Source organism: Macaca nemestrina, chromosome 9 (assembly GCF_043159975.1).
Source record: "Macaca nemestrina isolate mMacNem1 chromosome 9, mMacNem.hap1, whole genome shotgun sequence".
Taxonomy (NCBI): domain Eukaryota; kingdom Metazoa; phylum Chordata; class Mammalia; order Primates; family Cercopithecidae; genus Macaca; species Macaca nemestrina.
The window spans coordinates 87,133,985-87,248,643 of NC_092133.1; the positions used below are offsets into that span (position 1 = coordinate 87,133,985).

At 43.1% G+C, this 114,659-nt stretch overlaps 1 protein-coding gene and 1 pseudogene across 16 annotated transcripts; one reads left to right on the top strand and one right to left on the bottom strand.

Moving 5' to 3' along the window:
• Nucleotides 1-12,911: 12,911 nt before the first annotated feature.
• Nucleotides 12,912-14,221, bottom strand: LOC105486623 (adenosylhomocysteinase pseudogene; annotated as a pseudogene).
• A 30,425-nt stretch (nucleotides 14,222-44,646) lies between these two features.
• On the top strand, nucleotides 44,647-97,801 carry LOC105486713 (arf-GAP with GTPase, ANK repeat and PH domain-containing protein 5-like). Of its 16 annotated transcripts, none has more exons than XM_071070006.1 (14): nucleotides 44,647-44,831; nucleotides 46,101-46,180; nucleotides 50,632-50,774; nucleotides 62,746-62,868; nucleotides 69,619-69,839; nucleotides 69,952-70,044; nucleotides 70,374-78,647; nucleotides 79,021-79,089; nucleotides 81,377-81,445; nucleotides 83,381-83,415; nucleotides 90,586-90,686; nucleotides 93,290-93,325; nucleotides 96,949-97,000; nucleotides 97,242-97,801. In XM_071070006.1, exons 7-14 carry the CDS (start codon nucleotides 78,362-78,364, stop codon nucleotides 97,368-97,370), a joined length of 777 nt encoding a protein of 258 aa, XP_070926107.1. In that variant the 5' UTR covers nucleotides 44,647-44,831; nucleotides 46,101-46,180; nucleotides 50,632-50,774; nucleotides 62,746-62,868; nucleotides 69,619-69,839; nucleotides 69,952-70,044; nucleotides 70,374-78,361; the 3' UTR covers nucleotides 97,371-97,801. The 16 variants fall into 16 exon arrangements, with proteins under 16 accessions (XP_070926107.1, XP_070926116.1, XP_070926117.1 ...); XM_071070015.1 differs by lacking the exon at nucleotides 62,746-62,868 and having other exon boundaries at nucleotides 69,225-69,839; nucleotides 70,374-75,036; nucleotides 76,868-78,647; XM_071070016.1 differs by lacking the exon at nucleotides 62,746-62,868 and having other exon boundaries at nucleotides 69,225-69,839; nucleotides 74,988-75,036; nucleotides 76,868-78,647.
• Nucleotides 97,802-114,659: the final 16,858 nt, after the last annotated feature.

The window sequence follows — 114,659 nt, forward strand, 5'->3', positions numbered from 1 at the left end:
CCTCCCAAAGTGTTGGAATTACAGGCGTGAGCCACCACACCTGGCCCCTCCCTAGCTTTTTGAAGGGAAAAATACTTGCATATCTCATTTCCTGTACTCCTCATCTTCTTGTCCCTGGTTTCCATTTTTTGGCTACTCAAATTCTGAATGTTTCCCAGAAGGCAGTGAGGCCCTTTCTGGAAATGCTAATTATCTTTCCAGATACCCCACACCGTCCCCAAGACCAGGCAAATTTCAGGTAATCCTCCTCATTTCACTAGAAAAGATAAACTTCCTTCCTTAATCATTTGTCCCCATAGAAGAAGCCACAGCCCCAACAGAGATGAGTGTCAACAGGCAGTGTCCTACCGCCCACCGTGTGCACATGGTGGCTGCATGACTGCCCAAGGTGCCACCCACACAGGCCATGGGCACCCCACATGGGGCTCCTGAGCACGTCAGGAGGGGACCACCTGGGGGGCTATTGCTGAGGTTGTCCAGTCATCCCGAATCTATCTTTGAGAGTAAATAAAAGGCTCTCCATCTCCCCCATCTATTGGAATGAAATATTTATGCTTTTCCATAGAAATTCTGAAAGACAAGTACAACTTAAAAATATACCAGGTTTGGATTTTAAACAGTATTGACTAATTTGACAGTGATAACCACACTGTCCCCCCTCCCTTTTTCTTTTAAGACTTTATGGCTTGCCTATGTGTGTAGGGCTTTGGGGGCTTTCTCTAGGTCGCATGACTTTGACCTTCAGTGCCATCATCCCGAGGAGTTACTCTTTCTTGTCCCCCTTCTCCGTCTTGCACCCTCCTGTCCTGCCGCAGCCTGGACTCTGCATCTGGGTCCTGCCAGCTGCCATGATGGGAAGCAAGTCTCTCCCACCCTTCCCCAGCCCCTCCCCTCTGTGTCTGCAGATCTGTCTCCCAAGCTGCTTATGGGAGGCTTTTCCAGGCGCACAACGCCCTGCACAAGGCGTCCAGAGAAATAAGCCAGGTCAATGTTGAGGAAATGGAAGAGGGTGCTAGAGTCCTGGGGGTGGACGGGACCCAGTCATTTGGTTTTTCCCTGTTTGGAGGCTCGTTCCCGGAATAGCTGTGGGTACTCGAGAACATGCTGCCCCTCCACGCTTCACTTCTCAACATTCTTCCTGGAATAGGAGGACTGGCTACATCAATTTTTTGTCTTGCTTTGTTTTTGAGAGAGTTTTTGTTTCACAAAACAAAACACCTCTAGTCCTGTAAATACAGAGATTTTCACAAAGAATTGAGCGTTCCCACCTCATTGCTAAGATAGGTGGAGATATTTATGATAAGGGCACCTGGTACCTGGTGAGCAGGTGCATGGCCTGTGTGCAGCACAATGAGACAGGGTCCAGAGAGGTAGGATGCATGCCCTTGCAGGTGTGGGAAGGGACAGCCAGCCAGACAGTACACCCTCTGGCGCTAGACTGCCTGGCCCAGCTGCCTAATGCCTACAGCCATATACAAATGTGCCCAGAGCAGCCAAGGCAACTTTACAAGGTGTCTGGGACTGTGTATCTCTCAACACTAAGGGAGAAAATGTTCACTGTACTCATGACACCAGGAAAAGTGTGGGAAAGCTTTCATTAGGCAGAAAGGGAGTTTAAATAACATGAAAGTGTACAGAGACTTTATTTCTTCTGTGTTACCCATGTGGAAACATAAAGATGTTGCTTCCCATCCCTGCAACTCTGAGACCCCGTAGGAAGAAATGTATGTGTAATTTCATGAAGAGCTTTATGTGATCCTGGTGAAATCAACATACCTGTTTGTTAATGGGGATTGAGAGCCTTTGGAGTTTAGCCAATGTGAACTCAAGCTAGGGCCTGTCATCCTTCCTCATCCCTCAAGGGAGGAAGTCATATATTAAGAAGGTGAGCTCAGAATACATCAGAGGGGAGGGCCCCTCCACTCTGGCCACCCACAGGGACCCTCCCAGGCTTTCTGTGTTGAACAGTGATAGCAGGGGCAGGTAGAGGGAACTTTGCCAGCCATGCTTCCATGGGCCACTCCTGCCCTGCCTCCTCCTCTCCAGCTGAGTTGATCGCCCAGGTTTGGCATCAGTCAGGGGCTCCTCACCCTAGTGAAGGGAGAAAAGGGACACAGCCCTTGATCATGCAGGTGGACTGAGTTGCAGGTGGGCTGCCTTTTTGAATTTTAGATTCAGGGGGTACATGTGCACGATCATTACATGGGTATATTGTGTACTGGTGGAGATTGAGCTTCTAGTGTACCCATCACCCAGATAACGAACGTTGTTTCCAATAGGTAGTCTTTCAACCCTCATCCCCCTCCCACCCTCTCCCCTTTTGGAGTCCACAGCGTCTCTTATTTCCATCCGTATGTCCATGTGTACCCATTGTTTAGTTCCCACTCACAAGTGAGAACGTGTGGTATTTGATTTTCTGTTTCTGAATTAGTTCACTTAGGATAACGGCCTCCCTCTCCATCACATTGCAGCAAAGAACATGATTTCATTTTTTATGGATGCATAGTATTTCATAGTGTATATATACCACATTTTATTTATCTGGTCAATCATTGGTTCCATGACTTTGCTATTGTGACTATTGCTGAGATAAACATACTAGTACAGGTGCCTTTTTAGTATAAGGATTTCTTTTCCTTTGGATAGATACCCAGTAGCTGGACTACTGAGTCATATGGTAGTTCTATTTTTAGTTCTTTCAGAAGTCTCCATGCTGATTTTCATAGATGTTGAACCAATTTACTTTTCCCCCATCAGTGTATGAACGTTTCCTTTTGTCTACATCCACAACAACATCTGTTGTTTTTTGACTTTTTAAAAATAGCCATTCTGACTGGTGTAAAATGATATCTCAGTGTGGTGCTAATTTGCATTTATCTGATAATTAGCAATGTTGAGAATTTTTTCATGTGTTTGCTGCTTATATTTCTTCTTTTGAGAAACGTCTTCATATCCTTTGCTCAATTTTTAATAAGGTTGCTTGTTTTTTCTGTTTAGTTGTTTGATTTCTTTATATATTCTGGATATTAATTCTTTGTAGGAAGTGTAATTTGCAAATATTTTCTCCCATTCTGTAAATTGTCTGTTTACTCTGTTGATCATTTCTTTTGCTGTGCAGAAGCTTTCCAGTTTAATTAAGTTCCATTTGCCTATTTTTGTTTTTGTTGCATTTGCTTTTGGGGTCTTTGTCATGAATTATTTGCCTAGGCTGATATCCACATTTTTCCTAGTTTTTTTTTTTTTCTAGGATTTTTATAGTTTCAGGTCTTGTTTGGGTCTTTAATCCATCTTGAATTAATTTTTGTTTACAATGAGATAGGATCCAGTTTCACTCTTCTGCATGTGGCTAGCCAATTTTTCCAGCACCACTTATTGAATAGGGTGTCTGTCCTTTCCCCACTGTTTATTTTTGTTGACTCTGTCAAACATCTATTAATTGTAGGTATGTAGCTTTAATTTTGGGGCTCTCTATTCTGTTTCATTGATCTACATGTCCATTTTTTGTACTAGTACCATGCTTATACTACAGTGTTGTAGTATAGTTTGAAGTCAAGCAGTATGATGCCTCTGGATTTTTTTTTCTTACAATTACTTTGGCTACTTAGACTTTATTTTGTTTCATATAAACTTTAGAATTTTTTTTCTAGTTCTGTGAATAATAATGTTGAAAATTTGACAGGAATTGTGTCATAACTATAGATTGCTTTAGGGAATATGGTCATTTTAACAATATCGATTATTCCAATCCATGAGCATGAGATGTTTTTCCATTTGCATCATCTATGGTTTCTTTCATCAGTGTTTCATAGTTACCCTTATAGAGATCTTTCACCTCCTTGGTTAAATGTATTCCTAGCTAGTTTTTTTTTTTTCTTTCTTTCCTTTTTTTTTTTTTTTTTTTAGTGTGGCTATTGTAAATGAGATTGAGTTCTTGATTTGGTTCTCTGCTTCCATGTTATTGGTGTATACAAATGCTACTGATCTTTGTACATTGATTTTTTATCTCATGAAACTTTGTACCAAAGTTGTTTATCAAGTCTAGGAGTCTATTGGAAGAGTCTTTAGGGTTTTCTAGGTATACAATCATGTCATCAGCAAACAGAGATAATTTGACTTCCTCTTTTCCAAGTTGGATACCTTCTATTTCTTTCTCTTGCCTGATTGCTCCAGCTAGGACTTCCAGTACTATGTCAAATAGGAGTGGCGAGAGTGGGCATTCTTGTCTTGTTTCAGATCTTAAGGAGAATGCTTTTAACTTTTCCTCTTTCAGTATGATGCTGGCTATGGGTTTGTCTTATATGACTCTTAATTATTTTGAGGCATGTTCTTTCTTTCTTTTTTTTTTTTTTTTTTTTGAGACGAAGTCTCGCTCTGTCACCCGGGCTGGAGTGCAGTGGCCGGATCTCAGCTCACTGCAAGCTCCGCCTCCCGGGTTTACGCCATTCTCCTGCCTCAGCCTCCCAAGTAGCTGGGACTACAGGCGCCCGCCACCTTGCCCGGCTAGTTTTTTGTATTTTTTTAGTAGAGATGGGGTTTCACCATGTTAGCCAGGATGGTCTCGATCTCCTGACCTCGTGATCCGCCCGCCTCGGCCTCCCAAAGTGCTGGGATTACAGGCTTGAGCCACCACGCCCGGCCGGCATGTTCTTTCAATGTCTGGTTTATTGAGGGTTTTCATCTATTGATCATATGATTTCTGTTTTAGTTCTGTTTATGTGGTGAAGGATGTTTATTAATTTACTGTTTTTAACCATCTTTGCATCCCTGGAATAAAGCCCACTTGACTGTGATGAATTATCTTTTCGATGCGCTGCTGGATTTGTTTTACTAGTATTTTTTTGACTATTTTTGCATGTACGTTCATAAAAGATATTGGCCTGTGGTTTTATTTTTTATTATGTCCTTGCCTGATTTTGGTGTCAGAATGATACTGGATCTTCATCAATATTTTGGAATAGTTTCAGTAAGATTGATACTAGCTCTTGTTTCTACATCTGGTAGATGTACAAAGCTGTGAATTTATCTGGTCCTGGGAAATTTTTGTGTGTGTGTGTTTTTTTTTGGAAAGTTTCTTATTACTAATTCAATTTTCTTACCCATTATTGGTCCATTCAGGATTTCTATTTCTACCTGGTTCAATCTTGGGAGATTTTGTGTTTCCAGGAATTTATCAATTTCCTCTGGGTTTTCTGGTTTGTGTGCATAGAGGTGTTCATAGTAGTCTCCAATGATCTTTAGTATTTCTGGAGCATCATTTATAATGTCACCTTTGTCATTTCTGAGTGTGCTTATTTGAATCTTCTCTCATTTTTTCTTGGTTGATGTAGCTAGCAGTCTGTCAATTTTGTTTATCCCCTCAATGAACCAACTTTTTGTTTTACTAGTCCTTTGTATCTTTTTATGGTCTCAATCCCATTTAGTTCTGCTGTTTGTTATTTCCTTTCTTCTCCTAGCTTTGAGTTTGGTTTGTTCTGTTTTTCTCTAGTTCCTTCAACTGTGATGTTAGGTTGTTAATTTGAGATCTTTCTGTCTTTTTGATGTAGACATTTAGTGCTATAAGCTTTCCTCTTAGTACTGCTTTTGCTGTTTCCCAGACGTCTTGGTATTTTATGTCTCTATTTTATTCATTTCAAAGAATTTTAAAATTTCTGCCTTAATTTCATTGTTTACCCAAGAGTCATTCAGGAGGAAGTTGTTTAGTTTCCATGTACTTGTGCAGTTTTGAGTGTTCCTCTTGGTATTGATTTCTGATTTCATTTCAGTGGTTTGGGAAGACACTTGATATTATTTCAGTTTTTATTTTATTTTATTGAGCCTTGCATTATGGTCAAGGATATGGTCAATTATGGAGAATGTTTCATGTGCAGGTGAAAAGAATGTATATTCTGTGGTTGTTGGTAGAATGTTCTATAAATGTTTTTAGGTCCATTTGGTCTGTGGCCCAGTTTAAGTACAGAGTTTCTTTGCTATTTTCTACCTCGATGGTCTCTATAGTGATGTCACTGGGATATTGAAGTCCCCCACTATCATTATATTGCTATCAATCTGTTTTCTTAGGTCTAGTAGTATTTGTTTTATGAATCTGAATGCTCCATTGTTGGGTGCATATATATATTTAGTAAAATCTTCTTGTTGTATTGAATGCTTTATCATTATGTAATGATATTTTTGTCTTTTTAAAAATGTTGTTGGTTTAAAGTCTGTGTTATCCAATATGAGAATGGCTACTCCTGCTTACTTTTGTTTTCCATTTGCATAATATATGTTTTTCACCATTTTACTTTGAGTCTGAAATTGCCTTTAGCCAGTAGATTGGTCTCTTGTATGCAGCCAGTGGTTGGGTCTTTATATCCAACTTGCCTCTCTGATCTTCTAAGTAGATCATTTAGACCAGCAGTCCCCAACCTTTTTGGCATCAGGGATAAGTTTCATGGAAGATGATTTTTTTTTCACAAATGGTGGCAGGGAATGGTTTCAGGATGAAACTGATTGACCTCAGATCATCAGGCATTAGATTCTCATAAGGACCATGCAACCTAGATCCTTTGCATGTGCAGTTCACAATAGGGTTCACACTCCTGGGATAATCTGATGTTGCCATTGATCTGACAGGAGACAGAGCTCAGGCAATAATGCTCACTTGCCCACCACTCAACTTCTGCTGTGTGGTCAGGTTCCTAACAGGCCAAGGACCAGTCTATGGCCTGCGGATTGGGAACCCCTGATTTAGGCCATTTACACTCAAGCTTAATATTGATATGTGAGGTGTTGTTCACATTATAATGTTATCAGCTAGTTCTTTTGGAGTTTCAAATTTGTAATTGCTTTGTAGGATCTGTGAGCTTTGTACTTATGTATCCTTCCGTGATGGTGAGTAGTGCCCTTTAATTTCCACTTTTTGAATTCCTTTCAGCATTTCTGGTAGGAACAATCTGGTGGTGACAAATTCTCTTAGCACTTGTTTGTTTGGGAAACACTTTATTTCTCCTACATTTGTGAAGCTTAGTATGGTGAGATATGAAATTCTTGGCTGGCATTTTTTCCCTTGAGGAGGCTAAAAGTAGGCCCCCAGTCTCTTCCAGCTTGTAGGGTTTCTGCTGAGAAGTCTGCTGTTAGTCTAATGGGTTTTCTTTTATAGGTAATTTGATCATTTTCTCTAGCTGCATTTAAGATTTTTTTCTTATTGCGAATCTTGGATAGTCTGATAACTATATGTCTTCATGATGTTCATCTTCTATAATATGTTGTAGGTGTATTCTGAGTTTCTTATATCTTGAAGTCTACCTCTCTAGCAAGATTAAGTACATTTTCCTGAATTATTCCCCTAGATGTTTTCCAGTTTACTTACTTTTTCTTCTTCTCTCTCAGGAATGCCTATGAATTATAGGTTTGGTGATTTTACATAATAGCATATTTCTTCTTTTTTTAAATTCTTTATTTTTGTCTGACTGTGTTAATTCAAAAGACCAGTCTTCAAGATCTGAAATTTTTTTCTTCTACCTGGATTGTTGGAGCTTTTTACTGTATTTTGAAATTATTTAAGTGTATTTTTTATTTCCAGAAGTTCTGGGGTTTTTTTGTTTTTTTTTTTGTTTGTTTTTTCTTTAAAGGTATTTATCTCTTCCTTAATTTCCTGGTTTGTTGTCATGATTTCTTTGTGTTAGTTTTCAACTTTCTCTTGGCTCTCATTGACCTTCCCTGCAATCCATACTTTTAATTCTTTATCTGTAATATTTGAGTTTTCATTTCGGTTGGAGCTTATCGCTAGAGAGCTAGTGTGAATATTTGATGTTATCACAACATTCAGATCTTTCATAGTGCCAGAATTTTTACACTGGTTCCTTCTCATCTGGAGGAGCTGAAACTCCTGATTTTTAAATTTATTTCCATTTATGTGTGATATTTTCTCTGTTATCCCCCCTCCCCTTGAGGGTGTCACTGTAGAGTATGTTGATAGGGGTTTTGGCTTTTCTCCTGCAGCCCTGTGCACTTTTATCGGGCTGTGCAGTTCAACCTGCAGACCAGTAGGTGGCACTTACAAATAAGAGCTGGCTGTGGCATAAGCCCATGGATGTGTATTTGATCTTTGTTCACTAAGGTGCTCTCTATAGTTTCAGGTGACAGGCTGGATAGTGGAATGCCAGGTGCCCTGAGCTTCCTATTCAGAATGCGTTGGGGGAGTGGAAGAGAGGATGCAGCTGGGCGGAGGTGGACCCCCTGGCTTTCCCACAAACACCCCCAATGATAAGCACAGGCACCAGCCCTGATGGGGGTGTCTGGGGGAGCTCCTGATGAAATGCACAGAGGTCTCTGTGGTTGATGAGGGGGCTGCACTGGCTCCATGTCCTAGATAGGCAGGAACGCAATCAGCTTCCCTATCACACCCCTGTTCTGGGGCTGGTGTTTCTCAGTACAGATGCACACTGTGGTCTATCTCCAGGCCACAGTGTGGCTGAGAGACATGAAAAATGCCTGTCCTGTGTGCCTTTCTGCAGGAATGGCTTCAGGGTGTAAATTCTTCATTCAGCCCAATGCAGGCAGTTGTATGGCTCGCCAATGTGGTGATGTTCTCCATGTGGTAATGCCGCTGCCTCATGGGGAGACGGGGAACAGCTCTGCCTATCAGCCATGTGGTGGGAGTCATCATGGTGGTGTTGGCTGCTTGGGTGGGCCCAAACTCAGGCCCAAGGAGGAGTCAGGTGCCAACGATGTTGGACTGGGCTAGGTAATTCCCAAACTCCCACACTTCTCAACGACCCACTAGATGGCATGTAGGAGTCCTGATGTGGCTGGACCAGGATCCAGCCAGCCCAGAGTTCAGGTGCTGGCTGTGATAGGGAGGGGTGGGCTGGTCCCCTGGAGCCTGAGAACAGATCACAGGACTCTGGGGGCTGGGCATTCCCAAGGGCTCCAGGCCACAGCTGCAATGCTCAGGCATAGCAGGGTGGCTGTGCTGTGCACTTTTCACTCAGGAAGGCAGGACCCTTCAGCTGGGGCAATGAGCGATGGCAGTTGTTGGGCTCATGGCCCACTCGCACTTCTCTCCCAAAGCTGGATTTTGCTGTTAGGAGCTCAGGAAGGTACCGGAACTTCCTGCTCCCTCCCTGGCCTGGGGCAGCAGAGGCAAGCCTGTGGTGGAAAGGGCTAATGGGCAGCCTCTGGGGGTTGGGATCTCAGAGGAACACTGAGCTGTGGCTGTCATGCTCAGGCAGGAGTGGGTGGTGGCACTGGCAGCCTGTCACCAAAGCAGGCAAGTCCCATTTGGCAGAGAGGAGCAGCAGAGGGAAGCCATGCAGAGCATCGTCTACCCACTCCTCCTTACCACAGCTGCAATATCTGTCTTTGGGGCACACAAAAGTGCCCAGTTCCCCTCTATGGTGGGCAGCAGCCATAGATCTGCACCAGGCAGATCAGGGATGAAGACTGTGGGATCCATGTAGGCTTGAACAGTGCCTCTGCACCATCTCCAGCAGGCTCCCTGTGTTCATCTGGAGGCCCGGGGGCTCCCTGTGGCTAGGATTGCAAAGGTCCATGGTGGAGGTGTGAAATTTCAGGGTTCTCTCGCTCACCTCTTCCCTGTGTTACGGAGCCCTTTGTGGCTCCTTGGGGGTCCCAGCTCGGCAGGCTTCCGTCTCCTCTGCTGTCTGTGATTCTCATCACCTCTCTGGTGAATTTCAGCGTGCTCTCTTAGAGGATCTCTTTGAAGTGTTAGTATTTACTATTTTGATGCCTGAGAGGCACCCACTAGCTGCTTCTAGCCTGGGCTGTCTTTATTCCACTGCCCCCTCCTCCGGAGGAGCAGGATACTTTTAGAAAACAAGTCTCACATCAGAGCTGCCCAAAACAGAATTGCACAAAAGGGAACACGGCGGGCAATTTTTATTCCTTATTTTGGACCGGAACTATAAGAACACACATTTCTGAGAGTCCAATGGATGTCACGTAAAGCACCCCTGTAGAGCTGGAAAGAGCCAGAGCAGGTGAGGCTATGAGTAGCCCCACATGGAACAACAAAGCTCACACGAAGCCAGGGCACTTCTCACCCCTGGGATGGCACAGAGAAGGTCCAGGCCTCCAGGGGCATTGCAGGCCTCCATTGGTCATTCAGGGACCTCAATATGCAGGGGAAGCTCTGCCAGGCAAGAGCATTCTTTTGAGATCAGTTTCTAATCAGCCAGACAGAAGGAACAGGGCTAGGCTGGGTGACAGGCATGTGCACCTGCCACTGCCATGAGCTCAGACACAGCCTGCTGAGCTGCAGGGGAGGCTGCAATTTAGTAGCTGTGCATCCAAGAAGGAGTTGGGGGTAGATTTGTGACCAGTGCCCAGTCCCTGCTAGGGTGCCAATCACTGAGGGCAAGGACCCTGGAGCTTTAGCTCTCCTACTGGTTTCCCCAACCTACTAGGGAAGTCTCCCTTGATGGCAAGACCCTGGTGGGACTTTTGGAGGCAAATGTGCACACCTGGTCTGCACACCTGTATTAGCTGAACCTCTTATAGAGGCTTGGAAACAGATTGGAGAGGAAAATGTACATGTAGAAGGTTTATTTTGTTAGGGAGTCCTCTGGGGAGCACCACGGTGAGGGAGAGAATAAAGGCAGGAACCAGACCCACATAGGATGTGCTACAGCGAACATCTCCAATCAATGGGAAAATAAATGGCTATTCATTTGCAGGAAAGTGTTATTTAAGGCACTTTTCTTGCAGTCCTGAAACTCCAACTGTCAACCCATAAGCCCCAGCAAAGAGGCATGGAGGTGATTGGGACAGGGACTGCCTAGTGACAAGGTGAGCCCTTAGATACCCCACCCCGCACCCACCACCAGGGGCTCGAGCCTCCGTGAGAGGAGGCATCAGGTGGGTTGAAGTGTAGGAAAGTGTAGGAGGGCTGGGCTGGGCTTTAGCAGCTGAGTCTTCTGACTGTAGCCCAGAGCCCTGCGCACTTCCCCAGGGTGCCCCCTTCCGCAGTCGGGAACTGAACCACCAGGCCCTCCCAGATGGCTGCTTCACGGTGAAGCTGCCTTAGTGCAGCACTCTGATCATTTATCATTAAAGTGGGCACAGCCAGAACTCCCAGAGTTCAATGGGGCCTTGATACATCCTGAGTGTCTACTCTGTGCTAGACCCTTGGTCCTAGGAGGTGGGGACGTCACATCAGAACACTGGGGAGTTTTGTCAACTTTGTTTTATCCTCCTTGGGGATGTGCTGCTGATCGCAACTGGTGAATTGTTTTAGACTCACTAACATTTTGTGAGCTTGGCTTGCTTTCTTCACATTGGATAGATTAGGAAACTACAGGTCTGAGAATGTAAAGCAACTTGCTTAACATCCCACAACTTTTAAGTGGAAGAACCAGGAGTCAATGCAGAGCAGCTGTCTGCAGAGGTGTACTGGGCACTCTGCAGAGGTCTATGGTTCCTGTCCGTAAGTGTGGAACCTGCAGCCAGGAGTGGGGATATGGGGCAAGTATCCACCCACCTCTCACAGAGGCTCACAGCCTAGAGCATGTCCCCAGCCTCCTGCCAGGTCATCACTGGAGCCTGAAGGAACCCCTCCACCTGGCTGGCCAGTGGACCCAGCTCTGGGCTGGGGCGAGGCTCCCTCACCACTGCTGGTTGGGTGGACTGTCCTCCTGGCTGGCCTGGGCTATTCCTGAGCTTGCTGCTCAGCCCCTCCCTCCAATCCCTCAGCTCAGGTCTCCAAGTCTGGGCTAGTGGCTTGGACTCTTTGAAGCCAGGAGCCTCCCCCAGACTCCCACCAGGCATGGCTGCAGGACTCCTCTGCATGCACACATACACAACCACACATCCATAAGCCTGTGTTGAAGCTTTTGGGCCTACACAAAGCTGTGGTCTTCATGCAGTTCCCCTGACCCCTTTTGTGAACACCAGAATTCCCTGAGTAGGCCCAGCATGTAGAGGGAGACAGCGTGGCAGAAGGGAACTCCATGTCTCACCAGAATTCCCTGAGTAGGCCCAGCATGTAGAGGGAGACAGAGAAGCAGAAGGGAACTCTGTGTCTCAAGCACTGCCTAGTGTTTCTGCCTGTGCCGTGCTGGGTAATTTGCATACCCGGTCAGGTATCTATTGAAACATTCATTTTTATGTCCTCCCTCTGTTTCTTTCTTTTTTTTTTAATGGCATTGAGATTTTTATTAACCTACCTTCCTGCTTTATTTTAACATTATAAACATTATAAGCCGAATTATTCTCTTTTTGACCCAGGGTTGTGATAGGAACTCTCTTGTTACAAAGTGGTAGCCGATCTGTGCCTGCTTTTATGCTTTTCTGGCCCCTCTCAACCTCTGGCTGTCACTTCTCTGTTCTTTCTGTTTTCCTTAACAGTGTATTCTAATTCCTGTAAAACAGGGACTGAAAGTACCAACCTCTTTGTCATGAGGTTTAAGAGAAGGCCCAGCACTAAGCCAAGCTCTCAGGAAAATTGAAACAGTTCCTCCTTGCCCTTCAGTGCAGCTCCTTCTCATCTATCAGGGGCTGAAGAATGACTGAACCTATAAACCAAGCACACGGTGTAAGTCCACAGACCAGGGGAAGGCCTAGATGGTAAAGTACGTGGGCTTTGTGACTCCACTGCTGACATCCAGGCTAAGGGAGGACTGACTTAGTGAGCAGTTCCAAGACCACTGAGCTCACGGTTCCCTGTGGCTGTCTCCCTCGTATCTCCGCCATGACCAGGGCTTGAAGAGGGGCCTGTCAGTTCCCCTGACACACCTGGAATAGTATGAGGGTGCAGCAGAAGCCAAAAACGGAGTGACCAGCCCTGGGGAGTCGATGGGGGACGCTGACCAACCAGTCACTAAGTTGGTGCTATTTGCTCTTAAGAAGGAGAGGCAGGGCCTGGGCAAGAACAGCAGCTGGAAGGTGAAATGCAGGCCTGGCTCTCAGTAGCATCAATGATCAGCCTTGAAGGGGCCATCAGGGGACATGTCCCAGGTACTGGGCCTGCTTCTCAGTCAGCTTGGTCAGTTTCATGCTCAGCTTGCCCAGGTGGGCTTCAGCCACTGCCTCATCCAGCGTCTTGGGCAGGACGTGAACCCCGATGGGGTACTTCTCTGGGTGGGTTCACAGCTCAATCTGTGCAGTCACCTGGTTGATGAAGGAGTCACTCGTCACAAAGCCAGGGTGACCCATGACACAACCCAGGCTGACCAGCTGACCCTCAGCCAGCAGGATGGTGCGGCGTCCATTCTTCAGCGAGTACCTGGTCACCTGGGGCTTGATGGTCACCTTCTCCCAATGTTCTCGCTGAGCCATTTGACATCGATCTCCACATCAAAGTGTCCAGTGTTACACATGATGGCTTCATCCTTCACCTGTTCAAAGTGCCGGCCAAGGACGATGTTGACACAGCCTGTGGTGGTGATAAAGGTTTTGCCCTCCTGACAGGCTTCGTCCATGGTGGTCCCTTCATAGCCCTCCATGGCAGCCTGCAGTGCGTTAATGGGGTCTATCTTGGTGATGACGTGGGCCCCGAAACCCCACAGGGCATGGGCACAGCTCTTGCCCATGTTGCCATAGCCTGCTATGACCGCAACCTTGCCGGCAATCATCACCTCTGTGGCCCACTTGATGCCATCTATGAGGGACTCCCAGCAGCCATAGAGCTTGTTGAACTTGCTCTTGGTGATGGAGTTGTTGTCATTGGCACCTTCAGGATCCCACTGACCAGCATCCTGTGTGGGTTGTGGACCCCAGTCTTGGTTTCCTTGGAAGTACCTCAGATGGCCCAGCAAGAGCTGTGAGTACTTGGTGTGGAAGAGGTTGGCAAAGTCACCCCCATCCTCCAGAATAATGTTGAGGGCCCGTCCTTGAATTACAGTGACTGCTCGACGCACCACAGGTACTCCTTGTCCTTTCGCCCTTCCAGGCGTATACTGGAATGCCAGACTTGGCAATGGCAGTCAACACATGGTTCTGGGTGAGGAAGATGTTGCTGCTGGGGCACCCAGGGTGATGAGGGTCTCAATGTGGATGGCCGTCTCCATGGTCGTGTGCAAGCAGCTGGCGATGTGGGTGCCTTTGGAGCCTGGGAGCCTCATGGCTTGAAGGCCTAGTACAGCTCCCGCATGTGCATCAGGCCTTGCATCTCCTTCTTCACAATGTTCAGGGCCTTGCATCCCCAGGCGGCCAGGCCAATGTCAATAACTTTGCAGGGCAGTTTGTCAGACAGGCTGGCGGCGCTTATGATGGAGACAGGTGAAGGGGACTGGGCCTTGGTCTGGGGACAGGCACTGGGTGGGTGGGTGGCTCTGGGCAGGGTCTCTCTGTCTCTGTATGTGTATGTGTGTGTTTTCTATTTTACATTTCAAACAGATGGCCAGGCCCTTGGTATTGCAGAGGTGCCCACAGTGTGTATTAGCCAGGGTTATCCAGAGAAATAGAACCAACAGGATATATACGGGTATATGTAAGAGCAGATTTATTATAGGAATTGCCCCATGTGGTTATGGAGACCGAGAAGTCCCACGGTTTGCTATCTGCAAGCTAGAAAAACAAGAATGTCAGTGGTGTGACTCAGTCTGAGTCTGAAGGCCCAAGAATTAGAGGGGCGGGGGTGGGGCAATGGTGTAAGTCCAAATGCTATGACCTGAAAATTAGTGTCCCCTAAAGATTCATATGCTGAAATCCTAAACCCCAAGGGATGGTATGAGGAATTGGGGGTATGGGGAGGTGATTAGGTCACCAGGGTGGAGCCTCATGGATGGAATTAGTGCCTTTATAAAAGAGGCCCCAGGGGGCTGCCTCCCTCCTTCCACGGTGGGAGGACACAGGAGACATTGTTGGCCAAAAGATGCTAACGATGAACCAGAGAGCTGACTCTCACCAGAAACCCAATCTGCCTTGACTTAACTATCAAGAATTCCATTTTTAAATTATGAATCTTTTAGATGAACCACAAACCTTGCAAAAATTTTACAGACCACTTGAGAAAGTGGCCCCAGCTTGGGGAGTTCACTTCTATCAGCTGGAGAATTTCCGTGGAAAGTGTAAGAAAGCCTGCCTTAGGGTCCGTATGGGAGATCCCAGCCTGAGCCTGGCTACAGGCTGTGCAAAGGCAGGACCCAAGAGGAGACCAGAAGGACAGGGCTGTAGTGACTGTAGGTTGCCAGCTCATGATCACAAGAGCAGCCAGGTCTTAGCAGGACCAGACATTGGAAAACCCACAGGACCCCTGCTTGGGGTATCCTTCAGTTTTCCCTGCTCCCTGGGCTATGTGGCCTCAGTTCTGCCCCTCCCCTCCTTCCACACCTGCTCCCTTCTCCCCACCTCTGCCTCTCTGTGTACTTGGCTGTTGCGAGTAGCCCTGCAGTCTGTGGTTGCTCATCTTCTCTTCAGAGACCCCATGGCCACGTTGCTGGGGAGAGATTCTGATCCCATAGTCTGGGCCAAGCTGTGCATGCCTGATCTGACCACCAAGGTTATACCATATAATCAGGGCTGCTGCTGGACCCTGCACGGGGTATGGGGAAGTTTGAGGGTGTGGCAATGGCTTTAGCAGGTGCCCCCAAAGTTGTCCCCAGCATGTGGAGGAGCCTGCCCATCTGTCTCCCCATGAGTGGCCCCTGTTACCTTGCTTCATTCACTCCTGCTCCCGATGCTTCCATGAAGCTGAGACACATGAGCAAGTGGGCATCCCTCTGCCACCCTCACTGCCTCAGCACCGCCCCTTCCATCAGGCCCCACTCCCACCTGCTGCCTGCAGCCTACCCGGTGAGCTCAGCTCGGAGACCAGGGCTGGGCCTGGGCAGAGGGGATGAGGGAGTCCCATGCCTTATGTGCAGGAAACGTGGGTCTGGGCTGTTAACAGCAAAGCCTTTGCATTTGTCCACTAGGCTGTTAACAGCAAAGCCATTGTATTTGTCCACTAGGGGCCAGAACAAAGTTCCACACACTGAGTGACATAAAACAGACACTTTTCCTGAGAATTCTGCAGGCTGCAAGTCCAAGGTCAAGGTGTGGGGGTCGTTCCTCTGGGTCTCATGGAGCCGGGTTTGCTGACGGCCGCCTTCCTCCTGTGTCCTCCCATGCTGTTCCCTCTGCGCATGTCTGTTTCCTAAACTGTTCCTGTGAGGACACCAGTCGTACTGGACTAGGGCGCACCCTAATGACCTTGTTTAACCTTTACAAATCCTCTCCAAACACAGTACAGCTGCATCCTGAGGAACCAGGGGTCAGGACTTTAGTATATAAATTTTGGGGAGGACACAATTCAGTGCATCTCCCTGGATCGTGTCTCAGTCTCAGGGCTGGCATTTCTCTCTGGGCTCTGCCCGGGGCTCCCCACACTATGGTTCCTTTGAGGGAGCCCATCTCAGCTCACCTTCATAACTGGACCTTGGCTAGACCCTTCTGGAAGGGGCCCGCTCCCACCTCCAGACTCATTGTCCCCAGACACCCACATGTAGCTTGCTGTGGGCACACCTCTATGTGCACATGTGTGGGGAGCAGCTCAGCTTCTGAGAATGCCACCAATGAGGGCGCCTTGGTCCTGGCCCACCGGACAGGGCTCCCAGAAGGGTAGCGAGCCTGGGTGCGCAAAGGCCTGGAATGGGCCCTTCATCAGTCCCGGGGCATGGAGACAGCTTCCATCTTCCTCTCTGGAGGGCGTCTCACAGCGCCATGAGCAGGACGGCTCCCAGCTCTGGGGGCAGCTCTGGGCAGTGGCTATGTGCCCCGGGCATGGCTGCCTCCCCTGGCCCAGCTGGTCCAGCTTATTCTTACCAACCCCAGCCCACACCTCCAGGAACAGCCTGGGGATGCTATGTGCTTAGAACGAAGGGCACTGGACCGGGGGTCAGGACAACGAGTGCTTTGCATCGCAGGACGTTCTTGTCTATTACCTCCAAGGTGGCACTGGATGGGAAAACAAATCAGTCTCCACCCAGGGTGTTATTCCCTCAGGGCTCCAGGAGCCATGGGGGTTCTGGGAGTCCCATGGGAGCCTTCCTGAGATGAAGGGGCTGGTCCTGGAGGTAGGATGTGTTTGCTGAATGGTGGGAAGGAGACAGCCGGTCAGGAGGTGGCATGGGGAGGGTGGTGCTGGGGAAACATTCCTGGCAGGACCCCAGGGTGGGCAAATCCTGGAGTGGCAAAAGTTAACCTCTGCCCAGGAGGATTCCTCCTTCTCTGGGCAGCCAACGTCTCCTGGGGGCCCACAGGAGAGCAGGAACCCGCAAGCCCAAGAGACCTGGGGGTCGCAACTGTGCTTCCCACAAAAGGTGTGTTTTGGGCAAATTGTCTCAACCCTGGGCCTCCGTTTCTTATTCTCATACACTGAACTCATCCCTACTTTTCAGGAGTGATTAAGAGGTGTCTAGACATGACTATTCCAGCGAAGGGAGGCTGCTGTCACTCTGCGTCCTCTGCTGAGCTCCCCATTGTGTCAATTGTGTACAGGCTGCACAATAAATGGAAGAGACACAATCTTTTTGATGTGATCAAGGTCTAGTAAAAACAGTGGAGAAACCCCATGTCCTCTAAAAATACAAAATTAGCTGGGCATGGTGGCTCATGCCTGTAATCCCAGCTACTAAGGAGGCTGAGGCAGGAGAGTCACTTGAACCTGGGAGGTGGATGTTGCAGTGAGCCAGGATCATGGCATTGCACTCCAGCCTGGACAACAAAAGCAAAACTTCATCTCAAAAGAAAAAAGAATGATGAAAATGTCTGGGCATGGTGGCTCACACCTGTAATCCCAGCACTTTGGGAACCAAGATGGGAGGATTGCTTGAGTCCAGGAGTTCAAACCCAACCTGGGCAACATAGTGAAACCTGTCTCTCCAAATATATATATATATATATATATATATTTATTTATTTATTTTTGAGACAGGGTCTTGCTCTGTCACCCAGGCTGGAGTGCAGTGGTGCAATCTTAACTCAATGCACTCTCCACCTCCTGGGCTCAAGCGATTCTCCTGCCTCAGCTTCTTGAGTAACTGGGATTACAGGCACCTGCCACTACGCTCAGCCAATTTTTGTAATTTTAGTAGAAACAAGGTTTCACCATATTGGCCAGGATGGTCTTGAACTCCTGACCCCAAGGGATCTGCCTGCCTCGGCCTTCCAAAGTGCTGAGATTACAGGCATGAGCCACTGCACCAGGCCAAAAAAAAAAAAAAAAAAAAAAAATTAGCTGAGCTACTCAGGAGGCCGAGATGGGAGGATCCCTTGAACCCAGGATTTCGAGACTGCAGTGACCTGTGATTAGGCCACTGCCCTCCAGCCTGGGCAACACAGCAAGACGCTGTCTCAGGAAAAAAGTTTTAAAAAAGAATGATGAAAATGTAATATGTCATTTAGGAACATGTCCTAATAATGTAATAACATATATATGTAGAATAAGTTCATTTTTATAAAGCAGGCATATAATTGTGTAAGAGTACAAAAAAATGGCCAGGCATGGTGGCTCATGCTTGTAATCCCAGCATTTTGGGAGGCCAAGGTGGATAGATCACCAGAGGTCAGGAGTTTGAGACCAGCTTGGTCAACTTAGTGAAACCTCATCTCTACTGAAAATACAAAAAAATTAGCTTGGTGGGCATGGTGGCAGGCACCTGTAATTCCAGTCACTTGGGAGGCTGAGGTGGGAGAATTGCTTGAACCTGGGAGGCAGAGGATGCAGTGAGCTGAGATCGTGCCACTGGACTTTAGCCTGGGTGACAGAGTGAGACTCTGTCTCAAAAAAAAGAAAAAAAAAAAGAGTAGAGAAAACCTAGTATCATATATGTAGCATGCAAATTACCAGTGATCATCTTTGTGATTCTATGGGAATATGGGAAATCCTCATTTTCGACATTACATATTTATATGATGCTTGAATTTAAGAGAAAGCCAATACTGATATTTTTTAAATTGTATCACATGATAATTGAGAGCATTTGGGAACTCTTACAGCAGGTTGACATTGCCCAGACTTCCAGAAGTGTCATCAATAGATGGTTCTTGTTGAACCGGGTATCCACCACCTTGGGTTACTGAATTTGCAAGACTAGTTGCATGTAAACTAGTCACATGCAGTAAAACCACGTACCACACCAGGGGCAGTGGCTCAGACCTGTAATCCCAGCACTTTGGGAGGTTGAGGTGGGCGGATCACCTGAGGTCAGGAGTTCGAGACCAGGCTGGCCAACATGGTGAAAACCCATTTCTACTAAAAATACAAAAAAGTTGGATGTGTTGGCACATGCCTGTAATTCCAGAATAAGGGAGGAGACCACCCCTTATATTGTCTTATGCCCAATTTCTGCCTCCAAAGAAAGAAGAAGTGAAAACTAAAAGGCAGAAATGAAATCCACAGGCAGACAGCCCGGCACCATGCCCTGGGCCTGGTAGTTAAAGATCGACCCCTGACCTAACCAGTTATGTTATCTATAGATTCCAGACATTGTATGGAAAAGCACTGTGAAAATTCCTGTCCTGTTCTGTCTCGTTCTGATTACTGGAACATGCAGGCCCCAGTCACATACCCCCAGCTTGCTAAATAGTTCACGACTCTCTCATGCGGATCCCCTTAGAGTTGTGAGCCCTTAAAAGGGACAAGAATTGCTCACTCAGGGAGCTTGGCTCTTGAGACAGGAGGCTTGTCAATGCTCCTGGCTGAATAAACCCCTTCCTTCTTTAACTTGGTATCTGAGGGGTTTTGTCTGCAGTTCATCCTGCTACATTTCTTCGTTCCCTAACCGGGAAGTGAGGTGATTGGCAGATGGTTGAGACAGCTCCTTAGGCAGCTTAAGCCTGCCCTGTGGAACATCCCTGTGGGGGATGACCAGCCTGAGCACTCCCAGGTAGGCATTTGCCATGGTGAGATGCCTCAGCAGAGCAGTGTATGGCAGGCCCCCGTGGAGGATCAACGCAGTGGCTGAACACCAGGAAGGAACTTGTACTTGGAGTCTGAACATCTGAAACTTGGTAAGACTAGTCTTTGAAACTTGCCTACTCTGTTTGAGTGGAAGCGTGGTCTGATCACCCACAGTGTGCCTTTATTGGCACTTTGGTTTTGGTTTTGACTTGGTTTGAATTGCTTGACAGGACTGGTCTTGGGAACTTGCCTACTCCATTTGAGTGGAAGTGTGGCCTGATCACCCACAGTGTGCCTGTACCGGCACTTTGGTTTTTGTTTTTGACTTGACTTGGATTGCTTGATACTTTGGTTTTGGTTTTGACCTGGCTTGGATTTCTGGATACTCTGATTTTGGTTTTGATTTTGGTTTGGTGTAAATTGCAAAAGTGTGTTTGTGCTCTTTTTACTCATTCTTTGTTTTGTGGTGTGCGTGTGGTGTGAGCGTGGTGTTTTGTCTTGAAGAAGCATGGGTCAGGCACAAATAAGCACACCCTACTAGGAACTACATTGAAAAATTTCAAAAACGGATTTAGGGGAGACTATGGAGTACTGTAACACGAGGAAAACTTAAAACTTTCTGTAAAATGGACTGGTCAGCATTCGAGGTGGGTTGGCCATCAGAAGGAAGCCTGGACAGGTCCCTTGTTTCAAAGGTATGGCACAAGGTAACCTGTAAACCCAGGGCACCCAGACCAGTTCCCATACATAGATGCTTGGTTACAGCTGATTTTAGATCTCTCCACAGTGGTTGAGAGAACTGCAGCATAAGTGAGGCAGAGAGAGAGAGAGGCAGGGAGGAGAGAGAGAGAGAGACAAAGTCAAAGACAGAAAGAGAGATATATACAAGTAGCTAAGAAAAAAAAAGTGTACCCTATTCCTTTAAAAGCCAAGGTAAATTTAAATCCTGTAATTAATAATTGAAGGTACTCTTCATAACCCTATAACACTCCAATACCACTTTGTTGTCAGTGTAAACAAGGGCATATCCCGAAAGCACTGAGGCCTTCCTATCAAAAATCCTTAACGCAGTAACCTGCAGATGGCCCAAATGCATTCAATCTGTAGCGGCAACTGCTTTGCTAACAGAAAAAAAGTAAAAAATAACTTTTAAATGAAACCTCATTGTGAGCACACCTCACCAGTTCAGTTCAGAACTATCCTAAATCAAAAAAGCAAAAGAGTAGCTTACTAACTCAAAAATCCTAAAGTATGGGGCTATTCTGTTAGAAAAAAAAATCTATACCAATTCTAAGTTAATTTGGACAAAACAAGGTCTTATTAATAGCAAAGGATAATTAAAATCCCAAACTTACAAGGTTTTCAACAAAAGTAAAGTTTGCTAAAAGTTAACTGTGTAACATGTATTATACTAACTTCTATTCTTGTGGCCTTAGATAGTCTGGTCCACAGACATAAAAGAAGTTTGCTTTGGAAAAGAATGGTTATCATCTTCAAAAAAAAAAAGGAAAAAAGGGGGGTGGAATTTATGTAAAAGGAGTATTATATGGTAAATTCTTGTCCTGAAATAAATTAACTGGTTGTTTAAAGAAAGAAATATTTGTAACATGTCAGAAAGTTGAAGCATGTCGAAGAATTGCCTGCAAAAGTCATAAAAGAGAAAAATGTTATTAAAAAAAGAATTTATGCAAGAAATGTTGTATAATTTAAAAGTAAGTAGGCCTCCTGAATGTAAAATGAAAAAAACCAAAAAACAATAAACAGTTTAGGTGCAAGGTTTATAAGGAAAGTAAAATATAACTTTGCTAAAAGAATTATAAGGAGGCATAAGAATACAAATGTTTACCTATATTACAAGGTTAAAAATATGTGTATTTTGTTTTAAAGGTTTAATCAAGTTTTAAAATGTTAATTGGAAAGAAAATTCTGTGTGTAAACATTGGCTAAAGTTAAAGAGGTATCATCCAGTTTTTCTGTAAACTGGACATTAAAATAAAAGCATAGCAAGTTTTTCTTAAGCACCAACCTGCTTTTCAGCAAAAATTATAAAAGGTTAAAAAGAATCTATAAAATCTTACCTTATGATCAAACATTAAAAATTGGATAAATATGTCTACAAGGTTTTATTAAAATTAGGCTTAATATTAATAACACTAATATAAAGGTAAAATTTAGCTTATCTGGTATAAAAATCATACAAAAAGTATTGCTAAATGTAAAATGGTATTTGGCTTTCTTTGGTTTAAAAACTCATAAAAATAGGTGCTAAAGGAAATTTCTCAGTAAAAAGGCACTAAGGACTATAAAGTCCACTGCCAAGGTCCCCCCATTTAAAATAAAAGGTCAATTTCTTAACAATTAAATACTTGGTTTATCTTCCACTTTCCTTTCCCTCAAAAACTACAAGTCTTTTAGCACATGTACCACCCCTAGAATTTCCGGTAAACCAGCACCAGCCTGAAGATCACGTTCTCATCAAAGGGTGGAAAGAGGAAAAACTCGAGCCAGCCTGGGAACGACCCTACCTTGTGCTGCTAACCACCAAGACTGCTGTTTGTACAGCAAAAAAGGATGGACTCATCACACCTGAGTCAAGAAAGTGCCACCCCCTCCAGAGTCGTGGGCCATAGTCCCATGGGAAAACCTTACCAAACTAAAGCTAAGAAAAATTTAACTCTTTTCATCTATTTTATTATTCTTTTTTCTTTCCTCATTCTATTGCTGACCATCTAGCTATTAACATAACCAAATCAATTTTGCCTCAAACTATTGCATTTAATGCTTGCCTTATTATACCCTGTGAAGACTTGCCAAGTCAAAGACAGTTTTCTACTTCAGAAAAGTACTTCTGTCCCTCCTGACTTTCCTCAGACTGAGCATTAGTAAACTAGGACCATTTAATCTGGGGAGATTTCAATAAAGACCCCAGTGCCAACCAGGAGTCTTGCCCCCAATGTAGAGTTTTTATGCTGTAGTTGGTCCAACATTCTGTGGACCACTAAAGAGCAAGGATGAATTGCCCCAAGCAGTTTTTGTAATTTCCTAAAATCATACATTCATTTTACTAGAGGATCATAGAAGTTAAAGACTTAAAACAAATTTTAGCAATTAAGACAGGATACCAAGATGCAAATGCCTGGTTAAAATGGATCAAATATTCCATCTGCATGTTAAATAAAAGCAATTGTTATGCTTGTGCACGTGGCAGACCAGAGGCCCAGATTGTCCCCTTTCCACTAAGGTGGTCCTCCAGTTGACCAGGCATAGGCTGCATGGTAACTCTTTTCCAGGATTCTACATTCTGGAGTAATAAGTCATGCCAAGCTCTCTCTGCTATATCCCAAGGTCCAGCACCCTGTGGGTCAGCCCCCAAGGGCCATCCAGCTTCCGTCTCCCAACACTAAGTTCACTTCGTGTCTCTCACGACAGGGAGGAAACTTAGCATTCCTTGGAGACCTGAAGGGATGCGATAAGGTTAAGAATTTTCAAGAGCTTATCAATCAGTCAGCCCTTGTTCATCTCCGAGCGGATACGTGGTGGTATTTTGGTGGACCTTTACTGGGCACTCTGCCAAATAACTAGCGTGGCACTTGTGCTTTAGTCCATTTGGCTATCCCTTTCACCCTGGCATTTCATCAACCAGAGGGAGAAAAAAATAAGACATCGTAAAGTGAGAGAAGCACCTTATGGGTCTTTCAATTCTCACATCTATTTAGATGCAACTGGACTCCTGAAAGGAATACCAGATCAATTTAAAGCTTGAAATCAAATAGCTACAGGATTTAAGTCAATATTTTAGTGGGCGACAGTTGATAAAAATGTAGATTAGATAAACTACATTTATTAAAACTAACGGCAACAAGCTTTTCATGAGTTAAAACAAACAAACAAACAAACAAAACTCATGTCGGCCCCAGCCCTGGGGCTACCAGACCTGACAAAACCCTTTACAACCTATGTATCAAAAACAGAAAAAATGGCAGTTGGAGTTTTAACCCAGACTGTAGGGTCCTAGCCAAGGCCAGTGGCCTATCTCTCAAAACAACTAGACGGGGTTTCCAAAGCCTGACCCCCATATCTAAGGGCCCTGGCAGCAATAGCCCTGTTAGGACAAGAAGCAGATAAGCTAACTCTTGGGCAAAACCTAAATGTAAAGTCCCCCCATGCTGTGGTGACTTTAATAAATACCAAAGGACATCATTAGCTAATGAATGTTAGAGTAACTAGATACCAAAGCTTGCTCTGAAAATCCTCCCATAACCATTGAAGTTTACAACATCCTAAACCCCACCACTCTGCTCCTGGTATCAGAGAGCCCAGTCAAACATAATTGTGTAAAACTATTAGACTCAGTTTTTTCTAGTGGGCCCAACCTCCAAGACCATCCTTAAACGTCAGTAGACTGGGAGCTGTACATGGATGGGAGCAGCTTTGCCAACCCCTGCAAAGTGATTCTGAAGAAGATGACAAGCCCTGCTGCAGTCACACCCGGAAGCTGACTGGTCCATACATGGCCAAAGCATGAGGAAACTCATCATGGGACTCATTTTCCTTAAAATTTGGACTTGTACAGTAAGGACTTCAACTGACCTTCCTCAGACTGAGGGCTGTTCCCAGTGTATACATCAAGTCACTAAGATAGGACAAAAGGTTGCTACAATCCTATTATTTTATGGTTATTATAAGTGTACTGGAACTCAAAAAAAAAAAGAAAAACTTGTTTGTATAATGTTATTCTATACAAGGTATGTAGCCCAGGAAATGACCAACATGATGTGTGTTATGACCCATCTGAGCCTCCCACGACCACAGTTTTTAAAATAAGACTAAGAACTGAAGACTGGTGGGCATTCGTAAACAATATGAGTAAAGTGTTAGCCAAAAAAAAAAAAAAAAAAAAAAAGAGGTGCCCAAACAAGTCACCTTGAAATTTGATGCCTGTTCTGTCATTAATAATAATAAGTTAGAAATAGGATGTGGTTCTCTTCATTAAGAAAGAGGCTATATGGCAGAAAATACATACATTTGTCATAAATTAAGACGGTGTAAAAATAAATGTGGATACTGGTCTTGTGTCATTTAGGCTACTTGGATAAAAAATGAAAAAATCCTGTCCACCTTCGGCAAGGGAAAAGTGGCCCTTCCTGTACCAGTGGTCAGTGTAACCCCTTAGAACTAGTAATAACAAACCCCCTTAATCCTCACTAAAAAAAGGAGAATGTGTAGCCCTAGAAACTGATGGAGCTGGACTGGATCTTCAAGTAAATATCATGGTTTGAGGAAAAGTTTATAAATGCTCTCCTGAACTGGTATTTCAAACCTTCTATGATGAACTGAATGTGCCAGTAGCAGAAATTCCAGGAAAAACAAGAAATTTGTTTTTGCAATTAGTGGAGCATAAAACCCAGTCTCTCAATGTCACTTCATGTTACATATATGGAGGAACTGCAATAAGAGATCAATGGCCATAGGAAACCTGAGAATTAGTACCTACAGACCCAGTTCCTGATGAATTCCCAGCTCAAAAAAAAAAAAAAAAAAAAAAAAAAAAATCACCCTGATAATTTCTAGGTCCTAAAAGCCTCAATCATTAGACAATACTGCATAGCAAGAGCCGGGAAGGACTTCTCCCTTCCTGTAGGAAGACTCAGCTGCCTTAGGCAAAAACTGTATAATAGTACTACAAAAATAGCCACCTAGTGAAGTCTTAACCATACTAAGAAAAATCCATTTAGTAAATTCCCAAAGTTGCAAACTGTGTAGACCCACCCAGAGTCCCACCAGGACTGGACAGCCCCCACTGGATTATACTGGATATGTAGGCATAGACCTTACACCAAATTACCTGACCAGTGGGCAGGTAGTTGTGTTATTGGTGTTATTAAACCACCTTTCTTCCTGCTGATAAAGACAGGCGAACTCCTGGGCTTCCCTGTCTGTGCTTCCTGTGAAAAGAGAAGAATAGCTATAAAAAAAAAAAAAAAGATAATAAATAGCCCCCTGAGAGAATCATACAACATTATAGGCCTGCTACTTAGGCACGAGACAGATCATTAAGATACCGGACCCCCATTTACATGCTCAACCGAATCATACAGTTACAAGTGGTCTTCAAATTAATCACTAATAAGACCAGCAGAGCCTTGACTATTCTGGCCTGGCAAGAAACTCAGATGAGAAATGCTATCTATCAAAATAGATTGACTCTTGACTACTTGCTAGCAGCTAAAAGAGAAGTCTGTAGAAAATTTAACCTTACCAATTGCTGCCTGCACATAGATGATCAGGGGCAAGTAGTTGAAGATATAGTTAAAAACGTGATGAAACTGGCACATATTCCTGTACAAGTGTGGCACGGATTTGACCCTGAGGCCATGTTTAAAAATGGTTCCTAGTGCTAGGAGGATTTAAAGAGTTATAATAAAAATTGTAATAGTAATAGGAACCTGCTTACTGATGCATTATTTACTACCTGTACTCATTCAAATGGTAAAAGGTTTCATCGCTAGTCTAGTTCACCAGAATGCTTCAACACAAGTGTACTACATAAATCACTATCAATCTGTCATGCAGGAAGACATAGATAGTGAAGATGAAAGTGAGAACTCCCACTAATAAAATGAATGAGAGTCTCAAAGCGGGGGAATAAGGGAGGAGACCATCCCTCATATTGTCTTATGCCCAATTTCTGCCTCCAAGGAAGAAAGTAAAAACTAAAAGGCAGAAATGAAATTCACAGGCAGACATCCCGGTGCTGCGCCCTGGGCCTGGTAGTTAAAGATCGACCCCTGGCCTAACCGGTTATGTTATCTATAGATTCCAGACATTGTATCGAAAAGCACTGTGAAAATTCCTGTCCTGTTCTGTCTCGTTCTGATTGCTGGAACATGCAGCCCCCAGTCACGTACCCCCTGCTTGCTCAATCGATCATGACCCTCTCATGTGGACTCCCTTAGAGTTGTAAGTCCTTAAAAGGGACAGGAATTGCTCACTTGGGGAGCTCAGCTCTTGAGATAGGAGGCTTGCCGATGCTCCCGGCTGAATAAACCCCTTCCTCCTTTAACTCGGTGTCTGAGGAGTTTTGTCTGTGGCTCATCCTGCTACAGCTGAGGTGGAAGAATCACTAGAACCTGGGAGGCAGGGGTTTCAGTGAGCTGAGACTGTGTCACTGCACTCGAGGCTGGGTGACAGGGAGAGTTTGCATCTCAGAAAAAAAAAAAAGAGGGATGCCAAATCAAACATAAAAATTACAGAAGTCTATCATAGGATATCTGGGCATGGTGGCTTATGCCTGTAATTCCAGCACTTTGGGAGGCTGAGGCAGATGGATCATGTGGTAACAGGAGATCAAGAGCATCCCGCCCAACCATGGTGAAACCCTGTTTCTACTAAAAATACAAAAATTAGCCAGACGTGGTGGTGGGCACCTTTGTCCCAGCTACTCGAGAGACTAAGGCAGAAGAATCACTTGAACCCAGGAGGCAGAGGTTGCAGTGAGCTGAGATTGCATCACTGCACCCCAGCCTGGGCAACAAGAGTGAAAACTCTGTCTCAGAAAAAAAAACAAAAAAGAAATCTGTCATAGGATTATATAGGGAGACCAGTTTTATTTACATAGGAACTACCTATCTTTTGACTAGGTCTCTGAGCTCTGGGCAGAGCCCACACTGAATCCTGGGTCTCCAAAAAGGGAGAATTATTTTGAGGCTAGACATGTGATGCTTTCACAGTGCACTTAAAAAGTTTTTTAAACGAAGACACTTCTAATGTCTAAACTACACTCTTCCTTAAAAACCAGAGTAGGCTTTGGTACAATAACTCTTTTAGTCAATAAGTCAGGTAACACAATAAAAAAGCAAGTAGTTTAAGAGCTGAGATGAACTTGTCTGTTTATACTCTTGGGGTTTCATAAGGAAAAACAGGTTTCTCCCCAAAAGGGGGTCTGGTGCCTTCTCTGCTTTCTTGAAGGAAAGCCAGGTTATTATAAACTATAATATTTTAGGTCCCTAATGCAGCAGAGTGTGCAAGAGAAAGGAGAGACAGCAGAAGTAAGTGGAAAAAAACCAGAATTCAGTCAACTGAGAAAAAAAATCTTTAGCTAAAAAAGAGAGAGAGTGAGACAAAGTCCTGGGAGAAAAAAAATGTATGTGAAGGCCTTTTCAATACAAATACACACACGCATACACACACACACACATGCACACACACACACACACATCTTGGAGTTAGCTTTTAGTTAAGCTGACTTTTCATCATTGAGCTCCTTTAAAGAAATCTTTTTAAATCTCATTACCATAATTCAGCTAGAACAAATTGCTGCTATTTCAGAAGTACCAAGTATCAAACCAGAAATGGCTTGATTTAGGAACCACAGCTAAGCTGTCATGGTGGAAAAAAAGAAGCCAGAGCCCTTAGCTATGGAACTGCAGTGTGGGGTGACAGCCATTGCCCTTTCAGTTTGGCCTGGCTAGCAAAAAGGTGGCCTTGTTATGTAAATAAAGCCCCTTAAGTAGTCAAAATAAAACATTTTTCCTTTTTTTTTTTTTCTTTTTTTGGACATTTTTCTCCCCCACCACAGTGTGGGAATTTAGCCACTTCAGAGGTCTTGTTCCCCATAATTTGGAAGTTTCCTCTGGGTTTGATCAAGTTGGATAGAGTTGATCAATCCCAATGGGAAAAAGACTGAAACAACAACAAAAACAACAACAACAACAACAAAAACAATTAAACAAAACAAAGATGGCACAACTTATCCAACTACTGAGTGCTCCCATGGTAAAGAGACATTAAAACCAACTGGTTGTTAATCTTAACGTTAGCCAAGACGAACCCCAATTCAATTACTCATCCTTAGGTAAGGGATGGGTCTCAGGCTGAAGGCTGCTCTCTACCATCCTAGAAGCAGGAAAAAACTCAAATTTGTCTTCCCCATTGGAAGCAAGATCAAACTCCATAAAGGAGTTACCTGCATTTCATCGTCATCACAGCAGGAAAAACTTGCCTTTCTTGTATTGGAAGCTAGTAAAACTCCAACAAAAGGAGTTGTACAGCAAAATAAACTTTAGATCTTGATCAAATTTTGAAAGATAAGTGATTCTCTGGAAGGGGTGCTTCCAGGCCTCAGCAAATTGTCCAATTGGTTTGAGCCATAGAGATAGTTCAAGCTGGTACTGAGCACCGATAGGAGATTTGTCAAAGTTCAGGGGGGCCTCCACCCAGAATCTCTTCATGATTGCCAAAATGTTAGCCTTGAATATCTGAGAAAGGTCTCAGTTAATTTGGAAAGTTTATTTTGCCAAGGTTGAGGATGCACGTCTGTGACACAGTCTCAGGAGGTCCTGATGACACGTGCCGAAGGTCGTCAGGGCACAGCTTGGTTTTATACATTTTAGGGAGACATGAGACATCAATCAATATATGCAAGATATACATTGGTTCTGTCAAGAAAGGTGGGACAGCTCAAGCAGTGAGAAGGCTTCCAGGTCACAGGTAGGTGAGAGACAAATGGTTGCATTCTTCTGAGTTTCTGATTAGCCTTTCCAAAAGAAGCAATCAGATATGCATTTATCTCAGTGAACAGAGGGATGACTTTGAATAGAATGGGAGGCAGATTTGCCCTAAGCAGGTTCCAGCTTGACTTTTCCCTTTAGCTTAGTGATTTTGGGGCCCCAAGATTTATTTTCCATTCACTGTGTATGTGTGTGTATGTGTATGTGTGTATATACATATACACACACAAACAAATTGAAAAATCTCATTAAGAACAGCAAGCGGTATGGTATTTTTAACTTGCCCTGTTCTATTCTCATCCCCTCCTCACTGGCTCCACTGCAGCCTTGAAAATTAATAGCCCATAATTACAGTGAAGACCAATAGCCTGGCAGCCACTGGAAAGACAGAATGGGGCTGGATTTCCTTCCAAGCCTCATTCCCAGAGAACTGTCATTTGACTTGGCTGATGGTTTTCAGAAACATCCCACTTCAGGGATGTCTTTATTTGTCCTAAGAGCTCACTTAAAGCTTTTTCCCTGAGGGCATTTGTCAAAAACATTTAAAGGGCTACTCCCAAGTGTAGGGCTGTGTACAGGTTCAGTAAAGACCTGGAAAGGCTCAAAGCTCTCACCTCTGACTGACCTTGAAGCTCTGGGCAAGCAGGAAGTGAAGGCTAAGGTAGAGATGTAAACTGCCTGGCTGAGAGTTGAAGAGTAGCCCCAGACTACAAAATTATTTCAGAAGGCTCGTTAAACACTGAACAACAATAACAAACAGCAGAAACAACAGCAACAACAAATAGGGGGTATAGAATCTGATTTACAAAATTGTCACATTAGATCAGGGGTCCCCAACCCTGTGGGCCATGGACTAGGTCCATGACCTGGTGAGGAATTGGGCCACACAGCAGTAGGAGCAGTGAGCAAGCAAGCGAAGCTTCATCTGTATTTACAGCTATTCCCCATCATTCGCATTACTGCCTGAGCTTTGCCTGCTGTCAGATCAATGGTGGCATTAGATTCTCATAGAAGCACCAACCTTATCATGAACTGAACATGTGAGAGGTCTAGGTTGCATGTTCCTTATGAGAATCTGATGCCTGATAATCTAATGCACTTCCCCTGCAGTGTGTGCATCTGTCACTGTCTCCCATCATTCCCAGATGGGACCTCTAGTTGCAGAAAAACAAGCTCAGGGCTCCCCCTGATTCTACATTATGGTGAGGCATATAATTATTACACATTACAATGTAATAATAATAGAAATAAAGGGCACAATAAATGCAATGTGCCTGTTCTGGGCACAGTTGCTCATGTTCGTAATTCCAGCACTTTGGGAGGCCAAGGTAGGTGGATCACCTGAGGTCAGGAGTTTGAGACCAGCCTGGCCAACATGGTGAAACCCCATCTCTACTAAAAATACAAAACGTAGCTAGGTGTGGTGGCGGATGCCTGTAATCCCAGTTACTTGGGAGGCTGAGGCAGGAGAATTACTTGAACCTGGGAAGCAGAGATTGCAGTGAGCCTAGATCACGCCATTGCACTGCAGCCTGGGTGACAAGAGTGAGATTTCATCTCAAAAAATAATAATAATATAAATAAATAAATAAATAAACAGATAAAATGTGCTTGAATCATCCCAAAACCATCTTCCCTACACCCCTGGTACATGAAAAAATCATCTTCCATGAAACTGGTTCCTAGTGCCAAAAAAGTTGTGATGAACTAATTTACACTCCTATCAACAGTGTTTTAAGTTTTCCTGGCCAGGTGCAGTGGTTCACACCTGTAATCCCAGCACTTTGGGAGGCTGGGGCGGGTAGATCACTAAGGTCAGGAATCACCGAGGTTGAGACCAGCCTGGCCAATGTGGCAAAACCCGGTCTCTACTAAAACCACAAAAATTAGCTGGGCATGGTGGCATACATCTGTAATCCCAGCTACTAGGGAGTTTGAGGCAAAATAGTTGCTTAAACGAGGGAGGCAGAGGTTGCAGTGAGCCGAGATTGTGCCACTACACCCCAACCTGGGCGACAGAACAAGACTATGTCTTAAACAAACAAACAAGCAAACAAACAAACAAAGAAACCCAGTGCATAAGTGTTCATTTTTTTCCACAACCTCATCAGCATCTGTTATTTTTTGTGCATCTGTTATTTTTTGTTCATCTGTTATTTTTTGTAAATAGCCATTCTGACTGGTGTGAGATGGCATCTCATTGTGGTTTTGATTTGCATTTCTCTAATGATCAATGATGTTGATCCTTTTCTTATATGCTTGTTGGCCACATGTATGTTGTATTAGGGTACTCTAGAGGGACAGAACTAACAGGATATATGTATATATGAAAGGGAGGTTATTAGGAGAAATGACTCACATGATCACAAAGTGAAGTCCCACGATAGGCTGTCAGCAAGCTGAGGAGCAAGGAAGGCTGTGGTGAATCAGTCCAAGTCCCAAAACCTCAAAAGTAGGGAAACTCATAGTGCAGCCTTCAGTCTGCAGTGGCCAAAGTCCTGAGAGACACTGGCATAACACTGATGTAAGTCCAAGAGTCCAAAAGCTGAAGAACTTGGAGTCTGATGTTCGAGGGCAGGAAGCATCTAGCATGGGAGAAACATGAAGGTTGGAAGACTCAGCAAGTCAAATCCTTCCACGTTCTTCTGCCTGTTTTATTCTTGCCACGCTGGCAGCTATTTAGATGGTGCCCACCCAGATTGAGGGTGGGTCTGCCTCTCCCAGTCCACTGTCTCAAATGTTAATCTGCTTTGGCAACATTCTCACAGACACACCCAGGAAAAATCCTTTGCATCCTTCAGTCCATTTGACACTGAATATTAACCATCACATATGTCTTCTTTTGAAAAGTGTCTGTTCATGTCCTTTGCTTACTTTTGGATGGGAATTTTTTTTCTTGTAAATTTGTGTACATTCCTTATAGATGCTAGATATTAGACCTTTGTTGGATGGATGGTTTGCAAAAATTTTCTCCTGTTCTGTTGTTGTCTGTTTATTCTGTTGATAGTTTCTTTCACTGTGCAGACATTCTTAGTTTAATTAGATCTCATTTGTCAATTTTTGCTTTTGAAGTAATTGCTTTTGGTGTCTTTGTCATAAAATCTTGGCTCATTCCTACATCCAGAGTGGTATTGCCTAGGTTGTCTTCCAGGGTTTTTTTTTTTTTTTTTTTTTTCAGACAGAGTTTTGTTCTGTCATCCAGGCTGGAGTGCAGTGGCGCGACCTGGGCTCACTGCAACCTCTGCCTCCTGGGTTCAAGTGATTCTCCTGCCCCAGCCTCCTGAGTAGCTGGGATTACAGGCACCTGCCACCATGCCTGGCTAATTTTTTGTATTTTTAGTAGAGACAGGGGGGTTTCACCATGTTGGCCAGGCTGATCTTGAACTCCTGACCTCAGGGGATCCACCTGCCTCGGCCTCCCAAATTGCGGGGATTACAGGCTTGAGCCACTGTCCCCAGCCATCTTCCAGAGTTTTTACATTTAAGTCTTTAATCCTGCCTTCCTTCCTTCCTTTCCTTCTTTCCTTCCTTCTTTCTTTCCTCCCTCCCTCCCTCCCTCCCTCCTTTCTTTTCTTTCTTTCTTTCTTTCTTTCTTTCTTTCTTTCTTTCTTTCTTTCTTTCTTTCTTTCTTTCTTTCTTTCTTTCTCTCTCTCTCTCTCTCTCTTTCTTTCTTTCTTTCTTTTCTTCCTTTCTTCCTTTCCTTTCTTTCCTTTCTTTCTTTCTTTTTTTTTTTGTGATGGAGTCTCACTCTGTTACTCAGGTTGGAGAGTAGTGGCTCAATCTCGGCTCACTGCCACCTCTGCCTCCTAGGTTCAACTGTTTCTCCTGCCTCAGCTTCCTGAGTAGCTGGGACTACAGGTGTGCACCAGCATGCCTAGCTAATTTTTGTATTTTTAGTAGAGACTGGGGTTTCTCCATGTTTCCCAGGCTGGTCTTGAACTCCTGACTTCAGGTGATCTGCCTGCTTGGGCCTCCCAAAGTGTGGGGATTACGGGCATGAGCCACTGCATCAGGCCAAGTCTTTCATACATCTTGAGTTAATTTTTGTATATGGTGTAAATAAAGGGTTCAGCTTCAATCTCCTGCATATAGCTAGCCAGTTATCCCAGCACCATGTATTGAGTAGGGAGTTCTTTCTCCATTGCTTGTTTTTGTCAGCTTTGTCAAAGATCAGATAGTTGTAGGCACGTGTCCTTATTTCTGGGCTCTCTATTCTGTTCCATTGGTATCTGTTTTTGTACCAGTACCATACTGTTTTAGGTACTGGAGTCCTGTAGTATAGTTCGAAGTAGGGTAGCATAATACCTCCAGCTTTGTTGTTTTTGTTTAGGATTGCCTTGTCTATTCAAGTTCTTTGTTTTCGTTCCATGTGAATTTTAAGGTAAACTTTTTCTAGTGTTGTGAAGAATGTCATTGGTAGTTTAATAGGAATAGCATCAAAGTTATAATTACTTTGACCATTTTAACAATATTGATTCTTCCTATCCTTGAGCATAGAATTTTTTCCATTTTTTTGTGTCATCTCGATTTTTTAGAGCAGTGTTTTGTAGCTGTCATTGTAGAGATCTTCCACTTCCCTGATTAACTGTATTCCTAGGTAGTTTATTCGTTTGTGGCAATTGTGAATGGGATTGCATTCCTGATTTGGCTCTTGGCTTCACTGATGTTGGTGTATAGGAATGTTAGTGATTTTTGTACATTGATTTTGTATCCTGAGCCTGCTGAACGTATCAGCTTAAAGAGCTTTTGGGCCAAGACTATGGGGTTTTCTAGATATAGGATGATCTGCCAACAGGAATATTTGACTTCCTCTTGTTTGATTTTTATGTCCTTTCTTTCTTTCTCTTGCTTGATTTCTCTGGCCAAGACTTCCAATATTTTGTTGAATAGAATTGGTGAGAGAGGGCATGCTTGACTGTGCCAGTTTTCAACAGGAATGCTTCCAGCTTGTGCCCATTCAGTATGATGTTGACTGTGGGTTTGTCATACATGGCTCTTATTATTTTGTGGTATGTTCCTTCAATACCTAGTTTACTGAGAATTTTTAGCATGAATGGATGTTGATTTTTATCAAAAGCCTTTTCTGCATGTATTGAGATAATCATGTGGTTTTTGTCTTTAGTTCTCTTTATGTGACAAATCACATTTATTGATTTGTGTATGTTGAACTAACGTTGCATCCCAGGGATAAAGCTTACTTAACTGTGATGGATAAGCTTTTTGATGTGCTGCTGGATTCAGTTTGCTGAGTTTTGTTGAGAATTTTTGCATTGCTGTTCACCAAGGATATTTGTCTGAAGTTTCCTTTTATTTTGGTTGTGTCTCTGCCAGGTTTTGGTATCGAATGATGCTGGACTCACAGAGTGAGTTATGAAGGAGAAGGAGTCCCTCCTCCTCAATTTTTTGGAATAGTTTCAGCAGGAATGGTACTAGCTCTTCTTTGTACTTCTGGTAGAATTCAGCTGTGAATCTGTCTGGACTTGGGCTTTTTTTTTTTTTTTTTTTTGGTAGCCTATTCATTACTGATTAAATTTCAGAGCTCATTCATTATTGGTCTGTTCAGGGATTACAGTTTTTGCTGGCTTGGTCTTGGGAGGGTGTATGTGTCCAGGAATTTATATATTTCTTCTAGATTTTCTTGTGTGTGCATAGAGGTATTCAAAACATTCTCTGATGGGTTATTTGTATTTCTTTGGAGTCAGTGGTAATATCTCCTCCATTGTTTCTGATTGTGTTTATATGGATTTTCTCTCTTGTTAGTCTAGCTAGCAGTCTATTTTATTGATATTTTTCAAAAAACCAATTCCTGGATTCATTGATCTTTTGAATACTTTTGTGTTTCAATCTCCTTCAGTTCAGCTCTGATTTTGGTTATTTATTGTCTTCTGCTGGCTTTGGGACTGGTTTTCTCTTGGTTCTTTTGTTATTTTAGTTGTGATGTTAGGTTGTTAAATTGAGATATTTCTAACTTTTTGATGTGGGTATTTCGTGCTGTAAATTTCCATCTTAATACCACCTTGGTTGTGTCCCAGAGATTCTGGTATGTTCTATCTTTTTTGTCATTAGTTTCAAAGAACTTCTTAATTTTAGCCGTAAGTTCATTATTTACCCAAAAGTCTTTTAGGAGAAGGTTATTCAATTTCCATGTAATCGTATGATTTTGAGTGAATTTCTTAGTCTTGATTTCTAATTTGATTGCACTATGGGTTGAGAGGTTGGTTGTTATGATTTCAGTTCTTTTACATTTGCTGAGGAGTGTTTTGTGTATGATTCTGTAACCGATTTTGGAGTACGTGCCATGTGGTGATGAGAATGTTTATTTTGTTATTTTAGGGAAGAGAGTTCTGTAGATGTTTATCAAGTCCATTTGATCCAGTGCTGAGTTCAAGTCCTGAACATCGTTGTTAATTTTCTGCCCCAGTGATCTACCTAATACTGTCAGTGAGATGTGAAAATCTCCCACTACTATTGTGTGGGAGTCTAAGTCTCTTTGAAGGTCTCTAAGAACTTGCTTTATGAATCTGGGTGCTCCTGTTTTGGATGCATATATATTAATATTTAGAATAGTTAGGTTTTCTTGTTCAATTGAACACTTCACCATTACGTAATGCCCTTCTTTGTGCTTTTTTTCATCTTTGTTGGTTTGTAAAGTTTGCTTTGTATGAAGTTAGGATTGCAACCCCTGATTTTTTTTTGTTTTCCATTTGCTTGGTAGATTTTTCTCCATCCCTTTATTTTGATCCTATGAGTGTCACTGCATGTGAGATGAGTTTCTTGAAGACAGCATACCAATGAGTCTTAATTCTTTATCTGGATTGCCATGGTGTGCCTTTTAATTGGGGCATTTAGCCAATTTACATTCAAGGTTAGTATTGATATGTGTGGATTTGATCTTGTCATCATGATGTTAGCTGGTTATTATGTGGTCTTCTTTGTGTGGTTGCTTTATACTATCATTGGTCTGCATACTTCAGTATGTTTTTGTAGTGGCTGGTATGGTCTTTCCCTTTAACATTTAGTGCTTTCTTCAGGCGCTTTTATAAGGTAGGTCTTGTCATGACAAATTCTCCCAGCATTTGCTTGTCTGAAAAGGATCTTCTTCTTCTTTCACTTATGGAGCTTAATTTAGCCGGATATGAAATTCTCGGTTGGAATTTCTTTTTATTAAGAATGTTGAAGGTAGGCTGCCAATCTCTCCTGGCTTGTAGAGGTTCTACTGAAAGATTCACTGTTAGCCTGATGGGGTTCCTTTTGTAGGTGACCTGACGTTTCTCTCTAGTTGTCTTTAACATTTTTTTTTTTTTTTTCATTTTGACCTTGGAGAATCTAATGAGTTTGTATCTTGGGGATGATCTTCTTGTGAACTATCTTATTAGGATTCTCTGCACTTTCTGAATTTGAATGTCATTCTCTCTAGCTAGGTCAGGGAAGTACTCATAAATGATATCCTGGAATATATTTCCCAAGTTGCTTATACTCTCTCCATCTCTTTCAGGGACACCAATGAGTCATAGATCTGGTCTCTTTACATAATCCCATATTTCTCAGAGGTTTTATTCCTTCCTTTGTATTTTATTTTCTTCATTCATGTCTGCCTGTCTTCTTTCAGAAAGCCAGTCTTCAAACCCTGAGATACTTTCTTCCACTTGGTCTATTCTGCTATTAATCAAATTCTTGTAGTGTGTTTTTTAGCTCTATCAAGTTGGTTACATTCTTTTCTGTACTGGCTATTTTGTCTGTTGGTTTCTGCATTGTTATCATGATTCTTAGCTTCCTTAGATTGGCTTTCAATATACTCCTGCATCTTGATGATCTTCATTCCTATCCATATTCTGAATTCTATTTCTGTCATTTCAGCCATCTCAGCCTGGTTCAGACCCCTTTCTGGAGAAGTGGTGCAGCTGTTTGGAGGAAAGAAGGCACTCTGGTTTTTTGAGTTGTCAGAGTTCTTGCACTGGTTCTTTTTTATCTTTGTAGCGTTATGTTTCTTCAATCTTTGAAGTTGCTGACCTTTGGATGGGTTTTTTCCTTTTATCCTATTTGATGACCTTGAGGGTTTCACTGTTATATAAGGTGGATTCAGTCAACTGGCTTCATTTCTGGAAGATTTGAGAGGGCCAGGACTCAGCTCCCAACTACTGGACTGCATGCTCTAACTCCGGAGGACTTGTGTTGAGTCCCAACTTTGTTCTGTCTCCTCGAGGTTAAGAATCCACTGCACTGGGTAAGCCAAGATGCTCTCAGACGGCTGGTCACTACACTCTAGTTGGTGGTGTCAGCCAAAGCATTTAGTAGTACAGAGACAGTGGAATCCATCCTCATTTGCATGTGCCAGCAGCAGTGGCAGCAGCAGCATGGCTGCAGTAGGGTGCTAGTGGGTGCTGGTGTGCCTGCCTCTGTGCCAGCATTTACCACAGTGGCAAAGGGAACACAGTTTGCATGGTGGGGGCCCCTGCTGGTGACTGCATGTGGTTGCACCGGTAGTGGTGTTGACATGAGAGCAGGGTGTTGGGGAGTGCTCAGCATTGGGGAGAGTCTGCTGTTCTCCATGCCTAGTTTCACTTGGGGCAGTGCTGGCAAATGTGTGGGCACTGGCAGGGACGGGGTTGGGCTGGCTGGCTCTGAGCTTGCCAAGGCTCTGACTGTTGATGGTCAGAGGGGAGAGTGGAGCAGACTGCACTCCTGCTGCAGCAGTTGCAGGGCAGGGTGTACACATACATGCAGGCTGGCAGGACAAGATAAGCAAAACCTGCCTGTGCACACACGTGCTGGCAAAGCCATGTGGGTTGTTACTGTGGGCCTGGGTGAAGATGCAGTGTGGAAGGAGTGTGAGGCTGGTGTGTGGCCCTGGGGGAAGATGCAGTGTGGAAGGAGTGTGAGGCTGGTGTGTGGCCCTGGGGGAAGATGCAGTGTGGAAGGAGTGTGAGGCTGGTGTGTGGCCCTGGGGGAAGATGCAGTGTGGAAGGAGTGTGAGGCTGGTGTGTGGCCCTGGGGGAAGATGCAGTGTGGAAGGAGTGTGAGGCTGGTGTGTGGCCCTGGGGGCTGCCCCTGGGGAGCTCTTTGCATTTCAGGCATGATCCACCAGCACTGGAGCTTTGAGACTCCGTCTCAAAAAAAAAAAAAAGAAAAGAAAAGAAAAATTATACTTTAATTGCTTTAGCAGCATCAATGTACTGTTCTGTATAAAGTAGGCAAATATCATCTTAGATTTTTAGTTCAGTCTAAATCTTTTATTTTAACCTGAATAAATTCTGAAAAGATAACTAAGCTTTCTGGGAAGCAAATATTTAGCTGATATTGGAAAAATATAACCTGTTGACAGATCAAGGAAAAAACAGAAAAATACTTTTTTCCGTTAAAAACTGAAAATTATAATACATATATATTTCTATCAAAATTGAAATACAAAAAGAAAGGTGAAGACTCCCTTGACTACCACATGTGACCCAGGTCTTCTCTAAGTGTATATCCTTCCAAATCGTGTTCCCTGCAGTTATATAGGTACATATCCATGAAACATACAGCTTTGTTTTATGTTAGGTATTTAATTTACAGCCTGATGGATGGAAGATTATGCATTAAAAGGGGATCTAGTTAATTTTTTTGGTAGATTCTTTTATTCTGATCTTGATTGACTGTAAACTTAGCTGCACTTTCACACCAAACAGGTCTTGGAAATGGAAATGATGCTAGTTAAAATGGTGAATAGAAAGTTGGATTTAGTAAAAGATAACAGTAATTTGTTATAAAAAAGGTTAAAGGGATAAAGGTGTGAAACCTCAGCTATCCAGTTTCATATAAATTACTTACAAGTCTAGGTGATATTTGAGATGGGTCTTAAGAGAGGGATAGGAATCCTAGGGAGGGGGAGGCAAGGCATGGACAGGCAGAGGGACTGCACTACGCAAGGACATGATGGAGAGAAGTACGTGCCTGGATTTCCAATTTTCCTGAGGATAATTTTACACCAGATCTTCATTTTAAAAAATCCAATCCTTTTTCTTAATAACCCCATCTGTCCCTGATACCACCATTTTTTTCTACCAGTCTCTCAGGCTAGAAATTTTGTAGTTATCGTTGCCTCTTCTCTCCTTCATCCCGTAAATCCTGTTGGGAATACATTGCTGTGCTTTCTTCAAAATGTTTTATCTGTCTTTTCTTTTTCATTCTCTGCTATTAACTATAACTTCATTCTCAGTTTCACTGCTGCCTAGCTTTCTGTGCCCTGCTAGGTTCATCATTATCCATCCAACAGACATAAAAGGAAAACTGTTTCTACTCACACACTTGTGACACCAAATGTGTGGGTTTTCCACACTAAGCAGTTCTCCAGTTCTCTGCAGATACAAACTCGGTGTCCTGCAATTCAGTTCTGAATTGCCATCAACTGAGATCATAAGACTGTTGAGCAGTTGGTTTGAGAGGGAAGATCCTGAGTTCTGTTGGGCATATCACTTTGGAAATGTCTATTAAACATCCAAATGGATATGTCATGGAGGCAGCTGGAGTTCAGGTTAGAGGTCTGAGTCACTGATAAAACTTTGGGAGTTATTGGCAAATGACAGCATATTGGTCAGAGTTCTATTAGGAAAGAGAAGCCACACAGTCATTTGAACAGGACAAGTGTACATAGGGAATTGTTCGTTGCAACAGGGAAGAAGAATAACCCGGTACAGACTAGTAGGAAGTATAGTAGGAGTAGCCACTAGTCTAGGGCTGAGGTAGGGAACTCAGGAGAGTCCTCCCCTCTTAGTGCCCTGCCCCTGCACCTCACCAGAGGAACCCAGCCATGGCCCTCTGCATGTCAGGGAAGTCACCAGTGCTATACCACTGGAACTTACTAGAAATACTTCCTTAGGTGCTGGGGAAAGGAGCAGTGTCTCAGAACAAAACTGCCTGGAGCTGGTGGGAGGAGTGGGACCTGCTGGGCACTGGTCACTGTGTCCCTGGAGAAGTCAACCACCTGTAGGAGCCAGGCGAGGGAGCATAGGAGAATGAATAACAAAGACAGCTTTCACCTTCAAAGTCTCTCCATTGCTCTAGATAGGAGGTGGTGGTCAGAGTGGGATACTGTGAGGATTGCAGTCCTTGGACCTGACAAGTTCTAAGGTCTGATTATGGAGGGAGGGGGAAGCTGAGGTAGGCCAGAGGACAAGAGTAGGCTTCACGAGACCAAAAGGATGTTAGAAGGATTATCTACCCGGATACTGACATCTCCAAGAAGTAAGAGGCCTGGTGTGAAGAAGTTACATCCTAAGCTCTTCAGGGATAAGGGAAGCATGCGCCACGTGGGTAGCCTCCCTAGTCTAGCACCCAGTATATAGCCTATGCAGAGTGAATACCTGGGGGCTGCTGGGGGCGAAAGCAAGGTCCCTGTGACAGGACCTGAAGCCTGGGGGTGTCGGTGACAGGAGTGGGCCTAGTTTTTTGGTGTAGAATTGAGCCTTGAGTGCACCGGTGGGATCATATTGAAAAGAAACCCTCCAAGACTAGAGGAAGATGCATCCTCTGATAATGTACGCTCTGTAGGCGTCCCAAGTAGCTGGGCTGGGGGTTAGATGGGCTCCAAAGCATTTCCTCAGGTGACAGTGGGTGGATCCCTGGGAGGCAAAGCCGTGCAGGAAGAAAACGGCAAGATGCTACATTCCCCGTCAGGGAAAGCCCCTTTCCCGGAAGCAGGGAAAGCGAGGCAGTTTAGGCTGGGTCAGTTTGTCCCTGCCCTCAGAGTCTGCTGGTCCTGGAAAAAGAGGGCCTTATTTTATTTATTTATTCTTCTTTGAGACAGTGTCTTGCTCTGTCGCCCAGGCTGGAGTCCAGTGGCTGGATCTCAGCTCACTGCAACCTCCGCCTCCCAGGCTCAAGCGATCCTCTCGCCTCAGCCTCCAGAGTAGCTGGGACCACAGGGACCACAGGCGCCCACCAGGACGCTGACGACTTTTTTTTTTTTTTTCCATAGAGGTAGCCTCCCTATGTTGCCCACGTTGGTCTCGAACTCCTGGGCTCAAGCGATCCTCCCGCCTTAGACTCCCAAAGTGCTGAGATTACAGGCGTGAGCCACTGTGCTCGGCTTTTTTTTCTCCCCGCGAAACGGGGTCACCCTATGTTGCCCAGGCTGGTCTTGAACCCTAGGGCTCAAGCGATCCTCCCGCCTTGGCCTCCCAAAGGGCTGGAATTACAGGCGTGAGCCACCGCTTCCGGCCAAAAGAGGGCACCCCCAGAACGCGAGATCCCCCTTGTCTGTCATCTTTACAGGGGAGGAAGTGGACTCCCAATCCAGCCATAGTCCATTCGCCCCGGGTACAGTGACTGCGGGGCGGCCAGAACCAAAAGTGTCTTCTTCTGGCTTTTGCATGGCATCAAGCAACAAGCGCCAGGCCGCACAGCTGCCCTGGCTTTCGGCGAGGACTCGTGCGAGCGCGGTGCAAGCGGTTCCGGAGTCCCACCGCGGGAGTTGAGGCAGCGGATTCCGAGAGCGGGGTGGGGCTGAATCGGGAGGGAGCAGGTGGAACGCACTGCGCAGACCGCGCCGGCGCCCGCACTCAGCTGTTGACTAGTCTTTCTTCCTGCTCATCCCTGAAAGTGGTCCAGGCGGCGGTCTCTTTTTCTCTGCCTTTTTGTTTCCCTCGGCCGAGTCGGCCCGAGGGTGAATTTCCGTTTCCGGTAGTGTTCAAGCGGGCTTAAGGAGTCGTAGTTGTGAGCAGGTTAGGTGCCACGGGCTGGGGTAGGCGGACGTGGGGTCCTTGGCTCTGGGGCACTGGGAAGATCTCGAGTAGTGCGCATGGAAAGGTCCTCTCCCCCGGTCCTCCGGGTCATCTTTGCTCCCGAGGGGCAGCATATTTAGCATCTGCCGGAGGTGTGCCCGGGGGTCGTTGGGAGAGTGACGGGATGAATCCCTGCAGAGAGCCCGGACTGGGAGGGAAGGTGTCGGGGAGACGTCGTTTCCTGGCGACGTGGCCCCGGCAAGCGACTTAGACCTCAGCCGAATCTGTTGACCCCAAATTGTGCTTTTCCCACCAAGAAGAGAAGGGAGAGAAACAGTACAAGTTCGGCACTAAAACATAGTAGAGAAGCAACATAACCACTGAAATCACACAGCTATTCAGTTTCAAAGCGTTCCTAGTGCCCAGCTCTCCTAACTCCCGGTCAGTGTTCCTTGACATTATGGTGATATATAAAGACTTTCTGTTTCCGCTCGTGTGTGTGTCTGTGGGAAGCCTCTGACTCACCTCTGTGCTCCAGTAGCACCCTGTGCAGCCTTGCAATGTAGCCCTTGTTGCATGGCAGGGAAGATACTAGTTTGGATTTCCTCTGCAAGTCAGATCATAGCTGTATCCATTTACTGGCACAGTGGCTAGCACATCATAGACAGATACAAACATTTATTAAACGGAATGAATACAAGACCTTAATTGAATGAAATGGCACCCTGCTCCGCTTTTTTTTCAATCAAGCTGTCAGATTTTATGCAGCCCGATATCCTTAAAAAACTCACTAATTCAGTGATTACCAATTTATTGGCCACAGATTCCCAGGTACCTTAGAAATCACTGGAAGGGTCTCTGTAAGTCCATGGGGTCTCCAGGCGTCATCTAGAACTAGTCATATCTCAAACATACAGATACTGCTATTTTTCAACTGTATGTAGATGAGCTGTAATTTAGGAGTTTTACAGAGTCAACAGGTACTAAAAGTAATACTGCGATCGTATTGGAAGTTCATAAAAATGTTTTAAAATTTTTATTAAAATTATAAGTTTTAGTTTAAGTTAGGAAACCACTTCATTAGTCCAGTTGATATCTAGGTCTGAGCTGTCCAGTATGGTAGCCACATGTGACTATTTAGAGTTAGAATGAAATTAATTAAAAATTCATTTTTTCAGTTTCTTTAAGTACATTTTAAGTAATCACATGTGGCTAATGGCTAAATGGCTGAAAAGTACAGATACGGAATATTTTCATCCTTGCAGAAATAGATACAGCTGATGGTGACACTTGAGATGAATAAAAAGTAACTTAACCATAAAATGTACCCTTAGCAGAGGTAACTCATCTAATTTATAGCATAACAGAGAGAAATGAAATTGGGGATGGTTAAGCAGTTTGTACCCTTGTTCAGAGAACAAATACATCATCTCTTCATAAAGAAATAAATGAAATTTAATGTTTTTCCCTGGGTATTGCCTGGATTGTAAAATGCTTCTCCCACCTCCTTACCCCAACCTTCTTCCTTGTAGGTTACCAACTTGTTGTTGGTAAATAGCCGCTATGGAGACTGAGGACCAGAAGAAACACAGAAAGAAAAACAGTGGACCCAAAGCTGCAAAGAAAAAGAAGCGGCATCTGCAGGATCTCCAGCTAGGAGACGAAGAAGATGCCTGGAAGAGAAATCCCAAAGCTTTTGCAGTTCAGTCTGCTGTGCAGATGGCTCGATCCTTTCACAGCTATGTTTAGTTACAGTCTGTTGGTTCTTCCATTGATTCTTTTTAAATAGTAGGAGCCTCTTACAGGTGACATTTGGAATCGCAAGTCTAGTTCAGCTCCAGAGGACATGGAGATGCATGCTGTGTGGCTTTTACCAAAACGTGAGAAACTTTGCCATAAAAGCTGCCTTGCCTCCAGCATCTGCACACTGCTTGGTGTTTCTTGCCCAAGATACAAGAATTTATAGAATTTGTTTCTTCCTAAACTTTAAACTGTTTCTATGGTGATAAGTGTGTTTTTTCCCTCTGGATATGTTTTACAAAGTTGTAATATAAAATACAAAAATTACAATATGTAATACTAACATAGCTTTATTTAGTGAGTCCTTGTGATATTCTTAGCAGTGTACTTTAAACATTATTCAACTAAATGCTTCCAGCAGCCTTACCAGAGTAGGAATCATTCTTGCCCTCATTTTATGGACAAGAAAACTGAGGTCAAGAAAACACGTTACCTCCAATCATATAACCAGTAAGTAGGAGAGCCAAATTTAACTCCAGAGCCTCTGCTCTTATCTGTTATGATGCACTGCCTCGGTATTTACCTTTTGGTTTTTAAAAAATTATTAAAATCACTCGTAAAACCGTCAGATTTAAGGAGTGTTTAATTTTCAACTCTATACTATTGAAGTCATCTTGTTACATCTTTATTGAACAGCAATTGATTTGGATAGGGGTCAGAAGTTAATAATTGACAAGTTACTTATATTTTTGTATTGTCTGTTGTACTCTATATCTGAAAGTATACAAAAAAAAAGTCTACTTACAAGATTGATATCTTTTACTCTATTTTGAAAGTGAGTTTACTTTTTTTTTTTTTAAAAAAAATGGGACTTAGGATTTGAAGATAAGAAAGCATCATATGCCAGTGGTTGATTGAACTCCACTAGAGCCCCCACCAATAGTGGCAGTGGTGACGGGGCCTCCAAAGTTGGAAAGAACACTTTGACACAATGCCTCATTGGGAACTTCACCCGGCAGAAGTTGACTGAGATCAGAGGCCCTGTGAGGATCGTGTCAGGTAGAAGATGCCGCCACAGACACAGAGTTGGCGTGGTTGTTGTCATCTGAGGGACATGTGTGTATTTGTTGTTTTCTTGAGTGAAACATGTTAAATATTACCATATCATGTTACCTCTCTTACACTTTTACTAAGTTGGCTATAACTTCAGAAAAGGGTAAGTTCCCAGAGATAAGGATGTGATACGTATCTTATCCTGACTGCTCTATGGCTTTGCCATGCATGTTCCTTGGAAGGGCCTAGCAGGCCTGGTCACTGTGAACACATCATTTAACAGAGAGCAAGTACCTCCTATGTGCCAGGTGCACGTGCTTGCCCTTATGAAACCACATGCTGGTGGAAGTGCGCCTTTTCTCTTTTCCCTATGAGAATTTGTCAGCTTTGGAAGATGATGCCCTTTCCAAGTTTGAGGGAAGATGAAACAAACTTCCAGTGGTAGAATGGCAATGCACACTCTGAAATCTCTTGTTATTGCAGTAATATAGTTGGATTGAGGCTTTTCTTTATCTTTGGAGCATCCATATTTTCTTTTCCTTTTTTTGAGACAGAGTCTTACTCTGTGGCACAGGCTGGAATGCAGTGGTGTGATTACAGCTCACTGCAGCCTCAACCTCCCAGGCTCAAGCAATCCTCCTACCTTAGCCTCCTGAGTAGTGTATGCCACCATGCCTGGCTAATTTATCCTTTTTTTCCTTTTTTTAAATTTTTATGTTTTTCTAAAGATGGGGTTTACCCATGTGGCCTAGGCTGGTCTCAAAACGAGGCTCAAGGGATCCACCTGTCCTGGTCTCCCAAGGTGCTGGGACTACAGGCGTGAGCCACTGTGCCCAGCCCATATTTTCTTGACCATTTTCTTATTACCTTAATTTAGAAATAATTATTGTTATAAGGATTCTGTTGCATTATGTTTGAGGATGTTTTTAGCGATAGTGGGAATACAGGAAATTTTGATAGAGGTGAAGACATTGGCCCGCAGCTGAACAGCAAGATCATGGTTATCATGGAGCCTGTCTAGTTAGAATTTTCCCTGTTTGAGCACTTTTATTCATCTGGGTAGACTTTTGATATTATCTAAATTTAGAACACAGGAAGAAAAACAGGATGGAATTTATTTTACCAGTTTTTGCCTATAAAAATGAACTTCAGGTACATTCCTGTAAGCGTATATGGTGTTTTACTGGATGCAATTAAAAAATGAAAATTAAGAGTTGATGGTTAGAGTTTTTTCAGGGTCTTTTTAAAGTAAAATTTTCATCTTTTCACTTATAGGTAAAAAGCGCAGACTCACCATTATTGAATGTGGGTGTGACATTAACATGATGATTGATCTGGCTAAAGTAGCAGATCTGGTAAGTCAGCAGGGGCAGCCTGGGGTGCTGATGGAGACTTACAGTGTTGTGATAGGTTATTTACCCCGTGAAGGGAAGAGAGTTTTATGATTATTAAAGGAATCATGGTCATCATCAGGGATACAGTAAATGTAATTGAATTGATGATGACAATAGTAATAGTAATAAATGTTGTTATATTAATAATACAGATGGAACGTGCACAATGAAATGTATTCCAAAATCTAAAAGCACATCACAGGATGGAGAAAACGTTTAATGAACACAGCTAATAAGAGCTCATTAACATGCATACATGTATATGTACAAATATATCATAGTAAGTACCATTTCTTCTTGGACCCTTCCTGGCACTGTGCTAACTGCTTTCTACAAATTTAGCTTACGTAAACCCTTGGTACACCCTTGAGGTGAGTAGGTATTATCTGTAGTTTACATAAGATGAAATAGAGCCTCCCAGCAGTTAAGTAACTTGTGTGAAGATGGGACCCTTGTTCCTGATGGTTCTGGAACCTTCATCCTTAATGATAACGCTAAAGTAAGTACATGAATTGCCTGAAGAAGAGGCCAGAGTTTATCAATGGAAAATTTAGATAGTACTCAGTGTGTGGAAAATGTACAGGCTCTTGCATTTATGAAAATGATAATGTTCACTATTTCTGATATTCTATTAACTATCTTTTAAATTAGCAAAAATAAAATAAAAATTAGCAAAAAAAAAAGAAAAAAAAAAGGCCAGACGCAGTGGCTCACGCCTGTAATCCCAGCACTTTGAGAGACTGAAGTGGGCGGATCACCTGAGGTCAAGAGTTCGAGACCAGCCTGACCAACATGCAGAAATCCCGCCTCTACTAAAAATACAAAATTAACTGGGTGGGGTGGTGCATGCCTATAATCCCAGTTACTTAGGAGGCTGCAGCAGGAGAATCACTTCAACCCAAGAGGCGGAGGTTGTGGTAAGCCGAGATCGCGCCATTGCACTCCAGCCTGGGCAACAAGAGTGAAATTCTGTCTCCAAAAAAAAAAAAAAAGTAGCAAAAAATAAGCCATATTGATTAGGAAGTGTGGGGTGACAGATACCCTGTTTCTTTCATTTTTATTTAGTTTTTTTCTAGAGCTACTTATTTTATATTCTGGCCCAAGAAGACTCCTAAAATATAAAGGAAAAAGTAATACAGATTTTAAAGTTGTGCCATTGTAATGTCAGAAAACTAAATAACAGTCAAATTTTGAACATGTAATGCTACTATTAGTAAAAATAAGTGTAATTAATGTAAAGTTGTATAGAGATTACTAAATCTTGTATACTTGAAAAGATTGAAATAGTTCACAGAAGTCATTTGTTTCTCTTTTATTTAAAATGTAGCAAGTTTCTAATTTTAAAGACATACATGTTGAGATGCCTTTACTTTTTTTATTTATAGTTATTATGGATGCATAATAGTTGTACATATTTATGGGGTACGTGTAGTATTTTGATAGAAGCATACAATGTGTGATGATCAAATCGGGTAATTCAGATATCCATCACTTCAAACATTTATCATTTCTTTGCGTTAGGAACATTCTAATTTCATTCTTGTAGTTATTCTGAATTATATAATAAATTATAGTCACCCTATTGTGCTGTTGGACATTAGAATTTATTCTATCTAACTGTATTTTTGTACCTGTTAACCTTTCCCTCTTTGTCCTTCCCTCCCTGCTCCCCTTCCCAGCCTCTTAACCATCACTGAGGGAGATGCCTATGTAAATCTTTTTCAGATTTTCAAAAGGAGCGCACACATTTGGTAAAGCACTCTGACTAATGCAGGGTACACACAATGCGCGTTTTCTCTTTCCTTGCTCTAACCACTGGTCTCTCAGGGCCCTGCAGAGCAGTATCTTTCCAGATACATATAAACACACATGCCACCCTTTAAAAACGCAAATGGTAGCTTATTTTACACACTCTTCTGTGCTTTGATTTTTTTCGTGTAATATATCTTGGAGGCATATAATCAGTAAGTACTGTAGCTCTGCCTCCTTCTTTTTAATATAATATTCCATTCTATGGATGCACCATAATTTATTTAGCCTAGCTTATGTTGATTGCTCTGCTCTAGGTTGTCAGAGCCTCCTGACTACGGCAAAGGCACACACAGTACGTGGATTTGGGTGTATATGTGCGTGTGTGGATTAGGGGAGTAACACTGGCTTAGATGACAAAGATTGGCAGCTGAGGGACTGTTTGCTCCCTGTTCTTCCTGACCCTGTAACCAGCTGCTTGCCCCTTGGCACTCTGGCATCAGATGTGGTGTGAGGATTTTCCACCTGTTCTTCGAGCTGGTCCAGTGTTGCTGGAGAGCTCTGCTTGCTGCCTTGGTCTGCAGTGGCAGTTGTGCTTTCCTGCAAGCCCAACTTCATATATTCTGTGGTTTTGGGTTTTGAATGTTTCCTAGTTTAATAAAAGGTGGGCATTTCTGTTTCCATTTTGTGTTATTTTCAGTTATCCATGGAAAGGTAAGAACAGAACTATCTTTAATATTAAAACTAGAAGTTTCCAGGAATCAATTCTGAAATTATTTTGCATCTTTGAAACATCTTAAATTTTAAAAATTGGTCTTATCTGCTTATATTTTCTTATATACTACCATCCATCGTAATCTTACTGTTTTTTGACTTAATTCTAAACTGGTAGCTATTTTAAAAAGTTTCTGAGCAATTGAGTTATACAAATTAACATACAAGATAGAGGTTTCCACTGCATACTTCCCAGCAAAAAACAGATTGTGTATGTGTGTGTGTGTGTGTGTGTGTGTGTGTGAGGAGATTGAAAGAAGAGGTTGGTTTTCTATACCTATTTAATATATTTCATTGACTATCACTTTCTTCCCATTCTTTGGATGTCAGAGACCTGTTATTTGGCTTAAAAGTACATTACAGAAAACTTCATTTCTTTAAATTAGGATTTCTTAGGTTAGACCCAGCCTTTTCTGAGTTACTTCTCATGCATTAGAATTCTTAAAATGAAAGTTTATATCCTAGTGCTCATTGTCTTACGGTTGCCTTTTAGAGCAAGTCAGAGGGTGATGGTTTCTCTGGGTGATGCCTGTGTAGTCATTTGATTTAGTCTGCAGTGGGACTTTTCTGTCGAGGGCCAGATAGTAAGTATTTTCGGCTTTGTGGATCATATCTTTTGCAGCTACTTAGCTCTGCAGTTGTAGTGCACAGGCAGCCATAGACAATATGTAAATGAATTAATGTGGCTGTGTTCCAATAAAACTTTAGTTACAAACACAGGTGATGGGTGGATTTGGCCCGTGGCCAGTTGCCAACCCCTAGTGTAGGTGGTCTGTTTTGGTAGTTTCTTTGAGAAATGATGTATTCTGTTTGTAGGTACTGATGCTTATAGATGCCAGCTTTGGGTTTGAAATGGAAATGTTTAAGTTTCTAAACATCTGTCAAGTACATGGCTTTCCTAAAATTATGGGAGTTCTCACCCACCTCGACTCCTTCAAGCATAATGAGAAACTGAAGAAGCCAAAGAAGCGATTAAAACACAGGTTCTGGACAGAAGTTTACCCAGTAGGAAGAGAAATAATTTTTAGATGCTAACGGTATAATCCTTTTAAAATAGACTGAAGAGGCCAGGCACAGTGGCTCATGCCTGTAATCCCAGCACTTGGGGAGGCAGACTCGGGCGGATCACTTGAGGCCAGGAGTTTCGAGCTCAGGGCAATATGGCCAAACCCCGTGTCTACTAAAAATACAAAAATTAGTTGGGTGTGGTGATGCGCGCCTGTAATTCCAGCTACTCGGGAGGCTGAGACGTGAGAATTGCTTGAAGCTGGGAGGCAGAGGGTGCAGTGAGCTGACATTGCACCACTGCACTCCAGCCTGGGTGACAGAGTGAGACTCTGTCTCAAACAAACAAACAGAAAGACTGAAGAGACGTTACTAAACGTCTCTACGATTTGCCTCCTGAATTCCCTTTGTGTTTGTGTTCCCAGTCTCTGGAACGTTTCCCTCAAAAGAGTGCTTATTCTGTGCCTCTTGGTGTATCTCATTTGTCTCTGTACCTGCTGCACCAGGCAGTGTCTGGGTGTTTGGGGGTTGGGACTTAATAGAGTACATCAGAAGTTTCTCCCAGTTACAGGACCAGGCACTGCCCCTTCCTTTCCATACTGCTCTGGTCCATCGGCCACAGAAGCATTTCTATGCTCAGAGGCCTCACCTCCCTCTCCTCACCATACTTAGATGGATGCCCCTGCTCGGCTGCAGAGCAATCTGCCTCTGTGGGGTTCTAATAAGTCCTGAAAGAAGCCAGCAAGGCTCTGGAAGCCTCAGGACAGTGGCTTTGCTAGAAGTGTCCCTTCTTAGGATTGCTGCTTGTTTAGAGCTTTTATTTTGTTGCAGTATTGACGAGAATTTAATTGAAATTTAATTTTTAATTTTCCTTTAATGTTTAGGGTGCCAAACTGTTCTGCCTTTCTGGAATGGTGCATGGAGAATATCAAAACCAAGAAATGCACAATCTAGGCCGTTTTATTACAGTTATGAAGTTTAGGCCTCTCACATGGCAAACTTCTCACCCTTATATCCTGGCAGACAGGTAAAAAGTGACTGTAAACTTTTTCTTCCCGGGCCATATATTTCAAAGCTAAAAAGGCTAGAAAAAGAACAGTGATAGGATTTATTTTGTGCCTGTTTGAATAGTGGGGGTAGAAGTGTAGTTGATGGAAATATTTATATCATTGCTCAAAGATGCTGTGCTTTTGAGAGTAAATTAATTATGAGATGTTTAGGAGAATGGAAGCATTTAAGGCTACAGGATGTGGCCCCATCCTACGTTCATCCTCAGTTTTCAGTGATGCTGCCTTCGTGCCCGGGTGCTTGAGTCCTCATGTGTGCCTTCAGTTTCCTTCCTTTGTGCTCTTCTTTGGGCTGTGGTTTTCTCAGCCTGGAATACCCTTTCTCCACCTGCCAGAATCCAAACCACAGTAAAATCCCAGAGCACAGGCTCACCCTCTTCCAGAAAGGGATTTTCTGAATATGTTCTTCACTCTTCCCTGACCCCAGGTGGACATCATCTCCCTGTCTGATGTCTTACGGAATGAATGTCCCTGTCTGATGTCTTACTGAATGTCACTTTCAGCCTAGAGACACAATTGTGTGCCTGCCCCCTTTCTTCTGCTGGATGGTGAACAGCGCTTCCTTATTTCTGTATTTTCTAGTTTTCTAAACGGCGTGCTTAGTGGACAAGAGTGTGATGAGTCATTGACACATGAAAGGAGGTATAAGAACTTTTGGCATTCATATCTGCTGTATGATTGAGTTTATTTTTCTAGGATGGAAGATTTGACAAACCCAGAGGATATCTGAATAAACATCAAATGTGACTGGCAGGTGTCACTTTATGGTTATGTAAGAGGAGCACACTTGAAAAATAAAAGCCAGCTTCACATGCCAGGTATTCTCTTGTTGTAGAACGTACTAGAATTACACATAGGATTCTTGGGATGGCTTCATTTCTCAGGAAAAGTGAAAAATGACCAAACAAGGGAAGATTGCCTTGCTGGAGGTTTCAAAAGTAAGCCAGCTATGTGTAGGCCTGCAAAGGTGTTACCGAATCCCCTCTTCTCTGACCTCTTGTTTTGTAGCTAGAGGGCCACTGTTTCAGTGTGGCACAATGCCCTTCTTTAGGGTCATGGGTTCAGCCCTTGGACTGTGGATCGTTGTTAACCCCCCAGTCAACAGTAGATACTTACTGACTTCCTGTCAGCTGAAGCTGGCCTTTTGGGTCCTGTCTTCCAAGGGTAGAAGATTTTGCCATGAGTGATGTCAGTTTCCTCCCAGACCCTTGTGCTCTTCCTGAACAATGAAAGAAGCGCTGTTTAAATAAGAAGGAGCAGCTGGTTTATGCGCCTCTTTCTGGAGTTGGGCAAGTGCTGTATGACAAAGACGCTGTCTATGTTGACCTTGGTGGCAGCCGCGGTTTTCAGGCACAGGTGAGATAGGAGTCATTGCTCTGAACTCTCATTATTCTTTCCGAGTCTATTTTTTAATCAAAAAAGATAATGTACTCAACTTTTATTTATTGAAGATTTTTCTCTTGTACTTATAATAAAGGCCCAAATGCATATTGTAAATATGTAGAATAAAAAGAATACCTTTTTTTCATTGTACCAAGCAGAAGAGTCCTGTCCTCCATGGCTCCTTGATCCGTGGCCCCGGCGCGGGCCCTGCTGCCAGTGTGGCACCTGCACGGCTTATCTCCATTTCTACAAAACCAGTGTGCTCGCCAGCTCTCATTGGTCTTTTTCTTTTTCTCATTCACAATGGTCTCCTCATTCTTTCTTTTAAAGCAGATTTCCAATGTTTATCTCTTAGTTCTCAAGTGGAATTTTACTGGGTTAAAATCAGGGCTATTTGAAAATGTTAGAAAAGCTAGCACTGTTGTAGCACTGGAACTGAGATTTTTCTAGCTAGGTGTTTAGGTTATCAGGTTATATACTCACTGAGCTTTGGAAAAGTTTAATGGATATGGGGATCCATTTAAAGCTTTGTTATAAGGATTTTCTTCTCTGGTTTTTGAGGCATTAAGAAAGGTTCTCAGGAAATGTGTCTAAGATAATTTTGAAAACTGAGTGAAACCAGTGTCTCTCCAGGATCTCTGTGCTTTCCTCACGTGCCCTTTCTTGGTGGTGTTGATGAGGTGGAGCCCACCCATGAGCTGGTCGAGTCTTATCTCCACCTACTCCACCATTGATGCCAAGATGGCTTCAAGTTGGGTGATGCTGTTTTCTGATTCCAAGCCACTTGGGTCAGAGGCTATAGATAATCAAGGGGAAGTCTGCTTTTTTCCTATTTTTAATAAAAAGATATATTTCAGAAGATTATATCACCCGTAATTCTGCCATCATAACACATTTTGGTGGAATTCATTCTATGTTGTTTTGTTTTTCTTTGTGTATGCATGTGTCTCTGTGGGCTCTTCACTTATCTGACCTTATGAGGGAGGCTTTTCTAGAAATAAAATACAGGCTACATTTTTCAGCAGACCCCAAATATTCCTCAAATACCACGCCATCTTCCATAGGTTGCTTTCTTGTTGTTTAAGAGACCTGAGGCCACTCGGCTTTCTTTTGGTAGCCAAAACACTAGAGCAGAGTCAGGGAGTTTGTGGCTGTCCAGAAGCCACATGCCTTGTCTCTGAAAGCCACATGCCTTGTCTCTTTTATTTAGATTATGTTGTATTATCTACCATGGGTAAGTTTCCACTGAGGTGTGGCTTATGTGAATTATTTTTCAGCCTGGGTTCGGAATTTATATACCTTTATACATAGTGGATGTTTGTAAAACATTGGTTTTGTTGTATTAATTTGTGACTCCCAGTAAAATTTATCTGAAAATTTTGAGGTAATCTAGTATGTAATTTGTTACAATGTGCATAAACTAATACCTCAGTGCCTGACATAACGAGTGTTATGAGCTACTTTCATTTTTGCATATCCATCTGGTCATCCTTTTTCTATAAGAATACTCTCTTCTAATACAGTTACAGGTAAAATACATAATTTTATTTCTATATTCTGAGCATTTTTTTTTCTGTACAGTCTTTATGTAGTCATCATTTTGTTGTTACCGGTGTTTTTTGTAATTGTGGTTTTTTTGTTTTTGTTTTTGTTTTGAGATAAGGTCTCACTTTGTCTCCCAGGCTGGAGTACAGTGATGTGATCTTGGCTCACTGCAGCCTTGAACTCCCAGGCTCAAGTGATCCTCCCATTTCTACCCCACAAGTAGCTGGGACTACAGGAGTACACCACCACTCCCGGCTAATTTTTTAAATTTTGTTCTAGGGATGAGTTCTCACTATGTTGCCCAGGCTGGTCTCAAACTCCTGGGCTCAAGCAATCTTCCCACCTTGGCCTCCCAAAGTCCTGGGATTACAAATGTGAGCCACTATGCGTGGCCTATTATTGCTGTATTCTAACTTATCCATTCTATTCTAATGTATCTCTTATGGTACAATTTTTTTGTTTTTTCTAATTTATGTTTTCATACATTTATATATTGTACTACGTTAAATAGCTTCGTATAGTTTTCTTTCATTCAGTGATTTTAGCCTCCTGATGATCTTCTCTATCAGTTATGGCACTGGTGACTTAAAATGAATGTTCTTCCTCTGTCATTCCTCCTACATTTGTTAGCTGGCATCTTTAACAAAGAGCTTTCACTTCTCTTTATTTCGGTATCACCTCTGACTAATGCACTTGCATTTTATTCCATGGGTTATTTTCCATCACCATCATTGTTCTTTCTGATGCCTATGCTGTCCCAGATTCGGCCGTGGGAGCCTTCAGCCTGTCTCCTGTGTCCTTTCAACTGTCTCTGTTAGTCTTTGAGCATTTCTTACTTTCTGACGGAACAAGAGGATCCAGGCTCATTTTGCCTTCTTTCTGCCTTGGGCCTGGACTCAGCCATTTCTCTTAAGGATCATGTGTTTTTAGCTTAGAAATTAATCAGCTTTCCAAAAGATCTACAAAACACTAACTTCCCTGTTAAGCAATTTTTTTCTAAAATTAGATTTTTTTAAAAAATAATTATTCCTTTATTCTCTCTATAAGTTCTTTTGAAGTGTGGCGTTAGGGAACCATGCCTGAGTTTGCTTATTAACTCTTCCAGTGTTTATCAGATCACTTTTTCCCTGCGCTATGTCATCTTAAACATGTTAAATAATTCCTTGACATTTTCTATTTCTTTGTATTTCCATTGACTATATTGCCATTTCTAGGTTGGCTGATTAATGCACAAATTGAATTATTTTGCATTTCCTTGGTAATTTAGGCTGTTGATGTCAGAGGAGGAAATGGAAAGCCATTTTTGGAAATGATTGTAAGCTAACATCCTCTCTCCTTTCTTAGTCTCTTGATTTTTTTTTTTTCTTACCCAAGTATATACAGGTTGATTTTTTTTTCTTTCTAGAAGATCCAAGATCTTTGATTTAGAGATATATTCTCTTAATGTTAACTGGTATTAGAATCCTCTTTTCTGTATTTTATTTCAATGTATTTTAAAAATGGAAATGATTATATTTTCTTTTAACTTGTGAAGTAGAGCATGGCATACAAATGTTATATTCTCACTATTTCAAAAAATTACCTTCTTACTGTCCAAGTTATATTCAGCATATAAAGTCTATCCAGCTTTGTTGTTGATACAGTGTGATTATTACATGTTGATAAGGTATGAATTGGAGATGGGATCCAAAATTAATGTTCTCATTGTAATTTTTAAGCTAATTGTAGGGTTGGTGGTGAATATTTTACTTCTGTAAAATGAAAACAGCATTTCATCAGAAGTTGTTTTATGGTCTTTCAGACATTTTGTTTTAAATCTTTGGTGCTTTTTGCCCATGAAGTATCTCTTTTGTGTGTTTGTGTTTGTGTGTATGTGTATTGATCTGCCTCTAAATTTCACAGCGCTCATTGTCAGGAATCAATAGGATCAGTCCTAGGCAGAGAGCTGAGCAGTACTCTAGTACGTCTCTGTGTCCTGGTTGCCACATTATCTCTGTTGTTTATTTATGGATTGGAGAACTCTCTGACCTGTAACAAAGGTTGGATAGGTCAGAGACAATTGGAAGAGGAATCCTCTACTCTATTGTCCCCTGTGCCCCACGCCAAAATACACTCTGAAATCTGTATTTAAATATTAAATTAGTATGGTTAAGGTATTCTTTTTTAATGTTAAAAAATTAAATGGTCAGCCCACTTAATATTTACAATGTAGGACTTACCTTGCGTATTCTCTGTCTTGTATTTTTGCTTTATTTAAGCTAAACTGGCCTCCAAAGCTGGAAGGTGAATTAACAGTTGAAAATAATGACATGTATACAAGGTGTGTTTGGAGGATTGCAGATGCAGGGGCACTGTACTGCTGAGGGAGTGTTGGAAGCTCACTGCAGAAGATGATAAAAGCAGACTGATGTGTATTACTTGCTGAAATATAAACTGGAGGCACAGGTGAAGATTACTAAACCTAATCTGAGCAGTTTGGCAGATAAGACAGGCTGTCAGGCCGTGGCAGTTCAGCAGTGGGCGTGCTGCCTGTGAACCAAGTCATTTGTTCCAGAGGACTACACTTAAATACCACAAATAAAATTTTCCTTGTCACTGATATTTGGTATCACAATGAAATAGATGTTATCTTTCAGGTTTCCGGTTGAATTACCAGCCATTAACATCTGGTGATTTGGGTTGTAAAATTATTTTTAGTTTTGCCTGTTCATATTTCATCCACAAAGCACAAACAAGATATATTTTCCCACATAAGAATGTAAGCAGTATAAGACTTTAAAACACACTAATGAAATATACATGATTACATGCTTCAATGAACTAAAACTTTCATCTGTGATCTTTATTTTGCAACACTCTGAAGTAACATTACAGTCTTTTCAGTGTGCTATGTTATCGATATCCCCTACTTTACTCTGGGAATCCTTTATTGCCATTGAGCATATGAAAGTTGAGACATGCGCATAGCTTCTCCCCATTGAGCCCATCAGTGGGGAGGAGCTATGTACCGGGGACACTTGGCAAAGATTTTCATGAGTCTGTTGGATGTAACAGCTCCTTAAGGAAACTTCACAGTTTACCTTCCCTATTTTTTTTGCCATTTGTAAACTACGGCTCAGTGATGTAAAACATAATACATTCTGAGCTGTGGCATAACTGCAGCTTAGGTTTTCATATTCAAGACAAGCAGAGGTATAGCTGAAAATGTATGAACGCTTATCATGCCTCAAGATCCCTTTGTTGGTTTAGTTGTGACAACTTCCAAACACCTGACTTGGGGCTAAAGCATCTTTCTATCTGGCATCAGTATTTCTAAGTTGCCTTTAAACTGAATAAACATTTGGTGTTTATATTTAATTGCTTCAATGTGGAACACTGCAATTTAAAAAATTACATATATGTAATATAATATTTTACACTAAATAATAGTGACTGGCAGTCCATTGGCCAAAGAAGTATTATTTTTCAGATATTCTGCTCTGTGTCATCAGCTGTAGACACTGACCTGGTATTTATCTGGAAAGGCTTGCTGTCAGGGGTTCACAGTGCTGCCTGTGAGTTATCTCCAGACCCTTTACAGATGGCACTTTAGGACAAGGTGAATCACAGGTTGCACTAGAAGTTGCCTTTGAAATTAGACCTGAACTATGTGGAACTGGAACCCTTGTACACAAAGCTCTCTACCATCCAAATCCTGATGAACTCTTAGGGAAGAACAGTTTTCCAGATTCATTCTTTCCACGCATAAGATTTCCCCACTGCCCAATTAAAAATTTTCTCCCATTCTGTGGGTTGCCTGTTCACTCTGATGGTAGTTTCTTTTGCTGTGCAGAAGCTCTTCCATTTAATTAGATCTGATTTGTCAATTTTGGCTTTTGTTGCCATTGCTTTTGGTGTTTTAGACATGAAGTCCTTACCCATGCCTATGTCCAGAATGGTATTGCCTAGGTTTTCTTCTAGGGTTTTTATGGTTTTAGGTCTAACATTTAAGTCTCTAATCCATATTGAATTAATTTTTGTATAAGGTGTAAGGAAGGGATCCATTTTTAGCGTTCTATATATGGCTAGCCAGTTTTCCAAGCACCATTTATTAAATAGGGAATCCTTTCCCCATTTCATGTTTTTGTCAGGTTTGTCAAAGATCAAATGGTTGTAGATGTGTGGTGGTATTATTTCTGAGGGCTCTGTTCTGTTCCATTGGTCTATATCTCTGTTTTGGTACCAGTACCATGCTGTTTTGGTTACTGTAGCCTTGTAGTATAGTTTGAAGTCAGGTAGCATGATGCCTCCAGCTTTGTTCTTTTGGCTTAGGATTGTCTTGGCAATGTGGGCTCTTTTTTGGTTCCAGATGAACTTTAAAGTAGTTTTTTCCAATTCTGTGAAGAAAGTCATTGGTAGCTTGATGGGGATGGCATTGAATCTATAAATTACCTTGGGCAATATGGCCGTTTTCATGATATTGATTCTTCCTATCCATGAACATGGAATGTTCTTCCATTTGTTGTGTCCTCTTTTATTTCATTGAGCAGTGGTTTGTAGTTCTCCTTGAAGAGGTCCTTCACATCCCTTGTAAGTTGGATTCCTAGGTATTTTATTCTATTTGAAGCAGTTGTGAATGGGAGTTCATTCATGATTTGGCTCTCTGTTTGTCTGCTGTTGGTGTATAAGAATGCTTATGATTTTTGCACATTGATTTTGTATCCTGAGACTTTGCTGACGTTGCTTATCAGCTTAAGGAGATTTTGGACTGAGACGATGGGGTTTTCTAAGTATACAATCATGTCATCTGCAAACAGGGACAACTTGACTTCCTCTTTTCCTAATTGAATACCCTTTATTTCTTTCTCCTGCCTGATTGCCCTGGCCAGAACTTCCAACACTATGTTGAATAGGAGTGGTAAGAGAGGGCATCCCTGTCTTGTGCCAGTTTTCAAAGGGAATGCTTCCAGTTTTTGCCCATTCAGTATGATACTGGCTGTGGGTTTGTCATAAATAGCTCTTATTATTTTGAGATATGTTCCATCAATACTGAATTTATTGAGAGTTTTTAGCATTAAGGGCTGTTGAATTTTGTCAAAGGCCTTTTCTGCATCTGTTGAGATAATCATGTGGTTTTTGTCTTTGGTTCTGTTTATATGTTGGATTAGGTTTATTGATTTGCATATGTTGGACCAGCCTTGCATCCCAGGGATGAAGCCCACTTGATCATGGTGCATAAGGTTTTTGATGTGCTTCTGGATTCAATTTGCCAGTATTTTATTGAGGAGTTTTGCATCAATGTTCATCAGGGGTATTGGTCTAAAAAATCTCTTTCTTTGTTGTGTCTCTGCTAGGCTTTGGTACCAGCATGATGTTGGCCTCATAAAAGCAGTTAGGGAGGATTCCATCTTTTTCTATCGATTGGAATAGTTTCAGAAGCAATGGTACCAGCTCCTCCTCTGGAGTAGAATATGGCTGTGAATCCATCTGGTCCTGGACTTTTTTTGGTTGGTAGGCTATTAATTATTGCCTGTATTTCAGAGCCTGTTATTGCTCTATTCAGGGTTTCGGCTTCTTCCTGGTTTAGTCTTGGGAGAGGGTATGTGTCCAGGTATTTATCCATTTCTTCTAGGTTTTCTAGTTTATTTGGATAGAAGTGTTTATAGTATTCTCCAATGGTAGTTTGTATTTCTGTGGGGTCGGTGGTGATATCCCCTTTATCATTTTTTATTGTATCTATTTGATTCTTTTCTCTTTTCTTCTTTATTAGTCTTGCTAGCGGTCTATCAATTTTGTTGATCTTTTCAAAAAATCAGCTCCTGGATTCATTGATTTCTTGAAGGGTTTTTTGTGTCTCTATCTCCTTCAGTTCTGCTCTGATGTTAGTTATTTCTTGCCTCCTGCTAGCTTTTGAATATGTTTGCTCTTGCTTCTCTAGTTCTTTTAATTGTGATGTTAGGGTGTTAATTTTAGATCTTTTCTCCTTTCTCTTGTGGCCATTTACTGCTATAAATTTCCCTCTACACACTGCTTTAAATGTGTCCCAGAGATTCTGGTGTGCTGTATCTTTGTTCTTATTGGTTTCAAAGAACATCTTTATTTCTGCCTTCATTTCGTTATGTACCCAGTAGTCATTCAGGAGCAGGTTGTTCAGTTTCCATGTAGTTGAGCAGTTTTGAGAGAGTTTCTTAATCCTGAGTTCTAGTTTGATTGCACTGTCATCTGAGAGACAGTTTGTTATAATTTCTGTTCTTTTACATTTTCTGAGGAGTGCTTCCAAGTATGTGGTCAATTTTGGAATAAGTGCGATATGGTGCTGAGAAGAATGCATATTCTGTTGATTTGGGGTGGAGAGTTCCGTAGATGTCTATTAGGTCTGCTTGGTGCAGAGCTGAGTTCAATTCCTGGATATCCTTTTTAACTTTCTGTCTTGTTCATCTGTCTAATGTTGATGGTGGGGTATTAAAGTCTCCCATTATTATTGCATGGGAGTCTAAGTCTCTTTGTAAGTCTCTAAGGACTTGCTTTATGAATCTGGGTGCTCCTGTATTGGTTGCATATATATTTAGGATAGTTAGCTCTTCTTGTTGAATTGATCCCTTTACCATTATGTAATGGCCTTCTTTGTCTCTTTTGATCTTTGATGGTTTAAAGTCTGTTTTATCAGAGACTAGGATTGCAACCCCTGCCTTTTTTTTATTTTCCATTTGCTTGATAGATCTTCCTCCATCCCTTTATTTTGAGCCTATGTGTGTCTCTGCACATGAGATGGGTCTCTTGAATACAGCACACTGATGGGTCTTGACTCTTTATCCAATTTGCCAGTCTGTGTCTTTTAATTGGAGCATTTAACCCATTTACATTTAAGGTTAATATTGTTATGTGTTAATTTGATCCTGTCATTATGATGTTAGCTGGTTATTTTGCTCATTAGTTCATGCAGTTTCTTCCTAGCATCCATAGTCTTTACATTTTGGCTTGTTTTTTCAGTGTCTGGTACCAGTTGTTCCTTTCCATGTTTAGTGCTTCCTTTAGGAGCTCTTGTAGGGCAGGCCTGGTGGTGATAAAATCTCTCAGCCTTTGCTTGTCTATAAAGGATTCTATTTCTCCTCCACTTATAAAACTTAGTTTGGCTGGATATGAAATTCTGGGTTGAAAATTCTTTTCTTTAAGAATATTGAATATTGGCCCCCACTCTCTTCTGGCTTATAGAGTTTCTGCTGAGAGATCTGCTGTTAGTCTGATGGGCTTCCCTTTGTGAGTAACCCGACCTTTCTCTCTGGCTGCCCTTAACATTTTTTCCTTCATTTCAATTTTGGTGAATCTGAGAATTACATGTCTTGGAGTTGCTCTTCTCGAGGAGTATCTTTGTGGCGTTCTCTGTATTTCCTGAATTTGAATGTTGGCCTGCCTTGCTAGGTTGGGGAAGTTCTCCTGGATAATACCCTGCAGAGTGTTTTCCAACTTGGTTCCATTTTCCCCATCACTTTCAGGTACACCAATCAGATGTAGATTTGGTCTTTTCACATAGTCCCATATTTCTTGGAGGCTTTGTACATTTCTTTTTACTCTTGTTTCTTTAAACTTCTCTTCTCACTTCGTTTCATTCACTTGATCTTCAATCACTGATACCGTTTCTTCCAGTTGATTAAATCGGTTACTGAAGCTTGTGCGTTTGTCACATAGTTCTCGTGCCATGGTTTTCAGCTCTATCGGGTCATTTAAGGACTTCTCTACATTGGTTATTCTAGTTAGCCATTCGTCTAATCTTTTTTCAAGGTTTTTAGCTTCTTTGTGATGGGTTCGAACTTCCTCCTTTAGCTCAGAGAAGTTCGATCGTCTGAAGCCTTCTTCTCTCAGCTCGTCAAAGTCATTCTCCATCCAGCTTTGTTCCGTTGCTGGCGAGGAGCTGTGTTCCTTTGGAGGGGGAGAGGCACTCTGATTTTTAGAATTTTCAGCTTTTCTGCTCTGTTTTTTCCCCATCTTTGTGGTTTTATCTACCTTTGGACTTTGATGATGGTGACGTACAGATGGGGTTTGGGTGTGGATGTCCATTCTGTTTGTTAGTTTTCCGACAGGACCCTCAGCTGCAGGTCTGTTGGAGTTTGCTGGAGGTCCACTGCATACCCTGTTTGCCTGGGTATCAGCAGCGGAGGCTGCAGAAGAGTGAATATTGCTGAACAGCAAATGTTGCTCCCTGATCGTTCCTCTGGAAGCTTCATCTCAGAGGGGTACCCGGCCCTGTGAGGTGTCAATCTGCCCCTACTGGGGGGTGCCTCCCAGTTAGGCTACTCACAGGTCAGGGATCCACCTGAGGAGGCAGTCTGTCTGTTCTCAGATCTCAAACTCCATGCTGGGAGAACCACTACTCCCTTCAAAGCTGTCAGGCAAGGACCTTTAAATCTGCAGAGGTTTCTGCTGCCTTTTGTTTGGCTATGCTCTGTCCCCAGAGGTGGAGTCTACAGAGGCAGGCAGGCCTCCTTGAGCTCTGGTGGGCTTCCCCCAGATCAAGCTTCCCGGCCGCTTTGTTTACCTACTCAAGCCTCAGCAATGGTGGGCCCCCCTCTCCCAGCCTTGCTGCTGCCTTGCAGTTAGATCTCAGACTGCTGTGCTAGCAATGAGGGAGGCTCCGTGGACATGGGATCCTCCGAGCCAGGCACGGGATATAATCTCTTGGTGTGCCATTTGCTAAGACCCTTGGAAAAGCACAGTATTAGGGTGGGAGTGACCCAATTTTCCATGTGCTATGTGTCACGGTTTCCCTTGGCTAGGAAAGGGAATTGCCTTACCCCTTCTGCTTCCTGGGTGAGGCAATGCCTCATCCTGCTTTGGCTCTCGCTCAGTGGGCTGCACCCACTGTCCTGCACCCACTGTCCAACATGCCCCAGTGAGATGAACTTGGTACCTCAGTTGGAAATGCAGAAATCACCCGTCTTCTGCGTTGCTTACGTTGGAAGCTATAGCCTGGAGCTGTTCCTATTCAGCCATCTTGGAACCTGATCCCGCTGTTTTCATTGATTTTAGTGTCAGAGATGGCTTTGGATTCCCAGTTCTGTGTGCTCCTGTCTGGCTCCTGAACCTAGCTGGAGAGGTGTGTCAGTCCCAACTGGTGAAGTCCTGAGAGGAAGCTACACAAAAGGCAGCAAGGTATTAATAAATGTACCTCTGACATTTTAACCCCGTCTGATTTTTCCATGGAATGGACAAGTAGTAGCCTCTGTCAGAGCTACCTTGTAAAGGAAAAAAAAGAAACTTGAAGTCGTAAACTGTTTATTAGTTTGTGCTGTTATTTTTGTGTTAACTCATTTATATTGATTTGTAAATTATTAATTTATGAGCTACTATTTATCAATTCATTGCCTACATGTCAGCAAACAAGTTTTCTTCTTAATAAAGAATCCAATGGCTGGGCACAGTGGTTCACACCTATAATCTCAGCACATTGGGATAGCAAGGCAGGAGGATTCCTTGAGGCTAGGAGTTCAAGACCAGCCTGGGCAACATAGCAAGATTTCATCTCTGCAAAAAAATGAAAACATTGGCTGGGCATGGTGGCTCCTTCTTGTAGTTCAGGCTACTCAGGAGCCTGAGGTGGGAGGATCGCTTGAACCCAGGAGTTTGAGGCTGCAGTGAACTGTGATCCTAACACTGCTCTCTAGCCTGGATGACACACCAAGACACCATCTCTTCAAAAAAGGAATCTAGGGGCATCAGTGTGTGCACGCAGCATGGCTTGTGAATGCGGAAGTGCATGTGTGCATAGTTGTGCTCAAGAATGTGTTGATGAAATGATTATACCTTCTCAGAATGAAGGTAATTTTTCTTTTCTTTTTTTTTTTTTTGAGATGGAGTCTCGCTCTGTCACCAGGCAGGAGCGCAGTGGCACTATCTTGGCTCACTGCAACCTCTGCCTTCTGGGTCAAGTGATTCTCTTATCTCAGCCTCCCAAGTAGCTGGGACTACAGGCACACACCACTGCTCCCAGCTAATTTTTTGTATTTTAGTAGAGACGGGGTTTCACCATGTTGGCCAGGATGGTCTCAATCCCCTGACGTGATCTGCCCGCCTCGGCCTCCCAAAGTGCTGGGATTACAGGTGTGAGCCACTGTGCCTGGCCTGAAGGTTATTTTCATAAAGATCTCTCCATGTCTTAGATTTGATTCTTCCTTTAAATATTTTTCTCATTGACATTTGAAAGCATCTGGCCATATATAAAATGAAGAATTTTCATAACTCCATAAAAGAATTATGACATCATCTACTATTTCTGTCTCTTGTCTCATAAATCTAAACCATCAACCTGCTTATTTTTGTATACTGTCACACTGTGTATTCCCTGCATTGAATGCCTTTCTGTTGATATTCTCTGTAAAAATTGTGGGAAGTTTTCTGCACCCTAAATTTTCTGTTATGGGGATTAAATATCCACTATCCAGTTTTTTTCCAAGTCTTACAGCAGCAACGGTAAATACAGCCCTCACAGCAGCCTGTTGCTTGTCCTGCAATTATGTTTCCATCACATTACGCAAAGCCTCTTTTTCTTCGTGGTCATACCCTACTAGTAAGTTTTTAAAAAATTTTGTAATATGTGTGTATACAAATACTTAATATGTATGTGTGTACACATACAGCTGATCTCTAGTGAGATTATGTATGCATGAACTATAGAATTAGCTTGAAATTTTAAGAAAATAAATTGTTTTTTAAAGATAAATCTCATGTTTAAGAAGGGGAATTAAAATTCAATCATTTAGGGATGCCTCAGCCTAAACATAATATGGAAAAAGCCATAACCAAAAGTCATGTTAGAGTACTAGGTTACTCAACCTATCATCACATTTAATTAAAATGTCAGTTTGAACCATGGCCAGTCTATTTTGGTTAATATGTTATTTAAATCAGCTTGTGAAGTCTTCATTTTAAATATAGAACTTGTGTTAATGAACTGGAAAATAACATTCGATTGCTTGGAAGTTGTGTTAAAGCCTAAAGATTTATGACTTTGTAAAAGAAGAAAACCAGCTGGTGATCAGTTGGCATTAGTACATGAGGATGTACTCATATTTGGTAATAGGCTTTTTTTTTTCTAACTAGAGTAAGGGAGTTGGGAACAGGAGGCAGAAACAAGGACACAGATGTATAAAAAATCATAGCACAAAACTGCATTGAGTTCTGAGTATAGGTCTGTGATCCATGCTTCAGTCTGAGAGGTTCATGTGTCCCTTAAGAGAAGGGACAGGAAAGCCAGGAGGACAGGAGTATGTTTGGACCTGTGCCTGTGCTTCCACCACAGAAGTCAGCAGCTCTACCTTTCTCTTTTTTCCTTATCTAATAATTGTCTCCTCTTCAAATTTGGGAAATGAGTTTAATCAAAGATTTGTTGTGTTTTTTGTTTGTTTTTGAAATGTGGCCTCAGTGTGTTGCCCAGGCTGGTCTTAAACTCCTGGGCTCAAATGATCCTCCCTCTCAGCCTCCTGAGTAGCTGGGACTACAGGCATGCACCACCACACCCAGCTAAGTTAATGCTAATGTATAGTTTATTTGCTTCGGTTTTGAAGGGCAGGATGTATGTAGTTCTGTGTGTTTAGTGGGGAGTGTTTGTGTGTGTGTGTGTGTAGTCCATTGCTGCTACAACAAACCACCATGTCAGGGCATAAAACAAATTTATTACACTCCTGTATGTCAGAGTCTGATGTGGATGTCCCTGGGCTAAAATCTAGGTGGTGGAAAGGCTACCTTCATCTCTAGAGGGTCTAGGGGAGAATCTTTTTTCTCACCTTTTCCACATTCTGGAGTCTGCCTGCATTTTTTGGCTTTGGGCTCTTCTCCACTCTCACCACTAGCGACCTTGCATCTCATGGGCCCTTCTTCTATGGCCACATGTCTCTGTGGCTCTTTCCTTCCCCCTTCCTTCCACTGTTAAGGACTCATGTGCTTACTTAGTCCTGATGGAGACGCCATCATCACCCACATGAGCCCACTGTCCTAATCCATACAGGCTGCTACAAGGAAATGCACTAGACTGGGCAGCTTATAAACAACAGAACTTTGTTTCTCGCTGTCCTGGAGGCTGAGAAGTGCAAGATCAAGGTGCCCGCAATTTTGGTGCCTGGAGAAGGTCTGCTTTCTCTTGGAGGCCTCCTTCTTTCTGTGTCTTCACATGATGAGAAGAACAAACAAGCTCCCTTGTGCCTTTAATAAGGGTGCTAATCCCAGTCATGAGGACAGAATCTCCCATAAGGCTTAACCTCCTAATACCATCACCTTGAGGGTTAGGATTTTAGCCCATGAACGTTGACGGAACACAACGTTCCTTCCATAGCACCAGGGTAGTCTCCTCATGTCAAGGTCTTTACCTTAATCACATGCATGATGTACCGTTTTCATGTAAGGTTCTAGGAATCTGTGGACGTCTTTGGGGGGCCATTATTTTGCTGACCACATTATACATATATTTTAATATTCTAGACTCGTATGAAAACAATGCTACTTCTATTGCTTTATATGTGTATGTGTGTGTGTTAAATTTATTTTCAAAAAAGTCATAGACAAAAACATACCCATTTTGTTTAAAAAAAGTTTTTTACTATTTTACTTCATACTGCCAACTCCTTTTTCCTGAAACGGCTTCTATCCTGGAATTCTTTTTTGCTATTAGTTTTATTTTATTGAAATATTCATGAATGAGCATAGACTTGTATATGGATTTAAAATTCATAGTAATGTTCTCATGAATTCATCAGTGAATAACATTTTATAGACAAAATATCTGCACTAGGATCAGGACAAGAGGAAGAGGTATAATTCCCTTGTATTAAGGTACCGCCATTCATTGTTATTATTTTAAAATACGAGTGTTGACTGATGTTAAAACACAAAAAGGGGCCAGGAGTGGTGGCTCCCGCCTGTAATCCCAACACTTTTGGAGGCCGAGGCGATTGGATCACCTGAGGTCAGGAGTTTGAGACCAGCGTGGCCAAGATGGTGAAACCTCATCTCTACTAAAAATACAAAAATTGACTAGGCGTCTGTTTTGCACCTGTAATTTTAGCTACCCAGGAGGCTGAGTCAGGAGAATCGCTGGAACCTAGGAGGCGGAGGCTGCCATGAGCGGAGATCATACCAGTGCACTCCAGCCTAGGTGACAGAAAGAACAAGACTCTGTTCTTTCCCCCCACCCAAAACACACACACACACACACGCGCACGCGCGCAAAAGGATAATTGGCCAGGCACAGTGGCTTACGCCTGTAATCCCAACACTTTGGGAGGCTGAGGCGGGCGGATCACCTGAGGCCGGGAGTTCGAGACCAGCCTGACCAACATGGAGAAACCCTGTCTCTATTAAAAATACAAAAATTAGCAGGGCATGTTGGCCCATGCCTGTAATCCCAGCTACTCGGGAGGCTGAGTCAGGAGAATCGCTTGAACCTGGGAGATGGAGGTTGCTGTGAGCTGAGATCGCACCATTGCACTCCAGCCTGGGCAACAAGAGTGAAACTCTGTCTCAAAGAGAAAAGAAAAAGGGCAGATTTATAATTGGGCAGTAGAATTGAAAATCATTTTAACAAATATCCAAAATGCCTAAGGAACTTGTATAAATAAATAGGAAAAAAAAAGACAGAAAAACATCAAGAAGCCCCCAAAAAAGCAGATTTATAAAGGGGCAATGGATTTGAGTAGACGTTTAGCCAAAGAAGACATCCAGCTGGTGAAAAGGCATATGGAAAGGCACTTAACATCACTGATTACCGGGAAAATGAAAATCAAAACTGCCACAAGTGGCTTAGACCATAGCGGCGTGCATGAACGTTTTCAGGCCTTCAGTTGTTGGGAGTGGCTGAGGAGAGTGGGGAGCTTTTGTCTGTAGTTGCAAGAGTGGAGTCTCAACAAGAACCAGTGTATTCTGGACATGTGTGGGCCCTGGAGTGTGCGTGGCTGGATGCCTTGTCTACCTGTGCCTTACAGAGTGACACCATTGTGCTGTGGTCGATCAGAGGGGCAGGTGGCTTTCACAGGGAGTGAGAAGTGGCGGGGGTTGGTTTGTTTGCCTGTGGATGATAGCAAAAGTGTGTTGGCTTCCCAAGAACTTTTTCCAGTGGCCTGTTTTACTGCAGTTCTAGATCCAGACTGGGGTCCCAAGGCATTTCAGCAGCCCACAGCTTCTTAGTAAGTGCATGTTCAGTTGGATCCCCCAGCTCAGCCTGGGTCATCCCCACCTTCTGCCTCCTGGGCCATAGCTCGGCTCTGCACTGAGCTGTCATCCTGTGGTGAGCAAGACCCCATTCTTGGGCTTCAGTGTCTTTTCCTGCAGCATGCAATCAAGGTGGTGGCTGGAAGGGGCCAAGGAGCCACATCTCACAGTGCCTGCTGCCTGAACAAGGACCAGAGGCTTGTGTAACACATGGCTGTCAGCTTTCTCCTATTTGATGACCCTTCAGCTGCCCCCACATGGCTTTCTAGCTCACAGCAGATCTAGCCTCCTCTGAGCAGTGAAGATGGGATGTTTTATGGTCATTTTCCCTGGTGTGCAGAGCCCAAGTGGAGTTCTTCAGCCCACCCTAGTCCATCCCCTCACTAACCCCCCTGGAGGGAGATCCTGTTAGTCACTATGGGGTGAGTGTCTGTGTGTGTGTGTGTGTGTGTATGTGTGTGTGTTCATCACTTGTTGCTTGGGGTTGGGAAGAGACAACAAAAGCCTACAGAATCTCTTGTTCTCAGTTCATCTCCCACCCTAGTCCAATCATGGTCTAACATCCTTAGCTACCAATGGCAGAGGAGACTCTGCACATTTGTGTTCATGTGGCCTTGGATGTTGGCAGATTCAGATTGGTGCCCCAGGCATCTGTGCCTGTAACTGCAGTTTCAGCAGGCTCAGGACCAGGCTAAAGGGCCTCCAAGCTTCCTCCAGTTTCCTGGTGCATGCATGTGCAATATACTCCCCTGGCCTGGGACTTTCCTGCCTCTTGCCAGTTGGGTCAGAACTAGCTTATGAATCAGTGTTTTCTGAGCTTTAATAGAATTGGCTCCGACCAGTTGGATACCTGAAAAGGGCTATGTGATATAGATTCTTAAAGATACATTATTTTAGAGTAGTTTTGAGTGTACAGCAAAATGGAGTGCAGAGTGCAGAGATCTCATATGCCCTCAATTTCTGTACACGCTCGGGTCACTCCACAAACAACCTCCTACACCAGAGATACTTTGAAACATTAGAAAATATATTTGAGCATCCAGAAATTTATAAACTAGGCAGCCCCAGACTGCAGGCAGCTCAGAGGTCCTACAGAGAGGCTTAGGGACGGTGGGGGGAGAATTTTATATGGTGAATGTGGAAGAAAAAGAAAATACTTGATTGGGTGAAATAAAGCAGTGGCCTCATTTGCAACATTACAGTGGAAAGTCTCTGAGTCACTGAGTCAAGTTTTGGTTTGTTTAAGGAGGAATTGAGTGTACTGCAGCCACCTCAGCCTCATGGCCGCCTGTTTATTTGATTATTTTTAGCAGAGAAGATCCGTTTAGAACTCTGTTGCCCTGGCTAGAGTGCAGTGGTGTGATCACGGCTCACTGCGGCCACAACCTTCCAGGCTCAGGTGATCCTCCCACCTCAGTGCTCCCCACCCTGAGTAGCTGGGACTACAGGCACGTGCCAGCACACCACCATGCTAGGCTAATTGTATTTTTTTGAGAGATGGAGTTTCCCTAAGTTGCTTCGGCTTCTTTTGAACTCTTAGACTCAAATAATCTGCCTGCATTGGTCTCCCCAAGTGCCGGAATTACAGGCCATCTAAATCTTTTATCTCAGATTTGCCTTGTGACAAAAGGAGGGATACTTTTTCTGACATGATGAGGCAGAGAAAGGGGAGGTGGGCGCATCCTGTGCATATTCTTTTCTCAGGTGATGGGGGAGTTCGAGACCAGCCTGAATATGGTCGGCTCTTGCCTAATGGGATATATTTTCTCCTTGAATGATTTTGCAAGATATCAGATGAGAGAAGTTGAATAAATGTTAGAAGAACATAAAGATAGGTTACACATGTTGGGTTTCTGAAGAAATGATGTCACCAGAGAAACAAAACTTTTATTGATTTCTGGAAACATTTAGCGCCAATTTTTTATGTAAGTAAATTGAATGTATGAAATACATTAAAAAATTACTTACTTTTATGTAAGTAAATTGAATGTATGATGATATCTCTGACCACTTTTTGATATTTTTTTTCTGGTTCAGCTGAGTGGTGTCATTGAGTAAACACAAAATGGGACTCATCCAGGGATGAGATTTTGCCACAGAAAGGATGAGCAGCAAGTCAGGGAGCTTAAGGTAAGTATGAGAAAGTGACTATCTAAAATTGCTTAGGTAGAAGGAGACAGATTGGATTTTTTCGTGTTTGGTATGTGGGGTAAAAGTGGTGTGGGTGTGTACACGAGATGTGTTGTTTATTCTTTTATTTTCTTTTCTTTTCTTTTTTTTTTTTTTTGAGAGAGAGTGTCGCTCTGTTGCCCAGGCTGGAGCGCTGTGGCACTATCGTGGCTCACTGCAACCTCTGCCTCCTGGGTTCAAGCGATTCTTCTGCCTCAGCCTCCCGAGTAGCTGGGATTATAGGTGCCCGCCACCACACCTGCCTAATTTTTTTGTTTTTTCTTTTTTAGTAGAGATGAGGTTTCACTATGTAGGCGAAGCTGGTCTCGAACTCCTGACCTCAAATGATCTGCCCGCCTTGGCCCCCAAAAGTGCTGGATTACAGGTGTGAGCCACAACGCCTGGCCTGTTTATTCTCTTAAGAGAGAAAATGAGTGGATTAATAGACTGTAGTTCTGAACAAGGTGGAAAACTCTTAAAGTGGAAGTATTGGGGCAAGTGCTCTGACAGGCTAGGATGGTGCAGTCAGTCCCTTCACCCAGAAATCAGTAGAATGTTAGCAGTTCAGACTCAAACCTTGTGAAAAACAGGTGGTAGAAAGGAAGTCCCTCGCAGCAACTGGCGCCATAATCAAGACAGAATGTTTGCAGAATAAATGGAGTTACCTGCTTTCAGCCCCAGGTGGTAGCTATTGTCTGCCCTGATGATATATGATAATTTGTGATCCTGTTGTCTTAAAATGCGGTCACTCGTCTCCAGTAGAATTAAGTGCACAGTGAAGTTGTCCCCCCATCCCCAAAGAGATAAACATATATGAATGAACTCAAGTGATAACAACTACTGCTGCCTGGGATCATGGGAGACCTGAAATGAACTGATAGGAAGTGAAAGGTGGCTGAAATAATGAGAATAGAGCCATCTGCAGAGAATCATAAAACCAGCAAAGACAAGGTCTTGTGTAAGTTGCCTTCAGTAGCTTTGTCCATGAGAACTCTAAGGAATTCTCCAGATCTGTTGGCTGCTGCTGTGATCTCTGCCCAAAAGGAGCCTCTGACCAGCATCCAAAGGGCTTCCAGACCCACTGGACTCTTCTGGAGGTACACTGGTCTCCCGAGCCATGGCTGTGGCTTTTTACTCCCTTTGTCACTGCCTGTGTGTAGAATGATAATTGTATAATTGATAGTGTGAAGACCTTGATAAATGGTAAATCTGAGCATCTGTATTTGGCTGACGTGTCATTGTGAAACCTCACAGCTTCAGTCAGTGTCAGCACAGCTAGGGAGTTTGTACATAATGCACATGTCACTGGGCATAGTCTACAGGCACCTAATAACTCAGGTACCTTAACAGTCACTAATGAGTGTATCTCCAAGGAACAGTCCAATAACACATGACTGGCCTGACTCAAGGTAACTATATGTCCAATCCAGGATCATAGTGAGTGGGCATCTGCCAACCAGGGGTCATTCCCCCTGCCTGCCATTGAGCAGTTCAGGAGTGACTGGGGTAAGCAGACATGAGTGAGCTTGCTCAATTCACTATTTGCCTCTTTGGAGGGGATCATACCCAGGATCTAGGTCATTGTGCCTTATTGGAGTTCTACACATTTCACTTGCAAATTATATTTGAAAATTAAATGACCATGTTGCAAGTCATTCACAAGACATTTTTAAAATTGCATTCCAGAACCCATATTAACAGCCAGTGACCTGTAGAAAGCAGTAGAGAAATGTATTAGGCAAAAAGTTCTGGCAAAGACCAGTCTGATACTGGCCTGATTATCCAACCTCAGGAATTGTCCACATCAACTCGAAGAGCAAAGAAAAATAAAAAGTACCAGATTTATTACTCAAGACATTAGGAACTATCCATTTAGATAGACGATTTTAGCTAACAAAATATTACAACGTCATCCTGAAGAATATGTCCCTCTTCCAGAGAACCCAGGAGGTTATCATGACCCCTGGAAAGCCCGACCAGCAATAACAGTGCAAGTGGCATAGGTGCATGAATGCAGAAATACAATCTCTACTGAAAGTAAGTTTCATATTAGGCAAGAATTACAGGATAGACATAGAACCTTTGGTCACAAAGTCAAATCAGATGTACAAATTTAATATGGTTTAGGAGTTAATGGTGGTTCAATTCATCATGCTTACGGGAAGTGAAGTACAACAAATGACTGGAATTGCAAATAACTCCAGGATTAATGATGAATTAATTGCTAGAGCAGAAAATATCCAAGACCTTCCTCATTTATGATGGGGATGGGTAAAGAACTTGGATGAGACGATACCCAAACATGATTCCCAGGTTTACCTAAACTAAACAATGGAAGACTGTAGAAGATGCCATTAAGATATCTTAAGAATATGGAAGATTATTATTCGCTTCTCATGGGACAGGACTTTATAGGGCACCTGAAAAAATTCTCATGAAAAATCACTTTTACAAAATGTTAAGTTACGATATCCAAGATGAAACCAATGAGTCACAACATTCACATAATACACTGTGCAACCCTGATCTCCTGACTGTCGTAAAAGATTTCTTACCTCTAAACCAAAAGTTCATCTTATCATTTAATTTTTCTCATGTTTTCTGTTCTCTTAGCTTAAGAAAAGATCATTACAAACTTTTGTATGTTTTTCATATATGCTTGCAAAGGATTGTAAAATTTTGTTGTGATTATTGTTGCTTTAAGCTGAAACTTCCCTAATCTTTCTTTAGAGATTGTGGCACAGCATTCTAGTTTCCTTTCCATATCCAACTGTTTTCTGTAATGAATACAGAAATACAAGCATTATTTTGTAACTTTAAGTAGACATCATCTCAAGTCTACAAGAATTGTCCAAAATAGTATCTAATGACATTTCTAGGTCTTCAGACACTATTAACGCAGATTGTAACCTCCAGATCCTGAAGATTTTCCTAGATACTGGTTACTGAAACTGAGCTTTCTTGAATTCTTTTTCCTTCCACTGTGGTTTCCCACATTTCAATATATCACCGATTTTTGTCCTCACATATTACTTAAATATTTTTCACAGAATTAAATTAAATATGAATCATCCTTCCTGCTCTGATTTTTGAAATGACCCTTTGCTTCCTATGATAATGATTCTTCTGGTCCGTTTTGTAGTTATATGTTAGAGTTTGTAAATATTCACACATTTTGCAATTGCATATAATTTTCTTATTAATTATTTTTTCCTCTTCCTCTAAAGTTGCTGTTATTTCTTTTAACTTTTTGTGGGAAAAGTTAAACCCATCTTTCACTTTGTTGATATGCTTATTTGTAATTGAACTCCTTGATTTTTGCTCAAATTGCTTTTCAAGTTGCCCACTTTTAGGGAAGACATTATTTGGGTTTTGTTTAGTATATCAGGCTTTTTTTTAGTTCGTTGTATCAAGAAGTGTAGACTTTTCTGTACATAATATCCTTTTTTACACAGTAGTTTTTTTTTTTTTAAGTCTGTTAAAATAAAGGTCATCAAAAGATCTTTTCCTAAACCTTTCCTCTACCAGAAATATCCCTAGAGTCACATGGTCCTTTCTACTTTCTTGCTTTTGTAGGCGTACAAAGCTAATCTGTCTCTGATCAGATTGCATGCACATGTGCCTTTTGGGGCTCTTGTGCATTCGTTCTTCCTTCTCTTCTAACCTCAAAAATGGGTTTTCTGTGTTGGCTCTCTCCCTTTAACATGGAAGTATATTCATGCTTTTGTTGAATTTTGGAATAAATGGCTTCTTTACCACGTATCTCCCTTTAACTACTACTACATCTCTCTTCTCAGCCAAGTACGTGGGAAGAGAAGCCCTGAGTTTGTGTCATTGTCTTCTCACCTCCAGTTCACTACTTTACCCACTACCTGACACCCAGCTCACTCACACACACAAGCCCAATCACTAAGTTGCCATAGCTGATTCGTAGCTTTCCTGCCCCCTTGGCAAAATTTGACTCTGTGCATTGGGATAATACACGCTGAGTACCTATTGAACAGGCACTGTGCTAGGTGCTGCTGTTATAGAAATGAAAAGAAGGCATCATCTCCTTTCTAACAACTCACAGGAGCAGCCATTCCTGATTCATACGCAGGTCTCTTGACTCCCAGTGCTCACTTTTGCAGGCTTCACTTAATGCCGTGTAAATCACCCTATTCTCCAGATCTTTCTTCCCACTTCTCCTTACTGTACACAACTTCTCAAGGCAATCACCTCCACGCCCATGGCTTCAATTACTTCCTCCATTCTCTGAGAACAAGAGAATTTTAAATGTTTTGTTTCATGTATTAGCTTTATTTTACACAAGATGCCTCATTTGCTGTAACCGTAGATTCAAAGTTGCTCAGTGAAAGTAATAAATGAAAAATGGTGATATTCTTAGCGTGTAAATTTTAGGAATTTCCCCAGTTACTCTTGATGGCTTGATTTAGTATGTGTGTTACTTTTGAAAACATGTTGGGATGTCACAAATGGACTTAGACTACAGAGATTTATATTCAACTTTTTTTTTTTTTTTTTTTTTTTTTTGAGATTAAGTCTCACTCTGTCACCCGGGCTGGAGTGCAGTGGTGGATCTCTGCTCATTCCAACCTTCAACTCCCAAATTCAAGTGATTTTCCTGCCTCAGCCTCCCAAGGCGCCCACCACCACACCCGGCTGATTTTTATACTTTTTTTAGTAGAGATGGGGTTTCACCATGTTGGCTGGGCTGGTATCCAACTCCTTACCTCAGATGATCCACCCACCTCAGCCTCCCAAAGTGCTGGGATTACAGGCATGAACCACTGCACCTGGCCTATATTCAACTTTTGATCAGAGAGTTCCATTTTAGTGTGACACTGAGAGTAAAAAACTATCTTTTCCTCCTTACCCATTTCCCTTCCTACATTCTCTGCCAGGAGGAAGGCACCACTACGTACCGAGTCTTCCCCAGCAGAGCCTGAGCAGGTCTGTTTTTCCTCTGCTTCCCCTCTTCTTTCACATCTCATGACCAAGCACTTGCTATTCTGTCTCCCAAATGATCACAGACTTTTTCCTCCACTTTTGTCACTGCCACTGCCCTTAGCATTACTCTGCCTTTAGGTAAAGTCTCTTAATTGGTCTGGTAGCTTCCTTCAATTCTTCCTTATTATACAGACTGCTACACACACATCTGACAGAGACTTCTCACCTTTTTGTGGTTTAATGACTGAAATTCCCAGAATAAAATTAAAACCACCCCAGCATCAAATTTGAGGTCAAATAGAGGTGGGTTTGCATCCCAGGTTCATATACTGTCCAGCAGTGTGGTCTCAGAAAACGGAACTCCTTAAGCCTTTGTTTGTGTATCTGCCTACACTCATTGAGAGTTGGGACTATTTCACACATACAGTGCCTGGCATGTAGAAGGGACTTAATCAATGTTGAATGAAGGGGAGGCATTTTAAAATCCATATCCAAAAAATGTTCTTCTGTCTGGGAGTGGTGGCTCATGCCTGTAATCCCAGCACTTTGGGAGGCCAAGGCAGCTGGATCACCTGAGGTCAGGAGTTCAATATCAGCCTGACCAACATGGTGAAACCCATCTCTACTAAAAATACAGACGTTAGCCGAGCATGGTAGCATGCTCCTGTAATCCCAGCTACTTGGGAAGCTGAGGCACTTGAATGAGAATCACTTGAGCCCGGGAGGCAGAAATTGCAGTGAGCCAGGATTGTGTCACTGCCTGCGCAACAGAGTGAGACTCTGTCTAAAAAAAAAAAAAAAAAAAAAATGTTGTTTTAAAAATATACTAATCTGGCTGGGTGCGGTGGCTCATGCCTGTAGTCCCGGCACTTTGGGAGGCTGAGGCGGGCAGATCTCCTGAGGTTTGAAGTTCGAGACCAGCCTCACCAACATGGAGAAACCCTGTCTCTGCTAAAAATACAAAATTAGCCGGGCATGGTGGCACATGCCTGTAATCCCAGCTACTTGGGAGGCTGAGGCAGGAGAATCACTTGAGCCCAGGAGGCGGAGGTTGTGATGATCCAAGATTGCTCCATTGCACTCCAGCCTGTGCAACAAGAGTGAAACTCCATTACAAAAAAAAAAAAAAAAAAAAATGTGTTCAGCAAGATTGAAGCATAAAAGGTTAATAGCCAGAATCATTTATCAATTGTATTTCTATACATCTGCAAGATATAATCTGAAAATGAAATTAGAGAAACAATTTCACTGGGCAACAAGAGCAAAACTGCATCTCAAAAAATAATAATAATCTACAATGCCACTTCCCGTCCAAGCTTGACTTCTACCCGTACTTTCTGATATGGTTTGGCCATGTCCCCACCCAAATCTCATCATGAAATGTAATCCCCATAATCCTCATGTATTGAGGGAGGGGCTTGGAGGGAGGTGATTGGATCATTGGGGCAGTTTTCCTGATGCTGTTCTTGTGATATTCAGTGAGTCCTCATGAGATCTTATAGTGTTTTGGTTTGCTTTTTTGGGATGGAGTCTTGCTCTGTTGTCCAGGCTGGAGTGCCATGGCACAATCTTGGCTGACTGCAGCCTCTGCCTCCTGGGTTCCAGTGATTCTCCTGCCTCAGCCTCCTGAGTAGCTGGGAATACAGGCATGCATTACCACAACCAGCTAATTTTTGTATTTTTAGTAGAGATGGGATTTCACTACTTTAGCTAGGCTGGTCTCGAACTCCTGACCTCAGTTGATCCACCTGCCTTGGCCTCCCAAAGTGCTAGGGTTACAGGTGTGAGCCACCGTACCCAGCTGAGATCTGATGGTTTTATACATGTTTGACAGTTGCTCCTTCACATGTTCACACTCAGTGCGGCCACCATGTTAGGCGGACCTGGTTCCCCTTCTGCCATGATTGTAAGTTTCCTGAGGCCTCCCCAGCCATGTGAAACTGTGAGTCAATTAAACCTCTTTCCTTTATAAATTACCCAACCTCAGGTATTTCTTTATATCAGTGTGAAAACTGATATATTTTCTGATAACCATGCTTGAGGAATTGGGGAATTCAGACTACCTGCGATCAAATTGTGGCCCCACCCTTAGCAGTCATGTGACCTTGGGGAGGTTACTTACCTTCTCCATCTCCACTTCTTCTGTAAAATCTGTAAATGAGACTGTTTCTGAGGGTTAAATGAGCATAACAGTGGGGACACTGTGAGGCACACACTGCTTGCCACATGTCAAGTATTCATCTTTATTGAATTAGGATGGTGGTAACCCACTTTATGGCTCTCGATTTTGTATGACAAAATCATGCATAGTGCTTTGTTAGTAAAAGAAAGAAAATCTGAAAGTCCCTGCCATGGAAGGAAGAAATAGCTGGGAGAAAACAGAGTTGGTACGTTTTAGCCTTTCAAAGCTTGGAGGGACAAGTTAGGTTTCTATTTTATGGAGAAGGAGGTGGAGGCAGGATGGGTCCTAAGGTGTCATTCAAGACACACAGCCATAACTCTTTATTGAGAGTAAGCTAGGGCCCCAGGGATTGCTGTGGTCAAGTTGCAGACAAAAACGACCACTCATTGGAAGACAGGAGACGAGTGTTTTGTTACCAAAGCAGTCAGCCATTCAGGTGTATCTATATTCAGTCAGCAAATAAAAGTTGTTCAACTTGGTTGCTAATGGGACCCACTCTACTGAGGCTTTGTATAGAACTCACAGAGGAAGATGGCTTCAAGTAACCAACTACCCTGTGCTTTTCTTAGGACTAAAAAGCTCAGGAAGCTGGTGATGAATGAAAACCTTAGTCCTGCTGGCACTGCAGGAGGGGCCAGGAGAGCAGCAGCATCATAAGCCACAGGGCGGGGCACCTCAGGCAGGGGCATTCTGAGCTGTTGGGGAGGGGTGGCAACCAGGGTGGGGCACTGTGAGCTGTCGGGGAGGGCATTGTGATGTGTGGGGTGGGGCATTGTGTGCCACATGCCTGTGCTCCCACCTGGGCCAGTGGGCTTCAGTCTGTAGGTGACTACAGAAGGAGGAGGAGTTCCCTCTGTTCTCTCTTCAGGCAGTTGTGTCTCTCAGCGCTTGTTGGGTTCACAACCTATTGAATAAGCCGGCAAGTCTTCACCCTCCCAGACAAGTCAGCTCAGGGGATTCAGCAGGGCACGGACCTTGGCCCGCAGCCCCAGCTGGGGCCAGGGCCGGGCTGTGAGGTAGTCAGGCGAGCAGCGGGCAAGACCATCTCTGCAAGTGCAGCATAGCCTAAGCCTAGGGCAGCAGGAGTACGTGGCCAAAGTTGTGAGCAGAGGCACAGGTCGTGGCAGACAGGAGTAGAGGTGCCCCATGGGGAATGTACTGACCTGTTGTGTGTGCCCCAAGGACAGCCCTGAGTTTGACCAGCCGCAGGGGTCAGTGTGCCCCTCTAAGTCCGACATCTATGAGGCAGGAGCTGGGGACAGAATGGCAGGAGCTGGGGACAGGATGACAGGAGCTGGGAACAGGATGGCAGGAGCTGGGGATGGGATGGCAGGGGCGCCTATGGCTGCTGCTGTGCAGCCTGCTGAGGTGACTGTTGAAGTTGGTGAGGACCTCCACATGTACCACATCCATGACCGGGAGATGCCTGAAGGTAAGGAGGTGACGGGTGCCATCTGCCCTCGGCTTGCCTCTGGATGCTGCTGTCCCCAAGGTCCCCTGGGAGGCATCGCCCACTTCGAGCTCCTTTCTGCCTGTAGCCAGCTTTCCAGGGGCTGGCCAGGAACAAGAGCTGGCTCTGCCTTGCATTCCCACCCCTTAGTCTTTCCCCACCAAGTCCAGTCAGTTTCTTTTCACCTCCCCTCCCAAATCACCCAGTTCTTGCTCTCTTGTCTCATTCTCCCAGGCTGGCATGGGACCATTTATTTATGGCTCTTCTTGTTGAATAAGCAGCAGTCAAATAAATGAGTTGATAAATTTTTATAAATGTTTAAATCTTTTTTTCTTTTCTCCCTCTATACGTTTAGCTTTGGAGTTTAACCCTTCTGCCAATCCAGAGGCAAGCACAATATTCCATGGGAACTGTCAAACAGATGGTGAGGCAACATTGTCTGTGTGTCTGTGTATTATGCTGTGGGACTTTGTGGAGGCTTCTTTGGACCATTCTCTTCCTTTCCTCAATAAAAACTCAAATATCCCAACTTTCCAGCAGCCATCTTATTTTTTCTTTGTACCTATCCACATGGTACCTAAGTGAAGGAACCAGGTAAGTGCCTAATTGTTTCCTTTGTTAAAGTAGCTAAATCTCAGGACAGTTCATATTCAGATATTCGGGGATTTCTTATTTAAAATCAGAATGGAGGTTGCCATGGGAGAGGCTGTATGGTATTCTTAATGGGCTGCTGTAAGTCACCTTGATAGAGGCTGCTTAGTTTCTTCTAACTGTAATTTGAACACAGGAGGAGGAAATAAAAGGAGGGTGCTTAAAATAATTGTGAAAGGTGTGAAACATCACGGCCAGGACTGCAGAAAAATGGTTGTGTGGGGGTAGGGGATGGTTTGTCAAAGGAGTTTACCCATGAGGCTCTGATTACTTTAAAATTCTTACTGTAACAAAAAATGTGTCTCCAGATTTATTCTGGTGACTTAACAGACTTTATTTACCTCCTTATTCTAAAAGAGAGGTGGGGATTGGTTCATGGTCGAAACTATCAAAACATGGAATGTCAGTGTAGACTTTTAATGTGTAATATAAAGATTGCAGGTTAAAAATGTCAGACCTTCCCTGTAAGAGTGTTCGTTGCTGTGGCTCCCCCTTTGTCCTTTCCCCTCCTGACAATAGCATCTTGTTGAAAGATAAGAAAGTCAGAGTTTTGGCTGGGCATGGTGGCTCACTCCTGCAATCCCAGCACTTTGGGAGGCCGAGGTGGGTGGATCACCTGAGGTCAGGAGTTCGAGACTAGCCTGGCCATCTTGGTGAAACCCCATCTCTACTAAAAAAATACAAAAATTAGCTTGGTGTGGTGGTGCATGCCTGTAGTTCCTCCTACTCATGAGGCTGAGGCAGGAGAATTGCTTGAACCTGGGAGGCAGAGGTTGCAGTGAACAGAGATTGTGCCAATGCACTCCAGCCTTGGTGACAGAGCGAGACCCCGTCTCACAGAAAAAAAAAAAGGAAGAAAGTTGGAGATTTTGAAGTCTCTACATTGCTGAGAGAGGCACTGGATGGAGGCGGCAGAGAAGAGAAAACAGTTAGTTGGTTTGCCTCTAAAATCTTGCAAAGAGATGAATCTAAGTAAAAGTAATTCTGGGTAATAATATGATTCCTGAATAAAAACTAAAATGTTCAAAATAGAAAGCATTGCATCATAAAGATAAGAAATCCAGTTGGCTTATTTTTTTCATTTAAATGCCAGAGATTTCATTACTGTAGAGGAAATGTCTTATAGCTCTTCTATTTAAACTTCGGTTGGGCTCTTAATTTTTTAAGAGGTAGGATAATTATGACACCTGATGAGTGTGACTTTGTAACTTGTAAGTACTGTCCTCACTTTTCAAGATATTTAAGGATTGCTTTAGAATAAACAAATATGTGAATTAATTGATTGTACCTTTATACACAAAGCATGTAAGTATTTGTGTAAACTTATACTCTGTTCGGTGATGTAAGGAAAGGCTCTGAGTGATGTTACTCACCAGTTAGTAGATGGGTAGTGTTGGATGAGAGCCCCAAAATGGCTCTTTATTGTCATTCTTTAGGATTATAACACAGTTTATGTATGTCTCACTTGGCCCTTTCCAATACAAATAAGGCCTGTGTATGTTCTCCCTATGTATTGCTAATGAAGAAATGAAGACTTACAGATATCACATGACTGTAGAAGACAGTTACTCAACAAAACTGAGGTTCTGTGTCCTCAGAATGACATGAAAGTGACAGATATGCTGAATTTACTTCTAAAAATTAAAAAAACTCTAGAATACATCTTATATTTTGCCTATAAAATAGACCTGTCTTTTAAAACTTACTGACATCTTTATTTATTTTACGCAAAGTTGATTTTACACAACTCAAAGCTGACATTTACCTCTTCATTTTTTTTTTTTTTTTTAAATAAAGGAAGGTGTCACTATGTTACTCATGCTGGCCTCAAATTCCTGACCTGGGTTCAAGTGATTTTCCCATCTCAGCCTCCTGAGTAGCTGGGACTACAAGCATGTGCCGTCTTGCCTGGCTCTATCTTATGTCTATACATTCATTTCGATGGATAAGAATACAAGTAGATGTAGTGAAATAGCCTAAATGCAGCAGTTGAATAAACAAATTGATAAATTTTTATAAATGATTACCTCTTTTTTTCTTTTCTCCCTCTATACATATAGCTTTGGAGTTTAACCCTTCTGCCAGTGCAGAGGCAAGCACAATATTCCAGAGGAACTCTCAAACAGATGGTGAGACAACGTTGTTTTTTCCACCAAGAGAAACAGTACAAACTCTTGTTTGATCAGGTGTATTATAGGAAGTATTTAGAAAAACTCGTATTGGTTTAAATTTTTCAACTTTTCACATATTCACTTGTCTTATTTTAACATGTGATATACTTTCCTTTAGTTATCATTTTAGTGAAAACATGTAAACTTTTTGTTTATACATTTTGCCATCTTTTTATCAACACAATTAATTTGTCATGTGACGGAGGAGTCATGGATTTCTCTTTATTCATAATTCTTGGTCCCTTTTCCCTTGCTCCAAAGAGTACATTTTAAAGCTGAATGATAGAACTTAGGCTTCAACTTGGTTTTCATTTAAATAAATTAAAAAACATAGTTGTTTATCATCGGGGATTGAATCTGTGATTTGGGCCTCCTCTCACACAGTCCTCTGACCGCATTCATTTACCACATCCAAGTTCATGCTACTCAAAACTTTAAGCTATTAACATTTTCATTTGATGTAATGTCAATTTAAACATGCCCTACTCCTGCTTATTTTCCTTAATGTTATGCTAAATCCTTATTTATTTGCTAAAAAACCATACACAGCCAAGTTTTCCAGTTGACTTAAACAGCAAGAATACAAGTGAAGGTTCTATAATAATATGTGAAGTAATGCAACACAGTGAAACATGGGAGTTTGTAACCTTTGTTTTTATAGTTTGGGTAGACTTTGCCAATTTTGAATCAGTTATTTCTGGTTAGAATTTGTGTTCTTTTTTTACGTTACTGTAAAGAGATACCTAAGGCTGAGTAATTTATAACAAAAAGAGGTTTAATCGGCTCATAGATCTTCAGGCTGTACAAACATGGCTTCAACATCTGCTTCTGGTGAGGGCTGCAGCAAGCTTACAATCATGATAGAAGGCAAAGGGGAAGCAAGTGGTTCCACATGGTGAAAGTGGGAGGAGAGAGAGGAGAGGGAAGGTAGCACACACTTTTTTTTTTTTCTTTTTTTTTTTTTATGGAGTCTCTCGCTGTTGCCCAGGCTGGAGTGCAATGGCATGATCTCGGCTCACTACAACCTCCACCTCCCAGGTTCAAGCAATCCTCCTGCCTTAGCCTCCTGAGTAGGTGGGACTATAGGCGGGTGCCACAACACCTGGCTAATTTTTGTATTTTTGGTAGCGATGGGGTTTCACCATGTTGACCAGGCTGGTCTCAAACTCCTGACCTCAGGTGGTCTACCCACTTCAGCCTCCCAAAGTGCTGGAATTACAGGCTTGAGCCACTGCACCTGGCTGGTACCACACTCTTTTAAGGTACCATAATGAGAATTTGCTTATTACCGTGGGAATAGGACCAATCCATTTATAGGGAATCCACTGCCACTACCCAAACACCTCCCACTAGGCCCTCTCTCCAACATTAAGGGTCACATGTTAACATGAGATTACTTTCCAGCTGTATAAAGACCCATGTTTTGTTTTGCTCTTAGTGACATATTAGTTGGTAACCATTAAGTGTGGTTCAAGATGCTTACAGGGATTCTGTTGCATCTAGAGATAGGTATCTGGTCAGGAAGCAGTTCTTAGAGCTGTTAGCTCTTAGCTTCTGATAATTAAAGTAACCTATGTGTAAACACAGAATGAGAGAATACTAATGGATCATGGCTCATATATGCAACAGTTAAACTTTTTTATTAGCTAAATTTTTCATCTGGCCTAGTTTTTTTGCCCTTTTCCTTTGTACATGAGGATTCTTTCATTTGTATGTAATATAAACTTTATGAAATTAATCATGCCAGATAATTTAAATTATAAATTATTGAAAATAATTTTTTAATGGAATTTTGTCTCATTTTACATAGGAGTAATCAGTAAGATGTTAACAACTACTTTTATTTTATGGCATTTGTATCAGAAGTGACCAGTTTTTCTTTTTTATTCTTAGTTATAGAAATAAGAAGAAGCAACTGTACAAACCACGTAAGTAAACAGTCAAATAGTTAAGAAATTGATAGTTTTACATAAAAGTGTGTCTCTCTTGATTTCTTTAAATTACAATGTGGACCCAGTGGTGATAGCATGGACCCCTTTCTGTGGATTTTCTAAAACTCTTCTATTTTCCTAAGTATTAAATGTATCCAGAAAAGTCTTTAGCTTAGTGTGTCCTTTTAAGGATTTCTGATATTTAAGTTGAATTTCAATAGTCTGGTTGTGGTAAAAACATCTGCCTTAAGGCTGGGCATCCTGGCTCATGCCTGTAATCCCAGCACTTTAGGAGGCTGAGGCGAGTGGATCATCTGAGGTTAGGAGTTCGAAACAGCCCTGACCAACATGGTGAAATTCTGTCTCTACTAAAAATATGAGATTAGCCGGGCGTGGTGGCTCATGCCTGGAATCTCAGCTACTCAGGAGGCTGAGGCAGGAAAATCACTTGAACCCGGGAGGTGGAGGTTACAGTGAGCTGAGATCACACCACTGCACTCCAGCCTGGGTAAGAGAGTGAAACTCTTTTTCAAAAAAAAAAAAAAAAAAATCTGCCTGAAATATTTAATCTTATTTTTAATGAAATAACAAAAATAGAAGAGCTAAGTTAATTGCCAGCACAGTCTACTGACTTTCTATCACAGCAGGTGAAAGCATACCTTTCTTGCTACACCATGATCTTATGTTCCTCCCTCTGTTTCTTCCAATAGTAGCATGCTTCTTCATTAAATCAGTAATATTTACATGATTATGACTCTGCAAATATTATCCACTGCTAAGTCATATGGTGTTTTCACTGTGCCTCTGCATTACATGTCCTTCATCCTGTCTCTGAAACAGTTCTGAAATCTGAGCACTTCTGCAATTCTCCTGGATCTTCTCTTTTTTCCTAGCCTATATTAGTTTATCCATCCAAATACAGTAAGGAGACTCTGGGTGGTCTGTTTGCTTTCACATCCATTATTTTTTAGCATGAAGATAATTTTCTGACTATATTCCTTTGCTTATTTTCTAATAGCCGTTTTCCCCCAAGTGTTGTAGCATTTATCACATGCCTTTCAAAGATACTTTCCATCTGCGAAAACACATCTGTTCCTTTTGTGTGTGTGTTGGAGGAGCAACTTTCTTTGGTCTTTTGTCATCCTAGTTCAGTATGGAGTGGCTTTCCCTAGATATGCTCGATGTCTGCTTTTCTGTGCTATCTCCTTAAAGTCTTTTGGGATCTCACATAACTGCTCTCTTGTGTGGGATTGCCTGAGTCCCTGATTTTGTGTTTCCTTCTGTCCGGTAATCCTCTCTAGTTGTACCTGAACACATTTTCCTGGGTGGAGATGTTTAGAGAGATGGCCAGTCTTAAAATCCCTCCTCTTTGATAGAGAGGACACCTCTAGGTTGAATCTAGATTTTATGGTTCTGAAGACATTTTGCAGTTGTGCTGTCATTACAGTGTTGTTCTCGAATTTATTGCCAGTGTGTGATACACTATTTACAACCAGGTTTTAGGTATCTGTGGAAGCTTTTTAGGATCTTCTCTCTCTCTGAGGTTCTGAAATTTTATAATAACAGCTTGGTGGAGATCTTTTCATTTTATTGAGGCTACTAAACCTGAGACTATCTCTTCTTGAGATTTTTTTTTTAATTTTCTCTGTTACTTTTTTACTGATAGTCTTGTTATTCAGACGCTAGGCTGCTTAGACCAGTACACCTGCATTGGTTTTTAATTTTTCCCCTTCTATTTTTTTCAGTTTGTCCTTTTATTCTAGTTCTGGGATATTCTGTGACTTTATCCTCTACTCTTTCTATTGAATTTTATATTTTTGAGAGTGTTTTAAGATTTTTTTTTTTAGTTTTGCTCCTGGTTTTAACTGCTCCCATGAATTCCTTTTTTCTGTAGCTTTGATTTCTGTTGTTGGAGGCTTCCCTCCAATGTGTGGTGGTCCCTGGCCTGCTTTATTTGGAAGCAGGACTTCTGTTAGCTGATAGCACTCACTGTGAGGTTTTGGAAGCCAAACTAGCTTTTCATTTGGGGGACCTCAGTGTATTATCTGGGGATCTTTATTCAAGACATTTCAGTTTCTTCTGGGAAGGATCTCCCAATTTTCTGCCTGGGAAGTAAAAACATGGCCACTTGCTTTCCAAAAGCAGAGTTAGCAAAGGAAGTTGGAGTTCCATTTTTGGTATACAGTTTTCTTTATATCTCAGGTTTAAGCCATGGTATCTCTGAGCCAGGAATTCTCAGGTTTGATATATCCAGAGAACACACATCTAAGTTTCTTGTCAGATGGAAGGACAGGTGGACTCGGGGCTCTGGTTAGAGATTTTCAACTGACCTTGCTGGCTTTTGTTTTACATCTTACCCTACTTTCCAAAGTGCCATTTGCCTGTAAGTTCACAGCCTGCCTTTAGTTCTGCAAGACAAACTGGCTCACTTCTGTTCCAGTCACTTTCTGTAAGCACCAAAGTTGTGCTTCCGTGTTATTTACCACTCCTTTATCTACTTTTTATGTCTCAGCATTTATTAAAAATTATCTCTGTCAACCTTCTCTCCTGGTCATGTGTTAACCTTTATTTTATGATTAATGAGACTTGTGGAGGGAGGGGAAATAAATTTGTGGTCAATCTATTATATTTAATCCAAATTTAGGACCTATGCTTAAATCAAAGTCTAATTTGAGTATAATTAATGATATTAATCCAGAGAATTTTTTAAATTAATGTATGTATAATAAGCATATTACATTTTTCTCCTAAGGCCTTGTTTAATATTTTCATTTAAACTTTATCCACCGCCATATACTTCCCTTACTTCACAACAGACATGGAGCTGTTTTTGTGAAGGCCCAAAGTGTTAGAAATATTTAAGTTAATTAAGATTTGTTCATTTTTAACCTGGTCAACATAACAAGACCTCACGTCTACACAAAGGTTAAATAACAGATTAGCCAGGCCTGGTGGCATGTGCCTTTCGTTTTTCCTACTCAGGAGGCTGAGGCAGAAGATCGCTTGAGCTCAGGAGTTTGAGGCTGCAGTTAACTATAATTGCACCACTGCACTCCAGCCTGGGCAACAAAGGGAGACCCTGTCTCAGAAAAAGGAAAAAAGTTATTAATTCTTTAAAAACATATCTAAAATTTGTCCTGCCCAAAAGGAGAGCGAAAAATGTGAACTTTAGCTTTGTTTTATTTTATTTATGTTTGCTGAGAAAAATGCTGTACTTTATTTATTTATTTATTTATTCCATAGGGTTTTGGGGGAACAGGTGGTATTTGGTTACATGACTAATTTCTTTAGTGATGATTTGTGAGATTTTGGTGCACCCGTCATCTGAGCTGTATCCACTGAACCCAATTTGTAGCCTTTTATACCTCACCCTCCTCCCAGCCTTTCCCCGAGTCCTCAAAGTCCATCGTATCATTCTTATGGCTTTGCATCCTCATAGCTTAGCTCCCACATATGGATGAGAACATATGATGTTTGGTTTTCCATGCTGAGTTACTTCACTTGGAATAATAGTCTTTACTTATCATCCAGGTTGCTGAGAATGCCATTAATTCATTCCCTATTATGGCTGAGTGGTATTCCTTAAAAATATATGTGTATGTATATCAGTTTCTTTATCCACTCCTTGATTGATGGGCATTTGGGCTGGTTCCATGTTTTTGTAGTTGTAATTTGTTTGAGTTCCTTATAGATTCTGGATAATAGCTGTTTGTTAGATATGTAGACTGTGAAGATTTCCTCCAACTCTGTGGGTTGCCTGTTTACTCCTTTCCCTGTGCAGAAGCTCTTTAGTTAAGTCTCACCTGTTTGTTTTTGTTGCAATTGCTTTTGTGTTCTTGGTCATGAAGTCTTTGCCTAAGCCAATGTCTAGACGGGTTTTTCCAATGTTATCTTCTAGAATTTTTATGATTTCAGGTCATAGATGTATGTCCTTGATCCATCTTGAGTTGATTTTTGTGTAAGGTGAGAGTTGAGGATCCAGTTTCATTCTCCTGCATGTGGCTTGCCAATTATCCCAGCACCATTTGTTGAATAAGGTTTACTTTCTTCACCTTGTGTTTTAGTTGGCTTTGTTGAAAATCAGTTGGCTATAGGTATTTGAGTTTATTTCTGGGTTCCCTATTCTGTTCCATTGGTGTATGTGCCTATTTTTGTACCACTACCATGCTATTTTGGTGACTATGGCCTTCTAGTATAGTTTGAAATAAGTAATGTGATGCCTCCAGATTTGTTTTTGCTTAATTTTGTTTTGGCTATGTGGGTTCTTGTTTGGTCCCATATGAATTTTAGGATTGTTTTTTCTAGTTCTGTGAAGAAGGATGGTGGTATTTTGATGGACATTACATTGAATTTATATTCATTCTACCCATTCATGAGCATGGGATGTCTTTCCATTTGTTTGTGTCCATGATTTCATTCAGCAATGTTTTGTAGTTCCCAATGGCATATCAAAAAGATAATCCAGCTGGGCACGGTGGCTCACGCCTGTGATCCCAGCACTTTGGGAGGCCAAAGCAGGCTGATCACCAGGTCAGGAGTTCAAGACCAGCCTGGTCAACAAGGTGAAACCCCGTCTCTACTAAAAATACAAAAATTGGCTGGGTGTGGTGACGCGTGCCTATGGTCCCAGCTACTCAGGAGGCTGAGGCAGGATAATCACTTGAACCTGGGAGGCGGAGGTTGCGATAAGCCAAGATCACGCCACTGCACTCCAGCTTGGGTGACAGAGCAAGACTCTATCTCAAAGAAAAGATAATCCACCATGATCACATGGGTTTCATACCAGGGATGCAGGGATGGATTAACGTACGCAAGTCAATAAATGTGATATACCACATAAACAGAATTAAAAACAAAAAAATCACATGATCATCTCAGTAGACACAGAAAAAGCATTTGACAGAATGCAGCATCCTTTTATGATTAAAACCCTCAGCAAAATCGGTGTACACGGATCATACCTCAATGTAATAACCCACAGCCAACATAATACTGAATGGGGAAAAGTTGAAAGCATTTCCCCTGAGAACCGGAACAAGACAAGGATGCCCACTCTCAACACTTCTATTCAACATAGTACTGGAAGGCCTAGCCAGAGCAATCACACGAGAGAAAGCAATAAAAGGCATCCAGATCGGTAAAGAGGAAGTCAAACTGTTGCTGTTTGCTGATGATATGATTGTATACCTAGGAAACCCTAAAGACTCCTCCAAAAAGCTCCTAGAACTGATAAATGAATTCAGGAAAGTTTCAGGAGACAAAATTAATGTACACAAATCAGTAACTCAGTTATACTCTAACAGCGACCAACCTTAGAATCAAACCAAGAATTCAACCCCTTTTATGATAGCTGCAAAAATAAAATAAAATAAAATAAAATGCTTAGGAATAGACCTAACCAAGGAGATGAAGACCTCTACAAGGAAAACAACTTTAATATTTTTAATGGGTTAAAATGAGAGGCAGCACAGCGGAAGAAGTCAGTGGGTGGGCATCAGCGTCCAACGGGTACTGGACCTTTGATGGTAAGGCTTTGGGTTTGACTTACTAAATTACTAGGTACAATTATTTTCTAGTTTTTGTTATGAAACCTTAAAACTACTAAGGGGTTACTACTAAGTAACCCTTTCCATTTCTTGTTAAAGGTCATAAAATTTCATAGTCTGATTTATGCTGACTGACGTTAGATTTTTCGTTTCTATTTTCTGACTACCTTAAATAATACCTATAAACAGTAAACTGTTAGTAATGTTTTTGCTGTAATTAAATGTAGTAAGACTTATCTTCCAAATTACAACTGAATTGTCAAACACTTGTCGAAGTTTTGGATTTACTCAAAATTCTGTGCTCAGCACTGGAGGTAGGAAGAGTAAGGGCCCTCCTGTACTCTTATGGAGAGGCGTACTTTCTCATGAGGGGAACACTCTGCAAGAATTCGTATCTTGTGAATTCGACTAATTAGTGTAGAAAAAACATTTTTTGAGTGACTGCCAACAAAGAGATCCAAGAAGGTAGATGGAGTCGAGCTTGCTGAAGCAAGGAAAGAGAAAAGCAGTATTCTAGGCAGAGAGCAGGGGTAGAGCAGGAAAATGGCTAGGTGCAGGTCAGATGATTTACAGAATGAAATTGATCAAGTTTTGAAATGAACGGAAAGTATTCTCTGAGAGTCTCATTTGAGGCATGTCATGGCAGTCTTATTTAAACATGAAGCAAAAGATTTTTTTTTTTTTTTTTTTTTTGAGGCGGAGTCTTGCTCTGTCGCCCAGGCTGGAGTGCAGTGGCGTGATCTCGGCTCACTGCAACCTCCGCCTCCCGGGTTTACGCCATTCTCCTGCCTCAGCCTCCCGATTAGCTGGGACTACAGGCGCCCACCACCACGGCTAGCTAATTTTTTGTACTTTTTAGTAGAGACGGGGTTTTACTGTGTTAGCCAGGATGGTCTCGATCTCCTGACCTCGTGATCCAGCCGCCTCGGCCTCCCAGAGTGCTGGGATTACAGGCGTGAGCCACTGCGCCGGGCCAGAAGCAAAAGATTTTTTAAGTTGTCATCTGTTTTCAGGGTGTGAGAGAATATTTAAGTGATACTGTTTTTATCTTCCACATAAGAAAACAGGACTAGAGAAACCTATGGCTTCCTCGCTTGTTGGTGGCCTAGCAGCCCTGGCACAACAGAGCCTCTGAATCTGAAACACTTGTTTTGTCACAATATCGCCTGAAATAATACATTTAGAATGAGTAATTTAGTAAATGCATTAGTCTTGTAGTCACTGCAATAAAATGCTCTTGTACCAGTATTATTTAATACGTTGTATTTTATCGTAGTAAATAAATCATAGAAATAGAAATTCTTGGCTGCTTTATATTGCTGTAGAAAAAAACAATGAAATCTTATTTTAAACTTTTCTCATGATTTTTAAAGGGAATTCATAAAATCCTTGTTAGGTTTGATGACAGGTACCATATTAAGGGCAGCATTTTATGACCCATATCTTAAACATCGTCTCTGGAAGTTAAGAGCCTCCAATGGGTTCTCTGTAGAGTGCACATGATACCGCACTCAGGCAGTTCATGGAGTGTAAGAAATATCTTAGTGCTTTGTCATTTGACATTTTAACTAAGAAAAAATACACTTTGATAAGTTTAACTTACACTTCCCTTCCCCTTCAGGTATCTACTGTGCGTTTCAGTCAACAATACAGCTCATGTTCAACAATCTTCCTTGATGACAACACAGCCAGCCAGCCTTATCTTACAATGACAGTAATATCGTGAGTACAACTATACTGCCAAGGGATAGATCCCTTTATTCTAAAATTATTTCAGCCGTTTGGTTATCCTCTTCAGCAATCGGTTTAAGAAATTGGAGTCAACTATATATTGATATCCAGATTATATATATTAAGTATATATTAAGTATCAATTTCTCTTTTAATCTTAGATGTCATGGTGGAAGGAAAAATCAGTTAGCAAAGAAACAGTCCCAGAAAAAGTGTATTTTTTTGATGCCTTTATGCCTTGAGACACTGTTGAATGCAGTGAGAAGGATAGGTTCCCTTTATTGAATGTTTTTCATGAAAACTTAGTTGTTCAGTGCATTATAGGCCTAAATCAGTGTGTACTACTTTGGACAGTAGCCTTGGAAGAAGGAACAGCTTTTCCTCTTCTGACACCACAGTATATCTGCATTTGAATTTCTCTCATTGTGCGTGAGCACCTCATGGGCCACAAAGATGTGCTTTGAGAGCACCCTGAGATGAAGTTTATTTTGAAAGGAACAACAACCAACACCAGCACCACCTCCATAAGGACTTTCCAGTGTACATTATTATCATCTCCTTGGGTTATGAGTGTTGATTTTTAGAATACAGTTTGGAAAGTACTAATTTAGAATATTAATGTCTTTATCTTTAATTTTACTTTTCATTCTGTAAACATAACTAGCTTATAAACAATTTTGTTTCAAATGCACTAGCCTTTTTAGCTAATTCAATTGTCAGTAACTTTTACTTCAATTAAAAATGGCAAGTTTACACTCATAATAATGTCACTTTCTTCTCTCCCTTTTAACAATAGTTGTGATGAAATTGTGTTTCAGCAAAAACTGGACTCAAACTCTGTCTCAAGTCCTGAGCTTTGGGACCTGTTGAGTAATCACTAAATGTCTGTAGTCAGCCAAATCTCTGAAATCTTTGAGCACACATACACCAAAACTACTTTGACTAGAGTCCCTGGCTTCTTTGAGTTCAAAAGATTTTGATGTGTTAGCATACAATTCAAAAGTACCTTTGAAGATTAATCTTGCTTAAACAAATTTCATGCTTTTTTCCTCATTATTCTACTTTTTGCAAGTCTACTTTTGAAAGTAAAGTAAGTTTTAATTTGCCATCAGCAAGTTTGAGAAATAATTATTTGGTATATTAACTATTGGTGAAATAAAGGTTTATTAAGCAAATGAATAGGGCAAATTGGCTTCAAGAAAAGATTCTGAAAAATGTTTATCATGAGTCAGTAGTGCAGTGTTGTCAGTGGGATAGGTGGAACTCACTGAGATCACTTATGCAAGGTTTTTTTTCAAAATACAGCTCTGCAAACACATGTATCTTCCCATCTCCACTTTCTGTCTATCTCTAGGCACTGAGAAGCCTTTTAGGAAAATAGGGATGGATGTGAGGCATCTTTATGTGAAGAAAGGCATCCCAGAAGATTCTGATTTTCACCCCAGCTCAATCATTCCAAACTTTGCTGCACATTGAAATCACCTGGGAAACTTTTACCAACAACCTTGATGCCCAGAGTCATACCCAACACTAATTACATTAAAATGTCTCATGTTGAAGATGAGGCCGTTATTAAAGCTTCTCAGGTGATTTTAACTTGCAGCAAAGTTTGAGAGCCACGGCTTCATTTGAGTTTAGGATGAGAAACTGCTCCTATTTGGTGGGATCTTGGGCAAGTCAGTTTTAAGGTTTGTTTCCCTGATCCGTAAAATGAGTGTTGAATTAAATATCATGTAAGGTCATTGGTCCTTTCCAACATGTAACTTTAAATTCCGTGATTTGTGAAATTATTTCAGAAATGAAAACTACTTGAAGCACTATAGACATATCCATCTTACATGCTAATGTTACAGGCTTTTTAAAAAGTGCTAATATTGTGTAGACCTATTAACTAAAATTGAGATTTGCCTTCCCTCAGTTGTTTTGGCCTCATTCTACAAAATTAGCTGGGTGTGGTGGCTCATGCCTGTAATCCCAGCTACTCGGGAGGCTGAGGCAGGAGAATGACTGGAATCTGGGAGGCAGAGGTTGTGGTGAGCCAAGATCGCACCATTGCACTCAAGCTTGGGCAACAAGAGTGAAACGCCATCCCAAAAACAAAACAAAACAAAAAAATTACCTGGGCAGAGTGGTGCAAAGCTGTAGTCCCAGCTACTTGGGAGGCTGAGGCATGAGAATCACTTGAACCTCAGAGATGGAGATTGTGATGAGCCAGGATCGCACCACTGCACTCCAGTATGAGCAACAGAGTGAGACTCTGGGTCAAAAAATAAACAAACACATAAAATAAATCACATGGGACGAACGGTTTTGTGGGTAGAAGAGCATATAATGGGGAAATCTGTTATTATTTATATATTACAATCATCAACAGAAGAACGTCTTCTTAACAGCATATTGCCTCACATTTTGGTTCTTATATTTTTGTGAAAAACCAAGAAATGAAAACAAAGTGCCCTTATGGTGCTGTTCTGAACTAGAAGATTTGAATTTCAGGGCCGCTAGGAGAGTTTCCTCTGCCCCCCTTTTAAAAAATGTCTTCAGGCCTAACAAATGATAACATCTATTGTTATGAATTGTTTTTCCTTCCACAGAGTGACCTTGGAGATACATCATGATAGCACACAAAGGTGAGCTTTTTAGAAACCTGTCTTGTTATTCTAGCTAATTACTTTGCAAGATATCAAGCTCAGTGTTAGGTCACAGCTCTAGACATCATAAGCTGTATTGTGCCTGCTAAAATATTGAAGCAAATTATTTGTGTTCTTTATTCTTTAAGACTCTTAATTCTTAAATGATTGAGCATCTCAAAGAGTGTGTTTATGTTGATTATATTGATATTGACTGTGGTAGAAATAGAAAACTGAGATTTTTTTTCAAAATCTTTTTAGTTTAGATTTCACAGCCTTACCACTGTTGATATTATGAGCTAGATAACGCTTTGTTGTGAGGACTGTCCCGTGCATTGCAGAGAGTTTAGCAGCTTTCATGGCCTCTACCAACTAGATGTCAGTAGTAACCCATGGCCCAGGTTGTAATACCAGAAAATATTCCTTGAGAACAATATTATTAACAGAAATTTTTCACTGAAAAATAACTTTTCTACAATAAAAAGTTGAGTAAAAAGTGTGTCATGTATTTATATTATTTAAAGTCTCTCATGTTGAGCTTAATAGGAGACAACTGGATTCTCTAGATCTTTCTTTCTAATTTGCTTTTAAAAAGCAGTAAGAGGCCGGGTTCAGTGGCTTACTCCTGTAATCCCAGCACTTTGGGAGGCTGATGCGGGCAGATCACAAGGTCAGGAGATGGAGACCATCCTGGGTAACATGGAGAAACGCCGTCTCTACTAAAAATACAAAAACTTGGCCGTGCGCGGTGGCTCAAGCCTGTAATCCCAGCACTTTGGGAGGCCGAGACGGGCGGATCACGAGGTCGGGAGATCGAGACCATCCTGGTTAACACGGTGAAACCCCATCTCTACTAAAAAATACAAAAAACTAGCCGGGCGAGGTGGCGGGCGCCTGTAGTCCCAGCTACTCGGGAGGCTGAGGCAGGAGAATGGCGTGAACCCGGGAGACGGAGCTTGCAGTGAGCTGAGATCCGGCCACTGCACTCCAGCCTGGGTGACAGAGCGAGACTCCGTCTCAAAAAAAAAAAAAAAAAAAAAAATACAAAAACTTAGCCAGGCGTGGTGGCACGCAACTGTAGTCCCAGCTATTCTGGAGGCTGAGGCAGGAGAACAGCTTGAACCTGGGAGGCGGAGTTTGCAGTGAGCTGAGATTGCATCACTGCACTCCAGCCTGGGTGACAGAGCAAGACTCCATCTCAAAAAAATAAAAATAAAAAAAATAAGATGGCTGGGCGCAGTGGTTCACACCTGTAATCTCAGCACTTTGGGAGGCCGAGATGGGTGGATCACTTGAGGTCAGGAGTTTGAGAGCAGCCCCACTAACATGGTGAAACCCGCCTCTACTAAAAGTATAAAAAATGACTGGGCGTGGTGGTGCTTGCCTGTAGTCCCAGCTACTTGGGAGGTTGAGACCGGAGAATCGCTTGAACCTGGGAGGCAGAGGTTGCAGTGAGCTGAGATCTCGCCATTGCACCCCAGCCTGGGTAACAGAGGGAGACTCTGTCTCAAAAAAAGAAAAAAAGCACTAATAAGATGACCTAACCTCATATAAATATGTAGCTGGTAAAAGGTGTATTTTTAAAGTTTTCAGGCAGTTATGGGTATTCTTTAATACTAAATCAAAACTTCACAAGTGCTAGTTTCTTAAATTAGTTACAGTGGCATTTTCCATGTTAATAAATGTATTCCATCAGTACTCATTGATCTTTGTTGCACATTAAATGGATCTTCCCCCCCATACTTGCATTTATAATGTTATGCATTAGTTACTTGGAATATATTGGTTTACGTTTTATTATGTCAAAAATCACTTTTAGTTTAACCACCAATCTTACTTTAAAACACCTTTAACTATTGAAAAGCTGTCAAGCCTAGTAGCAGGAAGAAGTTTTTCAAAGTCCTCAGGAAAGCTTACATTTTATCATTGGGAACAAATACTTATTTTCCTTGAAGGGACAACCTCTCCATTTATTTTTGAGAATGATAGTTATACTTCTTTTTTTAGACTGAGTCTCACTCTGTCACTTGGCTGGAGTGCATTGGCATGATCTCAGCTCAAGCAATCCTCTCACCTCAGACTCCTGTGTAGCTGGGACCACAGATGTGTGGCACCACGCCAGGCTAATTTTCTTGTATTTTTGGTAGAGACAGGGTTTCGTTATGTTGCCGAGGCTGGTCTCAAATTCCTGAAGGAGCTCAAGCCATCTCCCTGCTTTGGCCTCCGAAAGTGCTGGGATTTTACAGGCATGAGCCACAGCGCTGGTCTGGTTGTACTTGTAAATAAAAACAATGTTCTGTGAAAAAATTGGTTGTTCAGTTCACAATTAAATCATGAATTATTTAAAAAACAAAACAAAACAAAAAAACAACAACCATACTGCAGTCAGCAGAAGCACTTCTTGTTAACTTTTCACTTATTCAGAATATTAAGGAGACATATCAAGATTTAATAACATTAATTTTTACTGCTTCATCAAAGACATTCTTAAGTAATTCAGGCTACCTTTTTTAACTGCGGGGGACAGTAAAGAATAGAGTGACTACTAATGTAATTGGTACCACTGCCTTGATTTATGCTGAGAAACCAGCAGTTTTACCCATTTTTACTTTTATACAGTCATGGCAAGTGTCAACGAAAAAGCAGGCAATGACTTTGTATTACTTTTACAAATTTTTAAAATTTTTAATCAGCTTTCTCAGGTTTAATTCGTATGAATCAGAACAGTGTTGGCCAGGCACAGTGGCTCAGTCCTGTAATCCCAGCACTTTGGGAGGCCGAGGCGAGCGGATCACCTGAGGTCAGGAGTTCAATAGCAGCCTGACCAACATGGTAAAACCACATCTCTACTAAAACTAAAATATTTAGCCATGTGTGGTGGTGGGCACTTGTAATTCCAGCTACTCAGGAGGCTGAGGTAGGAGGATCACTTGAACCTGGGAGGCAAAGATTGCCATGAGCCGAGATCGCGCCATTGCACTGCAGCTTGGGCAACAAGAGTGAAACTCGGTCTCAAAAAAAAAGAACAGTTGGCCTCTTAGGCCTTCTGGAAAGGGTCTTGGGGATCCCGAGAGGTCCACAGAGCACATTTGGAGAATCACTGGTTTATCACACAGGCACAATGCATTAGCTTTACAAAGTTTAAAGTTCATCAAAGACTGGCCTCTTAAAAAGGCAGATGAGTTTTTAATTCAAACAACAGAAAATACATAAATACATCATGAGACTATACTACAGAGAACTAAAGAGAAAGGAAGCTAGGAAATCTGAATCACGTTTACATTTATTAAAGTTCATCACTACTGCTTTGTAAAACATTCTTGTGTTTCAGTGTGTGGTTAGAAGAGTGAAAATATATTTGGTTTATTGCCATCACCTGTTAGGGAGAGTCAATACTTATGGGCACTTCTGACTGGTTATCATGTAAAAGACTTCACAGTACAGGACATGAAGTGCTGAGAAAGAAGTAGTCAAGAAACCCTCTGCAAGTCAGGATCCAGGAGAAGATTTCGTAAAAACTGCTTTGGTAAACACCAAAGCACACAGGAGGCAGTATTTTACTAAACGGGTATTATACTAAGATATTAACAGTTTTTGAAGTAATGCACACTCTTATTTTATAGAGATGCAGATGGATCTTTGAGCGTATGTGATGAAGAGTTATACTCATTTACAGTAAGTGGCACTTTTATTGAGATTGTATTTTCATCATACACTTGTATCTGTTTCATGCTGAAATCAAAGGCATCTTTTTAAAAATCTTCCCCATTTCATGTTACATTTAGTCATCTTAAATGTTGTAAAAAGAATGTGCTGGAATAAGAACTGATCTGCAGCTCTGTTTAGTGAGCTAGTATGAGTAAATATACTACCCAAATAACAGAAAATGTATCTTTTTTTTTTTTTTTTTTTTGAGGTGGAGTCTCTCTCTGTAGCCCAGGCTGGAGTGCAGTCATGTGATCTCGGCTCCCTGCAGGCTCTGCCTCCCAGGTCCCTGTTCAAGCAGAAACCTGAACCAAGTGAACAAGTTCAACATCATCAGTAAGAAGAACTATCAGTGCCATAACTCTGATGGAATGCACGGGGAAGGATTCCACATCATTTTTGTACTGTAATGGCCAAAGGTGCATAACTTCAGTCCAATCATGGAAATACATCAGACAAACCCAAATCGAGGAACATTTGACAAATACTGATCAATACTGGTTCAAAGTGTCACGGTTAGGAAAGATAAGGAAAGACTGAGAAACTGTCACTGCAGTCCTACAAAATGGCAAGAGACTAAGAAATAACTAAATGCCCCGTGATCCTGGGTGGAATTTGTGAACAGAAAAAGGACATTAGTGGAAAAAGTGGTGAAACTCCAGTAAGGACTTTAGTTTAGCTAATATGTTCATTTTAAATTAGTTAAATAATTTAAATATGTTTAAACATTATTGAAATGTATTTAAATTAATAAAATTGGTTATTTTATGAGATAATTTTAATCTAGTTAAATATGAGAATGTGGATTTCCTTGTTCTGACCGCCGTACTGTGGTTATCTATGAGGTGAACATTCAGAGAGGCTGGGGGAGGAATAAATGGAAATTATACTATTGAGTTGGAAGAGAAACCTACCCCATCAGTCACGAAACCCTCACATTCACGGCAGTGTGTCGGAGGTTCCAATATGAATGGCTTTTCCCAGATGTCAGTGCGAGGTCCCTGTGGAGGGAGTGGGGCTCCCTGGGAATCTAGTGGAGAGCATTCGGGGCTCCCTTCCTCAGGAGCCTGCCCTTCCTGCACAGAAGCATCAGCCTTACCTCTGTAGCACTGCTCCTCTGCCTCTCAGAACCCACTCGGCTTCAGGCGGTTTCTACTGCCAGCCTCCTTTCCTGGATACAGCCTCCAGGAACTCAGCCCTGCCTTCCCAAGTGTTCCCACCTGTCTTGGGAAGGGATGCTCTCAGATTCTGCACCCCTGGACTTCCCCGGGCAGCACCTGCTCCTTCATTCTTCACTTCTGCAGCTCTCCGTTCTCACTCTGAGGGTCCTCTCCTCCTGGGAGTGTGTGTTGCTAGCAACAGTGAAGATCCCCCCCGCCGGGTCGCCCCCCATGCCCTGTTCTTCTGCACTTCCCTGGCTTCCTGTGTTGGTTCTGCTGGTGTCACCTGCTTTTGGGTTTACGTGGCTTCCCAGCTTCCTAATTACTCTGAAGTTGAGTTTGATGTGTGTGTTGATGATGGGCTTTTTCTTCCTCCTCCTCCTCCTCTTCCTCCTCCTCGGTCTTGTTGTTGCTCCATATAGTTTCCAGAAGGAGAAAAGGGACACTGTAAAATTAAGCTGCTGCAGGCCTAGCACAGTGGCTCACACCTGTAATCCCAGCCCTTTGGGAGGCCAAGGCGGGCGGATCACCTGAGGTCAGGAGTTCAAGACCAGCCTGGCCAACATGGTGAAACCTGTTCTCTACCAAAAATACAAAAATTAGCAAGGATGGTGCCATGTGCCTGTAATCCCAGCTACTTGGGAGGCTGAGGCAGGAGGATCTCTTGAGCCCAGAAGGCAGAAGTTGGCAGTGAGCCGAGACTGTGCTACTGTACTTCAGCCTGGGCAACAAGAGTATCTCTCAAAATAATAGTAATAATAATAATAATAATAATAATAATAATAAAGCTGCTGCCATGTTTCTATCAGACCCAGACATCCCGCAGAGTGAGCTGGAATTCTCTGTTTCTCTGTTTCGTGTCCATACCCACTGGTTCCTCTCTGCCCGCTCCCTCTTGGGCTGCATCACCAGGCTGCCTCGCTCTCTGGCCCTAGTGGAATTCAGACAGTGGGGGATGTCACAGGAGGTGGGAGAGAGAGGAGAGGTGGTTATTCGCTCAGATTCTTCCTTGCTGGTTTGGCAGTGGCCACATCTTTCTACTGATGACTGCAGCTCCTGATGATCCTCCTCTACACCCACAGCTGTCTTTGGGGTCTGCGGACACCTTTCCTGTCCCTCTAGACCCAGGGAGAGAACAGCTCCCCCTCTTGCTGCTCCAGGGCATTCCTCATCTCTCATTGGTTCCCTTAACTCTGTCCACACTTCTGTGAACAGCCCCTTTCCTTAAGTACCCATTCGAATACGTCCTCTGGCTTCCCCTAGGAGCCTGACTGGTACCCACAGGTGGGTGGATGCTGGCGCGCTGCCGGGCCCCTCTTCCTCTGGTGACAGACCAGCCAAGTCTCCGGGACTCTCGTTAGTGGGGGCAGGCGGCGGGCACAGCACAAACTGTGAGCTCAAATCCACAGAACAAAAGTGGGAGAAGACACCGGCAGGATGGACTGCCACAAAACTCTCGGCATTCGTGACGTCTGTCCTTTAAATCACACAAGGCATCATCAGGCTTCAGACATGAGACAGCCTAAGTATTTAAGTACTTCAAATAAATCGTTTTACAGAATTGGTAATTGCTAAGTTGGCAAATTGCTATTTGAAACACTGGCTCTCCTTGACTCAGTGATTCAGCCAGCTAGTCCCTTGCCAAGCTAGTTTGTTGGGCAAATCCCACCTTGAGAATGTATCTGCTCCTGTCAAAGCCAGATTCTCCCTGCCTGAGGCTGGACTTGACCTTCTGACTCAGGATATGCTGACTGGGGTCCCTGGGTCCAAGGGAAGCCCCCTTGGGCCCACTGTGGGCTGGACCTCTTTCACGATGGGGTGGGGGGGGCAGGCCCCACCTAATTCACCCTTGACCTCATCCAGGCAGGTGAAGTTCCCTGCAGGAGTCACCTGAGCCCAGCCCCTCAGACCAGGATCCATCATGGTTAGGAGGATTTGGGGCTATCTCAGGTTCTTTGGCTACAAAGGGGTCCCAATCTTAGGGGTCTGCCCCAGAAGTGGGGCACAGAGGGCCTGCTGGGGCCCATGGGCTGGGCTGGGTGGACGGGGATCTGGTCACAGCAGCAGCAGCTGGAAGGCCAATGGGAGGGCACCAGGGCCTGGGGCCCATGTCTGGTCCTGGGTCTCCCCAGGCCTCTTGTCTTCTCCCCCGTGGGCATTCAGGATCTGTGTCTGGACCCAGCCTTGCCCAGGAGGTCTAGGGCCGTGGTGTGTTGTCATTAGAATCGCAGTGCTCACACCAAGGCAGTGCATTAAATTAGCAGGGCAGGGTCTCATGGGCAGGCACCATGTGGAGGGGGTGGGAAGGGCAGTTGTCCCCAGAGGCTGTAGTGGGCCTGGCTCTGGGCCGGGCAGTGGGCCAGGGTCTGCTGTGTGGCTGAGCTCTGACCACAGGCTGTCTGGGGCTGGTGAGCTCCTGAGAGAGGGGACTGGAGCAGAGTACCCTAGGGTGGGAGCTCACGAGGAGGGGTCTGTGGGGTCTGGAAACCATTCTAGAGCAGGCAGACGACACTTGTCAGGGGAACAGGCATAGAAAGGACCCCTGTGGGGGTGGGGGACACACAGCCTCAGAAAGAACAGGGAAGGGGCTTTGACAGGTCCAGGGAGCATCCCTGAGGTTTCCTAGCACAATTCCCACCAGCCATGTCCCAGGGGTCCCCCTGCCCCCAACCCTCTGCAGTGCCAGCCCAATGCCCTGGGCAAAACATCCTGGACTCTGGCTGTTACAAAGGAGGACAGGGTCATCTGGACCCGCCCGAGCTCCAGGGCCCCGACTTTCACAGCCCCGTCTGGGTCCAGAAGTTCATATGTATATCAATGAAAAATGTGCAGGAATCATATGATTGTTCCCTTTCATAAAGAGGGCCCCTCTAAATTGTTTAAGCCCCGATTCACCCCTGCCCAAAGGAGACAGCAATGGCATGTGTGGGGCCGTGGCCTTGAGACCCAGAGGTCCTGCTGCCCACGATACCCACTGCCCACCCTAGGGGGACTGGCCATAGCCCTGGAGCCCCCAAACACCATGCAGGAATGCAAGAGGGTCTTAGCTCCTGAGTCCCAGGCTGGGAGGGCCCACAGTCCAGTAAACTAATCAAGCTCCGCCACACCCAGGAGAGCAGCTCCGGGAGCCTGCACTGGGGAGAGAGCCTCAGACCCCTGCCCCAGGCGTGCACCCCAGAAGTAGGAGCACGGGAACACCTCTCCTTGGCTCCCGGCCAGCCGAAGTCACATCCCCAGCCCTCTGGCTCCAGGCAGCCTCATGTCCCAGTCACTCCTTGGCCCACCTCACTGGTTGGTCAGAGCTCACTGCCCAAGGGCACCTCCCAGCTCCTCAGTGACGAGTGGAGGGAACAGGTGTTTACCAGGAGCTGGCATGCTTTGTCTCAGGGATGATTAGTGACATAGCCAGGAAGGCACGCTATCCCCATTTTACAGATGAGGAAATGGAGGCTCAGGTTGGGCTGGTGACTAAGGGAAGCAGCGTGTGGCAGGTGGCTTGAGGCATCTCTGTCCATCATGAGTGACTAGGGAGCAGCCCTGCCACTCCTCATGCGATGTGCCAGGAGCCAGGGAAGCTGCTTTCTTGGGGATTCTAACTAGGGCCAGAAGCATCTCCCTGAGTGGTGGTGGAGGCCTCTGTCTACTCCTCCAGGACTGCCAGGGGATAGGAGGGCACCGCTGACGTCACAGAGCCTCTAGGGTGAGTGAGCATCAGCTGAGCGGCGCCAGGTGACTACGCTTCTGCTCAGTGCTGTGCCCCCTCTGCCTTGGGCAAGGCACCACCCTGAATGCCCCACCTATCCCATGGAGGCTGCAAACTGCTCTGCAGAGCCAGGGTCTCCAGGAATGGGGAGGACAGTCACCCTCACTCCACTTGTGTTCATGACCCAAAGCACTGCCCAGGTCTCCAGGCCCATAGAACCCCCAAACCCCTTACCGGGCCACACTGGGGACCTTGAGCAGCAGGCTTGGAATCCTAGGCCTTGTCTCCAGGTACATATCCGTGCCCAGGCTTGGGAAGCTTTGGTTTCAGGGGGGCTGGGACTCAGGCCCTCTGCCTCAAGGAAGAGGCATGTCCAGATCTCTCCTGTCCAGCCTCAGCCCTGTTCCCTGCCCCTATCCTTCACGGGGTCCCTGGGACGGGGTTACAGAAGTCTCATGCTGTCAGGGGATGCTGCCACCCCAGTGCCGGGGTGGTTCCGCCCAGCCCCTTCCTGCTGCCGCCCTCTCTGACTCACCTGTCCAGCCTCCTACTGGGCTGGGGCAAGGGCTTGTTGCCCCAGAGTGTAGAGAGGCACCAGAGGCAGCTATAAAAGCATGTTGGGCCAGTCCTCAGCATCCTAGTTGACCACCAGCTGCTGCCACATGATGCTGGGAGGCCTGGGGAAGCTGGCCGCCAAGGGCCTGGCCCACCTCACCGAGAGGGCCACCGAGGGAGTCAGTGAGGACCTGGAGCTCCTTTCTACCTGGGCTGGGGGGATCTGGGGCAGACTGGGTCTGTTGGAGGCGGATCTTAGTGGGCAGGTGAGGACCTGGGGGGAGGCCTTGGCCCCTCAGGAACCCTGGTCTCCAGCCCCACCAGGACAGCACAGACTTGAGGGGTGCAGAGCTGGGGAGGTCTCCTGGGGGCAGGGCATGAGTCTGGATGCTGGGTGAACACTGGCAGCTTGGACCCTTCCCTCTGGAAATCTGGGGAACCTTTCTTGTCAAAACAGCCTATTCTGAATAACCTATGCAGGAAAAGGAAGATGGATTTTTAATCTTACCATAACTTTAAAGCTTCAGAGATTTCTTAACAAGTCACCAAGTCTGATCTGTTCAAAGTCAAAAAGGACATTTTCAATTTCATCCAAGTCCCCTACAGCATGTTTATTTTTATTTGTATTTGTATTTGAAACGGAGTCTTGCTCTGTCCGCCAGACTGGAGTGTAGTGGTGGGATCTCGGCTCACTATAAACTCTGCCTCCTGGGTTCAAATGATTCTTGGGCCTCAGCCTCCTGAGTGGTTGGGATTACAGGTGCCCGCAGCTGTGCGTGGGGAGACCCAGCCAGGCCCCACCCGTGGGTCATCGTGTGAAAAACGGTCTTGCCTGAGTTTGTGTCCTCTTTCTAAATGGCAGCAGACGCGTAATTTGTTTTTGACTCTGCGGATGGTGTGGACCACCTGCTTTAACCACAGAGCATACTGCGTTAGGGCATGGTCTAGATGGTTCTCTCTGTGGAATGGTAAGAAGACAAAGTCGCGAAAGACTATGTGACAGCACACTGGGACAAAATAACATGTAAAATTCTATGTTAAATGTTAAATTGATGTGTGTGAGCTATGAGTAGAACTATGTACAAAGCAAGTGTATATCTCATTCCTTTTAAACAAAATAGATTCTGGGTAGATGAAGGACTTAAATTTACATAAATGAATCTATTAACTTACTAGGAGATAACCATCTTAGCTCAGGCTGCTATTATAAAATACCATAGGCCAAGCGCAATGACTCATGCCTGCAATCCCAGAACTTCGAGAGGTCAAGGCGGGTGGGCCAACTAAGGTCAGGAGTTCAAGACCAGCCTGATCAATATGGTGAAACCCTGTCTCTACTAAAAATACAAAAACTAGGGGGGCATGGTGACACATGCCTGTAATCCCAGCTACTCAGGAGTCAGAGGCAGGAGACTCCCTTGAACCTGGGAGGCGGAGGTTGCAGTGAGCTGAGATTGCGCCAGTACACTCCAGCCTGGGTGACAGGGCAAGACTCTGTCTCAAAAACAAAAACAAAAACCGTAAACTGGGTAACTTAGAAACAACATAAATTCATTTCTCACACTCCTGGAGGATGGGAAGTGCAAGGTCAAGGCACTGGCAGATTTGGCATCTGGTGAGGGCATCTTCCTGGTTCGTGGCTGGGCCTAGCTGTGTCCTCACATGGTGGGAGGAGCTAGCTCTCTGTGGTCTTTTTTATGTGGGTGCTAATTTAACCTCTCAAAGGCCGCACCTCTGAATACCATCACATTAGGACTGAGGATATCTTTTTTTTTTTTTTTTTTTTGAGACAGAGTCTCGGTCTGTCGCCCGGGCTGGAGTGCAGTGGCCGGATCTCAGCTCACTGCAAGCTCCGCCTCCCGGGTTTACGCCATTCTCCTGCCTCAACCTCCCCAGTAGCTGGGACTACAGGCGCCCACGACCTCGCCCGGCTAGTTTTTTGTATTTTTTAGTAGAGACGGGGTTTCACCGTGTTAGCCAGGATGGTCTCGATCTCCTGATCTCGTGATCCGCCCATCTCAGCCTCCCAAAGTGCTGGGATTACTGGCTTGAGCCACCGCGCCCAGCCAGGACTGAGGATTTCAACATATGCGTTTTGAGGGGGAAGACATCATAAACATTTAGACATAGTAATAACATAAGAGACTTTGGCCTAATCTTGGAGAGGGGAGAATCCTTAGAACTATGACAAAAAACAAAAAAAAAAAAACAAACAAAAAAAACCCAAACAAACAAACAAAAAAAAGCAGCCATAAAGGAAATACTAAGTAAATTGGACAATACAAAACTTCGAAATTTTCTGTAGCCAAAAAAAAAAAAAAAAACAACTATAAACCCAGCCAAAAGAAAAATCACAAACTAATGAAAAATATGTGTAATAAAAATGATAATCCAATATAACAACCCAATATAAAAATGGCCAAAAGACATGAGCAGGCATTTTCCAGAAAAAAGGACAAGCAGGCAATGTACCCATGAGATGCTCAGTCTCACTCACAGTTGAAGAAATACAAGTTGTTGGGGAAATTAAAACTAAATTCAAATTCATTCTGCCAGGAGTCCTGCTGCCCTTGGTCCTGTCGGGCCACCCCAGGGACTAATCCATTAAGATAGCCACATCCCACAGGCCACTCAAGAGGACACAAGTTCAGCAGGTGGATCACTAGGACATTCTTCCTCTTTCTTTCCAACAGCCATTGCTGAAGCCGTAAAGAAAGCCCAAGAGTCGGGACAAAAAGATGAAGGAAGTCACTGAGACAGTGACCAACACAGTCACAAATGCCATCACCCATGCAGCAGAGAGTCTGGACAAACTTGGACAGTGAGTGCACCTGCTACCACGGCCCACCCTTCCCGAGTCTCAATAAAAAGTAGTGAAATGAGTACATCGAGCCCTGGATTTATTCCCATTTGGATAGAAACACTAGGCAAAGTATTTTCTTGTTGATAGAAAATATTTTACATATGTATGGAGTATATTTGAGTATTTATTGCATGCACAGATTGTGTGGTGATCAATCAGGGTGCTTAGGGTGCCCATCACCTTGAACATTTGGTATTACTATGTGTTGGATACATTTCAAGTCCCCTCTACTAGCTACTTTGTTTTTTCGTGTTTGTTTTGAGACAGAGTCCTGCTCTGTCACCCAGGCTGGAGGGCAATGGTGTGATCTTGGCTCACTGCAACCTCTGCCTCCCAGGTTCAAGCAATCTCCTGCCTCAGCCTCCTGAGTAGCTTGGACTACAAGCGCAGGCCACCATGCCTGGCTAATTTTTTATTTTTTATTTTTTGTATTTTTAGTAGAGACGGGGTTTCACCATGTTAGCCAGGCTGGTCTCGAACTCCTGACCTCAAGTGATCTGCCTGCCTGGGCCTCCCAAAATGCTGGGATTATAGGCATGGGATACTGTGCCTAGCCTTCTAGCTACTTTGAAATATACAATACATTGCTGCTAAGTATAGTCACCCTACGTGAAGTATTTTTCAACAGAAACCCTTTGCATGTCCCCCTTGTCTCCTCTGCTGAGGCGGACACTGGCATTGGGGCCCCGCTGCTGGCTGGATAGGTCCCCATGATGAATCAGATGCTTCTCTCTCATGCTAAGATCTTTCATGTTAGGAAGGGGCTCTTCTGGATGAATAGTGTCTGTGCTATGTTTCCTAAAAACCTGTTTCCCCAGAAACTATACATAGCTTTCAGCCACCTCAGTGTTTCAAGAACACGCTAAGGGGGGACCCTCATTTGTCTTGCATGTTTTTGTATTTTTCTTGAGATATTCTTGCAGAACTCAGGGCAGATAACAGACCAGCTTGATGAAGAATTTAGCAAGGCAGGCCCCCACTGAGCTGCTTCCTGTTCTCCCAGAGCTCAGATAAGCATTTCTGCTGGATAGTTACAGAATCTGGTCAAGGAGAGACTGAGTCACTGCTCAGTCATCCTAGAAGCTGCTGTTGATTTTTTCTTTTCTTTTCTTTTTTCAAGATGGAGTCTCGCTCTGTTGCCCAGGCAGGAGTGCAGTGGCATGGTCTTGACTCACTGCAACCTCCACCTCCTGGGTTCAAACAATTATCCTGCCTCAGCCTCCTGAGTAGCTGGGACTACAGGCACCCGCCACCATGCCCAGCTAAGTTTTTGTATTTTTGGTACAGACGGGATTTCATCATGTTAACCAGGATGGTCTCGGTCTCCTGACCTCATCATCCGCCTGCCTTGGCCTCCCAAAGTGCTGGGATTACAGGCGTGAGCCACCGCACCTGGCCCAGAATATTTATGCAGAGACTGATGTCAGGGCTACGTGTTGATAGTGGGTAGTAGTGGGCAGATGCCTGGCTCTCTCTCTTTCTTCTCATGAGCAAGTCAGTATCATACAGGTTAAATATATCTTTAAGTAGCATTTAACCTAAAAAAATTTTTTAACATAAAAAGAGAAATAATTTATAAAAATATTGCATCCCCTATTTATCTTGCTGGAAGCTATTTGTTCTTAGCAGAAATAAGAAGAAAAGATGTTTTGCTTAAAAAATAAGTGAGTTTCTCACCCTATTTCTGGATCTCCTCTAGAATTGGCCTCACAGTTTGTGAACAGCCCAGGAATAGCCAGTGTTTTAGCTTTGGAACGTTTGCCACTTTCCAGCTACAGCTGGATTTTATATCTTGGTTTGGTTCCTGATGACTTTCAAATTCTCCTGATCCAAACGCAAGCACAGAAGCACGAGCACATTGTTGGTGGCAGTACAGACTGAAACACCCTCTTTGGATGGCAGTGCCTCACACAGGACTTTATTCTCCAGGTGTGCACAGGTACACACAGGTGCCCAAAGGATAAACACACAGATTTATTGTGGCATAATTGTTTTACCAAGCGATTAGAAACATCCTAGAATGTTAACCAAGTCAAAAAGGTTTACTCTGCTTATTAGGTTTGGTGTACAATATGGAGGTGACATCTATCACTTCCAGTGTATTATAGATACTTTAGCTCGAAAAATGAGACCTGTACCTACATGGACACCAAAAGGGACTGGTTAACGAATATTGCATATACAGGGGTGTGGGGCGGCTCTGGGGCCAGGGATGACCGTGACCGTGGTTGTGGTAGCTCCAGGACAAGTACATGGACCCCAGGAAGCGCTGTGAAATGGGCTGGCTCTGGAGCCAGCCAGGGGGACAATTGCAACAGATGCTCAGAAGCACCACTGGAAGCTCAGATGTGGGCGCCCCAGCCAGAAGCAGAGAGGGGTACAGAGAAGCTACAGAGAAGCCCTTCTGATGGGCCAGGGAGCAAGCGGACTCCTTCCAGGCTCCAGGAACACCAAGAAGCAATGTGAAACCTGTTCATGAGAGGAGTCAGGAATGCCTTCGACCGAAGAAACGAGACCTCCCGGTGACCAGAGAGGATATAGGGAGAACTACCAGCTGCTCCACTAACCACACACCCTCCAGTGATGCCTCTGAATGCTCCCGAGGGGTTGTGGTGGCCGAGCCGAGCCAGGCAGGAGCCGGAGTCAGCCGGGGGGGTAATGGAGCTGAGGCCATCACCAGTCTGACAGTGAACCAATATGGCATGCTGTATAAGTGACTATGCGGCCTGCCACCTTCTCACCAACTGGCCTCCCATCTGTGTTGAATATGAGCCCCTTACCCCCAGAAAAAATAAATTGCATATACAGTTGATTAAATGGAATGCTCCATGGCTATTAGGGATGATGAAAAAGGGCTGGGTGCAGTGCTGACGTCTGTAATTCCAGCACTTTGGTAAGCCGAGGTGGGCAGATCACCTGAGGTCGGGATTGTAAGACCAGCCTGACCAACATGGAGAAACCTCGTGTCCTCTGAAAATACAAAATGAGCTGGGCATGGTGGCTCACACCTGTAATCCCAGCACTTTGGCAACCGAGATGGGATGATTGCTTGAGTCCAGGAGTTCAAAACCAGCCTCTCTCCAAAAAAAAAAAAAAAAAATGTACGTATTTATTTTTGAGACAGGGTCTTGCTCTGTCACCTAGGCTGGAGTGCAGTGCCATGATCTCCACTCAGTGCACCCTCCACCTCCTGGGCTCAAGCGATTCTCCTGCCTCAGCCTCTCGAGTAACTGGGATTACAGGCACCTGCCACCACACTTAGCTAATTTTTGTATTTTTAGTAGAGACGGGGTTTCACCATGTTGGCCAGGATGGTCTTGAACTCCTGACCCCAAGGGATCTGCCCGCTTTGGCCTTCCAAAGTGCTGAGATTACAGGCGTGAGCTGCCGCGTCAGGCCCCGTAACAGGTTTTTCTTTATGGCTGCTGCCTGCCTCTTTTTTGGTTCACTTTTTCGTGTCCCACCCAGTGTTCCCTGTGCCTCCAGATAAAGGAACTCTTGCCAAATCCTTGTCTCAGGGCAGCTCCTAGGGGAACCCAAACTAGGACATTTCATGCCATTTTTATAAAGCACAAAAATAGGTGAAATTATTCTGTGCTATTAGAAGTCTGGGTGATGATTGCCCTCAGGTGAGAGGAAGGTAGAGACTAGATGGGGACAGATGGGGGTTTCGGGGGTGCTGGTAATGTTCTGTTTCCTGATCTGAGTACCGGTTAAATGACTGTGTTTTTTATTTGTGAAAATTCATTGAGACATACAGTTATAAAAGGTGCAATTTTTGGTAGGATTATTATAACTCTATAAAATACTTTAAAAATTATGCAGTTAGTTTTGGTGGAATGCAGGAGTTTCTTGTTTGGTGTTTTGTTGTTTGTTTTTAGAGTGCGGATCTTGTTCTGTCATGCAGGCTGGAGTGCAGTGGTGCAGTCATAGCTCACTGCAGCCTCAACCCCTCCTGTGCTTAAGCAATCCTCCCGCTTTGGCTTCCGAAGTAGCTGGTATTACAGGCAGGAGCCACCACACCTGGCCTGAGTTTTATTTATTTATTATTATTATTTTATTTTATTTTATATTTTTTGAGACGGAGTCTAGCTCTGTCGCCCAGGCTGGAGTGCAGTGGCGCGATCTCGGCTTACTGCAAGTTCCGCCTCCCAGGTTCAAGCCATTCTCCTGCCTCAGCCTCCCAGGTGGCTGGAACTACAGGCGCCCGCCACCATGTCTGGCTAATTTTTTTTTTTTGTATTTTTAGTAGAGACGGGGTTTCACTGTGTTAGCCAGGATGGTCTCAATCTCCTGACCTTGTGGTCCGCCCGCCTCAGCCTCCCAAAGTACTGGGATTACAGGCGTGAGCCACCGCCCCCGGCCCTCAGTTTTATTTTTTACGGTGAAGGAATGGTAACAATTCTTACTCACTGGCTTTTGCAAAGAAAATGGAGATCATACATTTGTAGTAAGTAAAACAACAGATCATTTTTATAATTATTTTTCTGATCCACATATGGCCAGAAAATAGGAAGAGACAAAGGCCAGAGGGATGAAAAGTTGGTTCCAGGTAGCAAAGGAGAGGACAAAAAAGAGAAGAGGTAGGCTGGGTGCGGTGACTCACGTCTGTAATCCCAGCACTTTGGCCGAGGCAGGCCGATCACGAGGTCAAGAGATCAAGACTATCCTGGCCAACGTGGTGAAACCCCGTCTCTACAAAAAATACAGGAATTAGCCACGTGTAGTGGTACACGCCTGTAGTCCCAACTTATTGGGAGGCTGAGGCAGGAGAATTGCTTGAACCCAGGATGGGGAGGTTGTAGTGAGCCAAGATCATGCCATTGCAATCCAGCCTGGTGACAGAGCAAGACTCCATCACAAAAAAAAAACAAAAAAAACAAAAGGAAAGAGAAGACATAGAGAGGATACGGTAGACACAGACCAAGGAGAGAGAAAAGAGCAAGTGACAACAAAACATGAATACAGGAAGACAGACTTTTTATCTCCATGCTGTCAGAATGGATGTAAGGATTCCTCTCCAAAGCGGAAATGCATAGGCATTCATGTAATGCCCTCTTTATTCTACATTCAACAAAGACAAATTTCTAAAACCTTGTTTTACATTCAACAAAGACAATCTCTTTTGAGAAAGCAGCAGGGTCAATCCCCGTTCACAAAGGGTAGTGCATCTCTTTTCACAGCATCATGTTTCCATCTGGTGGCCTTTTAGGATATCATGGACAAGGACTCAAGATTTACAGCTAAGGCAGGGCGGATATTTCCTGCTGGCATCTGTCTGGTTTGAGCGTTAAACCCAGGCCTCAGATGGGGAGTCTGCAAGCCTATGGCAGATTGTGAAGAGAGGCGTGGAAGAAGACATCTAAACCAACCCTGTGAATTTCATTTTAGGGTGGACTGAACAACAACATTCACATCAAAAACAAGCATATTATCATGAGATTTATTAACCTTCGTCAGCCACTCCTACTAGGTCTTCCTATAGATATTAATGATTAAAAAAAAAAAAAAGAACCAACATCCAAAGTAAATTTTTCTGGGAGATTCCAGATAGGCCTATCATGAAGTTGAATTGTTCACTGTAGTGACACTGAAACATTTATTGCAATACATTACAGAACAGGTTTAAACTGCATAGGCACACGTGCACATACACCCGCCTACTCCAAACTCATGTCTGAGTTCTCTATTCTTCCTCAATAAAAAACAAAAGCTTTGCTGATATTTTTTTAAGTGTAATTTAGGGATTTAAGATGGGGCAAGAAAAAATATCTGAAAGGCCCTCCACTCCATGCTGTGCCCTTATAAATGATAGAACAGATAGAGAAATTAAATTACTGACTATACAACTGGGCTTGAAGTCATAAAAGGGAGTGCTTGGGATCACAGAAATAAACAAGGAAGCGTTTATGAAGCCATGGGAGAAGCCAAGGCCCAGGTAACCCGAGTCTGCACCCACCTGGGAGTCCTGCTGAACCCTGAGACTCAGGTGGAGAATTGGAAACCAGAAAACTAGTGTGCATTGAAGAAATGCCAGATGTCTGAGGGAGCCCACTGCTATGAAAGAGACATGACAAATAAAGCAAATGAAAAATTTCTATACAATCAAAGGTCAATAAAGCAAGTACATTTAATACTTTCAGCAAAACAAGGAAAAATAAAACCAAGCAATGATGAAAAAGAACTAGTCAGAGATCTCAAAACTTAAAGCCCAAGTTATTGAAAGAAAAAACTCAAAAGATAGGCTGAGGAACAGCAGAGACACACTGAAGTGTCCTTTAGCAAGACAGAGCATTCAGTTGAGGGAATCTTGCAGGTTAAAGCACAAAGAAAAAAAGGTGAAAAGGTTAACAGCCATAAAGGCTGGGTGATCGCATTCAAGCTTTCGTCCAGTCAGAATGCCAAAGACAGAGAGAGAATGGGAGAAAGTAGTATTTACTTAACAGCTAAAAATTCCCCAGAAGTGAAGAATGCTATGAAAAGACAGAGAAAAATGTTAAAAGCTATCAAAGCAAAAAAATAGTTTAAATTCAAAGAAATAAGGATCAGATTTTCCTCATTAGTTTCATTAGCAACACTGGATACAGGCCAATGAGGCAATGTCTTCAATGAGCTCTTGGAAAATAACATATTTATGCTGAATCCTATAACCCAGCTACAGAATCACTTAAGGGCGCCCTGAAACAAAGCCATTATTTTCTTTTTTGAGACAGGGTATTGCTCTGTTGCCCAGGCTGGAGTGCAGCGGCATGATCATGGCTCACTGCAGCCTTGACCTCCCTGGCTCAAGCGATCCTTCCACCTCAGCCCCCCAAGTAGCTGTGACTACAAGAACCTACCATCACGCCTGGCTAATGTAGTTCATTTTTGTGTAAAGATGGGGCTTTCCCATGTTGCCCAGGCTGGTCTCCAGCTAAGGGGCTCAAGTGATCTGACTACCTTGGCCTGCCAAAGTGCTGGAATTATAGGCGTGAGCCACCACACCCGGCCCAAAGGCATTTTTGAACATTCAAGATTTAAGAAAGTTTACCACCAACAGATTCTGTTGAAAAGAACTACTTGAGAAGTCCTCCTGCAAGAAATGACATGAATCCAGAGGAAGAAGCAGTGTGACAAAAGTAACACTTCTCTAAGTAATCAGCCAATGCTATTATTTAACACTAACGTATTGATTGCCAAGGATGCATAAAATTACAATTTAGAATTCTCGATTATATCCACAGGAGAGTTGGGGAAAAGAAAAACACCGAGAGGAAGTGAACATTTCTTATCTTGTTTGGGAAGAGTCTATATGTACTGTTTACCTTTAGGTTTTGTTAGGCAACATTATGTACGGATATAAAAAATTAAGAGTAACCATTAGACAAATAGCAATGAAATGTGTAAATTTCAAACCAGTAGACGAAATAAGATGGAACAAAGAAATTTCAATCAACCCAACAGAAAACAAGAACGGGAACAAAAAGAGAAACAGAGCATAATCAGTAGAAAACAAAGATAGGCCTGGCGCGGTGGCTCACGCCTGTAATCCCAGCACTTTGGGAGGCGGAGGAGGGTGGATCACTTGAGGTCAGGAGTTCAAGACCAGCCTGGCCAATATGGTAAAACCCCATCTCTACTAAAAGTACAAAAATTAGCCGGGCTTGGTGGCAGGCACCTGTAATCCCAGCTACTTTGGAGGCTGAGGTAGTAGAATCCCTTGAACTTGGGAGGTGGAGGTTGCAATGAGCCGAGATCATGCCATTGTACTCCAGCCTGGGTGACAGGTGAGACTCTGTCTCAAACAAACAGACAAACAAACAAAAAACAAAAAAAACCTCCACAAAGATAATAAAGTCGAAACAAAGGAGTGTTCATAATAAATGCGCAATAAGAAAAAAAATCAAATGAATAGCAAATAGGCAATTCATATGAAAACAGTGTTTAAGGAAATTAAAATTGCTAAGAAAAAAAAAATGCTCTGTCTCACCATTTATCAAGGAAATACAAATAAGAGGGCATTGAGATGCTATTTTTACTGATTAGATTGACAAGTATTTTTAACTTTGATAACAAATGTTAGCCGGAGTTGGGCAAACGGGTACCCTTATGTCCCACCGGAGGGAGTGCGTATTAGTGCAGTCAATTTGGAGGGCATCTGACATACCTGTTAAAACCAAAACACTTCCATGTGTGCGCAAGAAAGTATAGTCAAGATTATCTTAGCAGTATTGCTGGTAGCAGTGAGATATTAGCAATGATCTAAAGGTCCATCAATGGGAGAATAACTACATGAACTATAGTATGTTCCTACCACAGAATACTCTGCAGCAGTTCAAAACAGTAATTTAGAATATTTACTTCCCTTCCTTCCTCCCTCCCTCCCTCTGTCTTTCTTTCCCTCCTTCCTTCCTCTCTTTTTTTTTTCTTTCTTTCTCTTTCTTTCTCTCTCTCTCCCCCCTTTTTTTTTTGATAGAGTCTTCCACTGTCTCCCAGGCTGGAGTGCAGTGGTACAATCTCAGTTCACTGCAACCTCTGCCTGGTAGGTTCAAGCAATTCTCCTGCCTTAGCCTTCCAAGTAGCTGGGATTGCAGGGACCCACCACCATGCCTGGTGACTTTTTATATTTTTAGTAGAGACGGGATTTTACTATATTGGCCAGGCTGGTCTCGAACTCCCGACCTCAGGTGATCCACCCGCCTTGGCCTCCCAAAGTGCTGGGATTACAAGTGTGAGCCATTGCGCCCCTCCAGATTCATTTCTTATAGTACGAGTAGACTTACTGTGACTATTTTAAAATTTTCAGAAGGAAAGGAACAGAAATCTATTTTATATGTGTAAAACCACATAAAACAATACCACCATCTTTTCACAAAGCCCTTTGCCCTTCCCGCTTGCCCTCTTCTTTCTCCTATGCTGTTTGCCACCCTCTTTTTGCCCTCCATCTACCCCAAAACTATTTTCCCATCATCTTTTTCCCAATCCTCTTTCCTACCTCCTCTTGCCACTCTCTTTTCTCCTCCCACTTGCCACCCTCTCTTCCCCTTCTGTCTACCCAAAAGCTTTTTACCCACCGTTTTTCTTTCTGCACCCTGTTTTCTCACAACCTTCTCTCCCTCCCGCTCGCCACCCTCTTTTTCCTTCTCCGACTTGTCACCCTCTTTCCCCCCTCCAACTACCCAAAAACATTTTCCCCCACGGTCTTTTCAGAAAACCTTGTCTCCCTTACTCACCACTCTCTTTTGACCCCTGCTGCTCACCACCCTGTCTTCCCTCTACATCCACCTCAAAACTTTTTTCCTCACTGTCTTTCCCCGCTCACCATCTTTTCACAAAGCCTTCTCCCCGCTCCTGCTCACCACCCTCTTT

Bases quoted from the DNA above. Each gene is read 5' to 3' on its own strand.
- LOC105486713 (XM_071070006.1), top strand. From the start codon at position 78,362: ATGGGGAATGTACTGACCTGTTGTGTGTGCCCCAAGGACAGCCCTGAG. The intron at 78,648-79,020 runs GTAAGGAGGTGA...CTATACGTTTAG, and splicing joins TGACCGGGAGATGCCTGAAG to CTTTGGAGTTTAACCCTTCT. The intron at 79,090-81,376 runs GTGAGGCAACAT...CTATACATATAG, and splicing joins TGGGAACTGTCAAACAGATG to CTTTGGAGTTTAACCCTTCT.